General features: G+C 46.7%; 1 protein-coding gene across 2 annotated transcripts; it reads right to left on the bottom strand.

The window, feature by feature from the left end:
• Window positions 1-44,766: 44,766 nt before the first annotated feature.
• IL12RB1 (interleukin 12 receptor subunit beta 1) lies at window positions 44,767-103,307 on the bottom strand. Of its 2 annotated transcripts, XM_078671165.1 has the most exons (17): window positions 103,015-103,304; window positions 93,932-94,000; window positions 91,911-92,000; window positions 68,671-68,791; window positions 67,759-67,931; window positions 65,411-65,544; window positions 61,139-61,181; window positions 60,534-60,650; window positions 58,844-58,926; window positions 56,516-56,723; window positions 53,743-53,919; window positions 53,133-53,252; window positions 52,403-52,561; window positions 51,591-51,734; window positions 50,125-50,221; window positions 48,389-48,470; window positions 44,767-47,763 (listed from the first exon to the last, which is right to left on the bottom strand). In XM_078671165.1, exons 1-17 carry the CDS (start codon window positions 103,079-103,081, stop codon window positions 47,218-47,220), a joined length of 2,430 nt encoding a protein of 809 aa, XP_078527291.1. In that variant the 5' UTR covers window positions 103,082-103,304; the 3' UTR covers window positions 44,767-47,217. The 2 variants fall into 2 exon arrangements, with proteins under 2 accessions (XP_078527291.1, XP_078527292.1); XM_078671166.1 differs by lacking the exon at window positions 93,932-94,000 and having other exon boundaries at window positions 103,015-103,307.
• Between the last annotated feature and the right edge of the window lie 40,872 nt (window positions 103,308-144,179).

Below are 144,179 nucleotides of genomic sequence, written 5' to 3'. Positions count from 1 at the left end.
ATTATGGAGGCTATACCACCTTTAACCTCTACTAATATGGCTGTTGATCTGGTCACCCAAACCCCCCCTCTAAATAAAACTAAGAAAAATAAACCCAAACACACTGCTGTTGTGGAATTGCATGGCCCCCCACCCAGCAAGCGTAGAAGACAGATGAAGAAGGGACAGGGGAAAACCAAAATTTCACACTTAGATTTTGGTGTCAAACATAAGCCAGCACTCACCCCTGTTAGGGTTAGAGATAATGTGAACACTACCTCTACTAAGGATACAAGTGCTATCACTGCTGTTACGAGTAGGGACTTAGGGGCTAATCCATCTAATGAAGCTCCCCCTCTTATATCCACAGGGAGCATAGAATTTCTACTCCGTTCACTCTTGCAGCCCATTAGTGAAAGCTTGAAAAAAGTAGAGATCAGGCTTACCATCTTAGAGGCAACTCTAACTACCCTGAACACCTCGGTTAGCAAGCAGACCAGAACCATGGGGCCCAATCCACCCATAGGAGCTCTCCCTAACAAACAAAATCTCCCCTCCAATCTAGGAGACTTACAGCGCGCCAATGTGGGAGCTCCACAGGGCGCTACCACTGCCCCCCCTTGCAGTCACTTATGGCTATTCCAGTCCTGACCCCACGAAGCATCTCAAATACCGTCCCTCCCCAGTTAATAGACCCGGCCCCCCTTAATCTAGAGCCTGGCATAAATTACGGGTTTCCGCCCATTGCTAGTATTCCCTCTCCTCCTTCTGGCCAGCCCGCCATAAGACCGCGGAGACCAGATCTGCCACCGGAAGCCAATACTCTTATGGTGGTTTTAGCGGGTGCCCCCCCTCTACAAAGGGGTGAAAACGAAGATTTCCAATCCCTTAAGAAGAAAGTCATTAAATGGCTTAATTGGAACAGACCCCTACCACCACACTTTAATAATGAGATCATTATGGTTAGAAGGGTGCCATGGTTGGGGAAGACGAGGAAAACAATCATGGGGGACTGTATAATGGTGACTTTCAGGGACCCTGGCACTGTTTTACATATCTGCGCTGGCTCAAACAGATCATTGGATTCCACCATACAGACCTTGCCCGTTTCCTTCTTTTTTCCACCCATCCGCATGTACGATGATCGGCCACAAGGAAACTGGACAAGGGTGGAACGGAGATCAAGACATAAAGAATATGTCCGACGTCCAAATTACCAGCCACCTGAAACACCCTATTTCCATTTTAATCGCTTTAACTGTTTGAGCGGGCTTGATGGGGTTGATTGACTGTCCACCAATAACTTTGCGACCTGGGACAATGGTTCTTGTAATCTCCCTGAGCCATCTGAATCCGCCGTGGTCAATGTTTTTGATGCAATAACTGGTGCAACACCTGGAACTGTCACCCCCCCATTCTTCCATGCCGGCAACTCCAACCGTTGAACATTTGAGACTAATTTGGTGGAACGTGGCCGGATTAGCTAACAAGTTGACTGCCCAAGATTGGGAAACTTATGTTGAGACCGGGGATGTTTGTATGTTCCAGGAGACCTGGGCAAGGGAAGACTATGGGCATAAAGGTTACCAGTCATTTTTTATCCCGGCCAGGTGGGTGGGCAAAGGACGCCCTTCAGGCGGGCTCACAACCTGGGTGGCATCCCACCTAGGCTGTGAGGCTACACGGTTACCGGTCCCTTCCGATGACATCCTTGTGGTTTTATTGTCCTGGCCAAATCAAGCGAAACTTGCCCTAATAAACATCTATTCTAGGCCAGTTGGAATTGCCAGGGAATCGTCTACCATAGATGAACTTTCGGATTATTTATCCGAAATACCAAGTGACCTAACCTATGTAGTAGGAGGGGACTTAAACTCCCATTTTGAGCCACTACCAGGCATGTTGGAGGGTTTTCCAATGGAGGAAGAGGTCAGGTGGTCAGTGCCCACGGTAGAAGCCCCCCCCCCCCCCGAAGGCTTGGACTCCTGTAGCATTGCAGATCACAGCCCTTACCCTAAAGTTTGGAATTAGAGCCTGTAATGGGCGTATTAGATCTGACATACCCAGCAGAACCACCTATAATAGAGTGGGAAGAGAATCTCGCTTGGATTATGTCCTGGTGCAGATAGCGAACTGGCCAGCCATTCGGGACTTTAGGGTTATGGAAAGGCTAGACAGTGATCACAATGCCCTTGAGCTCGACCTTACCCACCCCGGCCGCCCAACCCGTGCGGCATCTGGAGAGGGGATTAAACCTGAACTTCTACTGAAAAACAACAGGAGAAGGATCAGGTGGGAACAACTGGCCTCAAGTGAGGAAAAACTCCCGAGGCTCTATGCAGGGATAATCCCCATTTTGGAAACTGTGGGAGATTTGGCTACCGAGGTGGGAAATAAAGACTCACAGGCCAAACTACACCAGGCCCACGAGGATCTCATAAAGGCTGTGGCCCCCGTCCTTTTTAGCAACGTGCAGAATTCAAGGAGGGGGCACCCATATAAATCCTCATGGTATAACGCAGCCTGTAGAAGAGCAAAGGGGGAACTCCTCAGAACGATCAAGGAGGGTCTAGGTGGGGAACAGCTAAGAGAACGTAGATGGGCATATAAAAAACTCACTGCCCACGCCAAAACCGAATGGGAAGAGAATCAATGGGAAGAGCTCACTAAGTCCCTAGCGACAAAAGATCACCGACTGTTCTGGAGAATAGTAAGCGGGGGGTCGGGGAATCTCCACTTGGCAATTGAGCCAAACATTGCACCAGAGGTGTGGCAGGCACATTTTCAATCCCTTTATAGCTCTGAACCAGGAGAATCCTCCATTGACACCGGTGCTGGTTGGCCTGATTATGAGGGAGATCCAATAACACTGGGTGAGGTTAGGGCTGCAATAGCAGGACTCACCTCGGGAAAGGCGCCTGGATTGGATGGCCTACCCGGGGACCTTTTTAAGCAGGAGCCCAATGTTTGGGCGCCCTACCTTGCCACGTTATTCAATGGAGTTCTCAGTGGTATGGAAATCCCCAGCACTTGGCTGGGGGCGGAGGTGGTCCCTATTTTCAAAAAGGGCTCGCCTCTTCTCCCAGCCAACTACAGACCAATCAGTCTAATCGATGTGGCACAGAAGCTGTTTGGTAGGGTATTGTTAAACCGGCTCCAAGATTGGGCAGAAGAGTTGGGTGTCCTTAGCCCGTACCAGGCGGGATTTAGAAAGGGTATTTCCACACTAGACCAGGTCTTCCGATTGAATATCATATACTGGAGGGCAGCGGTATTTGAGGGCGGCAGCCTATACACAATCTTTGTGGATCTGCGGGCCGCTTTCGACCTGGTGCCTAGAGGGAAACTGTGGAGCGTCTTGGCTGAGATGGGCGTTCCCCCTGACATCCTGATAATCTTGCAGAGATTGCATGACAATAATTATGTCCGAGTGAGGTGCGGGAGGTCGGGGCTTTGACGGATAAATTCCCCGTTGACAGAGGGGTTAGACAGGGTTGTGTGCTGGCATCGACCCTGTTCTGCCTCTTTGTCAACGGGGTGATCGCCCACCTAAATGCCACTGAATACACTGACGCCCCCAAGTTGAACGGCAGTAGGGTGGCTGCAATTATGTTTGCAGACGATACCCTGCTGCTGTCCAAAACCCCAATGGGGATACAGAGGATCCTCGACTCATTCGTGGCCTTTTGCACTGATAGAGGCTTGGAAATTAATGCGGCCAAAACTAAGTTCATGGTTCTGAACCCAAGCCATAAACTGCGGCCAAATCCACTATTGGGAGCCTCGCGGCTCGAGAGAGTTTCCACCTTTGACTATCTTGGCGTAACTCTTAATGAAACTATGTCTTGGGGAGCACACCAGAGCAGGGCCGATCTAAAATTGATACAGACCACAGGGGGTATCGCGCGGATGTTAAATGGTTCCACATACCGACCACTGGGGCCGCTCATCCAGATCTACAAGGCGCAAGCCAGGGGTGCTACTATGTATGGGGCGGAATTGTGGGGACATACATCTTGTCGTAGTCTGTCTTTAACAGAGAATAAATTCATCAGACAGATAGTCGCACTTCCGCAGAGCACCCCACTCCTCCTCCTGAGGCTAGATCTGGGTTTGCGTCCCATAGCTGACGAACTAGGCTTGAGACCCATAGCCTTCTGGCGAAGGCTGTGGAGTAGCAACGAACTTCTTGCCTATAGGGCGGAATTAATGGAGCTATTGACCCATCCGAAAGCGCTATTGATCCCCTGGATAAAGTATATCCAAAACTCTTGCATGGCACTGGGGCTCCCTGACCTCTGGTCTAACCCTGCTAACGCCTCATTAAACATCTCAAGGAGAGCTCTGGCTATCGCTTATCATGAACATAAATTAGCCACGGCCCTAGATAGTCAGTGTGAAGGGTCACTAACTTCTGTTTTTCTGCAAAGCAAGTAATCGTACAGGCGGGAGAGGGTCTTAGATGCCATCTACCCCGCGCTGGCCAGGAAGCGGTTTCTCCAATGGAGATACGGCACACTGCCTCTATGATCCTTTACCAGCTCCTGGTCATCGCCTCCCTCCACCAAGCAGTGCCCGGCTTGCACTGTGGCGGAGGAAAGCGACTTACACGTGGTCCTGTTCTGCCCAGCTTACAAGGCAGCGAGGAAATACTGGCTCCTACCATTGATCAGAAATCTGGGTTGTAGGGAGTACCTCCCAATGTACAGAATCCTAAAAACCGATGCCTCTAGTATAACTGTATTTGTATTAGCAAAATTCCTCACCAATGTCTGGCATACTCGCACCCGTATTCTGAAGATGCAGGCTCTTTCGTAATTTTAGGTTTATAGTCTTTTTTAATGTAGTTTTATTAGTATGTAGTCTCAAGGTTTTATATTGTATTGATTATGTATGTTGATTTTATAGTGACTATATATGTTTACTTTATATCTTTGATGGCCAAAGGCCGAAATAAAGATTGAATGATGATAAATTGTTTGCAATCACGGGTAAAACATCCACACACTCGTGCTCTCTCTAAGCAAATTTAAACATTTTAAACGCAAGCTAAAGCTTATTTACATGCAGGTGATTTAGCTAGGATCAACATTTCTGGGGTGGCCTCGACCTGCCAACCATCACATGGAACCCAGACCTCGAAAGATCTATAAAGTAATCGCATTTCTAAAAAAAACAACATACATTCCAGAGGGGAAAACGCATTTTTGCAAAAGAACTTAAAACACATACTGAAAACGATTAACACAAGTCCAAATGTGTGTATGTGTAGAGTGTTGTAGTGCCTCCACGGTGTCAGAAACTCATTTGTAATACTTTTCACCCCATTACCCTGAGACATCATGTCTCACACATTGGAGATTAGTTGCACTCTCTGCCAGACTCATTTGACTTTTCGCAACGAGGTTCATACCTTGCATTCACGTTTTCTAGCACGAGCCCTTAGTAGGAAGCCAAAGAATTGCAAACATATAAACTGCTGGCCATATACATCAGCGATCAGCAGTTGGAAGCACCGTCAAAACACTTTTCAGCCCTGCGATCGACCCAAAAGTGCTGCTCCCGTAACACAAGGGCTGCCACAGCTGTGCCTACAGGCCTTTTACTGGCGGAGGTTCCAGATCCCTGCTCTGGAGGATCAATCATAGAGGAGTAGAGGGGATCTGTAGGCATTACCGTGGCGTTAGAACTGGATCACAGAATAGATGAACACCACACCCCCACATTCAAAGGAACTGACCCCGCTACCTCCAGTACACAGGGACTGCTGCTGGAGGAAGTGCGGGACACAATCAAACCGTCTCTCTAAGCGGATTCCCTGGTCACGTTCCCCGGGATGGACATCCTACTTCTCTAAGCCATTCAAACGCTCTTCAACTGCTTCAACTCTCTGGCATTCGGATATCATCCATACATGAGAAAAACGCTACTGCCTGGGACTGTAAAGGATGATCATCTGTCGGCCCCAGTGTACACATACCTGCCGTAAGCCAGAACCAAAGGAACAGCAGCGGCAGCGCGCAAAACTAAAGTACTAACCAGGAAGTCAGGCATCCTTGCCTGTGACATGGGCGGGGCCTGTGACGCGGCCGGAAGAGGCCGGTGTTGCGCGTTGATGCGGGGCTCTCATCATGGAGGGAGAGCCCCGCGGTAGCGTGAAGATCCAGAGAAGTGCCCCGCGTGTGGAGATGCGCCGGAGCAAAGGAGCTCAGCGAGGCAACGCGACAAAAGAGCACGGTGAGTGGAGGGGGGATATGTGTGTCTGTGTGTGCGCGCGTGTGTGTGCGCGTGAGCCCCGTGAGTGGTGGGGGAGGGGGGTGCGTGTGCGTGTGTGTGTGTGTGTGTGTGTGTGTGTGTGTGCGTGCGTGCCTGCTTGCCTGTGTGTGTGTATGCCTGGGGGGGGGAGGGGGGTGAGTGTGTGCACGTGGGAATGTGTGTGCGCATGCGTGACTGTGTGTGATTGAGAGAGGCTGGGATTGCGAGGCAGGGGAGGTGCACGGCGCCGCGCGCGCCCTCGAGAAGGAATCTGAGACAGCGAGGCTCGTGCCTGAACGCTGTCTCACATTCCCCCAAACACGCCGGCAATTGGTGCTTCGCTGCTTCGCGCTCGACCTAAAAAGGAGATGGAAAATAAATCTTTATCCAACTGGACACCCGGAGCCCAGGGAGACTAAATAATGAATTAAATCAATGTAAAAGAAAATAAGTGAAATACACTTTTAACCATATGTGTCACTGAAGAGCAAGGGACTACTTTAGGGGAAGGTGCAGAAAGAATGTGCACAGGTTTTGCGCACTCAAGGAAGCCAATGGGTAAAGTGGGCCGGCCCACTGACGTGCTGTAAGCTGTGGGGGCGGAAGCAAAGTGTGAGTGACAGTTTAACAGACCAATGAATGAAGCCCGCTGACCAAAAGCCCCTCTATTTAGGTACATTCGGAATGAATTATGTGGAAATCCATTAGTCTGGCGAGGTGGCTAACGCTGACACAAATGCCGTTCCTAATAAAATGGGGCTACCACTTTTCCTATATAGGCTACCAGATGGGTAACTCAGTATTGAACAGTGGGTGCCATATGATGCTAGATTCCTTAACCCTGGGCCTGTTCAGGTAGCCACCCTGGCAAGCTAGCGGTGAAGAGAAAGGCCATCTTTCAGACATTAAACTACCAGGAGGGAAACAGCAGTGGGGTAAACTGATTAGAGCAGTGTTTCTTATCCTGTAGTCAGAGACCGGTGGGGGGCCTTCCAGGCCTACAAAGGGGGTCCGCAATTAGTTAGAAAATGTAATCATTTTAATCATATTTAAGAATAATTTAATAAAATTAATTATAATAGTATTACTTTATAATTATATGATGATAATTAATTGATTATATTTAATAATGGTACAAATATGTAATAATAGTTAGGAATAATTAATAAAAATAATATTAACCAGAGTGTATATACATGAAGAAGCAAAATGAAAAACTGTCAAAGTGAAGGAATTTGAAACTGAAGGCTAAACATGTAATTGGTGACCTCAGATAGACCTGTGGGAGCAGTGCAAGTGCGTCAGACAGGCTATAGCATAGACGAGGAGCGGGTTAGTTGAATTTAAGAAAGCTCCACCCAGTCAATCAAAATTTTAATTTTGATTTAAAAATATATATATATATATTTGTTTGTGAGTTACATAAAATATTTCGTCATTTGTGTATTTGTTTGATGACTGCCTGTTTCTGTATTTTTTGTATACAGTTTTGAGGTTAAAAATGCTTAGGACGGGTCCCCGGCTTGCAGTAATGACTCAGCAGTGGGCCCCGGTTTCCAATGATGATTCAGTGAGGGTCCCTGTGTTCCAGCAATTATTAAGTGTGGGTCCACAGGAATCGAAAGAGTAAGAACCACTGGATTACACCCCTAGAACTGTTATACTGAACCCCATGCCGGAGGGTTCCAGAGCCATGCCAACAGCAGAACATGCCAAGGAGGGGTCATGCCACGTTATGTATGAGGCTGGTGAGGCAGATGTGAGAGTGTGCAAGCCACTGGGAGCTCAGTGCCTACAGGGACCCCTCCTCACTTCCAAGTCATGCCAACATCATATATGATGCTTGCGAGTCAGGGGTGGAAGTGTGCAAGCCAGTGGGCGCCCAGTGCCTGCAGGGACCCATACTCATCCATCCCAGGGTGGCTCCCCCGACCACGCCCCCATGCTGACGTAGCAGCCTCGAGTGGTGGCACCTCGGGGAGAAGGGGAAGTGATCCGGTTTGAGCCGGATGGGGGGCAGTGTAGTAATGCTTATAATGTTATTTTTAGAAGTGCTTATTTAGCAATGATAGAACTGTTGTAGGTCATGCATAGAATGTGTGTATGTCACTATGCTTGTGTGTGGAGTGCTGGTCAGTCTGGAGTTCGTTTACAAGCTGGCAGCACCTTTTTATCTGTACTGCATATCTTGAGGAATAAAGAAGATTTATTACCAAACTTGGTGGGTATTCATTCACTACAAATTTGGCGACGAGGGAAACTGGCAATTTTCTAATGAAATTGATATCCTGCTTCATACAACTCTACATTTGTTATCCTGGATTCAAGAAAACTCTTCGTTTCAAAGAAAACCATTCGTTTCTCTTCAAAACAGCTGTGCCTTAGTGCGGTGAGACTTTCATTTATCTTTTCAAAAAAAAAAATGAAGAAAACCACTTTATTTTAGCTTCCTACCCACTCTGCATCTTTCAAACGCCACCGTTTCACAAACCGCTACAGCGTGTTAGCTCCCGCTCCAGTGAGTTTGAACGTCGCGGCATCTTGCAGAACCTTCCTTTGTCATCGCGCGTCAGTGCACTGCTCATCACTACTACATGCGCATGGAATTGTGGGTACTCGCACATTGAATTGTGGGTACGACCCCACGTAAGGTCACGTCGGCGGCCATTTTAGATTGGTTTTATGCCGATTTTTCTTCATTTTCATCGCGTTTCACACCGATTTGATTCTGGACGCTGGCAATTGCTGTTTTCTGGTATTTATAAACGTTTATCAGTATTATTTATTTTGACAATATCAAATTCAAGTAAGGTGCTGCCTGCAATAATTTTTGTATCTTTCCTCAATAAGATAAAACAGATATACATTGATATTTACATATATTAATTTTTTTCTGGGTTTGTGTCATTATGCCTGACACTAACAGTGCCATTTCTTCTGGTGAAAAGCCTGTACATGGCCTGAACCTAAATGCTCCAAGAGAATTTTTAGTTGTTCCTGGTGATCCTCCTGTTGCTTGGTTAGATTGGAAAGAATATTTCTTGAACTATGTTGCAAATCTTGAAGATGTTAGTGGACCTTTCACTCCTGAAAGAAAAAAAAGGATTTTATTATTAGGTCTTGGCCCTGAAGGATTAAGAATCTACAATCAGTTGGACAAGACTGATAGATCTGCTGGTGACATTGATGTTTTCAATTCAGCACTTTTGGATATCGATGATTATTTCTCTCCTTGTGTTTGCATTGCTGTCACCAGACATTCCTTCTTTCAACGCAAGCAAAATAAATCCGAATCAGTTGAGGATTACGTTTCCGCACTTAGAAAATTAGCTGTTAAGTGCAAATTTGCTCAACTTCATGATGATCTTATTCGAGATCAAGTTGTCATGTACACTAAAACTAAAACCATTCAGAATAAACTATGGGTTGAAGGTGATGGAACTTTGAAAGAAATTATCGCCATGGTTAAAAAAGCTGAACTCTCAGAACGTTGCGCAAAGGCTTCTCTTTCCAGTGAGAAAAAGGAAACTGAAATCGTAAACAAAATTTCTGAAGGGAAATCTTTTATTAGAAGTAACAAAGATTTCAGGTCTACTAATGCTAAAAAAGAAAATTTTGACTATAAGAAAACCTCTGAACCTGTGTGTTATAGATGTGGTAGTCATTCTCACCTTGCTCATTATCCTAAGTGTCCTGCTAAGAACACTAAATGTCTGAACTGTGGGGTTATGGGGCATTTTGCTAAGGTCTGTAAAAGAAAAGTCTTTAAAAATTCAAAAGGTAAGATTGCTTGCATTCAAGAGGTAGCACAGGATTGTACCTCATCTTCTGATGAAGAAGTTCTACTTGTACAAAATGCAGTTAAAAAGAAGGTAGTATTGAACATTTCTGATATTGATTCTAGTAAACCCTTATGCCAAGTCTCATTAGGTGGAGTCATGACGCAACTTGCTGCAGATTCTGGGTCACCCTATACTATTGTGAACAAGAATGTTTGGGATCAGAAATTTGTTAACCAAATTGGAAGTTGGTTGGAACCTTCTGATATCTCACCTGTTAGTTATACCGACAACACAATAGAGATTTTAGGGTTCAGACTACTAATTTTCAAGTTTAAAGGTATGCATGCCACTTGCAAGTTGTATGTGTCGAAGGATGGTCCTTCAGTGTTGGGTTGGAGGGATCAAAAAAGTCTACACATAATTTTGGATCCCAATAGCAAGGAACAAGTGTTGGTTTCCTGCATAAGTGAAGACACCAAGAAATGGGTGATTGATGAGTTTCCTTCTGTATTTACTGGCACTATTGGCAAGCTGAAAGGTTTTACACATCAAATCAGACTTAAAGACAATGCTATTTCTAAAATTCACAAAGCCAGGAATATTCCTCTCATCATTAGGGATGAGGTTAAATCCGAACTTGATAAATTGTTAAATGCTAATATTATTGAGACTGTTGAAGCAGCTGAATGGGTTTCGCCATTGGTCGTCGCACGCAAGGCCAATGGCAAGGCCCGTTTATGTGTGGATTTGAGATATTTGAACAGTCAAATTTTGGTTGATCAATATCCACTTCCACGCATTGATGAAATGTTGTCCTTAACCAAAGATGCAAAAGTTTTTTCCACTTTGGACCTATCAGCAGCTTATCATCAGGTTGTTCTTGATCCAGAAAGTAGACATCTTACATCATTTGCTACTCCATTTGGATGTTTTCGATTTAAAAGAATGCCGTTTGGCTTAGCCTCTGCTGCGGCAGTATTTCAGAGGCTAATGACCAACCTTTTTGGAAACATCAAAGGGGTAATCTTTTTCCAGGATGATATTTTAATTATGGGAAAGGATAAAGATCACCATGACAATCTCCTGAGAAAAGTTCTTAAGGTTTTAGCTGATAATGGTTTGGTTGGGGAGCTCAGCAAGTGCAAGTTTTCAAAGAGCTCTGTTACGTATTTAGGTCATGAAATTTGTGATGAAGGGATAAGACCTAAAACAAAATTAGTTGAAGCAATAGTGAATTCACCTGAACCTAAGTCCAAGGATGAACTCAGATCATTTCTTGGTTTAGCTGAATTTTACTCTAAATTTGTTAATCAGTTTTCACAGAAAACATTTCACATGCGTGTTCTCATGAAGAACAAATCACCTTTTGTTTGGGATGAGAAATGTAGTGCCGCATTTAAAGAAATCAAATATGCCATAGTGAATGCGCCTATGCTACAAGGTTTTGACCCGTGCGCCAAAACTTATTTGACCACTGACGCTAGTGGAGTTGGTTTGGGGAGTGTTCTCTCACAGATTTCTCAACAAGGTGATGAAGTTGTCATAGCCTTCGCTTCACGATCATTGTCACCTTGTGAGGAAAAGTATTCTGTGATCGAGCGTGAGACGCTTGCTGTGGTATGGGCAATGGAGCATTTTCGTAAATTTATTTGGGGTAAACAGTTTATTTTACGTTCAGACCATAAACCTCTGACCAAGCTCCTCACTACGGAAGGTTTGTCCAGAGCTTCAGCCAGGATTGCTCGTTTATCCATGAGACTCCAAGATTTCATTTACACTATTCAGTATGTACCTGGTGCAAAGAATGTGGTCGCTGACTTCTTAAGTAGATTACCCTTACCAATGAAGGAAATTGATTTGAACTCTTGGAATGATTGTTGTGTTGCTGGAATTTTTTCTGATCCTCATGGCTTATCAAAGGATGAGTGGAATTCAGCTTCTGGCAAGGATAATGTTCTTGAAACAGTTAAAATAAAAGTCAACCAAGGTTGGGTTGTCTTAACTAAAACTGACAGTCAATTGAAGCCATTCTGGGAGGTCAAAGATGAACTCAGTCTTGACGGTGATTTCTTATGTCGTGGTGACAAACTCATACCACCGTTAGGAGTACGCCAAAAAATTATCTCTTTGGGCCATGAGGGACATCCTGGAATATCCAGAACAAAAAGAATTATAAAAGCCTTGTACTGGTGGCCAGGCATTGACTTGGAGATCGAAAGGTCTGTTCGAGACTGTGTGCAATGTGAGTGTTCTGACAAAAGTCAAAAAACGCTTAATCCCCCAATGTCCTCACTTAGGTGTCCCAAATTACCCTGGGAGGAATTAGCATTAGATATTATGGGACCTATTGTGTGGCAAGATGATTCTATCAAGTTCATCTTAGTCTTAGTAGATCTATTCTCCAGATGGATCGAATTGAAAGTAGTTAACAGAGTCAACACTGAAACTGTTATATCATTTTTGGATGAGTGTTTTATCAGAGAAGGTCTTCCTGCTTCTATTCTAACTGACAACGGCGTTCAGTTCAAATCTGATACCATGAGGGTATTTATGGAATCATCTGGTATCAAGCAAAGATTTTCTGCTGTTTATCATCCCCAAGGCAATTCTGTTGTAGAAAGAGTCAACAGGGTTATTAAAGGAACCTTGCAATTAGCCAACAAGAACAGAAAAAATTGGTATGGCGAACTTGACAAAATGTTATGGTCTTATAGAATCACTATTCATGAAACGTGTGGTGAAAGTCCATTTGGTTTAATGAGAGGCAGATTTCCGTATTCCAAATTAAATCCTGTGTGGATGGGGAGAAGCAAAGAGTATGCTTGGAATTCTGACAAGGTCACAGAGAATATTTGCAAATCTCAGGATAAAAGCAAATTGTATTATGATAGAAAACATGGTACTAAAGATACTCACGTTGAAGTTGGCCAATTGGTTAGAGTTAAATCTTCCAAGAAAATTGGGAAGTTACAACCTAGATTTTCTGATCCCAAGACAATCACTAAAGTAATGCGTAATACCGTCTTGTTAGATGATGGTTCCATTCATCACATGAGTAAGATTGCTTTTGCCAGAGGGTCTGATCCTTGTAAAAACAAGAAGGGGGATGTGTGTGGTGACTTTTGGTGGTTGACTCCAGTTGTGTCCTTGGATTCCAGCACAGATTCTTCTGACGGAGACAATATTGTTAGTCAGTCTTCAACTCCCTCTGACGGTGACAATATTGTTAGTCAGTCTTCAACTCCATTTCCTGGATCTGAGTCTTTGGTCGAAGAACCTCAGAACGTTGGTAAAGAGCCTAGTTCTGTGCCATCTTCTTCTCTAATTCAATGTGATCACAATCCTCCTGTCGCTGAGAGTTTGCAACCTCTTGTTCTTACCAGAAGTGGTAGAAGTGTTGTTACTCCAAGATTTTTAAATGATTTTGTCTGTAAATAATTCTTTAAGTTGATTTTGTTTTTTTATTATTTTAGGAGGAGGATGTGTAGTAATGCTTATAATGTTATTTTTAGAAGTGCTTATTTAGCAATGATAGAACTGTTGTAGGTCATGCATAGAATGTGTGTATGTCACTATGCTTGTGTGTGGAGTGCTGGTCAGTCTGGAGTTCGTTTACAAGCTGGCAGCACCTTTTTATCTGTACTGCATATCTTGAGGAATAAAGAAGATTTATTACCAAACTTGGTGGGTATTCATTCACTACAGGCAGCACCCTCAGCCACCTCACCTAGGCCCAGTGGCAGCAGCTATGACGTAATCGGTGAGGCAATGGCTGCCTGCCAGCCACCGCCTCCACAGGGCTTCCAGGCACTCACTCCCTGCCCCAGACACCCCCGTCAGCGGTGTCTGCCGCTGCAGCAGCTCCCGGTGTCTCATCTCCGGCTCACACGGTGAGTCACACTGCACAGAAGCGCGGCATTGTCTTTTTATCACACGGTGGATTAGTTGGAGTCAGTTTATGGAAACTCCCTGCAGAGTTTGGTCAGCACCCCCTGTGCTCCTGAGGCCGGTCAGGCCACGGGGAGGTGTGTGGCAGGGGTGGGTCACTCAGGGAGCCATGACCTGGCAGGGGGCAACTCAGGTTTCCTGGTGGTCGCCTCTTTTATTCAAATATATATCTGTCCAAAATGATGACGTGTGTGAGCTGCAAAAGCAGAGCCCTAAAAAACAGATGTGGGGGGCATTAACCAAGGTAGGCAGTCTGCAAGTGACGTCACAGCATATGACATTACAGTGCATGACATCACTGTGTGTGTCAGTGCACGTGGCATCGCAGGAAGTGGCATCTAAGCCCTTCACCTCACGAGAAGTGACATCAGATCGTGAGACCGAACACTTATGTCTTTCATAATTACATTTGAGCGCATTACAATATTTAACAAGTTAGATTTTGCGTTGGGGAAGTTCCAAAAAAAGTGAAACAACCCTGAAGCAAAATATGGGCCTCAGCTTATGAATACATTTCTGATTTTTAAAACCTTCCCACAAAGAAATTGCAACAAGCAGAAACGTAGCTGTAAATGTATTCTACTTATTTGGTTGTAATGTCAGTATTTAAAATATCTTTTGAGGTTAAGGCACCTGCTGCAGTGATCCTTGTGTGACCAGTACATTTCAGCAAATAATAATAATGGTGAGATAACTTTGGAGGATAACATATTTGCTGGCGAAGTCTGCGTTTTGTCTAGTCCTAATATTTAATCAAAGAACCACAGAGGGTTAATATGTCTCCTGCAAAGCACATTACGTAACACACAGATGACAGATTTGTATTTTATGTGAACGGGTAAGTGGGTTATTGCTTTTAAAACATAGATTATTTTCTTACTTGCAATTGTATAATGTATACATATGATGCAAAGCGCTCTGACACCCTGCATTGGGATGAGTAGCACTATAGCGCTATAAAAGAATTAAAACAAAATAGTGGAGTGTAAATTGTTATTTATGTAAATACTGGGACAGATTAACACATCTGACATTCTTACAGTGCATGCGTGTCTCATGTACAGGGACTGAACAATGGCCAAAGCATGTCTCCCTCAAGTACCTGTGAAGTGATGAGCTGTGAGCCTGTGTTGCCCCTCCATTGCATGCAGGTGGGAGGCTCCCCATAGCTCCCGGCGGCCATGATACCCCAACACAAGGAGGCCTGATGGCCCCTGAACTCCGGCCTTTGTTATGGACTCAGCTGGAATCTGATAAGCCCCCTCCCTGCCTGCCTTTTGCTGCTCTGAAGGAGGGCGGACAACGTGCAGCACGCGCTGCTGAAAGTGTCCTAGTGTCTGAAAATTACACCGGGACGGGTTCATCATATTTCTGCAAAGGCCCAGGCTCATGGCAGGGTGGACGGTGTCCACCCTGTGTAAATGGTGAGTAGAGACTGTGTACCCTTGTGCACTCTCGACTTGTGCACTGAGCAAAAGTTATGCATTTAGTAACAGGGCCAGACTGGCTGTAGCGAGCATCGGGCGTTTCCCCAGTGGGCCGCAAGGGTGGGGGCCGGTTTTGGGCCCCTGTAGGGCCGTTTTTGTTATGGGGAGACGGCAATATTGTCTCTCTGTAACAAAATCGGCTGAAACCGGCCCTAGTAAAGAGCTTGTCCGCACCCCCAAGGGGGTCAGCCGAGCAGTTTGCCAGGGCCAGTTACGGTTCCCAGTCCAGCTCTGTTTAGTAATATTGGGTCCACTCCACCCGGTTGAATCGCTGCCATGCAGTATGCTCAGTTTGCAGACCTGCTGACTGCAAAATTAATTTCACTGTCCAGGGAGGGGGAGGGGTATAGTGCTTGGAAGTACCTAAGAGGCACTTTTGCCCCTCTCCCCCATCAAACACCCTCCTAAACACCTCCCGCCCCAAAAAAATACAACTCTTTGAGGTTGGTGCCATGTCCTGGGTGTTTTCACACCCCTTAATGATCATTGGTTGTTCAAACCCTTGAAACCCGAGCTGGAAATCAATACAGTGCAGAGCTTTTCAGCTTTCCAATGCCAAACACCGTGGGATATCGGCACCTCCACGGGTGACCGCGTGAAGGGAGCCGACATCGTGTGACACACAGTGGCATCGTGTGAGTTGCAGGTTTGACTCTGGCCTTCGAGAAGGGTTCCATCCTGAGTGAGGGCGTTGGTGAAGACCATGCCTGTGACCAGAGTCCACCAGACCTACCTACAGGCCACGGCACAGTGTGAACTGAGCACATGACGTGCCAGGCCAGGTCCTCTGCCAGTGCTAGATAGTCCGGGCACGTGTCAGGACCGGCCTTAGGCATGTGCAAGCTGTGCACCTGCACAGGGCCGCCAAACCCCAGGGGCCGCCACGCCAATATATATCCTTAATATAATAATCCTCTGAGGAAGGATACATATCCCAGTGGCAGGGATTTGGCGGCGTCTGGCTCTGTTCAACTTCCAAACACCCTGACCCCCCTCTTCACTGGCCTCCAAGCCTCTTCCAGGGCCTCCTCTTCCGGGGCCCTCTTCTGGGGCCCCATACCTACGCTCCCTGCCCAGGGTCGCCATGAGACTAGAGCCGCCCCTGCACGTGTGTATTGCACAAGCTGTTAATTGGGGGTCATATATTGCCTTAGCTAACCAGAAATGGTGATAATAATTTTTTCCTTCACTTTTTGAATCCCAAAGCAAGAGTTTGTTTACAAAAAAACGAAAAGCCTCCACACGCTGGGAGTTTTCTGCTAATGGGTGGAGGGAAATATTAATATTCTGTTCGTGACAGAAAAGAAATGCCATCAGACCATCCACTCTGAATATGGCAGGCGGGTTGATGTCTTTTCTCCAACGGCCTCTACTACGTTGGTCTCTCAGAGTAAGTTTTCGCCTGTTCAGTCAGCAGGGGCACCACCTTTGAACGGACGACTGAGTGCTTGACATTTGTGACTGAGTACCCTGTTCACCAAACTCTAAATCAGGCCCGTGGACAAGTGTGTAGCAGCCTGAATGCCCTTTTGGACTATTGACAGACTACAGGGTGTGATGAGGCCTGTGCGTCTACTGAAGCTTTGCAAAAAGGGGCCTTGTGAAAACCGCTGTGGGTATGGGGTACTTTACGTGCGCAGGGATTGTGAAAATCTTTCCTCACTACTGTGTTTAACATTATGGTGCACTAATGGTGATAAGTTTGTTTCTCGCTCGTGCTCGCCAACGTTAAGTTGCCGAGTGAGGAAAATCCAACGCTAGACAACCTCCCAGCCATATGTCTCAATGCGGGCGGTTACGGATGGTAACGACCGCTCGTGTTGAGAAACCTTACGTTCGCGTTGAAGAAGCTGCTGCTCATGTGGAACATCTACTCGATCGACAGAAAGAAGCAGCGACCTCTTGCGCTGCACATGGCCCGTTCGAGCTGATTTTACAGCGCGGCACAAAAACAAGCGCGAACGGCACGACCCAACGCACTCCACCGCTTGCCGAACCCCACGTAGTGTGGCAGAATATTTCGATCACTCCGCCCAGGCCTAACTATGATGACCTGACAATGTCTTATTTCTGGTTTGTTGTCCTTGATGTAGGCTTCACGTGTCTGGTGTTTTTGCAGTGAGTTACAGTGATTTAGGAAAACACTTCTCTTCCGGTTTTTTCTCTGTTGTTTATAAGTGCTCAGATTGGGACTCGCACCTTTTGAAAAGGCTACCAGAGCAGGATTGTGGGGTGGAGCGATCAATACACTGGGGATGCGTGGAAGGAGTATGATGTGAATTTCAGGAAAGCAAAGGAATTTGACTCATCACTGGCCTGGGACAGAGTAGATTCGATGTCTTGGCATAAGCAGTTCTCAGGGGACACAGCCCCATCCCAGGCCACTAATGCAGTCAGGGTGTTCTCCGCCAGACCCCAACAGCCCTTTCGGTCAGCCCAGGGGAGTGAGGTCCCGGGGAAGAATAGGGGGGGTCAGAGAGAAAAGGGGTATGCTGGGACTTTAATAAGCGCTCCTGCACAAGGGCCCAGGGCACCTGTAGATTTAGACATGCATGTGCAGTCTGTGGTCACCCATCCCACCCCGAGATAACTTGTAGGTCCAAGCAAGGCAACCACGGTCAGAGGGGAAGGGGGAAGCCAGAGTAGTACAGACGATTCGGGCCCCCCCACGCCGATAGACGTGTTAGCAATGATCCCATCTCCTTCAGGAAGGCTTCTCACATGGTTTTAGGATCCCGGCGGTGGGGTACACAGGTAGCGCACGTTGCAGGAACCAACTGTCAGTAAAGCATAACCCTGAAGTGATGGGTGCGAAGATTATCAAGGAACTGTCACTGGGCAGGATAGCGGGCCCCTTTCAAGAGGTGCCTGTCCCCAATTTTGTGTGTTCACCGCTGGGAGTAGTACCTAAAAAAGAGAGAGGCGAGTTTAGACTGATTCACAACCTGTCGGCACCAAGAGGAGCATCCTTGAATGATGCGATTGATGAAGGGATTTGTAGTGTAAAATATGCCTCATTTGACCAGGCTGTTGATTTATTGTGAGCTCTGGGGCCAGGGGCAATGATGGCAAAGTCCGACATAGAATCTGCTTTCCGCCTCCTCCCAGTCCATCCGTTGGATCACCACCTCCTAGGTTTCAGTTTCGAAGGCAAGTTTTACATGGATAAATGCATGCCCATAGGCTGTTCCATTTCATGTGCTTACTTTGAGACTTTTAGCTCGTTTCTAGAGTGGGTCATGAGACAGGCGACGGGCCACCAGCAGGTCATGCATTACCTGGATGATTTCCTTTTCTTGGGTGCGGCGGGCTCTCAGGAGTGTGCCTGGGCATTGCTGGAATTTTGCGTGCTCATGCGGGCTTTTGGGGTCCCGCTAGCGCCAGGGAAGACGATCGGCCCGTCCACCTGCTTGGAGTTCCTTGGTATCGAAATTGACTCGGTGGAGGGATGCTTCAGGTTGCCCAAGGACAAAGTGTCTAGATTTAGAGCAGCGCTTTGTCAATGCCTACGCAAGGACAAAGTGTCCTTGCAACAGCTGCAGGAAGTAGTGGGGCAACAGAATTTTGCTCTGCGGGTTATCCCAATGGCACGCCCGTTTTCACGCTCCATTGCGCAAGCTATGAGAGGTCTACGTGAGAAACATCACCGCACGAGACTGTCATCTGAGGCCTGCCAGGATATGCATATGTGGATGGCATTCCTGGAGGATTTTAATGGCAGAATAGTGTGGCCCGGTCCCCCCGCAACATCAGCAGAGTTGGGTTTATGGACTGACGCTGCTGGTAGTGTGGGCTTCGGCGCCATTCTGGGGTCCAAATGGGTCGCCCATCGGTGGCCGGAGGAATGGAAAGCGTGGGGTTTGACCGCCCATATTGGCTTCCTGGAACTCTTCCCAATATGGGTGGCCTTGAAGGTCTGGCCAGAACACCTATGTAATCAATCAGTGGTGTTCTGGTCGGATAACATGACAGTGGTGGAATGTATAAACCAACAAGGGGCACGCTGCCCCTTCATACTCCGCCTGATAAAGGAGATTGTGTTACAGTGCTTAAAATGGAATGTGGTCTTCAGAGCCAAGCATGTCCCAGGTATCCTCAACAATGCAGCTGATTCCCTTTCTCGCTTCAAAATGCAGGTTTTCAGGGAGCACCTTCCTGCAGCAGACCCCTCGCCAGCCCACTTCCCGGCAGTACTCTGGCAGATTGGTGCCCCAGACTACAGGACCTCGTGGTCGCTAGCTTAGCCCCCGGGACCAAGACAGCTTACGAAGGGGCGTTTTTGTCTTACCGGGCTTTCTTGGGGCTGGAATGGGAGGCTAGGTGGGCGCAGGAGGACAGCTTTGCGGCCTACTTGGAATCAATGCACAGGGAAGGGCGCTCAGTGGCGGCGTCGAGTAGGCATAGGGCGGCGGTTTCCTTCTTCGCGCCGGCTAAGGGCATGCGGGACCCTACTAACACCTTTATGGTGCGCAAGGCTTTGAGGGGTTGGCGCCGTCTACAAGGTCACGCACCGGATGGAAGAAGGCCCATTGGGCTAGCTCGGCTGACAGCCTTATTGGGAGCGCTTCACAGTGTCTGTAGCTCCGAGTGGGAGGTACTTCTGTTTAAGGCTGCATTTTCCCTGGCCTTCTATGGGGCTCTGAGAATTGGTGAATTAGTCGCAGGGTCAAAAGGGGATACGCTAGGCGGCCTGCAGCGGGCTTCCGTAAAGATCAGTGAGGATACTATGTGGGTGACAATTCAGAGGTCAAAGACTGACCAGGAGTCTCGGGGTCACACCATAGTGCTCCACCGGGCACGGGCCAACCCTTGCTGCCCGGTTTCACACGTGGAGTTACTCCACAGGCAGCGAGAGGGCACGTCGGGGGGGGCACTGTTGTGTCACGCCGATGGCACACCATTGACCAAGTACCAGTTTAGGCGAGTCTTGGAGCTGACGGTCAGACATACAGGTTTCGACCCCAAGGAATTCGGCACTCACTCATTTAGGATTGGGGCAGCAACTGAAGCGGTAGCGAGGGGTCTCCCGGTAGAGAATGTAAAGCGAATAGGGAGATGGTCGTCGGAGTGTTACAAACGGTATGTACGAATTGACTTGGTGTGACAGGATGGTGCTCACGCCTGGTGTCTTTCTGGTTTTTTGCAGTTTCTCAAACCTGTGACGCAGGGGAGGAACTCGCCGGCGGGCGTCAACGATCAACACCATCGCAGCACAAGCAACAGGAGGGACACAAGAAAGTGGTGACTTGGATTGTGGGCCATTCTTATGTGAGGCGCGCTAAACATGTTTTTCTTTCAGGAGACCGCAGGAACAGGGGGGGTTTCATATCTCCTTTTGTGGTAGAGGGGGTCTGTGCCTCAGCCAGTTTAGGGGCTTCTTCCAGGGAATCTTAGCGCAACAGCCCACCCCCCGTCAGTGGTGATAATTCACCTGGGGGAGAATGATTTGGCCAGACTAGGGAGGCGCATCCTTATTGAGGAAATCATCTCCACTGCTGGGTGGGTAACTAGGATTTGCCCGGGTTGCACAGTAGTATGGTCGCAACTTATCCCTCGGTGGCAGTGGCGAGGGGGGGACTCTGTCAGGGCGTTGAATCACTCGGTAAAGAGGATCAACACACAGTTGGACAAACTATTCCGAGCCCCCCGGTTGCAGACGATTCCACACGGGTGTATCTGGGGTAAGCATTTTTATCTGGGGGACGGGGTGCACTTGACTGAGGCAGGGAATGTCCTGTGGTCTAACAATCTCTGGGCTTGGTTAGAGGGTCTTACTAGGTAAGGCAGTCCGATTGTAAGGATAGGTAGGGGGAGGCCAGATCGTCGGTTAACAATGCTGGCCTGTGGCGGTAAGGTCATGACCGGTGAGCAGTTATTTTAAGGTCTGAGGGGGCGGGCATCATCCTATGGAGGTTCCCGCCCAGGGGGAGGGGCCATTGGCCCTTCCTAGAACTTCAGGGGCAAGGTCATTGGTGCTTCAAAGGGGCGCGGGTTGCAGGAGTCACGCTTTCCTTAGGCTGGTAGCCACCCCGCGCGCGCATACTTATGACGTCAACAGATGGCGCTGAGTAAGGGCCCTCCCTAAGTGGGTAAATGGAGTTCACGGCGTGGACCGGGTAATTACCGGGCCCGGCTGCGCATGCGCACATCTTGTAGTGAGGCGCAGCTAGTAGGACCTGACACCGGTTAGCGACCTTGCCATATGGCCAGAAATGTTAGTATACTAAATTTCAGATGAGGATGTTAGATTCGGAAAGGAAACAATCTGTATTAGAGTTTTGTTAAGGATAGTCTCTCACACTTGTTGACAATCATGTATCTAATGTCCTGCTGAATTTTGTATAAACTGCTTATCGTACAATTAAAAATGTATTGTTTTATATCTTAATAAATACGGCCGGGGGGTCGTGCGACCCCCCGCCTTCCAAAGATAACCATGTTTTAATGTCCTTGTGTCCGGGGGTTGGTATGGTCATAGAGAGGGGGCGGCAGCCAATCACTGACCATGTAATTGCAGGCACATACATTTCCTGAAGCAGAGAAACTTTGATCTTGCAATATTTCCCAGTCACACTTCAGCACTGCATGCAAACCGAACAGATGTAGGCCAATGTGTTTGGAAAATAGTAGGATAAACGCACCATCTGGTTATGTTTTTAGATACATTTTTGGGTGGCCCATGAAGGGAATACTCGGGCCCTGAGGTTCTCCTGGTGTCCAGACTGGGGTGCTCGCGCGCTAATTTAAGGTTTGGAAAGGTCTTACACATTTCCCAGGTCTGCTCTGGCCTCCCCAGTCCACCCTCTTCGGGCCCCCACCCCAAGGTTGGGTGGTGACCTCTGCCCTGCTGCCCTCTGTGCGCTCCCATCAGCATCTGTTTCCTGTGCTGTCAGCCGGGCACTTCCGGGTCCGAGAGCTCGGACACGGAGAGGCCGAAGGAGCTACTGACAGGGAGGGATGTATGGAATCTGGAAGACGCGTTCCAGGCTTATGGCGCTGTCATCAGGGGGACCGCGGCCCCTGACACAGCAGGAAACCCCGTGCCAGGCTGCATCTGCCGCTGGGCACCCGTGGCACCAAGGAAGTGGCAACACATGCAAACGCTGTCTGCAGGGCCCTTCCGCGCAGGCGTGACGTCATTAGCTTATAAAGGAAAAAACCCTAAACCATAACAACCGCAGATGTAAAATTGAAATACTTCCATTCTTTCATTTACATTTGATTTTTTTTTATTTTGAGAACATTTGACATCTTTCTTATTTTTACAGCAATTCTTTGTTCGCGTTAGTCTTAATGTCAGGGTGCAGCGCTTGTGTTTTAGTGACATCACCAGGCTTAAAGTCAGGGCTAGAGGCAGGCATAGGGTTAAAATGACCCTGACCCTCATTGCTAGGTTTAACCTTTGGCCTAAGGTCATGTTTAGCCATTGGTTTAGGACATTGGGTTAGTATTTTTCTGCCAGAAGGTGTGTGAGAAATTTTTGTAGTTTCTTTTTCCATTGTAATGTGAACTTTTTGAAAAATGTCGCAGAATTACATTATTTTGCCCTATATTTTGGAGTGCCATGCGGCCTCAGCTGCATTGAACGCAAGGACGCATTTGGCGCACCAAAATTAATGTAAAAACTAGGCCTGGGTGGTGAACTTCGCTCTGTTCGCGGAGTTTTCTGCACTCCGCACAGCTTGCGAAGTGCAGAAAACTACGCTTCGCGATGTGCAGCAGAGTGTTTTTTCCCTGCTTGTAATCGTGAACGGTAAGTTTGCGAGTACGAGCTGCCTCTCGGGTAGAATTTCTACACGAGCAGCTGGAATACCAGCACAAACTGCACTCCGCCACTCGCGGAACTTCGCTGACTTTTTTTGTAACTATGCAAAGTTCTGCGTAGCAAAACTCTGCGAACTACGCCCAGGCCTGGTAAAAACACGATTGCCGCGAAGAACAGCCGCTCACAGTCCGCTTGTTCCTGTTGTTCTTGTGCCTCTGAGATATATTTTTATCTGAACAGACGTGAAATTACGTGACAGGGCGATGGCATCAAACGGAAGAAAAGAAATTATTTGCTGGAAAGTTTGAGTGAAAATGAGTGACTGAGAGTGAGTGAGTGTAACTGCGAATGAGAAAGCATCAGAGAGAGTGAGAAAAAGTGAGAATGAGTGGGACTAAGAGTGAGTGGAATTGAGTGTGATTATGAGTGAGTAAGAGTGAGTGTAAGAGAGACTGAGTGTGAATGAGTGCACCAGATTGAGTCAAAATGATTGAGAACAAGAGAGTGTGTGCTAATGACGAAGTAAGAGAAAGCGTGAGTGCTAGTGTGAGTGAGTGGGAATGTATAATTTAATCAGAGTGAAAATGAGTAAGTTGGACAGTGTTAGAGAGAGTACAAGAGAGTGGATGAAAACTGAATGAGTTCAAGTGAATGTGAATGGAAGCGTAAGAGTGTGTGAGAATGAGTGTGTGAGTGAATGTAAGGGAGCATGAGTAGGAATGGAATGTCATGCTTGTGAACCCGCCGTTGGCTGTAGCACACTGAAGGTAACTTTTGGTATATAGAGGCATCTATGGCAAAAATTCTGTTACACGACTCCTAGTGGTCAATCTCAGCATGGCAACCACCTGTGGCAAAAATACTGGCACTGGCCCCCTGGTGGAAATTCTTAGTATGACAGGCACTTGTGACAAAAAATACTGGCACTGGCCCCTGGTGGAAATTCTTAGTATGACAGGCACTTGTGACAAAAAATACTGGCACTGGCCCCTGGTGGAAATTCTTAGTATGACAGGCACTTGTGACAAAAAATACTGGCACTGGCCCCTGGTGGAAATTCTTAGTATGACAGGCACTTGTGACAAAAAATACTGGCACTGGCCCCTGGTGGAAATTCTTAGTATGAAAGGTACTTATGACAAAAAATACTGGCACTGGCATACTAGAGGTATTTTTTGGCATATTGGGCACCCATGGTAGAATACTAGTTTTGTCACGCTAGAGGTAGTGCTTGCCATGTGGGCACCTGTGCAAGAATGCTGGTGGTGGCATTACTGTGGAAATTCTTGGCACAGGGGGACACCTGTGGCTAAATGTTGGCAGCACTTTGAAAGTAATTCTTTTCAGAAGTACACCTGCGCAGAATTGAAATTGCACTGGCGTCAATTGCATATTTTTGTAATTTGCAAAAATTTAACAGGAATAAAAGGCAACAGCAAAATGTAAGCGGTGTTGTTGGCAGGGCTTTTTTCGTACTTTTAGTAGCACAAGATATGTTCTTGCATCAAAAACTAATGAGATGACATATTTTACGCTAAAACATAATCCTAAATAATGGGAGAAGGCAACCATGATAAAATGATTGCCCTGACATATATTAGAGGTAGTTTAAGACATATGGGTCATTGGTGGTATTTGGCATTAACAGCAACATTCTGGCACTGGCATACTGAATGCATATCTTTGGCATAAGTGGTACCCAGGGCATATGGAACACATCGAAGATACAATTTTAGACCAATTATAACGGAGGCCATTTACGACACATGGGGCACTCTTATACATTTTTTAAAAAACAAATAGGTGTGAGTGACTCCCACTAGGATTCAGGTTTCATTGGTTTGGTGCACCATGAAGTGACTTGAATATTTAATGAGGGCTCTTTCAGAGCTTATGTTTTTTTAGCAAATGTGTGTGAAACTTTGTGGGTAAAAATGCACTATTTACCGTCAAATTTTCGTCAACGATGTAATGCCCAGCACAAGTCAGCATTCTAGTGCTGAGCCTGTAACTACACTGAACACCCACCCACCACTGATGTCACTGGTCAGGTGACACAGCATGAATAAAAGAGGCCGAGCCCACGTGCTCGAGGCCAGTTGCACCAGACCTCCAGTGTGTCCTGCGTCTGTGTGTGAATGCTTGCCAGCATGAGGGCCTAGGGCCCATCACAGCCCTTTATAAACGAGAAGCACGCTAACCCTCCTGCAAAAGGCCTAGCTCACTCACTTCACTGGCTAGCCACAATGCAGAGCAAGAATTACGCCCCGCCACTTTGATGACGTCAGCACCCTAATGTAGGGGGTCTCTAACATAGTCATTGTTAAAAATTGCAATTTAATCAGGGTTAAGGCCATATGGAATCACCTCCTCATAATGATTCAGGGTCATATGATGTCACTTCCTGTGATATCGTTAGGGTCAGACAGCGTGTGATGTCACTTCCACTACCCCTTGCATTTTGATAAATCAACGCCCTTGTTTGTGTTTTACATAACAAAGTGCCTGGAGGGCATCAAAGGGACATGCCCGTACTTGAACACGGAAAGTAATACATTTAAAAGCTACAGACAGTCAAATAGCTGGGAAATTATCTAAACGTGCTTTACTGGTAACGACACATGCCAGAGGCAGCTATTTCTAAGCAAAATATTTAGCGACTATTAAGGAGTAGCGCCACAGCGCCACCATTGGACCAAAATCAGCACTGCATGAAAAACAATGATTCTCAAGTATGAACGAGTTATTTGGCTGGCGGTATGTGGCGCATCAGCAGGAGAGGTGTCTGCCACTTCATTAGATATGACGCTCAATATCATGGCCGGCTCTAGGGGGGTGCGTTCGGTGCCACCCCACCGGGCACTGACTTGTAGTGGGGCACCATGTTTATTGTTTTTAAAAGCACCAGATGCCACGTTTCTTGTCCCAGCAATTGTAAAGCATCAAAAAAAAAGTCACGATAACTTCGGTGATTAATGCTCTTCGTGGAGAGAGACTGGAGCTTTGTCTGGTAGAGGAGGTCTTGGCTCATCATAGCGCAGAGGGTTAATGTGGCTGCTGCAAAGAACGCGTCTCATTCAGATCACAAAGTGCATACACTAAATGGGTTATCACTTTCATCAGAGAGATCCTTTTGTTACTTGCAGTTTAAAAGTTAAAATCCTAACATAGAGCAGTGAGCTATCAACTGTCATCAAAGCTCTGCATACAAACTGCAAGGACTATATTAGATCTACATGTTTTTTTGCCTTGTCTTTCCATAACCTAATCTTGCAAAAAGGGTTCCTTTGGGTAGAAATCTATTCTTATTATTAAAGAAAACCCCTAACAATGGTGTTAGATTTTAAATTCTGCATTTGTGCATTACCAGACCAAGGACTCTGAAAGTATACTGCCTACCCGTAAGGATGGCATGTGACTCCTACTCCTTGTAGGCCTCTGTCTTATCTAACATTTCGTATGATTGTCTCTGTGCAACCTATGTGTGATGTTAAGTGTTCTGACAACTTAAACTGGTACGAGTAGCGCTATAAAACTAAATTAATCTAAGAGACAATGATGATGGAGACTTGGGGGCACTGTCAAACGGTGGTAGCGAGGAAATCCGTGGGGAGGTGATCATGGGGGAGGGAACGGCGCCAACAAATATTGTCGCACAGGGTGCCACCAGTACTAAAGTCAACCCGACGCTCATACTATTATATATGTAGTTATGTATGAGTGTATACCAATGGAGAGATTGGAAGAGTTAAATATGATTGGATGAGAGGGAGAGAATAATCAAATATTCCAAGAGCAATAGTCTAACGGCCTTATTCAGAGTTTGGCAGGTGGGATACTTCGCCACAAACGTGGTGGGTGTTCTATCCGCTGTATTACTAGCGTACTATAGCGTTTATACTTGTAATGAGAAGGACGCTGTGACTGAGTATCCGGCCCCTCAAACTCTAAATAAGACAGTGGTTTCAAAATACAAGGAGAGAGTTGGTATTTTCAGTAGAATGAAGGCCTGATCTTAGGTGGATTGTAAAGCTCGAAGCAACAGGTACGACCAAGGGAGGAAATATGTGCACGACAGGAAAGAAAAGAATAAAAGAGATGTCCCATTTTAGAGGCAGAAGACAGAGGGAGTGAAGCAGAGGGATAAGAGACTAGAAACAGCATGCACCTGACAGTATCACAACTTTAATAGTGTTGTATAATCTGCGACTACCTGCAACCCTTACAACTAGCACTAGAAAGTAATTTTGAGGGTAATGGAGTAGCGTGCTACCCATCTGCAAAGTGCTGAAATGCTTTGTCTGGGGAAGCAATAGATGGGGACAAGAAATGAAAGAGAGTGGTGAAAACAAAGAATGAAAGTTTTTGATGGAGTAAGTCGAATGGAGGTTCATGCCATTCCCACCTGAGTAAAAGAGAAACAGGTTGCTGTCTTAAGGATGGGTTTATTAGAGTGCGCTTCTCCAACGAGTAGCTCGTGAGCACCTGGTAGCTCTCCTGCTGTCAGTAAGTAGCTCTCCTGTGTGTGCAGCCCAGACTACTAAATTAGAAGCTTTTGCTTGGTTGAAATAAAAAAAGGTGTGCCAAAATTGCTGAATTTTCAAAAACTATTTAATTCTGAGATTGGATTGATAAATCAATCCACATTGGCGAGACTTATTACTAATGTTATTTCCTTGGTGCCAGGGGAATTGTAGGTATAACAGATATTTATGCATTCCACATTGACAGCCTTTTTGTTTTTACATTACTGCCGGTATGTGCACATATCACCCGAAGGTCTCAAGGCGCTGAATAACAGATGTATATTGTTACCCAACTCAATGGTACTCATTTTATCGACCTCAGATGGATGAAAGGCTGAGTGGACCCGCTGGGATTAGAACTTGTGACCATGAGGTTGAACACAGGCCCCTGCAGTGGATGCATTAGTCCACTGCGCCACCAGACCCGGTATCATACACAGAGGTGATCACTGCTGGTAATCTTACATATGTAGCGGAACATGTCTGATCAATATTAAAAAGACTACTACTAACATTTGTAGCTCAGGATATTTTCATTGAACATAATTTTCTCTTATTACAAAGAAGGTTGTAGAGGCCTGCATTGGAAAAATGAGACCTTGACACCTGAGTCGACAGCATCAAGTGAACATGAGACTCCTCGGAGTGGGTGTGTATTGTGGAGAGAATGGACCCAGGACAGAGCCCTTCGAGACACGCTTCGGAGACACAAAGGGTGAGAGAAATGGTTATTCCCCATCACACGGCAAAGGCTGCAGGAGAAGAAAGAAGACCAGGAAAAGGCAGGCCAGAGAATCCACGAGAGTGGAGAGCGGAGGTCAGAACAGAGTGCGCCAGTGGGAAGAGCAGCAGAGAGGCCTGAAAGAGTAAGGGCAGAGGGTTGCGTAGGATGATGGGCGGGAGGTATGCAGAAGAGCACAGAGAAAAGTGCCACATGCGTGGGAGGTGCAGAGTGCACTCTTGAGTGCTTATGCATTCATTCCTTACAGCTGTTTAAAGATCTACTTGCTGAGTTGAGTTGAATTAAATTGACGAGTTGAACCTGGTTTGGTTACACCTAGGGGAGGTCTGTAGGGGAGGTCAACTAACCACTCTTCCATAGAAAAGAGGTGTGTCCTGAGGCCTCTACTAAACTGGAGATTGTTACGTAAGGCTCTAAAACTGCCTGGAAAAGCATTTCAGAAATTAGGAGCCTCGAAGGTAAGTGCGCGCCTTTCCCATTTAATGTTCCAGAATCCGGGTAAAGTGAGGAGAGTGGTGTCCAAGGAATGCATAGGTCAGTTAATGGACCGTCTATGAAGGGAATCCTGATTTCCTTGTCACAAACTCTATCAATTTTACTCTTAGCTGTAGAGTACACAAATGACTTACTTTTGCAAATAAAGCTCTGTTTCAAGCATCACAGCTAGGCCTGTTGCCTAACTAACAACTAACAGCCCTGGCACCCAACCAGACACATGGGTGGGGGAGGCAAATGAGTGCTCATGTTGTTACATTGCCAAAGAGTAGGGTGGAGATGTCTACACCCAAGGCTCGTCCCTGTGGAACTATCTCTCATTGGCCCTTTCTCTTGCGTTAACTTCACAACATTTTACAAAACCTTGAAAAAGGCACCTCCATGGACGTCATTAAGTGGTCGCCAGGGATCGCAGCTGAAACCCCTGGCTTACTCCTTGCTACCCCTGGCACTGTGTTTGCGACCCCTGGCAAAATCAGTGCCTGGAACACAGGGGCATCTCTTCCTAATGGACGCTGGATTGAGCTGCACTTGCCTAGTTTGCCTCATTTTTTTAATTATACAAATCATATGTAATATTATTCACTATTAGTGTAATAAAAAATGAAGTACATTAACTGGAATATGACCCCATCTGGAAGCAAAGGTAAGTAAAAAAAGCTGTTAAATGTATGTTGCACGCATGCTTGCGGGTGAGAGTTTGTTTATATGCACAGTAGTTTGTGAATGTGTTAGTATGTGTAAGCATGTGTGTGTGAGTCAAAGTAAAGGTCAAATGGCGTGCGATGTCACTTCCACTACTCCTGACATTTTGGCAAATGACGTCCATGGGCACCTCAGTCACTAATCATCCACACTGGCTGCGAAAATACACTGTTGGCAACCTTTCTGCTCTTATTTCCTACTTCTGTGCACCCGGTAGGTATTGTGGTCTGAGTGCCTTGAACAAGAGAAGAAACAATGTGAGTGCTAAATGGGAAAAATAATAAATAAATACATCACCTCCAGCCTTAGCGTCACCTGCCCTGAAGCCTGTCTTACTTCCCAGTGGGTTCTACAGAATCACTGATACAGCTATTTAGAATGATGGGCCCCTGTCCCTGTGAGGGCCCCATGAATCACCAGCACTTTATGACGCTTTTCCTAGCTGATTAGCACTTTGCCCCCTTGGAAGTCGCATCATGGGCGCTCAGACTGGGCATGCTGCCCTGGTCAGGACCCCTGAGGTTTGTCAAAGGTGAGCATGGATGCTGCTAGAGCCAAGGCCTGTGGGTTGGGTCTGAGCCTGAAAGGGCCCCTGCCAGCTCTTGCTACTAACAAGGCCCAGGATAATGGGGCCTGTGCACTTAAGCATTTATGAGTACAGGGAGTAGTACTGGTTTAGGGATCTTTCACGCACTCTTACGCGCCTTTGTGAACCAGCCCAAAAATGTCCAGTTCCTGTTGATAAAAGTACAAAGAGGGCACCATTCTTTCATTTTCTGCTAATTGTAGGCAAGTATTGCATAAAATACCCTTTGTTATTCCATAGATATTTTGGAGCCAATTCACAAAGTTATGTGAGAGTACTCCAGTATTACCAGAGTACTGCTTTACTTACTCCTACATTGTGAATAAGCCCCTCATTGTCTGTGATATGTGGAGAGGATACATGGTGGGTATTTCTGTACCAATGCTGCATTGCATTTGTGTTCTCACTGTCTGTCTGTCTGTAAAGCGCCCTGGCATCCCAGGAGATCTGGAATGACACAATCAGGAATAAATATACCTCATTTGGGCCTTCGACATGAAACAAGTCCTTCTCCAACCCCATATTTGCAAGGTTCAGGGCGATCTGCTTGAAAATATAAGTCCTTTAGCGACATCTACTGGCCATCAAGAGAACGCATAAAAGCAATTTTGATTTTTGTTTATTCTCCTGCAGATGTTTTAAAAAAACGTCCAGAAAGTGTTACTTGTCTGAAGGGTGAACTAGATTAAGTGTGATGTGGGTGGTTAAAAGCATGATTTGATGCAAAATGCTAAATACTCACAAGTCTGTGACAGGTGAACTGCGGCGCTTCAGCAAACATTTTTACTAGTTTTGCAGAAACAATGGAGAACATTGAGAGAAAAGCTGGTAAACGAGTCAAGCAGGATTTGGTGTGCATCCACACCCCAAGCCTCCGTTTGCTCAAAATAATCATTTCACATGCCTTTTCAATTCTACTCAGCAGAGGGTTGCGCAAAGTTGCAAACATTTTTCTTTGCAAATCCCAAAGTTGTATTGATTTCTTTGTGAAGATTTGCTGTTTGCCACATTTGAGTGAAATAAAACTTTGCTGCACTTTATGTTGCAAAAGGTTAAGTTTTAAAGAAAACTTCTCTTAGCATTTTTCCTATTGGTGCACGTGAGCTGATTGATGCACCAGTCAGCTTCGACCATCGACCAAGTAGATAATGTATTCTGTGTGTCAACTCTTGAGGAATAGTAAAAAAAAAAATGCTGTTCACCACCTACTTTCACAGTAGGGGTGAGTGCATTTCAGAGAGACCCTTTTAAAAAAAAATATGTTTTAATTACGTTTTCCATTTATTACAAACGTACACAACAAACATTGTTGAGCACACAAAATATTACAAAAGAATCATACATGGCCCATCACAGATATCACTTTAGGAATTTTGTAATGCAGTTGAAAAGGAGGAGAGGGGAAAAGGTGCACGTTGGCGCACTGCAGGAAGGGGCTATGTTCTTCAAGCTATGTTCACTTCCGCAGAGCCATAAAGACATGGTTGTTTAATCAATAAAGAGCCCCTTTCTGCATCGTTGTAATTCTGTTCGACTCACTAACCTACTGCCTCATTAGCGCCGGGAAACCCTTTTGGGTAGCTGTCGCGCTCTAAAAGCCTAAAAAATAAATAAATAAATAAATAAGGGGCTGAAGAGGGGAATATACACACATTGTGGAGATATGCAGAAGTGCCCACTGTTTAATACATATGGGAATAATAAATCCATGTCAGTCGATTCTAGGGAGAAGAGATAGTCCCAGAGGGGTGCCCCTTATTACACAAGAGATTCTTTTTTACGTCCCTGCCCTGCTGTTATTTTCTTCAGGAGGGTGTTCTAGACCAAGTCACTGACCATGGCTGGAGTTGGACTTACTAATGGTCCTGTTTGAGGGTGGTAACTTACACTTGTACGTTAGGCTCCACAGCCTGAATTCAGGGGGAGGACATGTAAATATATACTTTTGGGTAACTTCACACTCATTAAATGGCGAATAGTACATAGTACTCAAAAGTGTAAGTATAAAGCTGCATGTTTAACTTACTCACATTTGTAACTTATCTCTGTTAAGATCCCTGACTGTTTCAGCGATGGCCTGAATGAAGATCAGCACCCTCTGTAAATATGTGGATTGTCTTTGTCTGAACATGACACTTCTGCGTACCTCCTTCTGGTGTGTACCCGGCTGAACTTGCATGTTGCCTGTAATGTCCAAGTTCTTGTCACCACCATACCCCCTGTGTTCATATCGCTTTGCGGCCAAATCACAAACTCAACTTTGCGGTGAATTTAGTGGTACTACAAAAGTGGTGCTCATGTACTACAAAATGCTATTCACAAACGTACATGTAGAGATTTTAAAATATTTTTGTAATGAAATAAACAAATATTTACCTTTTTGTTTAAATTAATGAAAACACTTAGAAAAATTATATGAAACGAAATAAACTGAACAAATAAGTTTAAAAAGTTACTAAATAATTTAATATGAAATTTAAATGGTGGATTAAAAAAATCTTTAAATAATGATAATTGTACATTTAATTAATACATTTTATTTTATTAATTATTTAACAATTAGGTTGATGAGTTATTATGCTGTAACATTTATTGATTTCATTTCTAGATTGTTCACCATTATTTGAAATTTTTAGTTACATAAAAATATTTTTATATATTTTTTTAAATTATTACACTTTATTTTTTAAAATATCATTTATCATATGGAGATCTCTGCCCTGGTGTGGAAACCTATTCCTATGTGTGAAAAGCTACTAGTAGTAACTTTACACTTGTAAATTATTATGTTCTAGCAGGCTCCACCCCCTGTTTTGAGGAGGTGGAGATATATAAGTCTGCACCTAGTAGTGAAGTAACACTCAATAATAGTGAGTAACAAAACGAGTAAGTTACTACTAGATTCAATAGTAAGTTTACAAGTGAGTAAATCTACACGTGTACATTTACCTTTCTGAATAGCCGTCATAGATTCTCAATTCATGAACTAAAAAAGACAACAGTACTAGAGGACCTGTCTTTACCCAAGATCTGAACTTAGATGTTCGGTCATCTTCAGCCTTCATTCTTAGATCTCAGCCTATAAATCGTGAGAATCAACTTCTTATTGATTTTTTTTATATATTATTTATATATATATATATATTCACTGAAAAAACCATAGGTTTCACACCAGTTATAGTTAGGTGGAAATTTTACTCGCATAAAACCATTGAAATTCCCACGTTATAGTTAGTTGGACTCACTATAACTTGCGCGTGCAATGCACTGCTGATGACGTCACATATTACATCACTCATGACATCACTCATGACATCACTGATGACATCTCAAATGACATCACTGATGACAACATCCTTGTGACAAAGTGGCAGACCTCCTATCAGCATAAAATAACCTTTGACACACACATTCATGAATAGAAACTAACATTTTCTTAAAAAAGGAGAAACCAATACCAATTACAACAACTTATTAGGTAATTCCAACATCTACATACACAGCCACTCATTCACCAACAGTTCTATATAGTCACTTATGCATGTACTTACTCATCATATGTACTCATACACCTATACATCCTGTTACACACTAATACTCATCCATATAGTTACTCACACACAAATTCACACATGCAAATAAACTATCAAAAAAACATTTACTTGATTATACTGCTATATACACACCACTACACATACTTCTACAGAAACGGAAACATATTTACTCTCTTAAACAATCAATTATAAAAACACATACTCACTAACCCACCCATACACACAATCATCCACCCATACAGTCTTGCACACATGCTGTCTTCAAAATACATACAAATAGTGAGTCACTCATTCATGCATCTGTGCTCTAAGTAATATCCCCCACCGAACCATAAAGACACTGATACTGATACTCAAAAAAACAACTAATAACCCATATACACACTCATGTAGCTACTCACCAACCCATGCAGCCACTTATACACAAAGTGAGACACAGATACAGATATTTAAATATTTAAACATTACTCGCTAATATATGTATTCACTAAGATACATTTAATAAGTCAGTTAACCAATCAATTTTACACAAAAAAACATCCATTTAGACATTTATTTACCCATTTATTCTTCCATCAACCTTTAGATATACATATATAAAAAATATTTATTTTTCAGAAAGATACACATTCACTGGATGATGTCATCAGTGATGTCATTTGAGATGTCATCAGTGATATCATGAGTGATGTCACTGACCATGTCATGAGTGATGTAATATGTGACGTCATCAGCAGTGCATTGCACGCGCAAGTTATAGTGAGTCCAACTAACTATAACGTGGGAATTTTAATGGTTTTATGCGAGTAAAATTTCCACCTAACTATAACTGGTGTGAAACCTATGGTTTTTTCAGTGAATTTAATAGGTTTTTTAAATGCTAATTCCTAACTATAACTGGTGTGAAACCTATGGTTTTTTCAGTGAATATATATATATATATATATATATATATATATATATATATATATATATATATATATATATATATATATATATATAAAATGTGTATGGCAAAATGAAACCCCTCATTTTGTTCCTTTTCAAATTAAATGTATTAAGTGTTACCACTTTATTCCAATCAAGATGACTTCAGGTACGCCATACTTTTGTCATAAGTAAGACTGTTAGCGTTCTAGTTGTTCTTTAGAACACTCTGGGACATTCTGTCATTGGGCTATAGTTGGGCTACATCTGGCTGATATTTGGGCTACATTTGGGCTCTTTTGTCTCTGGTGGCCATCTTGGGAGACTGCATGTCAGAATTTTTTTAATGAAATATAAGAGGATTTGAGAAGTCACTCAAAATGTGCCCTAATTTTTCTTTCTTCAGCACTAATCATAATTTCTATGGCAAAATGAACCCCCTCATTTTGTTCCTTTGCAAATTAAATGTTTTAAGTGTTAACACTTTATTCCAATCAAGATGACTTCAGGTGTGCCACACTTTTGTCATAAGTAAGACTGTTAGCGCTCTAGTTGTTCTTTAGAACACTCTGGGACATTCTGTCATTGGGCTATAGTTGGGCTACATCTGGCTGATATTTGGGCTACATTTGTTTTTTTTTGTCTCTGGTGGCCATCTTTGGGCTACATTGGGCTACATTGGGCTACATTTGGCCTCTAACATATATATAGCCCAATGTAGCCCAATATATATGTTTTCAAAGTTAATTTTCGTAAAAAACATTGGAGCATATATCTTGAGACATAGCAAAGGCACATCGGGGTACCAGTCCCTACAATTTTGCCAAGTTTGGTGGAAATCCATTCAGCTGTTCGGGCTAAAAGTGAGTCCAACCGCCCTATGGAAATTAACATGGGGAAAACACGTTTTGGGACCCCCCATTTATCTCGGCCCCCGCTTGACGGATCCCCCCAAAACTTTCAGGGAAGGAGCGGAACGCAACGAGGCAAAGTTAAGGAGAATTACAGGCCGATCCCTCATTCGGCGCCAAAGTTATTCCCAATAGAATGTTGCGGATTTCCTATGGAAAACGATCTTAACTATATTACCTACTGGCGGTCGCCAGTAGGTATATATAGTTAGGATTGATTTCCATAGGGAAATCGCAACATTCTATTGGGAATAACTTTGGCGTCGGTTGAGGAATCTGCCTGAATTTTTCAGCAACTTTGAAAGTTTGGGGGGCCTAGATAAAAGGGGGGTCCCAAAACGTGTTTTCCCCATGTTAATTTCCATAGGGCGGTCTGTCGCACTTTTAGCTCTAACGGCTGAATGGATTTTCACCAAACTTGGCAAAATTGTAGGGACTGGTAGCCCGATGTGCCATTGCTATGTCTCAAGATATGTGCTCCAGAGGATTTTGAGTAATTTAGGTTAAAAAACATTTATATATCTATGGCCGCGCCCCGGTACGCGCACCGGGGAGCGTTTCGAGCGAGCCACGCGACTTGCGCACGGGAAGCTGATTGGTTCTCGGGTGTCTGTAAACATTCAAAACAGTCCGCAGCGGCCGCCATCTTGTGTCTCGGTAGGATTGAGACACAAGAGGTGGCAAAAATAAAAGGGGGAAATGACCAAAAGGGGGCAGGGTAGACCCCCTCTGACCCCCTAGGTTTGATGTGGGGGCCATTAAAGGGTCACGAGGGGCAAAAAAGTATTTTTTTTTTCTTCGTTTTTCGCGGGGGGAGCGCCCGGTACGCGCACCGGGGAGCGCACCGGGGAGCGTACCATGGGGAAAAATAGTGAAAAAAATTATATAATTATAATAATGAATAATAAAATAATCATTTTGAGTGATTACAGGTAGGGTAGCTCTGAAAAGAGCTTTTGGTTCTGTGGCTGTTTTAGGTACCTACAAGTACGTCCCACACACACCCACACGCACACAACCCCACACCTCCACACCCACACACTCCCCACACACACCTCACACATGCACACCTCCACCCACACCCAAACACCCCACACCCCACACCGACACCTTACACATCCACACCCACACCCACACATCCCACACACACACACACTCACACACACACCTCACCCCCCCAACACACACACACGCACACACAGATACCTCACAGACACACCTCACACATCCCACACACACACACATCCCCCCCCACACACACACACACACACGCACACCTCACAGACACACCCACACATACACACACATCCTACACACATACCCCCCACACCCACACACACCCCACACACACCTCACACACCCACACCCCCACCTACACCCAAACACCCCACACACCCACACCCACACACACACCTTACACACCCACATCCCCACCCACACCCACATACCCCACACACCTATACACCTCATCCCCCCTCAGACACACACACACACCTCACAGACACACCCCACACATCCCCCACACACACCTCACCCCTTCCCCACACACACACACCTCTGACACACACCTCACACACACACACACACACACACCACACACACCTCTCACACACACACACACACTCCTCTCACACACACACCCCACACACCCACACCGACACACACACCATACACCCCCACACCCCCACCTACACCCACACACCCCACACACACCTCACTCCCCCCCCACACACACACACACCTCACAGACACACCCCACACATCCCCCACACACACCTCACCCCCCCCACACACACACCTCTGACACACTCCCCACACACCCCCACCCACACACACCTCACTCCCCCCCACACACACACACACCTCACAGACACACCCCACACATCCCCCACACACACCTCACCCCCCCACACACACACCTCTGACACACACCCCACACACACACCCACACATCCTACACACACACACCCCACACATATACCCCCCACACACACACCCCACACCCACCCCCCCACACACACACACTCATTATTTTGTTTTTCTTTTTTTGAGGGGGTGCGCGCCCCGGTACACGTATCGGTACACGTACCGGTATGCGTACCCTGGAGAAAAAAAGAAAGACAGAGTTTTTTAAAAATGTAGCATTTTTATATAAATTGTAGGTAGTTCTGAAAAGAACTGTTTTTTTATTCTTATTGTTGTTTTATATTTTTTTATTGTTTTTTTGTACCCCGCGACTTTAAAAAAAATAAAATATTATTTTTTTTGCCTTGGGGGTCCTTGTGGGACCCCCTGAGCAGGCCTAGGGGGTCAGGGTGTTTCCCCTTTGCGAGTTTCACACCTTTGTTTCACTGCTTTCTTGTGCCTTGGTTCGAACAAGGCACAAGATGGCTGCCAGGGACACCCAGTATGCAAGGGGAATTAGTTCCCCCTCTTCAAACACGCACGGGGGCTGCGTTGCAGAGAGGTGTAAAAAAGGGTGTGGCCTCATTACACCTCTATGCAATGCAGCCATCTGGCACATACTGGAGGCTCCTGGTGGGCTAGTTGGCCCCCAGGGACCCCCATTATGCAAGGGGAATTAGTTCCCCCTCTGCAAACGCGCCAGGCGGCTGCGTTGCAGAGAGGTGTAACAAGGGGCATAGCCTCATTACACCTCTGCAATGCAGCCCCCTGGCGCATACTGGAGGTTCCTGGTGGGCTAGTTGGCCCCAGGGGCCCCCAGTATGCAGGGGGAATGAGTGCCCCCTCTTCAAACATGCATGGGGGCTGCGTTGCAGAGAGGTGTAAAAAGGGCCGTGGCTTAATTAAACCTCTCTGCAATGCAGTCCCCTGGTGCATACTGGAGATTCCTGGTGGGCTTTCAGGTCTTATATAGTTAGGAATTAGCATTAAAAAAAACTTTGAAATTCACTGAAAAAAACATAGCTTTCAGGTCTTATATAATTAGGAATTAGCATTAAAAAAACTTTGAAATTCACTGAAAAAAACATAGGTTTCAGGCCTTATATAGTTAGGAATTAGCATTTAAAAAAACCTTGCAAATTCACTGAAAAAACCATAGGTTTCAGGCCTTATATAGTTAGGAATTAGCATTTAAAAAACCTTGCAAATTCAATGAAAAAACCATAGGTTTCAGGCCTTATATAGTTAGGAATTAGCATTTAAAAAACCTTGCAAATTCACTGAAAAAAACATAGGTTTCAGGCCTTATATAGTTAGGAATTAGGCACAAGAAAGCAGAAAAACAAACATGTAGAACACAAAAAGGGGGCAGGGTAGGAACACCCTGACCCCCTAGGGCTGCTCAGGTGGTCCCACTAGGATATTAATATATTTAAACGTTATCCGCTAATAGAATTAGCATTTAAAAAACCTTTGAAATTCACTGAAAAAACCATAGGTTTCAGGCCTTATATAGTTAGGAATTAGCATTTAAAAAACCTTTGAAATTCACTGAAAAAACCATAGGTTTCAGACCTTATATAGTTAGGAATTAGCATTTAAAAAAACCTTTGAAATTCACTGAAAAAACCATAGGTTTCAGGCCTTATATAGTTAGGAATTAGCATTTAAAAAAACCTTTGAAATTCACTGAAAGAACCATAGGTTTCATGAGTTATATAGTTAGGAATTAGCTTTTACAAAACCTTTGAAATTCACTCAAAAAACTATAAGTTTTAGTGGTGTTATAGTTAGCTGGACATTTTACTCATACAAAACCATTGAAATTGCTCCTATATAGTTAGTTGTACTAAGTATATATCGCGCACCCGCAATCCACTGCTGATGATGTCACATATTAGATAATTCATGACATGGTCAGTGACATCACTAATTCCGCTAATTCCTAACTATATAACTCCTGAAACCTATGGTTTTTTCAGTGAATTTCAAAGGTTTTTTTAAATGCTAATTCCTAACTATATAAGGCCTGAAACCTATGGTTTTTTCAGTGAATATATATATATATATATAGTCCCCCGCATGTTCCAATTGTGGATTTATTCTTTTATAACTATTTTTAATCTGATTCTGTAGTCCAATAAGCTCAATAGATGTAAATGAAGAATATAACTTGCACAATGCATTTTATTTATTCACCGACTAAAACTATCTGAAAAGATGATCTGTGATTGAGTCCATCTGATAATCTGTATATTTTCCTACATTCATGAGTGAAGAAACTGAGATTAGAAAATACAAACATTTACACAGTAATTGGGATTTACAGCGTGAAATCTGAGGAAGTTTGACATCCTGTTTTTATCTGCGGTAGAAGAGTTACTTCCGCTGTCACATCAGATATGCGATTTTCAGATGTGATGTCTGGCAAGTAAATGGTAAAGGGTGGGTCCTATTGAAAGTGTTTCTATAAGTATGTTAAATGTTGTTGGTTTCCACATGATAGGTATCTCACAAAAGCCGACTAACATTACCTAACCATAGTGATCTGCCGGTCGACACGTTTTGACAACACTTCAACAAAATGTAGTAGCAGATCTTCCGACTAAGGCTCAGCAACTGTAGTAGGAAGGATTTTATTCAGAAATGTGTACTGAACACAACTTCAGGTTTTTTTCATAGTCCTCTGCAAACACTGCAGTGATTTTCTCAGACAAAATTATAACGTCACTTTGCGCTGAGCAATATTTCAAATTGAGAAAATATGAAAGCAGTTGACCATTACAAATTGCAGGCAGCACTGAAGTGTTCTTAGGGTCATCAGACCCAACCTCTAAAGTTACCTTGTCCATTGATTACACCAACCATCCCCCTCAATTACCCAAACACCCCATCCCACAGCCGGTCATTAGCAAAAGCCCTGTTTCTGACTGAGAAACACTGATATTGACCAGATGAGCAGGGCTAAAGTAAAGATTTTTTTTACAGTAAAAAAAATTCCCTCTGACTGCAAATGTATTAAATTATAAACCGAAAGCCCTCCTCCTCCATTTGTCTGTTATTATGTCATTCTCATTTTTCGCTCACCCACTACAGCATGGGGCAATGGGCCAGCCCATTAAAATCATTGGTTAACATCGCTGGGAGTGGCAGAATTCTACCCTTTCACAAGAAGCACATCCACACACAAAGTAGTTCCCTGAACCTTAGACGCTGTTGTGGCATCGTGTCCCTTTTGAAACCAAAAAACAATTCGCTTTTAACCATTTTTTTCTTTAATATTGTCGAGGATCCAGCAGCTTCCCCAGCAATAATGTTGTAAAAGACCATGACAAAACAAACATTGACAAATACAAAAGACTGGCAGCCAACACCAGCCCCAATGGCTGTGCCAATGCTTATTGGTGCAAATATGCAAATGCACAATGGCACGTGAGCACATAATTAGGGCTGGACAAACATGTCTGCACATTGTGCATGTGAAAAACTTAAAGAGTTTGTTGATTCCAAGGCTAATAATGAATATTGCCACATTGGGCTAAGGTTGTCAGTCACAAACGAGTTATTTGTTTTTTGACTCAATTTGTTTTAGTAATACATTTATCTTTTCCCCCAATCCATTTTTCAATAATGCATTATTAATTAAGAATTTATTTTTAATGGATTCATTTTTGCAGGCTTTCCGATGTAAACATTTGGATGAAATAGTGTCATTTACAATTCACTTCACACGAAAGTCCCGCCCCCTCCTCATCTTACATGACAATGCTGCGTCATAGTGCCCCTCAGGGTGACAGACAGAACCCTTTCAGTTGTGTCTTTCATTTCCTTGTTTAAGGGGAACTCTCGGTGGAAAGGTTTCAGCACTGAAGTAGGCAAGACCACACGGCTCTCACTTTTGTGAATGTGAAAACAGTGTCATTGTGCACGCGCCGCGGCACACTGCATGCTGGGTCTCGGGAGGGAGGTGTGTACAAACAGGCCTGAACGGAAGACGAGCGAAATGTTTGAGGGGGTTGTGTTTTTATTCAAGCCACAGGAAATAATGTGTCTCTCACACAGGAAGCAGGGGCTGTCTTCACTTCTGAAATAAAAAATACTTTATTTTCATCATAAACAAGGGTATTGTTGGAGGATGCAAGGGTCGTTTCACCCTCTTTCAGTGAATTGTATATTTTTTATAAACTGTCGGCCATGTCTTTGGGTGGGCACCAGAGAACTGAAAGAGTCCTTGAAATGCAAGATATAGGGCAGTTCATGGAAAGACTCTATAGAGGTCTGTTAACTGCCCACCCTACAGTTTTCGGGAGTCTGCCTATTCAAGGCGGGCACGGACATGTGCACGCTGCCAGAATGGCGGTCGTGACGAGCCACCATACCCAGGGGAGGCAGGGCACTCCACGCACATGAGTGACGTGGCGCCCTGACATCCCCTGAGCCCCACACGCAATTGGCTGACCATGAGTGAACCGAAAGCACTTATAAGTGCTTCCGGTTCACGCGTCCGACCAATGTCGGCCAAGCCGGTCATAACCGGCTTGCCTGACCCTGCAGTTAAAAAGCTGCGGAGCACAGTGGGCGATCTCTTTTTCGCCGCTCCCCAGCCTGCAGGTCGCATGATGGGTCAGGGCCTCAGTCGGAGGCCCCAACGATTCTTTTTCTCTACCCACCATCCCCTAACGCAGATATATTGTATGATCAATATGTTTTATATTTACAGGAAGAGTAATTTAAGAGAGTGTACTTGATTAATGCTTTCGTCGTAATGTTGGTATTAAAAAAGGTGTGCTTTTTCTTAACTACATTGTTTAAATTTTCAGGATAATAAATTTGTCGTATTTTGTATGTGTTTTTCCTTGGTCAGGCGGTAAGGTCATAATTGGTGAGCATAGCTTTCGGTCCTTAGCGGGCATCACTATTGTCAAATGGGGATGCCTGAAGGGGAGACAGGGGGTCTCTCATGGAACTCCAGGGGCAATTACAGCCAGTAGGCTGGAGGGTGCGGGGGGGGGTAAGGGAAGTCTCGCTTCCAGTAAGCTGGTTGGCCACCCCGCACGTGCATGCTCTCAAGGGTGCAAGGATGCATTAACTGAAGCGCCCCTTTATGGAGTTTAACACTGAGGGCGCAGGGGGGGCCAGCAAGGTCCCTCTGGTAAGGAGTTGGGATCTAGCTTGATCTGGACCTGGGGCTGCCAGTCATTGACCTTGCTGTAGGCTCTAACAGGGATACGCAGAAAGAGAATATTTTCATCGCTTAGATTCCGAAAGGAATGGCTATATATTAGAAGCAGGTTAAGTTTAGCCAATTGACATCTTGTACCTATCAATGTATTGGACTTTCTGCATATTGTACATTATGTAAATAATAAGAATTTCTATGTTTTGATTATTTTATGCAATAAAATATGGCCAGGGTTACTACGACCCCTAATCCAAACAGTTGTGGTGTTTGCATTGTTTGCCTTGGGGGAAAGTGTGGCGGCGAGCCTCCACGGGAGCTAGGACGATCTCAATCCCCAAGGCTCTTTGGTTTATTAGGGGGAGGGGCCTTCAGGCGGTATTAGACCATATTGCTTTGAGCTCTAGGGGTCCTTCCTTCCTGCCACGGAACTGAAACGACTGTAGATACATTGAAAGATGTTATTTGGATGGCTGTGGATATGGCTGACACTCCGCCATGGATTCTATTGGTTCTCTCTTTAGCCTTTAATACCGTGGACCATTCTAACTTATCCAGCAGACTCTATGAGATCGAGTTCGAATCACGGTTATTCTAAAGGGTCCAAGCTTTTCTTGTAGGTGGGCGATCAGCAATGACTTTATCAGCTTTCCCCTCCTAAATCCGTTCCTGGATCTGTGGGGTCTTCTGTGGTGTATTTAAAATGTAAGCGGGTAAGATGGAGTGTAGAATGTTAGAGTAGGATGAAGGCCTCTGGAATTATGTGATTCTGTGGTTGCAGCATTGTCCACATAATTATGGATTTGCAGCATTTGCAACAAAAGCCATCATCTGTTGCATAATTTGCATATTTTACTCTAAAAAAATTGTTTGTAGGGCAAACAGATGAAAAGTTAGAAGAAAAACATGAATGTGTTGTCGTGCAGTAGAAGGCCCAGCACTAATGGAGACTGATCACAGTTGGATGGGATTTAAAAGCTGTCATTGCCAAAGCCCTTGGTTGTGTGATTTTTAATGATGTTAAACTGGCATTAAAACAATTTATGCACATAAAACATAGAACATGGGGAAACCCTCTCAAACGATAAACAGATACAAATGAAGTTCTACTTTTTGGTAGTTCTTCTTACACCTGGTCTCCACAAATAGAAAGAACGCCTATAACATCCTTTCAACCCACAATCTCAGATCACCGTTTTCTGCCATACTTTTCAAAAGGTGTCCTTGCCAAGGGTCCACCTCTTCCTGGATTTCTGTGTTTTTCCTTCTCTGGAAACTTCTGCGAATTTTCCCTTGAACCTTCACACCCCACAGGTTTTCTGCTCACGTATAATGCCTGTGAGATACCCTGTGTCCGTACCCCAGAAAGTAACCACCTCCTACCATCACCCACCTGGAGCAGACATCTGGAACAAGCAAAATGCACACAGTGAAAGAAATACCACCAGCTAGCCTTCAGTAAAGAACTGAGAACCCACCGGTCCCCCAGACCACACTGCGGAGAATCCAATGGCCTTCAAGCACGAAGCGCTTTGTTGCCTACTTTTTTATGCAGGATAAACATGAGCATTTCTAAAATAGACAGTCCATCTTAAGACTCACAGAAACACCAATCACACCCCAAAGCGCAATACAAGAAATAAAGATCAGGACACCAGTGAAGAAAAACAACCAATGCTTCGGCACTTGCCTTATTGCTTGATCACCATTACTACTGGTATCCACCCACCCTGGTGCCCAGAAAATACTACCCTTCACCAAACTTCATACAGGTTACTAATCCCAGATGAATCCAGAGCACCTCACTTATCCTGATTGAACCTAGATACAGTTATCCTGGGTGGATTCGGATACAGGATGGTTATTCCAAATACATTTGTTTACAATTGACTTATTGCACAGTAATCTGAAACAACTCACATGTCCTGAATGAATCTAGACACAGTTGCCCTATCCTGGTTGAATCCAGATACAGTTTACGTATTCTAGAGAAATCTGTTTAGAGTACATTTACACCAAATGACTTCAGATACAGTTAATTTATTTCACATTAATTTTTTTACAGTTCACTAACCCCAGAGGAATCTGGTTACACTGCACATATCCCAAATCAACACAGATACAGTTAACCCATACTGGTTGAAATCAGATACAGTTCACTCATTCCAGATACATTTGTTTACAGTTCACTTATCCCAGAAGAATCTGGATACAATTCACATATTCTGGATCAATCTAAAATTCTAGATACAGTTAACCTATCCCAGTTGAATCCAGATACAGTTAACTAATTTCAGATTCATTTGTTTACAGTTCACTTATACCAGAGGAATGTGGATAAAATTCAAAGAACTCAAGTTAATCTAGATCCAGTTAACCCATCCTGGTTGAATCCAGATTGAGTGTGCTTCCTCCAGATGAATCTTTTTACAGTTCACTTATCCCAGAGGAATCTAGGTACAATTGATATGTCAAGTTAATCTAGATCCAGTTAACTCATCCTGGGTGAATCCAGATTGAGTATGTTTGCTCCGGATGAATCTTTTAACAGTTTGCTTATCCCAGAGGAATCTAGGTACAATTGATATATCTCAAGTTAATCAAGTTAATCTAGATCCAGTTAACCAATCCTAGTTGAATCCAGATTGAGTATGCTTGCTCCAGATGAATCTTTTTACAGTTCGCTTATCCCAGAAGAATCTGGATACAATTCACATATCTCAAGTTAATCTAGATCCAGTTAACCTATCCCAGTTGCATCCAGATACACTTCACTAATTTCAGATTAATTTGTTTACAGTTCACTTATCCCAGAGGAATCTAGATACAATTGATATATCTCAAGTTAATCTAGATCCAGTTAACCCATCCTGGTTGAATCCAGATTGAGTACGCTTGCTCCAGATGAATCTGTTTACAGTTTACTTTACCTGGCGAAATCTAGGCACCGTTCACTTATTCTGGATGCAACGGTTAACAGATCACTAATACCTGTGGAGTCTAGAAACGATTCACTTATTCAAGATTAATCTCTTAACATTTCACTAATCCTTGCGAATCCATCTACAGTTCACTTATCCGCGATGAATTCAGGCACAGTTCACTTATCCTGGACGAGTCTGGATTCGACATACTTATTCCTCTTATAAATTCTGTATTTAGAAAGCCAAATAAGAAACTGTGTTGCTTAAGTTTCTTATGCTGTGTCTCAGAGAACCCATCTTAAATTTCCCCATACGTTCATGCACATCACTTACATGAAATACAGCACTGGTCCCCAATTAAATAAATAATAAAATACTTTCATGGTTCACTGCTGTTCAAGAATCCCTACTCTGGATGAGATGGGTTGAAAGAGACCTATTACAGTTTTTATTGTGTACGTGTATTTATTGTGGTCAGCATCATTTTTTAAAAATGAGTGTTACTGCCTCGCTCTAAAATTATAGGAACCTTGCCCACCGGCTAAATACTTTGATCTCACGCTACCTTGTACTTGTATATTTTACTGTTCGTTGACACTCCACAAATATTGGTAAGTACTTTTTTTTTGTTTGGGTCTCTAAAGGGTCTTGGGCGTTGACCATGCATATTTAAGATATCACCTCGACTCTAAACTCCCAGTCAATTCAGGCTCTGAGGACAGCACTGAAACTATGTTGGGCTATGATACTTCCTGTGTTAGATTAGTGTAGGCCCCTTAAGTTGGCATGATGACTGGGAACATGTCTCTTGATTGTAGTGACCATTGAGTACACCTCCCCTTAAGTGTGACAATCATCCTCACGGTTGGGCATATAGTGACACAAATGGATTTATAAGTGAAAAAGCTGTGGTTTGGAATGAACAATTCTATCAACATGGTAGTTTGAGAGATCCACACACAGTTTCACAAGAGAACTTCCTGATGATGCTAACTTGAGTGGCTCAATAATTCATACCCAGGATTTAATTATTGTCTCTTTAAAGGACAGCTAAATGTCCAATACATGTCTCACATGTGACCTGGTCCTCCAGGAGCTCTAGCACCTAGACACCATCGGGTAGTAGAGCGTGTTATATATCTCATTGCCATTTAATTTCATCTACAATAACTTTTGACTTACACAATTTGCATAGTTGCCCAAATGGATTCCAAGTCATGCATTTCTTCCCTGGTGAGAGTAAATGATCCAGCAGGGTTCAGTTGCATTGCCACTGGCTCAAACCATGTACATGGTATTGACAATTTCTACTTTAAATTCTCCAAAAAGAATAAATCCTTTTGCGATAATAGCTCCAGTCATGGAGTCCGCATTGGAATGGCCTGTTCATATTGAGCGCCAGTCACTCAAGCTTTCTTTCACGAGGAGATTAGCGATAACAGAGGTTGAATGACAGACACACAGCTCTCCATTCTTTTGCACAATCCCAGGGTCTTCTAAATTTGAACAATACTGACTCCTCTGCTCAGGGCCTATCACACAGCAGGTCAAATTTCCCCAAATTCTGAAAGTTTTTCTTTCTCATTCAGTTTTTCTTCTGGTTTGTACGTGTCCGACCCTGCGATAAAGAGACCTTTGATGTTGAGAAGGTGCAGAATCGTTGGCTTGTCAATATTCTCTTCGACTCGAGTGCTGCAAAGATCCAGAAGCTCCTCGTCATTTTCCTGAAACTGTTCCCCGGATGCCAGCACCATTTGCCTCTGGTAAGAGAAAGGGAGGTTATCAGCATCAAGGTCCGTTTCACAAATTGAGATTGGCCGGGAACCCCGGACAACTTGCTGCTTTTTGTATGCGGAAACCAGGTCCTCTGGCTCGGTGAGACCTTCGGATTCCGGGCTGGAGCGGGCCAGATTTTCCCATTTTCCCATTTTAGCCTCCTTGCTCGCTGCAGTGGAAGAACCTCCTGAATCAACCAGGTGCCCAACCCCAAAAGACACCTCTGAGTCAATGTTGGGGACAACGAAGACCGGCTCCATCACAGCTCCTTCGGCAGAAGATCTTGTACGATACAGTAATGCTTTGTGAACACAAACCTGAAGGACACAAAAATATGAAAACTCATCAACTTGTTATAATAACTTGTTTTTCGCATTCTGCATACCAGGGCAGAATTAATTTAGCCATTGCATTTGCAGGACTGTGAAATCAAGGGATACTGGTACTTTAGTCAGTGGTTGTCTTTTTATCAAACCCAGAATGCCGAAAGGCTCAGTTGTCTCTTGACGGAGGATGCATAAAATCATCTAGGCTAGATTAAAAAAGAAACATCTTGTTTACCCATAGTTTGTACCACCAGTTAGAACTAGCCTGCCATTAAGTTAGGACTTCCTTCTACTGGATTACGTATGTCCACACTCAGTCTTACTGATGATGCTGCCACTATGGCTCCTCAGAAGGCATTGAAAGTGTGTTTCGGGGAGCCGCTTGGCAACCACACGGTGGGAGTTCTCTTCCAGGGTGTGGGCGGAATAAAATTTTGTTTTAGGTCAGGACCAACAGGGTATCTCTCAGGGGTCTCAGTTGCATTTATGGAGGAGTACCCTGTCCACCAACATCTAGATCTGGCCCATAACATCTCAAGTCTAATGCATGATAAAGGGATACAAAAACTGCAAACAAATGAAACAATGACAACTGAAAAGAGGTGCAAACGTTTACCTGTCGCATCTCGTCTTGGGAAAATGTTAGTGCTACGCTGTCCATGGGAGTCGGCACCTCAGGGCATACTATTTTCTTAAATCTGAAAAAATAAATTTAGCAAGATCATTTTTATCCAAACACCAAGACAAAATAACATACCCAGGGAGAGATGTGAGGGTAGGAGTCTACGCCTTACAGTTCCCTTGTCTGTCAACCTGAACTTTCAGTAGAACTTTTAGTGCGTGCTCTTTCATCGGGTGGAATACAGACCAGCCCAAAGACTGTACAGTTTCTGCAATTGTCGATTTGAACTTTTATTGAACTACTTGTACTATTATTCTTATCCATAATAATAATAATAATATAGCCCATATAATTATAAAAAAGTTTACAATAATAAGAATGCCTTCCGTATGTACCCGTAATGGGGTAATCACATGGGACAGCCCACCCGTTACAATGACAGCTCAGTGGCCTGGTAGGAATTTTTTGCTTTTCACAACAACCCCCAAAGTGGGGTTTGTTTTGCAAAACAGAAAATAAATGGCACTGTCATGTAGGTGGTTTTATATTTGCTTTTTTGGGTACGCTTAGATACATTTCTGCTTTCACCTATTGGGAACTAGAACCAGGTAGAAAAAAAAACATCACTGGAAGGCCCATCCTGAATAGGGCGCCGTACTGACGCAGTCAAGCGGGGACCCTCTGATGTAGTATGGGGGTTCTCCACAGCGGCTGTGGCTCCACTGCCAGAAACCCTGTGGTCCTCCATTTCTAAATGAACTGATAGACCCATGAGTGTGATCTCTTCCAGTTCACCAATTAGCTGCCACATATGCCACTCTCTAAATATATTCTTAAGTCCCAAAGCATTTTAATAATCTGTGTCACTATTTTCAATATCAATAGTGCACTACAGCTCTGTCTCCTATTTCTAGATTGCCTAGATTCCCTCTACGTGCACGGAAAGCATTATTTTTGGAGAATGTATTTTAAGGGTATGTTTTTGCGTACATGCTGCAGAGTTGGTGCATCTGAGAACAGCAACCACTGAGACATTACTTGAACAGACTGGGTTTAACACAAGTATGTGCAAAATTAAAATTCTAACAGCTGTTCAATGTTGACCGCCGAGCAACCTCTTGCAGCTGCTCCTCGGCTTCACACTGCTTCCAGATTGGTCTTCCGACAAAAATAAGGTTGTGAAGAGGTTTTCTCCTCCTCAATACCTACTTTTGATTGGATTGTATTACCCAATTTATAAGGATCACATACACATGAATTGATAAAAGTTACCAATATTTATTAAACAATTTCCCAAAGCCGGAGGATAAGAACTTTGCCAGCTTGGCACACCACTACTCGAATCACAGTAAAGTTTGAGAAGGCTGATATGTAAATCGCTTCTGAATTCAAAATGCAGAATCCAATTTCTTAGAGGTTTTGTAGGATAGTTTTCCCTTCTTCTGAGCCCCAATTCACACAGTTATTAAAATTCTAGGTTATGGGGTGGAAATAGCTCAATGTTCTGAGACATCTGTTAAAGATCACAGATTCAGTATAAGATGTACCAGGATTCCATTAGGGTTTATCTGCAAAGCTCCTACAACATTAGTCTGTAAGACACTGGTAATGAATGGTAAGAGATTCATTGTCTAAGATTAATACAATGATTCCTATTGGTTAAGGTAACAATAACATGGTATTTGATTGGACTGTGTGAGCCAGGCAAGTCGTCACTGATATCACCTTACCTTTTCACAGCAACGAAAGAGAGTCCACCAGTGCTGAATACGCCGAGTAGGATACCAACACAAATCACCGGCAACTTCCAAAGAGCTGCGGTTTCGTCTGGTGATGAAAAAGAAGCGGATTCTTAAAGTCATAGTTTGAGCAGGACACTATCTGCACCTGGAGAATTTCTTGCTGCAATTGATTTTTGTATAAACTTTCAAATTGATATTCATATTGATTCATGAAATCATTGTTAAGCAAAAATTCTTGTTTTGTTGAGTTTACTAATGATTTGACATCACAATTGAGACTCTTGAGAGTTGAATGAAATGGCCTATTATAGAAATAACTGCAATATTGATGCAACAATGAAATAACCTTAAGTAGCAGATAAGTCTGTTACTTTCATTACTCTTTGATACCTGAAATATTGCTAGTTTAATGACCTCTGTTTGTTCAGAGGTTCACAAAATGTGACTAAAGCCTTTTAATATTGTGCTTTACTTTCTATATACTCCAAATGTACCAAACAGAGGTCTGCTCTGAAATGTATGTCAACAAGGAAAAGGCAGAGAGGAAGATCATGGAAGGGATAGAATTTATGACAATTGAAAATTCCTTAAATGAGTTGAGTATGTTTATTGCATTAGATAAAGATGCAAATAGAAACCCAACCAGTGAATTCACAATTGTGCACAGGTTTAGCAGAACCATACACAGCCTCTATTTCAAGTCTCCCATTGTGGAGTTAGTGTATTCCAAATTTCTGTAGGCATTAGGATTAAAACCTCCTGCATATTCATAACCCAATTGGTAGGAATACGTTGCCAACAACTGTTTACGCCATGTAGGCCCCCCGGTTTTAGCGCAAAACCGATAAGAATCAGAAACGATTGGTGTATGAGCATAACTGGGACTGGCCTAATACTGGACTGAAAAAATGCTACCATGCAGACAAAAAAATAACAAAATAAAGCTTTGCCTAAACGTGTTTTTCGAAGACCATGAAACAGAAGAGTTTTTATTGCACTTAAATAAACAGGTTTTTCAAAGGCCTCGCCAAAAAATACGTGTTTTTTTACCACTTTGGAAAGATAGTTGACCTGATGAAGTTCCCTTGAAAATTCTTTATCTTTGGAATAAAGCTGAAACATGTAAAAAAAAATGGCAGCTGCCAAGGATAATTATGAAGAAAGTGCGTTTACCAATTACTATATCCCCAACGCAGGTGCTTTAATAATGGTCCTCCGAGAAGAAAGGAAATATTTTTCAACTTTCTTCACTGACGGTTTGCCTTTCAGGAAGATAAGTGACTCTCTCTGCCCCAAACCTATTGGTATTTCAGCTGCATCTGCTTGCCACGAAATATTAGAACTCATATAGATAGTTTCTTTTACATGTGATCTAAGATAACATTCACAAGCAACCAAGAGTTATTTCAATCTTAATTTTGGATCTCCCAACAGGCAGCAATGTTCCATATTACCTGTTTTTAGGGTCCTAAAAGCTATTCGAGCGATCCCTGTTTCTTCACCGAACTCTGTTTCACCCTTGATTGCAACAGTATATTCAATCCCAGCTGAGAGATTGGCGAAGTTGTGGACTGTCTTTGAGATAATGGCAACTTCATCTGTGAAATCACAAAGAAAACAAATTCCCTAAAACCCAGTTTTCGTTGAATTAGGAACGTCACGGGTGTTAGAATTAAAAAAGAGGTGGCAAAGCAACACAGCATATAGTTGGGGTAAAGCTGCAGTCACCAGCCAAGCCAGAGCTAGAACAAGATGCTACCATGGCATCAGACAAAGGTAAATAACTTGGTTGCCTTATTACCAAAACCATGTTTGTATTTCACCCCCACCAGGAATGGAAATGGTGCAATTCAGCTTGAACTAAGCAGACAGAAGCAAATTCAAGAGATAAAGGGGAAATAGTGAGGCATGACATGGGAGTGACAGATACAGACGTAATACTAGAATACCATCACTACTGAATGCAGAACATTTATTCATTCACTTTAAAATCGCTGTGCATAAGTATGTCACTGTTATGTTTTCAAGTGCATGAAGTAATTTTAATGTGAGACTGCCAAAAAGACATGTTAGATAATAATAAAAAGTCTGATAATGCTCGAGTGTCTCACATTTTTATGACTGTCATAGAATTGTCTGCAACTTGGGAACTATATTTTACACCTATTCAAATCTCACTGCTTTTCTTGTACAGCATTAATGTTGGTTTAAGAAGTAAGGGGTAGATTTATTCATGTATGTAACTGAACAACTACAAACTGACTACCTTTTGATGAGTCTTTCGAATGAGATGGGTAGATCGTGATGTTGTATTTCTGCAAAACACCATGGCATTCACCGGTGAGGAAGGGGTCCCATGTCACGACGGCAGAGTGTTCTCTTATGTCCAGCACAGAGACGTTCCTTGGAAGGTCTTTGTTGGAAGCTGGTGGTAAAGCAAGGTGAAAGATCGTCAATTATGAAATATATACCTTTTACATGAATTATAAGCAATTCAGCACACCAAATTGCAAATTCTATGCATACATTTTTTCTTAATTGGGCTGAAAGATTTTCTGGGGTCTTTTCTGCCCACACTCTGCCTATTTCTATAAAGCCTCTGGAAGATTTAGATATGTTACTTCACAGAGGGGATTTATACTGTCACAGATGCAAAGTGAAATAGAAACATTTGTAAGGTAAATCAGATCAAAGAGAGAACCTGAGTTTGGGATGCAGTTCTCCTGGTTCTCCTAACAGAGTAACAGCCACATTTGTCAAGACTCTGATATGTCCTGTTTTGTCAAATATTAATTTATCTCATAACAGGGAATCTAATGGACAATCTAGAGTTATTTGAAGAAAATATGAGACTGCTTTCGCTATTCACAGATAGATATATTTTTCCGAAAGGCCTAGACCCACATCCTCAGTACAGCATTTGGCAATACTCTGCTGAATCAGGGATATATCTCTTAAAATACCTTAAGTCTAATATACCTCAGTGTTAGTCTTACGCTTATAATAGTAAGTGGATCCAAGAGTTTTCCAGATTTTGTCTTCTTCGCGGATGTTCCAGGTTCGTGGTGCTACGCGATATCGGTAAACCGCAATCCGGTAACATGTCATTGGATCAACTGGAATACAAAAATCCTAGTATAATCGTCAAGGTTCTACCTGGTTTTCTATACTCCTTTCCTAGTGTTCACCACTTTCCCAGCTTTCTTTTTTGGCCTCCTGAAGATTTAGTGGGGCAGTGATTTTTCTGGAACATGTGACACACTCTATTACCAACACAAATCAGGTACAAATGTCAGCTCCTACAAATACCTTATGATTTGATATTATGATATGAATGGTATTTCTTTACATGCGTTCACTGGTCTCCATCATCTAAACCATATCCGAGAAGTCCATTAAGGTGCCCAGAGGTGTATCTAGGGTATTTCTCAGCTCTGCGTATGCTTAACTATCACCTGTATGATTCCCCTGTGAAGCCCAAATCGCCCACAATTGTTATGACCAACTAAACTAATTCCTCATGTGTTCAAGGATAAAAGTATAACCTGTGTTTTTTGGGCAGCTTTGCCACAGTTCTAGGAGGCAGTATTGTAGTCGAGGTCTTACCTCGTCCTTTGTAGGTGAAGTTTTTTATCTCAAATGCTTCAATTCTGCACAAACTCTGGATATTTTGCTCAGACACCGGATGCCATTCGACACAGTAGGAAGAGCTTCTTTTTGTCGGTGCCCACCACACCTGGACAGAGTCTGTGCCAGAAAGACTGATATCCCGAAAATCCAGTCCTATAAATTGAGGCGAAAGAGAAGAAAATACTACAGTCAAAATATTGACTCAAGAACTTAAGTTAAGATATAGATCAATCTCAAAGAGCGTAGATATGACTGGCAAATAAATCCTGCTAGGAGAAGTATATTTATTGTGGAATCTGTCCACCAAACCATATGATGGTGATGCAGACCATCTACAGAGTCATGAGATATCTTTCCATTGCCATTGCTAGAGCGGACGGAGCTGTTATGCTCCACTGTGCCCCATTATCGGCCCTGAATTGCCTTCTATTCTGCCAACCTTCTCCAAGCCTCCCTTGGAAGATGGATGGCCCAGGGCTCTTGTTATCAAGGGTAGTTGCAACCTTAGCAAATGCACGCAGGGAACAAGTAGAAACAGTGGAGTAGATGCAACTTTCCCACACTGGCTCGTCTTTCCTCTTTCACAAGCACTGGTCGGTGGTAGGAGACAGCGGCAGAGTTGTAAGTGGGATGCAACGGCTACTGAACACATTAGGGGAAGTTTAAGAATTGGCATGGCAATGAACGTTTTTATGCTAGGGTTATGTAGGCCTAAGAATTAGAGTGGGCGATCTTGAAGCTGGGAGAACCGGGCTCGAGTCTCGGCATGGCAGGGTCGCTCAACATCCTGTGATTCTGGGCACATCACTTAACATCCCTGTGCCTAACAAAATGAATGTGTCTGTCTGTAACCTAACTGGTGCTCATTTAAAGCGCTGTGATACCTTTGGGTCGAGTTTGCGTATATGAACCTCCCCCACCCCCCACCCCCCCAAAACAAAATGTCAATGCAAGCATATGTCTGGGGCTTTACGTACTGGGGCAATGTGCATACTGCTGTGGGTGAGCTTTCCTGGGTGACAATGTGGATACATGCATGCACACTCTGGTTCCAAACTGGAGTAACTATTAACTGTGATGTGTATTCTGTGCTGAATACTGGGGACTCGGTGGACTTTAGCACATAACCTGTTTTCTAAATACTGGTGTTAACTATAAACTGGTAGACAATGGCCGCTAAAAACAGGAGATCTACATCAATATTCATAACTGTTCTTTCAGGCTTCACCTGTAAGATCAGTAATTTGAAGAAAACAGAGGCAATAAAGTTAGAAAAGATGTTAATATCTCCTTCACCTATTAGACTACCTTTCAGCAGCTTTCATTAAGACCCTACTTTGATACAACAGCAGCAGCAGAGGCTTAACTTAATTAAATTACATTATTCCTGCTAAATTATGCTGCACTGGTATTGGGAGGGAAGTGGGGTAGATAAACTGTAGTGAGAATCTAGAGCAAGAGGAAACATTCATACTGAGCAAAAAGGGCAGAAAGTCGAGGCTTAAACAAAGAATGTAATAATCAGGGCAGGCGCAAGTGAGATAGAATAGGGACTTTAGGAGAATATAAGGGAATTACATGTAGGGATCGCAAAACAGACTAGAGGCGGTGCAAGTTCAAGATGCGTATATAAAAAGAGGAGTGCATATAATTGGACAGCTGTATCTCGGAGGCGTTGTTGCAACATTGTAAATATATGACTAATGTTTTCTCAGTTGTCACCCTTCTTAAACAAGTAATTGGGCCATGCTCCATGGGAGGGAGCAAGATACCAAAAGGAGGATCAAAGAACACATATTAACCAGATAGAAGCAAGCCTTTTAGAAGGTCACACGAAGTAATAAATAGAAAGCGATGGGCGGGCTGTAAGCCCACAGAGTAGATACAGCATTTCTCGAGGAGACATTGCATATGCTGACTAGGCAAGACCTAAAAAAATGGATGTTTACAGACATTTGAGATTTTCAAGATCTTCTTTCACCTTTAACATGAATGTGAACCATTTCAAAGTACATATCAGGACCGGTCGGATAAACGCCCACCTGTGACAAAGGCCTAGTCTCATTCTTTAAACCCAATTAGAATGGATCCACAATCCCGACAAACATACTATCCTACTACACAGAAATGTTTTACGGTACTTGGGTGTTGCTTTCAGGACTGCTGTATCGCCATATGGTCAAGGCAAAGCTGTGTTGCGGTGTTTCCACCAAAATGAGAACGTAGGTGACCAAGTGATAAAGAAATGGAAACATTTCATACTATGCTCAGGTAATTGTATATACCAAAACCTTTTACTGGAACAACCAATGGAATATAAATATTGCATCACTGATAATCACAATTAGAACATTGGAATGCTGGGAGCTCCATTGAAAACAATGGAGTGCTCCGGGCTTATCATGGCTGGTATAAGCCCGGAGCTCCAACATTCCAACGTTTCTATGTTCACAGCTCTGGCTCTGAAAAAAGGCTCCAGGGACCCTGAGGGGATTCCAATCCCCTCACGCTCCCTGAAGGCTTTGTTCTTTTTAGTTAGAGCATTCTGCCCTCTAGTGGCAGAATGTTCTAATAGCCTTATAGCCCTTCGTAGCTGTGCAATAGCCTGGAGAGGGCCTTTAATAGCCGGTATAGCCCTCTCCGGCGGGCTATAAGGCTGCAATATAGTATAGACCATCAGCTTTGAGATTACACAAGTCCCTACTTCAGGTTCCATTATCAGCTCAGAAGAAGAGAAGTCTGGACAGACCTGCTTCTGGGTGGGATTCGATGATGTAAAAGTTCGTCGGGCTCGATCCTGCGCTGTTTGTAGCAAAAATTGATACATTATATGATGTCTCTGATATGTTCACACTAAGACTTGTTCCACTGATTGGCGGTACGCTTTCTTCACACGGACAGGCAACCATTTTGATATAGATATTGTACTTGACATCACCTTCTTCCCTTTTAGCCTCCTACAAAAGAAATAATTAGTTTTTACAAGTTTAATTACCTTATCATGTATAATTAATGATCCTGATATTGAAACCGGACATGACAAACATCATTAGCACTTGAAATAGATGTATTGCTATAGATTTTGTTTATTAAATACGTTTATAAACGTTAATAGGTGCATTCACTTTTGTTTTAAAAAATATTATCAAATGAACTAAATCTGCAAAGTCTCCCAAAAACAATAAGGTGAAAGATACCCACTGGTGGGCAGACAAGTTATGGCTTTGAAGCTGAAAGTTAGTCAATTTTTATTGTTGTGGCAAACTCTGCACTTGGCAGGAACATTGCCTAGTTCCATGTAGACACCTCCTTTAACCCATCAAACTCTAAAAGGAAGAAACATGCAGATTGCATAGAAGCATGTCTTTTAATGTGTTTAAATCAGCAAAACTGTTGGCTTCTATCTTTACTTTGGTGTAAATTCTGGATATATTGCTGTAGATTGTGAATGGGAAGATGTTGAGTAAGTAATGGATTTATTTTCTTCTAAATGATCACAGTTCATCTGCAGCCCATAGAAATGGCACAACCTTAATTGTAATTATATTTATATAGCGCTTACTACCCGTGAAGCGGAGTTTAAGTGCTTTTCAGAGAGTAGCACGCTACACTGGAACCCAATGGATTAGTGGTGGTTTAGTATAGGGAAATTTAAGTTGTTAATTTGAGGATTAGACATGTGAGTCTCTTAGTTTTATTGAACAGGTGATAGGACGAATAGAGGAGGGAAGTTTCGAGATAGTGTTGTTTGGGAGATCATATTAGTTAGATGATGTTTGTAGTGAATCAAGGATGGATAGAAGAGGAAAGGGTTATATGGGAGATCGTAGTACTAAAGTGAGGGTTGGGGCGAGTCAAGGAGGACCATACTTATCAACCACAATAAATCGAATCCAGAACTCCGCTGCCAGACCACTTTAGGTTTCATTAGATTATTTCTTCTCGCTTTTGCCACTGGTAACTGGTGCTTCACCCCATACAAAATATAGACCTGGGCTTAAAATTCAGCTCCGCTCACGGAGTTTAGCCCACTTCGCATAGAGCACGGAGTTCTAAAACACTCTGCGTAGTGGCACATGGCGGAGTTTTTCCTCTTGTGCGGCTCTCCAACATTAAGTTGGCGAGCATGCGTGAGGAAAATAGTATGCTAGACCACCTCCCTGTGAGATTTCTGAACGCTGGCGGTCACAGCAGGTCTCTACCCCTCACGTTGAGAAACCTCCTGCTTGCTTTGAGGAAGCTGCCGCTCGACAAGAACATCTACTCGAGTGGCAGAAAGAAGCAGCGCACTCTTGTGCTGCGGCCATTCACACTGATTTTACAGCGTGGGACAAACTCCCAGCGCTAAAAATCAGCATGGACAGCGCAACTTACGTTACTACGCCACTTGTGGAACTCTGCGGAGTGCAGCAGAGTTTTTCCGTCACTTCGTGGAGTTCCGCATAGCAGAACACTGCGAACTACACCCAGGCCTAACAAAAAACAGATTAAAAAGGGATTCTCTAAAATCCCACTTCAACCACACTATGATGTTAGAGATGGGTGTATCATCTTTTTTTGTTCCGATATGCTTGATATATTTGCTTCCCACTTACTATCAGGATGAAAATTTTTAGTGCTAGCCTGTGACCACCACTTGCTCGATTTCTGTAGAACAAGGAAAAAGACATCTTATGCTGTACTCGGGCCTCCTGTTGGCTGGTGGGCTGAACTGATACCAAGCTGCGTAAGGTGGAAGACGGTGTGGGGAATTGCATATGCAACAAATGAAGGTGCATGAAAGGGAGGAACGAGATGAGATCAAAAGAGAAGAGAGAATGTAGAAGTTTGGTAAATGTGGTTGTAGAAGGTAGTAGTTCTTGCAAAACAGTAATATTGTCCATTGAGGTTTTGCATACTCCAAAGACGTTTATTTAGACATTAGCAGAACTAACGCCCCCATCCAGGCTTAATTCCAGCCACCATCATCCGAGGCCACCCCCAGACTATATCTAGGGTGACCTATAGACATCTATTAACCACATCTCCACTTCTTCTCGAGAGCTACCCCATGGGGTCTTCAACTCTACGTCCCTACCTTCCAGTTGAGGTCCAGTTTCCGGTGCCCACTCCGACTTAGATTTCCGACAGTGTAATTCAGCTCTGGGCCATCAACAATTTCTAGAACAAAAGTCATTACAGTTGGAAATAATTGGGAGACATCAGTTCTTTGGTCAAAATGTTGTGGCACTTACAAACATTAACATCAAGTTTGAGCAAATAAAATTAATTAACTTTGCCATTCACTAGGGTCCTAATTTTGTTTCTGTCTGCCAAAGACAGACCAATTTAAGAGCAGTAAACAGTGAATAACGGCATTGAGTCCCATTTTTATCTATACAAATCTGATTCTTCCAATCTTGCCAGAATAGCAGTATCCACTATGGTTCAAATCCAGCTGCTGACTTTGATATGTTAGTTAGCATTTCCAATATCCATGGGACGACTAATCAGTCAGTGGACTGAAGTCGTTAATTAATTTGGTTCAAGCCAGAGTCCAGTTTCCATTGGCCGGTCACACTTCTGCTCTGTGCATACTCTGAATTGTCTTTTTATAGAATCTGTTCATATCACTTTGTGATTTAGGAACTATACAAAATCTGCCTATTAAATGAATAGAATATATTTAATGAAACTGATTTTAATGGTTACTTTGAAATGCATTTTAAAATTTCAAATGCATCACAATATGTGCAAACCTGTAATTGAAATTAGAGTTCTGATGTGAACAGGAAACATTGGCAGTAAACGGAATAGTAATTGAGACATTTTGGGGAAAAATGTATACTCAGGTATCTGTCATAAGAGTTTAGAATGTCTTCATTAACAAAATAATAATTTTTTACCAGTTTCTTAAATAGGTACTTTTCCCTGCACCCAGAAATTTTCTATGTGAAGAAGAAACATTTCCCTCTGTTATCTTTTTAAAGTAAAATTTCATTTTTATTCACATTTTTAAAATGTCTTTTTTCATTAAAAATCAAAATTTAGATTTACCCTAAACAAACAACTCAAGCTCAGTGGTGTTTAATTTTTAAATTAGCTTTTACACACAACATCTCACTTTTTAAACACATTTTTAAACCGATTTTTAAAAAACTTTTTTCATGAAAAAAAACTAAAATACTTTTCTTGCACTTTAATTGAAATGTAAGTTGCACATGACTCTCGTTACACTAGTATAGGGGTAGGCGGAATGTATTGTTCCACCCGCAGTATAGGCAGAACTGTGATCACTCCGCGTTACTCTTTGACAGAGTTATGGCCAAATTGCAACAATCGCCACCTGGTGGAATGTTTCTCCCATAAGGCTCCAGAAAATGTGAGCTGACAAACCTGAGCAAGATTTGGCATCCCCAAGTGTGATTTTCTAATGCTGCCGGTGTTGGGCGGTCATGGTCAGAGGGCCGCCATTCGAGTAGATTTTATGCCGCTCAATTAGATTTTATACTCGAGTTTCCGCAAAATCAACTCAAATGGTGCTTTTACGCAACGCATGGTGTTGTTCGCACGGATTCTCAGTGCTGCTCGTGGTACCAGCGCTATATTGCAGCACAATTATTGAGTTTATTAACATTTTCAGTTCCCTAGCAACTCATGAATGGAATGAACAGTGCTTACAAACATTTCTATCAATGCACACAAGTTTCTTTAATAAGTGGAAGTGGGTCATAAGACACCAGGAATGGTTCTTATTTTATTTCCAAGTTTAGAAAAAGGTATCTTACCGGCCGGAACCTTGACAGAACTGCTCCACTCACTCCAAAGGTTTTTTACATCTGCACGTTTGTGGCACACCTGGATTTCGAAAGGGAAGTTTTTCTGAAATTGTATTTGGCAAAATTCTGGAAAGAATAAACCACGGAATGTTACATTCCACATCTCAAGAAGAACGGTTTGCTAAAGACAAATAACTCCAAGCACTGGTTACAGAACCAGCTCAAACTTAGAGTGAGAGGTAGAGTTGGATGGCAATGAAAACTTATCCAAATTTTAAGGGAATGTTAAATCAAAGGGAGAAATCTCTGGCAAAAAATCCCTCAAAATACTATCAATTTTCCTTCTATTGGGGAAACACCATCTGTGAATTCCCCTTCAGAGTTAGAACTTCCTCCAGAAATTGAAGGGTTTTAGATTACCTCCCAACTCTAAATCGTGGAATTAAACTATCTTTGTCTAGTATTCCGTGGTCCTTCATGCACACGGTGCTCACCGAAGCCATGATAGGTATAGTTGATAATGGCGCTCTTTACACCATAGTCATCTGTATTTATTTTATATCAGAGTTAATATACTTGGGTTTGTATTTTTTTTAGTGAAAGTTAAAACTTACCAGATTCTTTCCATTCGTTTATGTCTTGGGACATGCAATCTATCTAAAATAGAGAATTTATAATTACTGATGGTACATATGTTGACTACAACAGTCAGAAACGATGCAACAAGTATAGAGGCTGAATCGCCTCAATCAATATTCCATATTCTTTTTTTCTTGCATTTGGCTGCACAACTCTTTAGTGAAAATATCTTTCTGAAAATAATCACTGCTTATGGAATTGTGCTGAGAAGGTGTGGAAATGTTAATAGCTACATCTGCAGTTTTATTGTGCAAAAACATTCAATTATGGTTGAGGTAGGAGCAAATGGCAATTACCTCTTCCTGTCAATTACTAACACCAGCTAGTAACTACCCCACTCTTAAAGAAAGGTTGCTTGCTGCTTAGGGGGCCAATAATTAAGATGCTCCATTGGCTGACAAGAGGGTAGAACTGGCCAATCAGAAAAATATATTGAAAAATCAGTTTGTTTTGTTTGAAGATTTATTTTTGGGGCTGGGGAAAAATTTCTACTGTGATGTGTACTGTAGAAAACCTTTTGAACTCTCTTACTCATCTGGCGAGGAGCAGACATGTGCAAAAGTGCATTTTCTCTAGTCCATTATTTATGTAATCAGGCTCATGGTATATTGAGAAATAGTGCCAACAAGACAGGAGGATGTAAAACGCAGGTGGGAGTCTAGGCTCAGTACACGCTGCGAGGTTCATGCGTTGCCTTAGCGCAACCTCAAGAAGCAGCCAATGAAAATCAAGAACGACTCAAATCAGACATGTCAAAATTTTAGGAAATACAACTGCCATTTTTACACAAAAAGAAGACTGGAAATACATGGACCACACCGCAGAGTGAGGCTAGGAACTGTGTTATGGCGGTAGTCCACAAATATAGTAACCCTTCTGCATATCCCATTCTAAATCTCAGGCATAAGCCAGCCCCAAACCATGTGTTCTTTAATGAGTGGAGATTGTATCTTGAAAGGAAGCAAATGAAGAAAGAGATAAGAACATTCAATCACAAAAGGTATAACATATGTAGGTATTATTGAGAAAATGAAGGGAACAGAGATGGGGAAGTAAATATGAGGATTTGGACTGAGATAAACAAGGAACAAAAAAGAAAAAGAGAGAAAGAGGGAATTGGGAAATGGTGGGAAGAGATAGCAGGAGAGGGAGTGTGTTAGACCTGACATCCTTGGCATGGTTTTCCCCCATCTTTTTGCCTCTGACTCATGTATTTTTGATGCTGTGCTGGATTTCGTTTTTGCTGGTTTAGATGCTTTGGACCCTCTGCCACTGCTGATCAGTGTCAGAGGGTAAGTGCTCCCTCTGTAAATTGTCATATTGATTGGGTATACCTGATTGGCATATCTGTATCACCAGGAGGTCCCTAGTAAAGTGCACTGTGTGTGCCAGGGCTGGTGATGACAGATGCTACTAGTGGGCCTGCGGCGCAGATTGCGCCACCCACATGAGTAGCTCAAAAAGGGGGTCTCAGGCCTGCCAGCGCAGGGCCTGTGTGCAGTCAGTGACTGCCATGTCTGCCTGGCCAGTGTCCCCACTGGCTGGGCTTAACCCTCCCCTGTCTGTGCACATCAGCCACCCCTATGGAAGGCTCCAGGTACCCCCTGGGTAGGGTGCAGTGAATGGATAGGGTAGAGCGTGTACTAGTGCAGGTCACATGCTCTGGTAGAGAGCAGCAGCCACTTTGTGTGCTCACTGCTGTAGGGCTGTAGGGCTCCCTAGGGTAGCCTGGGGAGGCTGGTCCCATTGGATCCCAGCCTATCTCCCTATAGGAACAAGATGGAACATCCATGAAAGATATCCCTGAACTCAGAATTAAATGACACATCCTTTGGTGAAGGTTGTTTTTGGATCCTGGGGTTGAGAATAGCATTTTTAGAAGTGGCTGTTCTTTTGTATAAACCTTTCTGTGTGCCTGGGCCTGTGTGTGGAATGCCTGCGTGACAGGAGCTGCAGGGCCCCGGAGGGGGTTGGAGTCAGCCCAGGGGTGAAAGGCGACATCTGTTGCCCGGGGAAGGGGAGAGAGAAGAGCCTGATAGTGCTGGGCTGTGCCTGCCTGACCACCGTGCTGGCTAACTCCCCTGCCGATCCACTGTCACCTCTGGCCCTGAAGCTGTCAGGAAGAAGAACACCAGAAACATTCCAGAGCCAAGGATCCCCTTGCACAAAGGACTTCAAAGGCGTTCAGGGGTATAAGGGAAGGACCCCTTACTACAGAAGATTAGATTCTGAAATTCTACAATCAAGACGGACCCTCTGCTGGAAGGAGGACGGCGAGAGAACCAAAGGAAGATTGCCTTGCTGTGTGCTCTAAGGGCTGACCTGTTCTGCTGTATCACTGGAAGCTGAGGAGGAGAAAGGGACTTTGCTGTGGGCTGTGTCCCTGCCTGCTTGAAACTGCTGAGACTTTGCTGTGTGCTGTGCCTACAGCTTGAATCTCCAAGGGCCTGAGAAGAGCTGGCTCCCTGTCTGCAACCCAGGAACATAAAGGTTGCCCAAGGCTACAAGAATCTGCTGTGCCCCCCCCCCCTGAAGCTGCTGTGTGGCGAGGAGATCGTGCAACCGTGTGCTTTGCCTGTTTAGCGCATTGGCTGCTCTTTACTGCTTGAGAGCGCCGCGCTGACCCAGCCTGCTGCAGGGCCAAAGTCGACGTGTTCATCGACACGTGTGTGGGGCAGACCGGAGACCTGTGAGCCTCTGCAGCGCAAGGGGCGCTGAAAAACAATTGCTGGCCGTATCACCGCCGCTGCCCGGGGCCAGAGAACCTCCGAGGGAAGCGCCATCCTGATCGGCGCTGAACCGGCGAAGAACGAAGCCGCCGCGCTCCCATTGGTGGAGGGAGCCGAGCCCCCTCACTAACGCCGCGACGGGATTGGCCCGTGCGGCGCAGCGTCATCAGCAGTGCTGGGCCGTGATTGGCCTAGGGAGCGGAGCGTCATCGTTGCCTGTCCCGGGAGCCGCACTGCCATTGGCTGACTCCCGGGTGCTGTGGAGGCTCGCCTGAGGAGCCGCAAGGGGATTGGCTGCCTTCGCTGAGGCAGCTGAAGAAGCCGAGGAATCAGCGCGATCACCGCCGGGCCCGGGAAGAAGTGACCTGACCTCGCCGAGGGATCTCCGCATGTGCTCCAGCCCCTGGCCTGCCGTCTCTGCTCCCCGCTGCTCTTTGAAGGATCCAGAGCGGGCGGAGAGCGTCCGGAGACCGGCCGGGCGGGAGCCACACTGAGCCTTCCCCCGCGAGGTGCCCCTGGGGGACCCGCGTCACCGCGAGCACGGGGAAAGAAGTCCCCCCTCCCTCAGGATACCGGGTGAGACGCGCTAGGAGCGCTTGTGGTCCCTGAAGCCAGGGGACCATGGGGGCATAGTTTAATCACGCTGGCATTGTTTCTTTGCTCATTTGGAGAGCATTGTCAACCCAATAACTCTGGCATATCTTCAAAACGCTGGCATTGTTTGGACTGCTCGTTTTTAGAGCGTAGCCATTATAAATCGGTGGCATTAGGTTTAATACTGATTTGAAGAGACTTGAGACATTTGTTTTTATGTGACAACTTCCTGAAACTACGTACCACCATTAAGATTAAGTGCCTCATTTTAATAATGAAGTGATTATCGTGCAACTGCTTGATTTACCCTGCTGAAACTAGATAAAGTTATATATTTTTATAAAAATATACTTACCTGTGTGGTCTCAGTTTGTGGTGGATTGGGGATTATTGTTGGGTTAAGTGCAAATGTTATCCACATTGTCTCCGAGTTTAGCCTAGACTGCTCGCGCCATGCTACCTAGAGGGTGAGCAGGGGTTATCTCAGAGGGTTATTCCGTCGCCCTGACCGGAGCTAGGGGTCCCTACTTGGGCCAAGGTACTTACCTTTGCCAACCAGAGACTCCCGGTTCTAACAGAGTGGATATAGATGAAAGAACCGAGAGGCTGTGGAGCAAGCGAAACAAAGCACTGAGAGGAACAGGCCAGGAAATAGAGCATAGAGTTAAAGACAAATAAGAGAGAAAGCAAAATAACATTAATAGAAACCTGTGTTTATAGTGTATTAATTACTCACTGCTATAAATAACAGTTGCGACAAATATCTCATTTTTACGGTACTCCGATTACTCTCTGCAGAACAATGGAAGATTGAGACTATAAAGAAATATATGGAGCCCAGAAACCAAGAAAAGAATAGGAAAGGAGAGAACAAAGGAAGGTAGATCTGCATGGTCTTTTTTACAAGTTTGTTATCAATTTTACCTCTGTCCATCTAATACTGCCTTCTTCTCTGTATCTCGCTCTTTTTAAGAATACGTGCTTCTGGCGCTTCCATGTCATCGTCAAAGTGCCGTTCAACTTGGAGAAGTTAAGGATAGCCGGAGCTTCGTACTTCACTGAAAGGACAAAAGTCACTGAAGCATCACTGTGACCTTCTTTAAACCAGAAAGGCCCCCCGCAGCCTGGTGCGGGGGGCCAGGATCTAAAGGGACGCCATGTTGAATAGCGTTTCACATGCAAAAACCACCTGGTGTCCACCACGGCTCTAAGACGCTTTGCACTTAAGCCTTCTATGCACCTGATGTACTAACAATTGTATTTGCTTCAGACAGTTTTAAATGGGAAGTTGGGTTTTGGGGTATTAAATTGACCAAAGCGATCCAGTCGTTGTATATATTCCAACGTATATTGTGTTACATAGTTTACACTTTCTCCCTCCTTGATATCTTACAACACATTTCCAGTGGATATGATGCACGTGAAACATTAGTACTTTACGTAGAGAACTTATGCTAAAACATTCATATAAAGAAACAAAGTACCGTGTGCGTAGCACATCAACATAAGTAACACCGGATGTGTCTCAAAGGATATCTAGGAGCAGGAAAGATGGAAGCTGCTAAATATAAAAAAGTGATTGAAGCTAAATTGAAAACAATAAAGTGACTGGATAGTTCTTGCAATTTGTATTGTTGTGACCATCCAATACCCCAAAAATGTGTCTGTCTGAATTTCCCTTTTATTTGTTTCACAAAAGGGGAAACCTACCTACGTTTGGATCAGTAACAACTCACTGCACTCAATAATATTTAACCAGAATCTCTTTGCTCCTTAGGTCATTAGAGACTCAATATCTTGACAGGAATTATTATTGAGCTGTGTATTAAGAAAGCCTCTCAAATCCATCTAATAATTTGGGGGAAATAGTTTTCAAATCTTTTACTTTCAATCGACTCTCATCTCATGTACGTATATGGCTTGTAGAAATTAGATGCATATCCAACGTAAGTCACTTTAGGAAAAGAACAAGTTTGAAAAAGCTGCAACCTGAGGAGCTTTTGAAAGATGCAGAATATCAGCTGCAGAAATATCTTCGATTCTTATACCAAGCTATTGGGTAGAGGACTCCCATTCCGCAAGTTGGACGATTAAAAAGTGCTGATTTTATAAACTAAAGATAACAATATGAATATTATTATTAGTAGTAGTAGTAGTAGTATTAATAATAATACTAATAATTATAATAACCATAATAATGATTATTATAATCCTTATGGTTGTTGTTCTTCTTCTTATCATTATTATTATTGTATTATTGTTGTTATGTTTATTATTGTTATTTCTCTTATTATCATTATTATTAATACTAATATTGGTAGTAGTAGTGGTGTTAGTATTATTAATATTATCTTCATCATCATCATCCTCATATGATCAGATCCCAGGAAGGCCAGGCTTGATTTTCATCTTTTCGACATTAAAGCCAGAAGGGTACTGTAGACCTGGACTGCAAATTCCGTTCCGCTCGCGGAATTTGCGGAATTTGGGTAATTCCGTGTTCTGCGGAGAACGCGGAATTGCCAAAAATTCCATGATCCGCGCCTTCGTGTTTTTTTTTTATTGTTCGCGCTTTCAAAATGCGTGTTTGCAAGATATTTCTCCCAAGCACGCAAACAGCGTTCGCGAACAGGAAAAAAGCATTGTGAACGGGCGGAACAAGCAATTCCGTGCATTTGCTGTACTTTTGCGTGCTCGCAGACATTTTTTACCATTTCACGGAGCTTTACGTAGCGTGACTACACAAATTCCGCCCACCTAATACTGCTTGTAAATGCACTGATAGATGGTTTTGCTGATCATTCAGAACCTTCCAATAATAGCGCAGAGTGGCAGCTTGGTTTCTCGTGATGGAAGTGGCCGCTGGTAACGTATTACTGCCACAGCTAGATTTATGTTACTGTGCATAACTATATAATGTGCTGTAAACATATGTGCTTTATATAGGGACTCAATTGTATTTAATGTTCAACATTTTTCACAGTGGTAATTAGTGATAAAAAAGCATAACGTAACGTGTATTTGTAAAGCACACATTCATCCAAGGGTATCTTGGCGCTGAATAACAGACGTTGATTGCTACGCAACTCAATGATACTCATGTTATCGACCTCAGAGGGATGAAACCTATGACTATGAGGTTGAACACAGGCCTATATAGTGGTCGCATTAGTCCACTAAGCCACCCAGTGATGAAAAAGCTTAGCAAGAGTAAGTGAGCATCAAGATTCTCGGGTCAAAAACAGAATTGTAAATATCCAAGGCAGACGTACCAGAATCATTGAGCCGCAGGGCAATGTTATCCGATGAATAGCAGCATCCGCTCATGCACGATTCAACCCGTACGGTAATGAATGCTTTTACGATTACGTAGTCTTTATCAATAGTACACTGCATAGAGCTTCCGGCTGAGAACATTTGTTGGTTACTTGTATCATCGTTCTCACTGAAAAAAAGACCATTAAAAGGACAGTCTGAGTCCAGAGCCGGCAATTTTTAAAAAACTTTAGAACTGAGTTAGAGTGGCTGGTCCATCATACAAGTGATTTGAACAAAGTCCCCCTGCACTTTTACAGGTGATATTGTTGATTAATACAGATCCATAATCTCTACAAGTGTTGTCAGAATTCAAATCCTAAATCCCATCTCTTACATTCTCCCTAAGTTGAATTTCACACTATCTCTAAATCAGTTCTCTGCTGTGAATTTTAGGCAGCATAATTTATTGGAAGAATATTCAAATCCTGAACTCTCAGGCAAATGCTTGGTCGTAAAGGTTTTTAAAGTTATTCGGTTGTCACCAGCCAGTTATTTTGGGTTTCACCAAAAGATGAAGCCCGCCCTCTTACAAGCTCAAACAACTTGCTCTAGCCTCAGAGTTACTGTGAACTCTTGTGATTGTTGGTACTTAACGCAAAACACTCACTTCACATTGAGGAAACCTTATTCAATTACCCTTTGAGTGGGCGAATAGATGGTAAACTATGAAATTTGTGGTGTTATGCCAATATTGCTATAACTAAGTCACAATTGCTGTTATTTAGCAACTAGCCAGAATGGCCAATATTTCGCTCATCTTTGTACTAATTCTACTATGTCAAAATCTATCACAAAATCCATCACAAGGTACCATTCTGTTTTTTCAAATGTTGATTTATCTTTATCCAAGGGATTTTGCTACTTACGTGTAGTACAAACGATAGGTTGTACCGATTTGTGATGCAACATCTTCCCAAGTGCAGACTGCAGTACTGGAGTCACGAGTAAGGTAACAGCTTAAATTTGTGGGACCACTTGTTTCTAATTCTATAACACAAAACAAAAAATCCATAGAAATGTATTTTTTATGGGCTGGATCGTTATTCCAAAAATGACTCATTTGCTAATTAGCAGAACATTCTTTTTTTTAATGTTGTACAGAACATTCTGGTGAAACAGATTGACTTGTCAAAGACCTGATAAGAGATTTTGCCCAAAAAGGTTTCACAAAATGTCTTAAGTGTGTTAACTTCTTCTCTTGTGATACATATATGCATACATTAAATATTGCACCTCTCGACCAAAACTACCTTAGTCAGAAACATAGAACACATTAGTTTTAAATATTTTTACTATCTACTGAGAAAGGACAAGGAGAATTGTGGTTTTCAAGAGGGATGTTTCTAGATCACTACTAATAATTGCTAATAAAAATACATATGTCATTCAATATATATATTCTGAGGGATATCTTTGAATCCTAGCCTACAAATGCTTATAACAATGCATAAATCACTGTAATTTGAGAATATTTCAAGATATAGCCTGAAAACGTGAATAATATAACACATAAAAACAGTAATAAACTGTCCTTTTAGGCATATCTGTGGGTTTCAGCGTATATATGCTTATAACTAGCGCATTAAATATACATATTTTGAAGGATGTCTCTTGATATTCAAATTTTTTTAGAATCCTTGTCTAATTGTGTTTTGAAATTAATTTTCTGAATTTATTTTTAGGTCTCGCCTGTCGATGCGCATGCGCATCGAGCTTGCGAGACTATTGCGGCTTAAACAACCTTTAACTAACAAGCAAGGAATCGTGGCGATTCCTTGCAGTGCCCGTGACTTTTAAGCTCAATGCGCATGTGCATTGAGCTTAAAAGCGCGTGCACATCAGTTCCCTCAGCCGCAATCGCCGTCTGTTCCCTCAGCCGCATTCCTCCGACACCTTTTGAAGTGAAGCTTAGCTTCACTTCAAAGGCCCCGGCTTCTTCACACCCACATGCCGCTCTCCCCGCTCCGCCCCCTCCCGCGTCTTCACACGTCTCACGGCCGGCAGGCCGTCTCGTATTTCTCCTCCCTCCCTCGCCTCCCTCCCTCAGCACGGGTACAGTCGGGACCACTCTGTGCGCTTGCTTTTGGATTTCGCAGCACTTTCCCAGTTGCCTTATTAGCCACCCGGGGTGTCACCAAAGTGCCTTGATTAATGCCGTGGCAGTGGAGAGGGGTGCCCCTGCTGTCACAAAGTGAATCACATTTTTCAACTTCTCGCCCCAATAGTTCCGCTCCCCAGCCTCTCTCCTGCCCGTCACTTTCCACCCTCGTTGCACTAAAAGCGAAAGTAAGTAAAAGCGCCTCGTTTAACAAAGCCCTTTACTTCCTGACCAAGAGAATGCCCGAAAATACAGGTATTTCAATGCAGGCTAGTCATGTCTTGCTCCCAGCACACAGTGTGCTCCTAAACATACATCTCTTCTTTGCTGCTCCTAAGTGTCTATCAGCGTCTATACCCTATGTCTTTGCACCCCTCCCTCCCCTGCACACCATCCCACACGGTCCCCAACTACCCCCAAAACATTTTAACCTCAGTCTGCCACACTTCCTCTCTCTCTGAGCCTGTCTCTTCTGCTATCCCAGAACTCACGAACAGGCTCCTCTCCCCATGAGTCTTTCCCACTGCCCTCCCTACTTGAGGCCCTCAGTTCATCTCTTCCTCTCCTCCTGCAAAACTTTCAGGTGAGTTGTATCTCCCCCTGCCATTTGCTCTGGCCCCTCCCACCTGTCCATCAACCTTCCGGTGCCCTGGTGCTGCAGTCATAGCTAACTCTTGCATCGGCTCTTGCTGGCTATCGGCTTATTGCTAAATTAGCCACCTCTTTCTTCATTCAACCCTCAATTCCGTCATGATGTGGACCTGTTTCACCCTCACACAATCTGCCCTCTCTTGCCCTCGGTGCCTTTCAGTTACTCTCAATGTCCCAGTCATTTAACTCCTTAACACATACGTAAAAATAATTGCCATTTATAACGCCAATAGCGCCAACAAATACAGACCTACGACATAAGTAAAACACATTGACCTTTACATGCACAGCCACTGAAAATGAATTTGCATTATTTCTGCAAGTGTTTTTTTTATGCCGTTAGGAAATATTTATTTATATTTACGTTTCCAGGCCGTAGTTGGGTATAAGTTCCAGGAATCGAGCAGATACTAACTTTTAGTATTAACTTTCGATAAAGTACATCTGCTGCTTTGAAGTTCTTTTTTTTTTTTTTTTTTTTTTTTACCTGAGTCCAGTATTTTTTTTAAGCTTTCTGGTCGTGTCTCATATCCTGAAGAATACCACATTTTTCCAGTTGGTAATTTTTATTTAATGCGGTGTGATGGGAAGAATCATTTGTCTCTTTAATGAGTAAAGAGTGCCAGACCCATTTAAAGAAGTTATTGCCGAGTAGATATATTAATCAATTGGCTGTGAGCCTACAAAAACATGACATCCACCGCATCCACCACCACCGCATCCACCACCACCACCACACCCACCACCACTACATCCACCACCACATCCACTACAACCACCACCGCATCCACTACAACCACCACCGCATCCACCGCATCCACCACATCCACCGCATCCACCACCACATCCACCGCATCCACCACCACATCCACCACATCCACCATCACATCCACCACCACCACCACATCCACCCTCACCTCCACATCCACCATGACATCCACCGCCACATCCACCACCACATCCACCACCGCCACATCCACCACCACCACATCCACCACCACTTCCACCGCATCCACCACCACCGCATCCACCACCACCACATCCACCACCACTTCCACCACCACCGCATCCACCACCACTACATCCACCACCACATCCACCACAACCACCACCCCATCCACCACCACCACCGCATCCACCACCACCACCGCATCCACCATCACCACATCCACCGCATCCACCACCACCGCATCCACCACCACATCCACCATCACCTCCACATCCACCATGACATCCACCGCCACATCCACCACATCCACCACCACCACATCCAACACCACCGCATCCACCACCACACCCACCACCACTACATCCACCACCACATCCACCCCATCCACCACCCCATCCACCACCACATCCACCACCACATCCACCATCACCTCCACCATCACCTCCACCACCATCACGTCCACCACCGCCACATCCACCACCACATCCACCACCACTTCCACCACCACCACCGCATCCACCACCACCACCGCATCCACCACCACCACCCCCACCACCACTACATCCACCACCACATCCACCACAACCACCATCCCATCCACCACCACAGCATCCACCACCACCACCGCATCCACCACCACATCCACCACCACCGCATCCACCATCACATACACCACTACCACCACATCCACCATCACCACCACCACCACATCCACCGCATCCACCACCACCGCATCCACCACCACCGCATCCACCACCACACCCACCACCACTACATCCACCATCACATCCACCACATCCACCATCACCTCCACATCCACAATGACATCCACCACCACCACATCCACCACCACCGCATCCACCACATCCACCACCACCACCACCCCCACCACCACTACATCCACCACCACATCCACTACAACCACCACCCCATCCATCACCGCATCCACCACATCCACCGCATCCACCACATCCACCGCATCCACCACATCCACCGCATCCACCACATCCACCGCATCCACCACATCCACCGTATCCACCACCACATCCACCGCATCCACCACCACATCAACCATCACCACCACATCCACCATCACATCCACCACCACCACCACATCCACCACCACATCCACCATCACCTCCACATCCACCATGACATCCACCGCCACATCCACCACCACATCCACCACCGCCACATCCACCACCACTTCCATCCACCACATCCACCACCACTTCCACCACTACATCCACCACCACATCCACCACAACCACCACCCCATCCACCACCGCATCCACCACCACCACCGCATCCACCACCACCGCATCCACCACCATATCCACCACAACATCCACCACCACATCCACCATCACCACCACATCCACATCTACATCCAGCCTTAACCTCCACATCCACCATGACATCCACCACCACATCCACCACCACCACATCCAACACCACCGCATCCACCACCACCACCGCATCCACCACCACCACCGCATCCACCACCACCACCGCATCCACCACCACCACCACACCCACCACCACATCCACCACACCCACCACCACATCCACCACCACAACCACCACCCCATCCACCACCACCACCACATCCACCATCACCTCCACATCCACCATCACCTCCACATCCACCGCCACATCCACCACATCCACCACCATCACATCCACCACCGCCACATCCACCACCACCACCGCATCCACCACCACCACCGCATCCACCACCACCACCACCACTACATCCACCACCACATCCATCACCCCATCCACCACCACCACCGCATCCACCACCACATCCACCGCATCCACCACCACCGCATCCACCACCACATCCACCATCACCACCACATCCACCATCACATCCACCACCACCACCACCACCACATCCACCATCACCTCCACCACCACTACCACCACCACATCCACCATCACCTCCACCACCACTACCACCACCACATCCACCATCACCTCCACATCCACCATGACATCCACCACCACCGCACCCACCACCACTACATCTACCACCACATCCACTACAACCACCACCCCATCCACCACCACCACATCCGCCGTATCCACCACCGCATCCACCACCACATCCACCACCACATCCACCATCACATCCACCATCACATCCACCATCACATCCACCACCACCACCACATCCACCACCACATCCACCATCACCTCCACATCCACCATGACATCCACCACATCCACCACCACCACCACCACATCCACCACCGCCACATCCACCACCGCCACATCCACCACCACCACATCCACCACCACTTCCACCACCACCGCATCCACCACCACCACATCCACCACCACCGCATCCACCACCACCGCATCCACCACCACTACATCCACCGCATCCACCACCACATCCACCACCACATCCACCGCATCCACCACTTCCACCGCATCCACCACTTCCACCGCATCCACCACCACCACATCCACCGCCACCACATCCACCACCGCATCCACCACCACATCCACCACCGCATCCACCACCTCATCCACCACCGCATCCACCACATCCACCATACCCAACACCATCACTTCCACCACCACATCCACAACCACCGCATCCACCACCACCACATCCACCACCACCACATCCACCACATCACCACCACATCCACCACATCACCACCACATCCACCACATCACCACCACATCCACCACCTCCACCACCCCCACATCCACCAACACATCCACCCCCACATCCACCACCATCACCACCACATCCACCATCACCACCACCACCACATCCACCACCACCATATCCCCCAGATCCACTCACCCTCAACACCTCACCCTCAACCCCTCACCCTCACTCACCCTCACCCTCACTCACCCTCAACCCCTCACCCTCAACCCCTCACCCTCAACCCCTCACCCTCACTCACCCTCACCCTCAACCCCTCACCCTCAACCCCTCACCCTCACAACACATATTGTGTTACAATAGGTGTCACATTTGCGAAAGATAAAACTATCTAGAGATGTAGCATAACGACCAGAGCTGCCATATAAGTCACGTAAATACAAAACATGTTGCATTCCAAATGCTATAGGTGTCACTCATCCATTTGCAAAACGAAAAATGTCAAACTCTTCTATTGCGAGACCTATTGCATTTTCAATGCTTGTTTAATTTAGGACTCTGATTAACATGCAAGCGATCCAGTAGAAAGCACAAAGGAAAAGAGGATTGCTCTCTCTCCCACTTAGGTATTCTGAGAAATGTTACGGTGAGTTTCCCCCACTTATCATGCAGGACTCAATCATTGAAAAAAAATGTTTTAACTGCGACACTAAGACCCTGACATTGTAATATCAGAATGCTTCGCAGAAGCAATTTAAGCGAAGCATTATTGTTTTTGTGCCACCACAGACGCACACATATGTTATGACACAACATTCTGTTGGATTCACAAAATATGTTCTCTATAAATATTGATGAGACAGAAACTCCATTCATAAATCCCCTGAATGCCGGAAAAGGCGGGAATAAAGGCTGTGATAGACAGTTGACCTACATTACTCCATTCATATTTGCAAAATTGCATTTTTGCATTGCAGTCCCTGTTCCTGAATGTCACCGGCATAAGAAGGAGAATCTAGACGCCCCCAGGGCCGCCAACTGCTCCCCCCAGAGACGGCGTCCGCATCCCCAAAGTGGAAGCTGCTCCTCGCGGACAGCTTTCACTTTGCATATGCAACAGCCGCTCCTTTGAGAAGTCGGCGTGTCATCATTGGTTTGCAACAGCAATTGTGATTACGGGTCTGCGTCACATTTTGTTGCAATTTTTATAGAGTGGGGATGACCCTTCCGTGCCCCCTCTAGGGAGTCAGAATGTATCAAAAAGACATTTGTGAATTGCAAGGTATGTTTGTACTGTGCAACATAGGACTTTGCAAGCGCAAAAACCTTTAATGCACTGTAATCTCTTTTTTTTATTTCTTAACAGAGGGACACTCCCCCAGCATCTTATTTCCAGCTTGGAAGCCACTACACCTTGTAGACAAGACAGTAAAGATACCTTTGTAGTCCTAACCACTTCCTAGCCTTCGTCGTTGACGGGCGGCAACGGGAAAGTACCAACTTTAATTATAGAAGTTAGCAAACTGCCACCCAACAGAAGTGAGTTTCAGAACACTGAGCAGACTTCCTTAGAGGGAACTTGAGATCTGTCAACAACTCTAACTCTGTGACCCGAATGAGCAACCCAGTCGCTGTAATACGGGATATTCCGCATAGCACAAGTCGTTAGATGATCTACCGCGAGCCCTAACATATAGCGCCACCGAAACCGCAGACGCTTCTTCCCGAGAACACTACCATCATGACTAGCCATGTGGTTCCATGTGACAGTGTCTGGGAAATCACAACCACTGATGCCCGAGCAAGGCTCTGAAAGTTAGCACAGCAACACAGCGGCACGAAGTACAACAAGCATTGGCAAAGCTAATAGGTAAGCATGTGGCAAGCTTTTTATTTTTTTCAATTATTGTCAAATGCATGCATAGATTGAACATTTAAAACTAATAAAAAGTAAAAATGCATCAGTACAAGTGTTGTGTGCACATGTTTGCCAAATAAATGTAACAAAAAAACACTCATCCAGAAATTACATTAGAACAAAATATGAAATTAAAGCATATGTTGATTCACGAGTCTTGGCATTAAAGTGAACTAATGTTTAGGTGGATGTGCACATGCACACAAGAGAGACGCCTAAAGCTGAAGTGGGCTGACCTACTCCCCAATGCTGCTTGCTGTGGTGGGCAGATGTGCATTGCTAACCATAACTGGCAGTTCAGTGGTTGTGCATGTTTGAGTCAGAACCATAACTCAGGGTGAGATTTACAGTTTGGCGGACAGAGTACCCTGTGTGCCAAACTCTCACTTCTCCCGCCTCATTTAGAGATGAGCAGACAGTAAGATTTGTATCGACACCCCGGTTGACGCCGTTGACGGTAAGTTTCCTCCCATGGCCCGGTGGACGAAGTAGGCGGTTTCAAAGACACAGCATTACACCGCTAACCCTATTTAGGGTGAATGGTGTGACGTTCTTTTTTTCTGTCTATCACCACTAGAAAAAGCTGCTGCGGAAGAATAGAAAATATAATGTCCTAACCGCCTGGAGGAAAACTCTCAGGGAGTCGGTGTCATTGGCTATTTTTTGTTTTTTAGAAAAAAACTCTGCCACCCTGATGGACTAAACCCCATCCCGCAAAGACTAAATCATCCCCTCGGTTTTTAACTGTGTTTTTTTTCATTGAATTTAAAGGGTTTTATTTAATAACTCACTTTATTGTCAACCTCTGCTGTGTCCAGCCTTTGGCTCATGCTTGGCCATGGTTGGCCGCGTGGCTACAGGCGGCCCTGGCTGCAGCCAACGTGGCGCAGACTGCAATCCCGTGCCGTGCACTGCCGAAGGCGACACACATACATCCCTTTCCTCCATCACATGTAGGAATATTCCCTGGCATGTTGAGGTTCATGTTCTGTGGCACAAGAACTGAGCTCTGTGGGAAAATCAAGCACATATGATTGAAATAATGAAGGGAATATTCTGCAGCACAATTATTTTTTGTGCCACAAATAAGAGCGCAATATGTGGTTTAACTGTATTTCATGAATCACATTTATTGATGTTTTTCCTCTTGGCCAATAGTTCGCAAGGGAACTATTTCTTATGGAGGGACTATTTGTTAACACACGTTAGCGGAGTCACACCTTGTACCGCTGCACTGCTCTGGGTCACATCCAGAGTGTGCTCTTTCTCCTCAGGACCCTTTGTTCTCTTGGAACACTATCCTTTGGGCTTTTACCTTTTGGTGCAGTATTCGTAGTGACTTTTTTCTTTGCGCAGTATTTGTAGTAGCTTTGTGCACAGTATTCTAGGATGTTTTCCGTATGGCACAGTATTGTGAGATACTTGTATTTATCATGCACCGGCATTTCTTATGGTTAAACTTTAACCGCTTAACTGCGGCGGCCATTCCGCCGCAGGGCGGCGGTTTAGCGGAGTGGGCGGGGCCGCGTCAGCCAACGGATGTTCGCAGCATTACGGAGGTAGTGTTTGCGACGGTCGTTGGCAGACGAACGCACGCAAAGGGTTAAATGTGAGGTTCCTCTTGCTACCGACGTGTGATGTTTACATTTAGAGCGCGAGGCTACCCTGAAGAACCGGTACAGTGGGCAGCGATTACCCACATCTTTCTGTATCGATAACCCCTCCTGACCAGGCCCAAATCAACAACTCCTGGCGATGACTCTATAGGTTCAGCAGTTTTACGTTTTATCTATTTTGGATATTTTATAGTGCCTGTATGGAACCATTGGTGGCTTCAAAGCTCTGTAAAGAACTGCAGGCCTGATTTACAGTTTGGTGAACAGGCTACTCCATCACAAACCTGACAGATATCCCATCTGCCTTACTACAAGTGCATTACATCCTAATGAACCCCACTGATACCTCCAGCTTCCCAGGGTGATTACAGCAGACACAGTGTGCGAGAGGGGGCTCTAAGAGAGTGAGGGAGAGGTCAGTGAGTGAGCAGAGAGGGAGAGAAGAAAGGAGAGACATTGACAATGTTTAGGAGTCACCAGGGGTCACAGCTACGAACCCTGGCTTTCCTCTTGCAAACCCTATCACTGCTTTTGCGACCCCTGGCTTTCCTCTTGCAGCTCCTAGCACTGCTTTTGCGACCCCTGGCTTTCCTCTTGCAGCTCCTAGCACTGCTTTTCCGATCCCTGGCTTTCCTCTTGCAACCCCTAGCACTGCTTTTGCGACCCCTGGCTTTCCTCTTGCAGCTCCTAGCACTGCTTTTGCGACCCCTGGCTTTCCTCTTGCAGCTCCTAGCACTGCTTTTGCGCCCCCTGGCTTTCCTCTTGCAGCTCCTAGCACTGCTTTTGCGATCCCTGGCTTTCCTCTTGCAACCCCTAGCACTGCTTTTGCGACCCCTGGCTTTCCTCTTGCAACCCCTAGCACTGCTTTTGCGACCCCTGGCTTTCCTCTTGCAGCTCCTAGCACTGCTTTTGCGCCCCCTGCCTTTCCTCTTGCAGCTCCTAGCACTGCTTTTGCGACCCCTGGCTTTCCTCTTGCAGCTCCTAGCACTGCTTTTCCGATCCCTGGCTTTCCTCTTGCAACCCCTAGCACTGCTTTTGCGACCCCTGGCTTTCCTCTTGCAGCTCCTAGCACTGCTTTTGCGACCCCTGGCTTTCCTCTTGCAGCTCCTAGCACTGCTTTTGCGACCCCTGGCTTTCCTCTTGCAGCTCCTAGCACTGCTTTTCCGATCCCTGGCTTTCCTCTTGCAACCCCTAGCACTGCTTTTGCGACCCCTGGCTTTCCTCTTGCAGCTCCTAGCACTGCTTTTGCGACCCCTGGCTTTCCTCTTGCAGCTCCTAGCACTGCTTTTGCGACCCCTGGCTTTCCTCTTGCAGCTCCTAGCACTGCTTTTGCGATCCCTGGCTTTCCTCTTGCAGCTCCTAGCACTGCTTTTGCGACCCCTGGCTTTCCTCTTGCAGCTCCTAGCACTGCTTTTGCGACCCCTGGCTTTCCTCTTGCAGCTCCTAGCACTGCTTTTGCGATCCCTGGCTTTCCTCTTGCAGCTCCTAGCACTGCTTTTGCGACCCCTGGCTTTCCTCTTGCAGCTCCTAGCACTGCTTTTGCGACCCCTGGCTTTCCTCTTGCAGCTCCTAGCACTGCTTTTGCGATCCCTGGCTTTCCTCTTGCAACCCCTAGCACTGCTTTTGCAACCCCTGGCTTGCCTCTTGGAACCCCTAGCACTGCTTTTGCGACCCCTGGCTTTCCTCTTGCAACCCCTAGCACTGCTTTTGCAACCCCTGGCTTTCCTTTTGCAACCCCTAGCACTGCTTTTGCAACCCCTGGCTTTCCTCTTGCAACCCCTAGCACTGCTTTTGCAACCCCTGGCTTTCCTTTTGCAACCCCTAGCACTGCTTTTGCAACCCCTGGCTTTCCTCTTGCAACCCCTAGCACTGCTTTTGCGACCCCTGGCTTGCCTCTTGCAACCCCTAGCACTGCTTTTGCGACCCCTGGCTTTCCTTTTGCAACCCCTAGCACTGCTTTTGCGACCCCTGGCTTTCCTCTTGCAACCCCTAGCACTGCTTTTGCAACCCCTGGCTTTCCTCTTGCAACCCCTAGCACTGCTTTTGCAACCCCTGGCTTGCCTCTTGGAACCCCTAGCACTGCTTTTGCGACCCCTGGCTTTCCTCTTGCAACCCCTAGCACTGCTTTTGCAACCCCTGGCTTTCCTCTTGCAACCCCTAGCACTGCTTTTGCAACCCCTGGCTTTCCTCTTGCAACCCCTAGCACTGCTTTTGCGACCCCTGGCTTTCCTCTTGCAACCCCTAGCACTGCTTTTGCAACCCCTGGCTTGCCTCTTGCAGCTCCTAGCACTGCTTTTGCGATCCCTGGCTTTCCTCTTGCAACCCCTAGCACTGCTTTTGCGACCCCTGGCTTTCCTCTTGCAGCTCCTAGCACTGCTTTTGCGATCCCTGGCTTTCCTCTTGCAACCCCTAGCACTGCTTTTGCAACCCCTGGCTTGCCTCTTGGAACCCCTAGCACTGCTTTTGCGACCCCTGGCTTTCCTCTTGCAACCCCTAGCACTGCTTTTGCAACCCCTGGCTTGCCTCTTGGAACCCCTAGCACTGCTTTTGCGACCCCTGGCTTTCCTCTTGCAACCCCTAGCACTGCTTTTGCAACCCCTGGCTTTCCTTTTGCAACCCCTAGCACTGCTTTTTGCAACCCCTGGCTTTCCTCTTGCAACCCCTAGCACTGCTTTTGCAACCCCTGGCTTTCCTTTTGCAACCCCTAGCACTGCTTTTGCGCCCCCTGGCTTTCCTCTTGCAGCTCCTAGCACTGCTTTTGCGCCCCCTGGCTTTCCTCTTGCAACCCCTAGCACTGCTTTTGCAACCCCTGGCTTTCCTTTTGCAACCCCTAGCACTGCTTTTGCGACCCCTGGCTTTCGTCTTGCAACCCCTAGCACTGCTTTTGCAACCCCTGGCTTTCCTTTTGCAACCCCTAGCACTGCTTTTGCGCCCCCTGATTTTCCTCTTGCAGCTCCTAGCACTGCTTTTGCGCCCCCTGGCTTTCCTCTTGCAGCTCCTAGCACTGCTTTTGCGATCCCTGGCTCTCCTCTTGCAGCTCCTAGCACTGCTTTTGCGACCCCTGGCTTTCCTTTTGCAGCTCCTAGCACTGCTTTTGCGACCCCTGGCTTTCCTCTTGCAGCTCCTAGCACTGCTTTTGCGACCCCTGGCTTTCCTCTTGCAGCTCCTAGCACTGCTTTTGCGATCCCTGGCTTTCCTCTTGCAACCCCTAGCACTGCTTTTGCAACCCCTGGCTTGCCTCTTGGAACCCCTAGCACTGCTTTTGCGACCCCTTGCTTTCCTCTTGCAACCCCTAGCACTGCTTTTGCAACCCCTGGCTTTCCTTTTGCAACCCCTAGCACTGCTTTTGCAACCCCTGGCTTTCCTCTTGCAACCCCTAGCACTGCTTTTGCAACCCCTGGCTTGCCTCTTGGAACCCCTAGCACTGCTTTTGCGACCCCTGGCTTTCCTCTTGCAACCCCTAGCACTGCTTTTGCAACCCCTGGCTTTCCTTTTGCAACCCCTAGCACTGCTTTTGCAACCCCTGGCTTTCCTCTTGCAACCCCTAGCACTGCTTTTGCAACCCCTGGCTTTCCTCTTGCAACCCCTAGCACTGCTTTTGCAACCCCTGGCTTGCCTCTTGGAACCCCTAGCACTGCTTTTGCGACCCCTGGCTTTCCTCTTGCAACCCCTAGCACTGCTTTTGCAACCCCTGGCTTTCCTTTTGCAACCCCTAGCACTGCTTTTGCAACCCCTGGCTTTCCTCTTGCAACCCCTAGCACTGCTTTTGCAACCCCTGGCTTTCCTCTTGCAACCCCTAGCACTGCTTTTGCAACCCCTGGCTTTCCTCTTGCAACCCCTAGCACTGCTTTTGCAACCCCTGGCTTGCCTCTTGGAACCCCTAGCACTGCTTTTGCAACCCCTGGCTTTCCTCTTGCAACCCCTAGCACTGCTTTTGCAACCCCTGGCTTGCCTCTTGGAACCCCTAGCACTGCTTTTGCAACCCCTGGCTTTCCTCTTGCAACCCCTAGCACTGCTTTTGCAACCCCTGGCTTTCCTCTTGCAACCCCTAGCACTGCTTTTGCAACCCCTGGCTTTCCTCTTGCAACCCCTAGCACTGCTTTTGCAACCCCTGGCTTGCCTCTTGGAACCCCTAGCACTGCTTTTGCGACCCCTGGCTTTCCTCTTGCAACCCCTAGCACTGCTTTTGCAACCCCTGGCTTTCCTTTTGCAACCCCTAGCACTGCTTTTGCAACCCCTGGCTTTCCTCTTGCAACCCCTAGCACTGCTTTTGCAACCCCTGGCTTTCCTCTTGCAACCCCTAGCACTGCTTTTGCAACCCCTGGCTTTCCTCTTGCAACCCCTAGCACTGCTTTTGCAACCCCTGGCTTGCCTCTTGGAACCCCTAGCACTGCTTTTGCAACCCCTGGCTTTCCTCTTGCAACCCCTAGCACTGCTTTTGCAACCCCTGGCTTGCCTCTTGGAACCCCTAGCACTGCTTTTGCAACCCCTGGCTTTCCTCTTGCAACCCCTAGCACTGCTTTTGCAACCCCTGGCTTTCCTCTTGCAACCCCTAGCACTGCTTTTGCAACCCCTGGCTTTCCTCTTGCAACCCCTAGCACTGCTTTTGCAACCCCTGGCTTGCCTCTTGGAACCCCTAGCACTGCTTTTGCGACCCCTGGCTTTCCTCTTGCAACCCCTAGCACTGCTTTTGCAACCCCTGGCTTTCCTTTTGCAACCCCTAGCACTGCTTTTGCAACCCCTGGCTTTCCTTTTGCAACCCCTAGCACTGCTTTTGCGCCCCCTGGCTTTCCTCTTGCAGCTCCTAGCACTGCTTTTGCGCCCCCTGGCTTTCCTCTTGCAACCCCTAGCACTGCTTTTGCAACCCCTGGCTTTCCTCTTGCAACCCCTAGCACTGCTTTTGCAACCCCTGGCTTGCCTCTTGGAACCCCTAGCACTGCTTTTGCGACCCCTGGCTTTCCTCTTGCAACCCCTAGCACTGCTTTTGCAACCCCTGGCTTTCCTCTTGCAACCCCTAGCACTGCTTTTGCAACCCCTGGCTTGCCTCTTGGAACCCCTAGCACTGCTTTTGCGACCCCTGGCTTTCCTCTTGCAACCCCTAGCACTGCTTTTGCAACCCCTGGCTTTCCTTTTGCAACCCCTAGCACTGCTTTTGCAACCCCTGGCTTTCCTCTTGCAACCCCTAGCACTGCTTTTGCAACCCCTGGCTTTCCTCTTGCAACCCCTAGCACTGCTTTTGCAACCCCTGGCTTTCCTCTTGCAACCCCTAGCACTGCTTTTGCAACCCCTGGCTTGCCTCTTGGAACCCCTAGCACTGCTTTTGCAACCCCTGGCTTTCCTCTTGCAACCCCTAGCACTGCTTTTGCAACCCCTGGCTTGCCTCTTGGAACCCCTAGCACTGCTTTTGCAACCCCTGGCTTTCCTCTTGCAACCCCTAGCACTGCTTTTGCAACCCCTGGCTTTCCTCTTGCAACCCCTAGCACTGCTTTTGCAACCCCTGGCTTTCCTCTTGCAACCCCTAGCACTGCTTTTGCAACCCCTGGCTTGCCTCTTGGAACCCCTAGCACTGCTTTTGCGACCCCTGGCTTTCCTCTTGCAACCCCTAGCACTGCTTTTGCAACCCCTGGCTTTCCTTTTGCAACCCCTAGCACTGCTTTTGCAACCCCTGGCTTTCCTTTTGCAACCCCTAGCACTGCTTTTGCGCCCCCTGGCTTTCCTCTTGCAGCTCCTAGCACTGCTTTTGCGCCCCCTGGCTTTCCTCTTGCAACCCCTAGCACTGCTTTTGCAACCCCTGGCTTTCCTCTTGCAACCCCTAGCACTGCTTTTGCAACCCCTGGCTTGCCTCTTGGAACCCCTAGCACTGCTTTTGCGACCCCTGGCTTTCCTCTTGCAACCCCTAGCACTGCTTTTGCAACCCCTGGCTTTCCTCTTGCAACCCCTAGCACTGCTTTTGCAACCCCTGGCTTGCCTCTTGGAACCCCTAGCACTGCTTTTGCAACCCCTGGCTTTCCTCTTGCAACCCCTAGCACTGCTTTTGCAACCCCTGGCTTGCCTCTTGGAACCCCTAGCACTGCTTTTGCAACCCCTGGCTTTCCTCTTGCAACCCCTAGCACTGCTTTTGCAACCCCTGGCTTTCCTCTTGCAACCCCTAGCACTGCTTTTGCAACCCCTGGCTTTCCTCTTGCAACCCCTAGCACTGCTTTTGCAACCCCTGGCTTGCCTCTTGGAACCCCTAGCACTGCTTTTGCGACCCCTGGCTTTCCTCTTGCAACCCCTAGCACTGCTTTTGCAACCCCTGGCTTTCCTTTTGCAACCCCTAGCACTGCTTTTGCAACCCCTGGCTTTCCTTTTGCAACCCCTAGCACTGCTTTTGCGCCCCCTGGCTTTCCTCTTGCAGCTCCTAGCACTGCTTTTGCGCCCCCTGGCTTTCCTCTTGCAACCCCTAGCACTGCTTTTGCAACCCCTGGCTTTCCTCTTGCAACCCCTAGCACTGCTTTTGCAACCCCTGGCTTGCCTCTTGGAACCCCTAGCACTGCTTTTGCGACCCCTGGCTTTCCTCTTGCAACCCCTAGCACTGCTTTTGCAACCCCTGGCTTTCCTTTTGCAACCCCTAGCACTGCTTTTGCAACCCCTGGCTTTCCTCTTGCAACCCCTAGCACTGCTTTTGCAACCCCTGGCTTTCCTCTTGCAACCCCTAGCACTGCTTTTGCAACCCCTGGCTTTCCTCTTGCAACCCCTAGCACTGCTTTTGCAACCCCTGGCTTGCCTCTTGGAACCCCTAGCACTGCTTTTGCAACCCCTGGCTTTCCTCTTGCAACCCCTAGCACTGCTTTTGCAACCCCTGGCTTGCCTCTTGGAACCCCTAGCACTGCTTTTGCAACCCCTGGCTTTCCTCTTGCAACCCCTAGCACTGCTTTTGCAACCCCTGGCTTTCCTCTTGCAACCCCTAGCACTGCTTTTGCAACCCCTGGCTTTCCTCTTGCAACCCCTAGCACTGCTTTTGCAACCCCTGGCTTGCCTCTTGGAACCCCTAGCACTGCTTTTGCGACCCCTGGCTTTCCTCTTGCAACCCCTAGCACTGCTTTTGCAACCCCTGGCTTTCCTTTTGCAACCCCTAGCACTGCTTTTGCAACCCCTGGCTTTCCTTTTGCAACCCCTAGCACTGCTTTTGCGCCCCCTGGCTTTCCTCTTGCAGCTCCTAGCACTGCTTTTGCGCCCCCTGGCTTTCCTCTTGCAACCCCTAGCACTGCTTTTGCAACCCCTGGCTTTCCTTTTGCAACCCCTAGCACTGCTTTTGCGACCCCTGGCTTTCCTCTTGCAACCCCTAGCACTGCTTTTGCAACCCCTGGCTTTCCTTTTGTAACCCCTAGCACTGCTTTTGCGCCCCCTGATTTTCCTCTTGCAGCTCCTAGCACTGCTTTTGCACCCCCTGGCTTTCCTCTTGCAGCTCCTAGCACTGCTTTTGCGATCCCTGGCTCTCCTCTTGCAGCTCCTAGCACTGCTTTTGCGACCCCTGGCTTTCCTTTTGCAGCTCCTAGCACTGCTTTTGCGACCCCTGGCTTTCCTCTTGCAGCTCCTAGCACTGCTTTTGCGACCCCTGGCTTTCCTCTTGCAGCTCCTAGCACTGCTTTTGCGATCCCTGGCTTTCCTCTTGCAACCCCTAGCACTGCTTTTGCAACCCCTGGCTTGCCTCTTGGAACCCCTAGCACTGCTTTTGCGACCCCTGGCTTTCCTCTTGCAACCCCTAGCACTGCTTTTGCAACCCCTGGCTTTCCTTTTGCAACCCCTAGCACTGCTTTTGCAACCCCTGGCTTTCCTCTTGCAACCCCTAGCACTGCTTTTGCAACGCCTGGCTTGCCTCTTGGAACCCCTAGCACTGCTTTTGCGACCCCTGGCTTTCCTCTTGCAACCCCTAGCACTGCTTTTGCAACCCCTGGCTTTCCTTTTGCAACCCCTAGCACTGCTTTTGCAACCCCTGGCTTTCCTCTTGCAACCCCTAGCACTGCTTTTGCAACCCCTGGCTTGCCTCTTGGAACCCCTAGCACTGCTTTTGCGACCCCTGGCTTTCCTCTTGCAACCCCTAGCACTGCTTTTGCAACCCCTGGCTTGCCTCTTGGAACCCCTAGCACTGCTTTTGCGACCCCTGGCTTTCCTCTTGCAACCCCTAGCACTGCTTTTGCAACCCCTGGCTTTCCTTTTGCAACCCCTAGCACTGCTTTTGCAACCCCTGGCTTTCCTCTTGCAACCCCTAGCACTGCTTTTGCAACCCCTGGCTTGCCTCTTGGAACCCCTAGCACTGCTTTTGCGACCCCTGGCTTTCCTCTTGCAACCCCTAGCACTGCTTTTGCAACCCCTGGCTTTCCTTTTGCAACCCCTAGCACTGCTTTTGCAACCCCTGGCTTTCCTCTTGCAACCCCTAGCACTGCTTTTGCAACCCCTGGCTTTCCTCTTGCAACCCCTAGCACTGCTTTTGCAACCCCTGGCTTGCCTCTTGGAACCCCTAGCACTGCTTTTGCAACCCCTGGCTTTCCTCTTGCAACCCCTAGCACTGCTTTTGCAACCCCTGGCTTGCCTCTTGGAACCCCTAGCACTGCTTTTGCAACCCCTGGCTTTCCTCTTGCAACCCCTAGCACTGCTTTTGCAACCCCTGGCTTTCCTCTTGCAACCCCTAGCACTGCTTTTGCAACCCCTGGCTTGCCTCTTGGAACCCCTAGCACTGCTTTTGCGACCCCTGGCTTTCCTCTTGGAACCCCTAGCACTGCTTTTGCGACCCCTGGCTTTCCTCTTGGAACCCCTAGCACTGCTTTTGCGACCCCTGGCTTTCCTCTTGCAACCCCTAGCACTGCTTTTGCAACCCCTGGCTTTCCTCTTGCAACCCCTAGCACTGCTTTTGCAACCCCTGGCTTGCCTCTTGGAACCCCTAGCACTGCTTTTGCGACCCCTGGCTTTCCTCTTGCAACCCCTAGCACTGCTTTTGCAACCCCTGGCTTTCCTTTTGCAACCCCTAGCACTGCTTTTGCAACCCCTGGCTTTCCTCTTGCAACCCCTAGCACTGCTTTTGCAACCCCTGGCTTGCCTCTTGGAACCCCTAGCACTGCTTTTGCGACCCCTGGCTTTCCTCTTGCAACCCCTAGCACTGCTTTTGCAACCCCTGGCTTTCCTTTTGCAACCCCTAGCACTGCTTTTGCAACCCCTGGCTTTCCTCTTGCAACCCCTAGCACTGCTTTTGCAACCCCTGGCTTTCCTCTTGCAACCCCTAGCACTGCTTTTGCAACCCCTGGCTTTCCTCTTGCAACCCCTAGCACTGCTTTTGCAACCCCTGGCTTGCCTCTTGGAACCCCTAGCACTGCTTTTGCGACCCCTGGCTTTCCTCTTGGAACCCCTAGCACTGCTTTTGCGACCCCTGGCTTTCCTCTTGGAACCCCTAGCACTGCTTTTGCGACCCCTGGCTTTCCTCTTGCAACCCCTAGCACTGCTTTTGCAACCCCTGGCTTTCCTCTTGCAACCCCTAGCACTGCTTTTGCAACCCCTGGCTTGCCTCTTGGAACCCCTAGCACTGCTTTTGCGACCCCTGGCTTTCCTCTTGCAACCCCTAGCACTGCTTTTGCAACCCCTGGCTTTCCTTTTGCAACCCCTAGCACTGCTTTTGCAACCCCTGGCTTTCCTCTTGCAACCCCTAGCACTGCTTTTGCAACCCCTGGCTTGCCTCTTGGAACCCCTAGCACTGCTTTTGCGACCCCTGGCTTTCCTCTTGCAACCCCTAGCACTGCTTTTGCAACCCCTGGCTTTCCTTTTGCAACCCCTAGCACTGCTTTTGCAACCCCTGGCTTTCCTCTTGCAACCCCTAGCACTGCTTTTGCAACCCCTGGCTTTCCTCTTGCAACCCCTAGCACTGCTTTTGCAACCCCTGGCTTTCCTCTTGCAACCCCTAGCACTGCTTTTGCAACCCCTGGCTTGCCTCTTGGAACCCCTAGCACTGCTTTTGCAACCCCTGGCTTTCCTCTTGCAACCCCTAGCACTGCTTTTGCAACCCCTGGCTTGCCTCTTGGAACCCCTAGCACTGCTTTTGCAACCCCTGGCTTTCCTCTTGCAACCCCTAGCACTGCTTTTGCAACCCCTGGCTTTCCTCTTGCAACCCCTAGCACTGCTTTTGCAACCCCTGGCTTGCCTCTTGGAACCCCTAGCACTGCTTTTGCGACCCCTGGCTTTCCTCTTGGAACCCCTAGCACTGCTTTTGCAACCCCTGGCTTTCCTCTTGCAACCCCTAGCACTGCTTTTGCAACCCCTGGCTTTCCTTTTGCAACCCCTAGCACTGCTTTTGCAACCCCTGGCTTTCCTCTTGCAACCCCTAGCACTGCTTTTGCAACCCCTGCCTTTCCTCTTGCAACCCCTAGCACTGCTTTTGCAACCCCTGGCTTTCCTCTTGCAACCCCTAGCACTGCTTTTGCAACCCCTGGCTTTCCTTTTGCAACCCCTAGCACTGCTTTTGCAACCCCTGGCTTTCCTCTTGCAACCCCTAGCACTGCTTTTGCAACCCCTGGCTTTCCTCTTGCAACCCCTAGCACTGCTTTTGCAACCCCTGGCTTTCCTCTTGCAACCCCTAGCACTGCTTTTGCAACCCCTGGCTTGCCTCTTGGAACCCCTAGCACTGCTTTTGCGACCCCTGGCTTTCCTCTTGGAACCCCTAGCACTGCTTTTGCAACCCCTGGCTTTCCTCTTGCAACCCCTAGCACTGCTTTTGCAACCCCTGGCTTTCCTCTTGCAACCCCTAGCACTGCTTTTGCAACCCCTGGCTTGCCTCTTGGAACCCCTAGCACTGCTTTTGCGACCCCTGGCTTTCCTCTTGGAACCCCTAGCACTGCTTTTGCGACCCCTGGCTTTCCTCTTGGAACCCCTAGCACTGCTTTTGCAACCCCTGGCTTGCCTCTTGGAACCCCTAGCACTGCTTTTGCAACCCCTGGCTTTCCTCTTGCAACCCCTAGCACTGCTTTTGCAACCCCTGGGCTCAGAGGGCGCAAAAACAATACCAAGCACAGAAGATAAACAGGGCCCTGAGGAAAAGTGTTTACTCCCTGCAGATCACACTGGGGGATTACACTTTAAGTGGAATGCACACTCTTTAGAATGCAAAATAAATGTAAACACATTAAAAAATACTCAGTTTATTAAACTATCCCAGTCCATTGTTGGGAATTGGTGAAAAAATATGTTTCTGAGCAGAACTGTCATGTCTGTGCTCTGCAAGTGCGATAGCGCCTCACAAGCGACGATGTGCAATGCTAATGAATAGGCGTAAATGAAGCCAACAACAGTGTTCACGTGCAATTGTTAGTGCCTATGAATTAGTATTAGTGTTCCTGCCCACTATGATTTTTTAAATCTCTTTTTGTTCATCTCCCTCTGATTTAGCTGTACTTTTCCTGTTTGAGGTATACACCAGTCTTCAGTGATATACTATAGTTGATTTGTATGGAACTACTTTTAATTTACCGTATGCCTATGTATCTTTCATATGTCGATTCTATAACCCCTGATTTTTATGGAACTATATGTTACTTACCATATGCCTATGTATCTGCGATATATACCTTGTAAAGCACTCTGATACACACGGGTCTTGTTCGCGCTATATAAAACCTTCAAAATAAATAAATGATGCCAATTATCATGACTTCATCAGGATAAAGGTCTTGTGGCATCATTTCTTGGGCCTGGTGGGAGGTCCCCGAACAGGCGTAAGGAGGAGAGTTCCTCCGCCAGGGAGGGCACACACCTACGTCTAAGGGAGTTCCTGAACTCGCCCATCTGTATAACTTGTTGTCCATGACCATGTTTCTTTGTTTTCTGTACTTAAAGTTTCATGAATATTTATTGAAAGTGCTTATATACCAGCACTTTATGCTGATGGAAGGCCTGTTTCCAAGCACTCACAACCCAGCCTTACAAGCCTGCTGTGCTTTGAACCACGCTCGCGGTAGAGACGCCCTGTGCTATGACAGGTGGCATAACATAAAAGAACCAGGTACCGGAGGCAGCGATGCGCTGAGCATCCCAGCATTTTTTCAGTGAGAGTTACCAGGATTGTAGAGCTGGTCTCCCTGAAGGTTTAACCCCCAAACTACATCTGCTACTGGGGCAGACATGAGCTGCCCTTTGCATGTATGTATAGCAACCTACATGGTGCAAACTTAGCGGAGCAACCACGCGCCACTCACAGTAGAGAGAGCAGTAAGAAATTAAGGGGCATATTATCAAGGGGGTTTATCGCCTCTTTTTTGGCTTTAAAAGCCAAGAAAGCAGAGATAAAATTATCTCCCTATTACCTAGCTGTCGCTAGCTAGTAGGAGATAGCGACCATCTTGGGCCCCGCTTTGCATGTCAGTGATATTTATCACTAATGACATGCAAAGTGGGCGTGCCAAGATGTTAGCGACTGGAAACAGTCGCTAACATCGCTATGTCCTATTACCAACTTTTGGAGATATTCGCGCTAAGAGCGAATATCTCCAAAAGCTAACACCTGCCCCAGAGCAGTTCTTATCCATGTTATCCAATGGGAGGTGGATAACATGGCTAAGAGCATTAGCTCGGTAATGCATGAATATCGCTGACTTTTCAGAGATATTCATGCATTTCGGCCGATTTTTATCGCTTAGGAGATAAACCTTGATAATAGCAATGTTCCTCAGCGATAAAAATAACGCCGCTAAACCAACAAAGCGATAATTATCACTAGTTGTTGGTAATATGCCCCTAAGTTTGTCTGCAAAAGAGGATGTGGTGGGGTGGAACAGGAAAGTTCTCCCACCCCTTGCTTTTACAATATTGTGGCATCTGGTTTGACACCCTTTCACTGGAACGGATGTCTGCTCTTTGACATCCGGCGTCATGCGCGCAGGTGACAAGAATACATGCGTAGCCCAAACCTAGCAGAGTACACAGTAGCGGGTATGAAACGACACAAGACCCAGGTGAGGGGTGGAGAGGAGGGCAGGGAAGGAAGTATTCACTACTACAGCTGCATGGTAAACACTGAGCTCTATTTACACCTCGTTCTACCGGGTAAGGAGGAAGTGACAACAGAGTCAAGTTGTATCAGGGGGCCTTTGCTCTTTGATGTATGGAAAATCAACTCTATATCAAGAAACCACGTGCAACAAAGGGGAAATCAAGAAGCGCCGGCTATTTAAATATGAAAGTGAAAGCAGCAAAATCTGGCGGGAAAAGCCAGGATGAAGGAAAAACATATTACACACTTTAAAGGTTAGTGGGGTCATAGCAAGCGTGTTAATCTGGAGAGTTTTGTTGTTCCGTGATAAAAGTGTCTGTACTTTCATGTAGATATAGTAAGAGTCAATTAATATTGTGTGTGAATTGGCTACAAATACCACTGATCATTTTTATGATGACATAGTGTGTGTTATATCATTGGTATTGTCACTTCCGGTGTTGTCATTTCTCACTAGGTAAAGGCGACGGGTTAAAGGTCATTCAGGGTGACTTCCTATGAACTGTTGGTGCATCAAATGGATTTTCCTCTTATAAACATGTGCCTAATAAGAGACAGAGTAGCCTAGGATAAAGGGGACACTGAGATATCCTCCCTGCTCAGGGATAGAATGGAAAGCTTTGGGGTGCATCTCCCACTTTTTTCTGCAAAAGATGTTCTTTGAAACAAAATCTTATAAAAAACCCATTCTTAATGTCATTTTCATGAAAAACAGATTTTACATTGTAGTTCAAATGTTGAGGGATTTAAATGTCTATATCATATCCCCCGTTGCTCTGTCGCTTTCACGCAAGCACATTTTGGCATAATGCGAATAGTATGATGTTGCATCATTACTAACCGAGAGAAATACAACCCAATCTCTTTGGTTTACATTTTGAATCCGGTGTAGACCAAGCCACCCCGTCCTTTTTTTCCCCTGATCCAGGCCATACGCAGCTACAGCAAAGACAATAGTCTATCATTGGAGTTGAGTTTTTATACTTTCTTTCACATGTCAATGAAGATATATGCAGAGGAAGCCAGAAGGACTCTTTCTGGTGCATCGTCTTTGGTACGGATAGGGAAAAACTCTGTGCAGAAAGACGGATTGTCGTAAGAGCTCATTGGCTAAAACTCACCAATCCTGGCCCCTGTCTGCCAAATTGGGATCATTTTAAATATGTGGCTAAGGCTGTTAGTGGTTTTACAGTATCAATATTGAACAAACTTGTATACATTAAGGTAACACACCTGTTGTTCTGTTCCAATTTTCCGTAGATCTTAGGTTCAGCTCATCAATTTCTTGACAGTTTTCCATATATTCATCCAAAAAGTCATCATCTAGAGAAAATCAAATTATTCGGATTTGACATTTATTTCAGGTACCTGAATAAGGCAAGCATTTACAGTTTTAAAAAAAAATGTATCGCTTAATTTTACAGAATCAATATAATTATATGTCATCTAGCAGTGTGACTCGCAATCATCAAAGCATGCTTTCTATATGCATTGCTCCAATATCACGGCACTTACAGTTAAATAACATATATAGATTTATATTTAGAGGAGTAATTCAAACATTGTTATAAACTCACACTGTGTACATTAAGCAAACTCAGTTAATATGAAATTAACGTTTTTCACATCCTCCAACTTTGGGACAAAACACAAGGTAACCAAAATATGTTGCTGAACAGATAATTTTTTTAAACGAAAGAACAAAATGCAGAAATTAAAACAGAATGGAAGCAGAAAGAGCAGAAAGATTGAAAACTATTTCACCAGTCATTAGTTATACTTGTACTTGTTAACCATTTGTTTATTGATTACTAGGAGAAGTAATCATTGGAAGAGACAGACATTTAGTTATGGCATACAAAACTCCTAACTTTAACTATACCATGGTGTCTAATTTTCAGTAGGGGTGGGCGGAATTTGTGTAGTCGCGCTAGGCAAAGCTCTGCGAAACGGTAAAAAAATCTCTGCGAGCTCGCAAAAGTTCCGCGAACACGCGGAATTGCTTGTTCCACCTGTTCGCGATGCTTTTTTCCTGTTTGTGAACGCTGTTTGCATGCTCGGGGAGAAATATCTTGCGAACACGCATTTTGAAAGTGCGTACAAGCAAATAATTCCGCGGAGCGACGGAATTTTTGGGCAATTTCGCGTTCTCCGCGGAATTCGAAATTACCCAAATTCCGCAAATTCTGCAAGCGGAACGGAATTTACCGCCCAGGCCTAATTTTCAGTGATATACTTTGATGTGTGATGTTCACCCATGCACTGTGGTAACAATCCATCCTCTAAGCATTATTGAATCTGACTGAAGATGAAAGATTACAAGCAGGAATAGAGAGTCCAGAATCTTTTCTGGACTCTTTATTCTTGCACATCTTGGGGATCCCCAGTAAGGTTTCTTCTGGCCCTCATTCCTAGATTATAGTGTACTGAGGGATCAGTATGGGATAAGCTTTACATGTCCATTTGAATATATGTTTAGGCAGGGCACCCAGAACCTTTGCCAGACCCTTTTATTTTTAGAAAGTTTCTAAAAAAGTTTATTTTTGAACAACGGTCAAACTGGTAGGGGTGGGAGGGTGAGGAGAGTCTGTTATCATTTCCCTACAAATCACTTTTTTCTGGATTATTTGTTAAGTTCAAATATGGCTCCAACCAAGGGGAAGCAGAAGACCATACACACCAAGATAAATGCAGAGATTTTGAGGAAACATATTATATCTGTACAGGATTTTGTTGGACCACAGGTCTTGTACCTGCTGATGGAAACCAGGTGACTTACAACTTTCTTGAATTTAAAGAGGGCTGGAGACCATCATAGAGGTAGAGGCAGGCCACACCAGAGTGTAAAGACATACCAGGTGAAAACCTATGCATAGTTCTTTCCCCAATTTTGGGGTTTGCTTCTGTAAAACAGCCCCCACTGTATAGAGTCAGGGATTGACAACTTTGCTCAAAGTGCTCCTTCTGTGTCAACGAGAGGACTATTGGTGGAAATGTTCCACCAATGCGGCAGGGATCTCTCTTTTTGGTGGCCTCATTAAAGACCTTAACACAGGCATGGCCCCCACCGCCTCAGTGATTCGTGGAATCACCCACCAAACTTCAAATGACCCCCAAACACCAAGATGATAACATTTGATTAAATGAACCAAGACGACTCATCATTGTTTCCAAAGAAGCCTTTGCTGCCACTGGACCACTTCACTCTCCGTGAACCACCGCCTCTTAATTATGACCTATTTTATGGCTCGTACCTGTGCTTCCATGTGGGCATTCATTAGCACCTCTGTCTGCAACATCTTTTTCTTCGTAAGCTCGAAGATCTGTACAAAATTAAAAGAAGGTGTTTACAGCTCCTACTTGTCTACGGTCCCATCCAACACCAATTACAACCTCTCGGCCCAGCTTAAATCCTTCATTTCACTCTTTACAGAAGAAAAGACTAGACCAAGGGTCTAATCCAGACTTAACCACTGCATTAAACTGTGATCCTGCTTAAATTGTTGTTTCTTTTTGTGCCTCAAATGGGATTACCCAAACCCAAGTTAATGGTGCAGTTTGGTGCCCTAACAGAAACTGATCATTACATTCTGGTTGGGCCAGGACACTAATCCTTCCATTCTCAGTCAACCAGAGGTGTCCGGTCACCCAGTCCCAGCCACCATCTTCTTTTTTGGCCCTTTTGTGCATCCATGCTGTATCTCTTAGGGATGAATGGTCTCATGCTGGCTCACGTCTGCCCCACACTGGTCCACCCATAATCCTCATTCCAGCAGAAAAACAGACTCTCACGGATTATGATTGAAGGGCACCATATATTCACGGATGTATGACATTACAACGCGTGCTTTTACATCGCATGCTTTTACAACACGGTTTTTACAACGCATACCATTACAACGCATAGTGCTTTGGGGCGTGGATAGTGAATAGTTTAATTTACTATTCCAACTCCAGTCCCCGTGGATAGTAGGGAAGGTGTTGGACAGTAAGTTAAACCTATTCCCTATCCTAGAGCGCCCCCCAGCGCAATGGGTTGTAATGGTTTGCGTTGTAAAAGTTGCGTCGTAAAGGCACTGCGTGGTAAAAGTTGCGTTGTAAAGGATGTTTCCCTATATTCACTGCCCTTCCCTCACTTTTGAGGTCTCTGTCCCAATGGAGCCAGACTTGTGCTGAGTCAGTGAGGTGCAGATTGACGTATATGTCTCCCACGCCTGGGGTATTATTCACGACATTGACTTCCTGTGTCTGTCATTGCACACTGTAGCCTATGCAAGGAGTCACAGGTATGACGTGACAGACGGACGGGGTGTCGCAGCACTGACGCATGCCACTACTCATTACTTGATACTGGAGAAGCAGTTCTGCAAAACGGTGTCTCTTATGCGACGAAGTCTCTGGTGTCTAGATGTGGTCTCAGCTTCCTGTCGACATGTCCCAAGAAGGGATGAAGTTCAGCTTCTCACACCGACTCGTGCTGCCGTCGGTCACACAGGCCTGCCGGTCTGCAGAACCCTCGGTTCAGTTCCAGCTGACCAGTTACCAAATGGCTTCAACCGGATGAGGCCTCAACGTGTGAGTCTTTGGAGTTGTAGGACCTTATTCACAGAGGCATTTTGGTGTATGTAAAGTAGTGCACCTGTAATATCCTGTGTGTCTCCATTCCCTGTATGTCTGAATTGGTGTCTGGAGCGCTGGTAGAAAATGATGGAATGGAATGGTGGATAGGGAGCTGTCCAAGCAAAGGAAACTTGGCCGGTAGATTTACTAAAAATTCATGCAATGCAGCAACCGAAGTTGCTGTGCTGCGTTGTTTGAAATGAAATGAAATTAAATGAAAAATTACATTTATAGAGCCCATAGACTACCCAGAGGCCTCGCAGTGCTTTAACTGAAATCCAAGGCAGCCGGCTGGGGTGATTAACAGGCTCTTCCAAACAAGTGAGTTTTTAAGGACCTCCTGAATGCCATCCAGTTGTTGTTCTCTCTGAGGTCAAGCGGGAGGGAATTCCAAATTCTCGCAGCATTGTGTGAGAATGAGCGACCGCCCCAGCGAGCTTTGTTTATCTTGGTCGTGGTGGCCAGATGCAATGAGCTGGAGCGCAGGGCTCTAAGGGGCAGGTAGGGAGTAGCTAAGGGGTACATTATGGCAGGACCTGTTCTGTCGGATTGCTTTTTGAACAAGGCACATGGCTTTAAAGTGGACCCTAGCTGCCACAGGAAGCCAGTGTAGCTTTTTTAAGGCATGTTTGGCCGACTGCCAGCGTGGAATTTGAAAAAGCAGTCGGGCCGCACAGTTTTGGGTGACCTGGAGTTTGTCGGTCGCTGCCACCGGGGCTCCCAGGTAGAGAGCATTACCATAATCCAGGCGGGAGAGTATCAGGGCCTGGACCATGACTCTCCTCGCCTGGAATGGGAGCAAAGGGAGTACTTTCCGGAGCATTCTCATCAGCCCAAAACAAATAGATGCGGTTTTGGTGGCCTGAAAAGTAAAGTCCAATGATTTATCAAGCCAGACTCCCAGGCTCTTTATCTAAGGTTTGGGGAAGGGAGGGGGTCTAGACATGAGGGCCAGATGGAGGCCGAAATGGTAGGTGAGGAGCCCAATAACATCATTTCTGTCTTTTCCCCATTCAGTCTGAGGCAGGAGGATTTCATCCATTTAGCCACTGCTTCTAAACGTGCTAGACGACCCCTCAGTGTGGTCCAGTGAGACCACCAACTGAGTGTCATCTGCATAGGTGACAATACGGACGCCAAATGGATGAACTATCTCCGCTAGGGGCCTCATGTAGACGTTAAAAAGTGTGGGGCTCAGGGCAGAGCCCTGAGGAACCCCACAACTGAGTGGCTGCTTGGTGGATACAGCCTCCCCATCAAACACCTGGAAAAAGCGTTCGTCCAGGAAGGATGTAAGCCATGCCAGGGCCGCGCCCGACACTCCCATGACCTTCAAACGATGTAATAGGGTGGCATGGTTAACCGTGTCGAACGCGGCGCTGAGATCTAGTAGTATGCTGGCTGCTTTCCCTCTCCGGTCCAACACAGTTCTTATTTCTTCGGTCACTGCTAGCAAAGCTGTCTCAGTCCCGTGTTGGGGACGAAATCCCGTCTGGGAAGTACACAGCAGATTATTAGATTCCAAATAATCTACTAAGATGTTATTAATGTTCTTTTCTAGCAGTTTACTCATCCAGGGTAACAGGGAGATGGGGCGGAAGATGGCTAGGTTACTTTGGTCTAGAGTGTTTTTTTTTAAAAGGGCCTTGACCATTGCACATTTCCACCCAGTCGGGACTATGCTCGAAGTAATTGAGGTGTTAAGGACGTCGAGAATGACTGGGCGGATAACATCCATGACCAAAGTAAGGAACTGTGGGGGTGCTGGGTCGCCAGGGAATCCTGAGGTGACTTTAGGGATTCTTTTATTTAGGGAGATAGAGTCCAAGAAAGTGAATTTTTCCAGCATACAGGGGGCCAAAATATTGGGGCGTGCTATAGTGGCGAGATCAGATTCGATTCCATCAGTGGAGAAGGAGCAATAGATGGTCTGAATCTTCTGAAAGAAGAAAGTTGCTAGGCTGTTGCAGCGGGCTAATGCCCCATCTGGTGACAATCGCTCAGGGGGGGAAGAGATCAAAGATTTGGCTATTTTAACAATTTCTCTAGGAGCGTTTGCAGCCAGGTTAATTTTTGAGTCGTAGAACTGGGCTTGGGCTGATTTAATTTCCTTTTTATATAGCCTAATTGCGGCTCTATAGTCTGCCTTTTTGATCTGTGAGCGATCTTGTCTCCACGCTCTTTCCAATTTACGTCATGATTGTTTCATAATCTGGGAGTATACCAGGGGGCTACTTTTTGCCTTTTTATAGAGTGCAGGGGTACCTTCGGGAGCACTAGGTTAAGGGAGTTAGTGATCCAGTTATTAAAATTAATGCTAGCTATATTAGGATTTGTAACCACCAAAGGTTTAAGTTCAGAGAGCGCTGATTTCCATTTGGAGGAGGGAAGTGTAGTCCATATCCTGCCCCAATGTTTTTTAGGATCTTGTATAGGGGGGGAATTAGTAGTAGTCCATATAAATGGTATTAAGTAGTGGCCGGTCCAGGGCAATGGCACAGGCGACTCAACATTTAAATTGTCTAGAATGCTGTAGATGTGATCTAGAAGATGACCTTTAGTGTGTGTGGGGAGGAATCCTTTTTGTGTCAAGTCAATTGCTTGAAAATTCAGTCGAAGACTGTTGGCTGCCGGGTCAAGTGGGTCATCTAGATGGAAATTTAGATCACCCAGCACAGTAAAATTTGCCGAGGTAAGCACTAAGTTGGCGGCTAGGTCAGTCATGTTCGAGACAAATTGGCCCAGCGTTCCAGGCGGTCGATAGACCAAAAGGCCAGTAAAAGTGTTGGTGGGGGATAATTCTAAAGTAAATAGTAGGCTCTCACAAACTGACGTAGTAGAGGGGGTGGTGCGACATTTATATTGCTCTTTATAAATAATGGCTAACCCTCCTCCTCTACCCGTGCTGCGATCGAATCTCTTTATGGTGTAGCCTTGTGGGGTGGCCCACACTATAGTAGGATCGGCTTCCAGCTGGAGCCAAGTCTCTGTTAAAAAGAGAGCATCGGGCTTAAACTCTTTTATTAGAATCAAGATTCAAGAAACTCTTTTTGAATTCCTGGCCGGCTGAAAAAAGTGCAAATTCAGCTATAAACATATGTTTAGTACTGAATTTACCTCAGTGAAGGGGGACCCTGGAATTCCGCTGTCTGCCTGGCCTGCCCCAGCAACAAAGAGCCTCAGACAGGAAATGGTGGGCTGTCTCCTCATATCTGGCCTCCCTTGGTGACATCGCCTGCTGCACAACACGCACTTCCGATGTGTGTCTCACGCTCAGATGAGCTCCAGAGCAGACAAGGCTCCCTCTGGCAGGAAAGGAGGCCGAGCGGGCGGACACGTGGTCGGAGACAGCCGCGTCACCGGAAGTGCTCCATAAAAAGGAAAGACCGTGCTCTCTGATGTGTGCTTTAGGTCTGAGTCTAAATCTACTTATGAAGAACCACAAACAGCTTCATAAATGCCTACATGGTGGTACAAAAAAAAGGGTACACTTTTTTAACAATCTGTGTATTTCAGAAGCACAGACATAATGCATGAACGTCAATTCACTAAAATGCCAGAGGAAGTGACATCACACGCCATTTGACCTTTACTTTCACTCACACAGACATGTTTACACACACACATTTTTTACTTCCCTCAGCCGATTTTGCCACGTCTTAGACCAGGGGTCGCTAACTCAGTGCCAGGGGTCGCAAAAGGCAAGGCCGGGGTCGCAGCTGCGACCCCTGGCAATTTCTAAAGGACACCCATGATATAATGGTGTCTTTTTGGGTGGGCAGGCTATATTCATAGCTACACTGCCTTCTGTGAATATAGCATGTGAAAATGAGGAAGTGTTCAGAGTGACTGAAAAAAGTATTTATGTTGTTCACATTCGTTTAGCGCTAGCTGCCGTTTCTATGGCGCTGTAGCGTGTTATCGTAGGACACCTTGCTTAGGGGAACTAGGTGGGCCTTCGGTTGTGTCTGATGTTTGGTGGTACTTCATTCTGAGAGGTTAGCACAGAATTTGTTCCAAGATTAGTTTATAAGTACTTTGTAGAGTGGAGAAAAGTAAGAACATAAGTTGTGTTTCGGCTTGGTAGTGCTTTGTATACTCTTCAATGCGTCAGTCGATGTGGTTTTCTGTTTTGGGAAGTTGGTTGTCCTTTGCACAGACAGAGTAAAGTGATCTCTGTGTTCACAGAATCATTTAAGTGATTTATGTAGATGAGTAGTTAATACCAAAACATTATTCTTCTCGTTATGCAAATAATAATATTACCCAAACTGCTTTGAGTGTGTATGTGAAATCAATAGCTGGTCCCCTAAACAGTCCTTCCAATATGCATATTATATTGTTGGCACATACTTTGAAGAACTCCATTTTGACTCGATACATTTCAATAGCCTTGTGGCTTGGAGCGAAACACGTGTCAGCTATGCCTAATACCTGTACTCATCAAGCAAGGCTCACGATTTACAGAATATTTTCAGTTTTGTATTACAAAAAATAAAAATAAAATCAACTCATCTTCGACCATAGGAGCTGATAATTATCCTACAAGGAGAGAGCCTACTCTGTAAATGAGACACCTGCTCCATCAGTGATTCTGTGATCGCTCTGTAAGCAGGATCGCTGCTCCATCAGTGATTCTGTGATCGCTCTGTAAGCGGGATCCCAGCCCCATCAGTGATTCTGTGATCGCTCTGTAAGCGGGATCTCTGTCCCATCAGTGATTCTGTGATCGCTCTGTAAGGGGGATCCCTGCTCCATCAGTGATTCTGTGATCACTCTGTAAGCGGGATCACTGCCCCATCAGTGATTCTGTGGTCGCTCTGTAAGGGAGATCCCTACCCCATCAGTGATTCTGTGATCGCTCTGTAAGCGGGATCGCTGCCCCATCAGTGATTCTGTGGTCGCTCTGTAAGGGGGATCCCTGCCCCATCAGTGATTATGTGATAGCTCTGTAAGCGTGACCCCTGCCCCATCAATGATTCTTTGATCGCTCTGTAAGGGGGATCCCTGCCCCATCAGTGATTCTGTGATCGCTCTGTAAGTGGGATCACTGCCCCATCAGTGATTCTGTGATCATCCTGTAAGCGGGATCTCTGTCCCATCAGTTATTCCGTAATCGCTCTGCAAGCAGGATACTGTTTGGATACTGCTCATCAGTGATTCTGTGATCCCTCTCTAAGTGGGATCACTGTTCCACCAGTGGTCCTGTGATCACACTGTAAGCGGACCACTGAGGGGACGGGGATCCCGCTTCAAGAGTAATCCCTGGATCAATGTTTGACACCTGCATAGGAGGGTATGTGTGTGATGCATTGTGTGACCCTCCATAGTTGGCTTTGTGTGTGATACATTGTGTGTGTCTCCATAGGTGGTTCTAGGTGTTATCCATTGTGGGAGAGGATTTTGCCTACCAACTAGAGCGTTCGAACTCGAAGCTGGTGAACCGGGTTCAAGTCTCAGCAGGAACGCTCAGCATTCTGTGATTCTGGGAAATCACGTAATCTGCCCGTGTCTAACAAAAATGAATGTGTCCATCTGTAATGTAACTGGTGCTCACGTAAAGTCCTGTGTCACATTTGAGTCGAGTTTGCGACATATAAAACTCCCCCCCAAAAAAACACCTCCATTGGGGGTTCCGTGTGTGATGCATTGTGTGACACCTCCATGGGTGGTTTTGTGTATGATGATGAGCAGTTTAGAGGTGATTTGTGCTTGGCGAGCCAGAGCAGGTGTTTCGAGTCGGGTCTAATGTGACATTTCTTATTGGTCGGGTTGGTGAATCTGGCTGGGTTAGGTGGAACTATTGCAGTAAACTCATCAGCCCCTCTACTGTAGAACATTCTGGAATGCTAGTTTTAGTGTGGCTAATGATAGGGATCTATCAGTTGAGCATTGAGATGCAGAGTAAGTCCAGGCATCATTTCCTATAATTAGGGCTCCCGGTTTTATGGTATTTATTTTTTTGACATTTCCGTCTGTATATATCCTTATTTATTTTTTTGCTAATTTTATCTGTATTTATACATTTTTATTTGGTGTTTTGTGGAGAAATATAGCTTTAATTAGTATATTTCAATATTTATTTAACCAATCACTCAATTAATCAATCAATCATCTTTTTTCGCGTACAGATACATATCCATAAAAGTGCAGACAGACAACAACATATGCAATACAAATTTCAGCGTCAAAGGGGGCAATTAAAATATCCAATTAGAACTGGTCCTCAAGCACTACAAGGTACAAAATGATAAAAAAGAAACCGAAATTCATCAGAATCTTTATATTTATATTTAACCAATAAATATGCACTCATGCTTGAATGCCTGCCAGGTTTCAATGCTGTGAAAATCCGCAGAAGATAAATCAATGCACTTATATGAAAATATGCCAATTTCAGTATCATTCTTGTGCATATCTACTGCTGTTAAATCCTCTTTACTAACATGTCTTTCTTTTTTAACCCCTTTACTTAGCAAACCACGCAGCTAATTGCTTGGCAGTCATGGCAGACAGTATTTAGAATTTAATGTATGACGTTACAACGCATACTTTTACAACACCTACCTTTACAACGCATTTTTTACACCGCAACATCCATTACAACGCACACCATTACAACGCATGCCATTACAACAAATTCTTTGAAACTACCTTTACAACGCATTCCACTACAACGCATACTACATTTACAACGCATACCATTACAACGCATTACATTACATTGCATGTAAGGTAAGTGTTGGATAGTGTAGGGGTAAAAATTACTATTCTAACTCCAGGGGGTGCAACAGTAGGGTATGTGTTGGAAAGTGTAGGGGTAAAAATTACTATTCTAACTCCAGGGGGTGCAACAGTAGGTAGGGTAAGTGTTGGATAGTGTAAGGGTACTATGTGTTGTAATGCTATGCGTTGTAATGGTATGCGTTGTAATGACTCCGTTATATTGGCATGCGTTGTAGTGGTGTGCATTGTAGTGTCTTGCGTTGTAATGACTGCGTTGTAAATGCATGCGTTGTAATGGATTTTGCGTTGTAAAAGTTTCGTTGTAATGGTAGTGCGTTGTAAAAGTTGCGTTGTAAAGGTTGTATACCTTTAGAATTACTCAAAAAGCAACCCAATTTCCGTTTTTATCCACATTTAAAAATAAACGCAAACAAGAAAATAAATGATTTCTGTCTGTATTTATCTGTAAAAATCAGTAAAAACGGAAAACAGGGAGCCTTACTTATAATCAATAAACCCACCAACAGATGATAGAGGTTTACCGAACTACCTGTGGTAGATCTGCTTTCCTGTAGCCCAACTGCTAAGCCCAACCCTTTCTCCACAAGTGTGATTAGTTATCAGATATCTTGGCATGACTCGTAAGACCAAAATAATATAGGTTGATTAAAAAAAATGACAGGGGAAGCAGAAATGACGTGAACCCCCTCCCCAATGACAAAGATGCATGCCAATGTACTACAATTGTCCCTACAATATCCTTTTTGCTACGGAGGGACTATGGAAAGGAGTGCAGTCAACAGAGGGTAAACAGGACTTTTAAAGTCATGTTTACTTGTGTTCCTTCCACTACTTTAATTGGTCATAAGACTAGTGCTAGCAACTGTGCCAATAATAGCAAAACACATTCTTAATTGACGTTGTTGGTCAACATGCTAGCAAGAGCTAAGACCAAGGGTTTGAGGGTTATTTTCAAGCCATTGGCACGTACCTGTTGGAAAGATGACCACTATTAGAAGCATCAGCCACCTCGTCATCCCAGCTGCTCGGCGGCACATGTCGGCATCGCAGAAGATGCCGGGCTTGGGTTTCCTCCAGTCATGAGTGCCTCTGGTTGTTATCCCATTCCGTGAGCATCTTCAGACTAGGAAACCATCATCAACCCGTTGTTCACCCTTTTGAGGTAGTACAAGTAAGAACATAACTAGACCATTGCGTTTCACTTGTACTTCTGGTAAACGACGCGCCGAGGTACTCGTAGTGACATGCAACAAGGTAAGTGAGACAGGAATATCTGTGTGCTGGTTTTAACCTTTTAAAAAAACGAAAGACACAAAAAAAAATCCCCTGAGCATAAAGACACCGTGAGCATGAGTCAAGCCACAGGATAACCACGAGAGGAAATGGAGGGGGGGGTACGTCAGCGACTGTGGAAGCGCAGAAGACATGAGGATCAACCGCATGTCTGAGGTGGGGACGTACAGGGAGGTGGGCGGAGTTCCTATGTATGCATGGATCTCCCTGAGGCCTACTTTAGCAGATCTGACGGAGGTTCCACTGATGCACTATCAGCGGGGTAACTATCTCTCCTAGTGCTGAGGAATCTGGGCTTCCAGCATGATGAGGAAATATGGAAAAACTAAACCTGTGTCAGTCAAATAACTTTATTCGATTCGAGTGAATCATAAAAGTTCATAGAAGAAAATGTATACATTCAAGAGTAAAAGTTTTTACATCAAAAATTTAAAATATACAGGACAAAGACAACTTGTGGCCTGATCACATAACGCGTGTAACTTATTTTTACATTGCATAACGATTCCTTATAATAAAAACAGTTTGATAAAACTAAGCACAGAGCTACAGATGGAAACAGTTGATAATAACCATAAATAATTAAAACCCTCCTTATGGGAGCAGGGACGAATTGTATTTAAAATCGGTTTAAGGAAACGCACCCTAGAGCCTTTATATAATGTGCAAAATAGCATAATGTGCATTGTACTTTGTGGTGCTAGGTTATTACATGGACAGGGGGGTAGTCTCTCACACCACCCCGGTTGTTTCGGAAAGGCTACAAGAAAGTGCAGGGTGCCTAGGCGAAAGTTGGTCGTTAAAAAACGTGAATGAGCTAGCTGACTAAAAGACAAATAAAATTGTTGCCGATTTGGGGGAAAACAGACCAATCTTTCCATGTTCCAGTGTGATATTGTCAATTCAGAACAATATGCATCTTTTATAACCCTTTTCATGTTAGGTCGTATGGTCTCTGGCTGGTCGTAATAGTTTTCTAGTCGTATCTTGTAAAAAGTGTGTTTGACATAGCGTAACCACGGGACTGCCATTGCATTATCTAGATTCATACAATCTCTTAAAATGCATCGTGAAAAGGACAGTTTTTCTGTAATCCAAATTTTCCCCCATAAAACCAGGGGGGCCATGTGTATGCAGTCTAAAATATAGTCCATGCCTACCTCAGAATGGCAAAATGATGTAGGGGAGAAGTTAGGGATAAGTAAAAGTCTCTTTAAAAATGTACTCTCTGATGTTTGAATTTGTAGACTCTTATGGTATCCCCATACTTTCGCCCCATAAGTGGCCCCCGACAGACATTTGGATTTGTTCAAAGTTATCAACTCGGCTACAGGCTTATGGCCAAGTTTAGCAGCAAAACAAAACAGTCCCTCAATGACTCTACTCATTTATTGTATCCTGGACACTATAAGTTGATCCCAATTTAAATTATAGTTGAAAACATTCCCCAAATAGGAAAATAATTTCACTTTGTCAATAACTTTGCCTTTGATTGTATATTTTCGAGTTTTCGTTGATTTTGTCCCACAGACCATAATAAAAGATTTCTTAAAATTCACCTTTAAGTCTAATGACAACATATACTCAGTAAAAGCATCCAGACACCTCTGAAAGCCATTGGCTGTCAGAGCCACCAGGACTGTGTCATCAGCATAAGACAGCAGAGGTACCTGTTTGCCTTCTATTTTCGGAAAATCCAGGTGTTGTTTTAGCAGGAACTGTTCGAGACCGTTGGTGTATAACAAAAACAGAAAAGGAGCCAATATGCAGCCTTGTCGTACTCCCTCTGTTGATGCAATGGGATTGGTCTTTTCTCCCCCTGGCTCATAACGGATAACTACAGAGGTGGAAGCATGTAGTCTACGTAGGAGGGTAACAAGTGATTCCTCAAAGCACAGATCTTCCATTGGTGACCACAGCTTACCCCGGCACACTGTGTCGTAGGCGCTGGATAAGTCCATGAAGGCCAAGTGGATCGATGCCCCCCTGGCCTTCATGTGCTTACCCATGATCATGGACAGATTGAGGCACTGCTCAGTTGTTCCCATTCCCTTCCTAAACCCATATTGTGTATATGATAATAGGCCAGAAGTATTTGCCCATGACTCTAAACGTGCAAGGATTAGCCTTCCCATCACCTTGCACGTAGCATCTATTAAAGAGATCGGCCTGTAGCATGTTGGGTCATTTCTGTTTCCCTTTTTAAAAATCCGCACCACCACTGCTTTTTTTCCAAGATGGTGGAATTTGGCCCACTACGACTGCTCTAAAGACGTTTAGTATCAAGGGGTGCCATATCACTGGGTTTCTTTTAAAGAAATCAAAAGGTGAACCATCTGGCCCTGGAGCTTTGGAATCAATAATACCCTTTCACAGGGCTTCCTCCACTCCTAAAGACAGGGATGCACTTAGCTGCTGGGCAGATTCAAGATTAAAACATAGGTCTGTCTGATAATCTTGGGTTATAATACCCTTTGGGTTTAAAATCTTAGAGAAATGAGACTCCCAGACTGTCCCCATTATATTAGTTTCTACACTCCTAGTTTCATTTGGAAAAAGTGGTCAGTTTATCACCTCCCAGAAGCTCCTGGAATCTCTTAGGGCACTTGCGTTTTCTAAATCAACCCAAGCCTGGCGTCTCAGTTCATCCTTTCTGCATTCTATTGTCTTCCTATATGATTGTATGGATTCTTTTATCAAAGCCCTATCACGTGGAACTACGCTTAGTGCTTTCTTTAGAGCTTTGCTTGCCGCTGAGCACTCAGTGTTAAACCATTTGAGTTCAGGGCAGTTTTGTTTTTTCACTGATCTAAGCAATTTGTTAGCAACGTCTTTGCAGATGGTTTCAAAACTCTGCATAATGGAGTCTGGGGGGGGGCTAAGTAAGTTAGGCAGGTCATGACTTGAGTTATGTTTGTCGTAATGATGTTCTCCTCAAAACTGGCATGGTCAATCATACTCCACTTTAACCGTACCCCTTCATTACAATTGTATTTTATTGGGCCTTCCACAGCCCTCCACTTCTGAGCCATAACTTTTAAAGAGGCTGTTAGGGGAGTGTGGTCACTAGCCGAATTTGGTACGACCATGAAGCTATCTATATGGTAAGAATACCTACTAGTGATCAGCACAAAGTCAATTGTACTAGTTCTGCGCCCCCCTGAAATGTCGGAATAGACACCTTCACACTGTCAACTAAATTGTTAACCAGGCATAAATAGTTTACTACGATAATTGAGTTTAATGCGTCACCCTAGGGAGTATGTTTAACCGCATGCGTGCGGCGCGAATTCCCCGCCCATGCTGACTCCGCCTTGCGCGGGCGGAGTCATGACAGAACGGTTCCGTCATGAGCACAGCTCAACCGACGCTCATGACGGAACCGTTCCGTCATGAGCATGGAAGGGGTTAAAGTGGGCTAAAGGTTGTTCATAGAAATCTAAGAGCCCACATACTTTCTCACCACGGTGCTGACATAAGGTGCAATTAAAGTCTCCGACCCAGATGATACATAACAGGAAGAATTTTAATGCTATTTTGTCAATTTCCTCTTTAAGTGAGTTTATGATCCCAGAGCTTTGGGGGTTAAAAATATTAATGTACCAATTGACTAATAATAGGGTTACGTGGATCAGATTAAAACACACAATTAACTGGTACAAAGGGGAGTCAATTACTTTTTCTATTACAAGCCCCTCGTACTGTACCGATATCATGGTTACCAATCCACCGTTTGCCCTCCCTGACGAGGAAGGTTAAGCAAAGACATTTAGGGAAGAATATCCATCTAAGTTAATGTCCTTTCTACTCCATGTTTCCATGTTTCCTGGGTGCAGATAATATCAAATGATTTTACATACCGAACCCATACCTCATCTGTTAACTTGGAGGTAATCCCTGCAACGTTCCAAGAGAGCAAATGAAGCAGGTGACTGTTTTGGTGAGGGTTTGGTTCTTGCATAGCGTCGCCCTCAGAAATACTGGAATTCAGATCCATAAAATGGGCGATTGAACCCGGCCCTACCGTGTTCTGGCTCATACTGTGTAACTGAGGTAGAGAGCATATTTCATGCCCACCAACCGCCCTCAAGGGGGATTCCATTAGATTCCCAGTTGTAAAGGGAATATTGACAAAATTATTAGAAAAATCATATGAATTCTCCTCCGAGCTACTCCCTGTAATGGATAGTCAATCTAATTCTGCTAGATCGCTTAGTGGCGCAAATCAATTTCTAGGAAACCCGAGTCAATCTCAACGGATATCGAAATATCTGTTTATTAAGTGCTGATATGTAGTCTCCAAATATTTACCCCAACACGTGTTTCGCACAGGGATATATGCCGAGAGCTTCTTCAAGGGTCCTTAAAGCACATAGAATGTTCTTTTCTCATGTCTCAAAGTGGCAATGGCCACATCAAGAAGGGGTGAGTGTGCTAATTTTTTATGGGCAAGTCAAATAGTGGTATTGGCCACCTTTTAGCACGGTGAAAAGCTGATACCCTTAAATGCGGTTGCTAGAACCCGATGCTTGGGTTGGCATAGGACCCGTTGGTTGGAGATGACACTCTTGCAAATGTTCCTCAGTGTTTGTGTCTGTTGCAAGATTAACTTGGCCTGTAACTTTGGAAAAAAAACTTAAATATATTTCAATGACAATTTTCCACTTTTTGAAGCAGAGCTGCCATCTTTGGAACCTGAGACTCAGGTTCGAATCCCGGCATCGACGCTAGGGTCAGCATCATGTGATTCTGGCCAAATCATCTGTGCCCCGGTCCATGTATTGTGAAGTCCTCTGTTGCTTCCTAGCTTAGATCATGCTATATAAATCTCAATACATACATACACACACACACATATTCAAAACTGCACAATCTGTGCAAAGTTCACAAAGGCAGCAATGAACATATCAGCAAAAAAATAAGAATTATTTCACAAAAACATTTTCTAAAAAATGTCACTAAAAAAAACTTATTTAGGAAGAAGTTTTGCCTTAACAGGGAAAAAGATTGCAAACCCTGCAGAACACTTAATATCTTTGCTTGCAGAACCCATGAGTGATCCTTCGTCCATGGAGTTTTAACAACTGGACCATGTAGAGGGGCCATGCTCACGAAAAACTCCTTTCTCGCCAATGGAAGCGGCCTACGTTCTTGAGCTGCACAAGCAGTTTGTAAGTTTATATAAACTCAGAGTTTTGAGGCTCAGACTGTGTCAGACTGTGGTTTGCCCCACATGTTTTGCACGGTATGCTTCGAGAACTTTAAGTCACAGAATGATGCCAAGGCCACAACCTGCCGAGAACCATTTAAATAGGCCAGCCGAGCTTGTTCGGCGAAAGTGGTGGGACAAACTCAGTTAGCACGCACACATGGTGATATAAGCAAGCATTGGCAAAGCCAACATGTCTCACCTTTTAGACCATTTGGCTTTGCCAATGCTTGTTTGCCAATGCTGTGCTGTGATGCAGTGCAATCAGACACAATTTGAAAAACAAAACAAAGGAAAAAATCAGGGTGATGCATGGTGACGCAACCTGTACTTTATGCCATGTTATCACAAAAGTGTGTGCATGCGTCACCTCGCATGCGTGCGTCACCACGCATGCATGCGCGAATGAAATGATGAGGACACATTTTTTTTTAATTTACTGATCCAAGATGGCAACTCAAAATGCAAGCCACACCGATTGGATTTGCCAATGCTTGTACCTGATTTTCAGCCGCAATAGAGGTCTGATGCTCTGACAGCCTCCTGCACTTTTTTTTCATTTATGACTTATTTTAAACCAGACCTAATGCCATTTTCTGAAACAAAAAACTGGGGCTCCCATGCAGCCCATGAAATGTGGGTTAAGATAAAAGGCTGAGGCTTAGGGGGCGGGTCCTTGTGAACTGCTATAGATTTGAAAACTGTAATTAAATCATTTTAAAGCAAAATATTTAAAAATGTTATACATAACCTTTGCCCCCACTGCGGCTTATTGCATTTAAATGTACCAAAAAGGATGTCACATATAAGGGTAGGAAAGGAAGCAAGGCTTGAGGGGGGAGGGAGGCTTAGATCTTTCCGAATGAGTGTTTTTTGTTTTAAATAAATTACTACAAATAGTTCAAAAGGATTGGAAAAAATACAAGTACAGACTCAGGGCTATCCATCCAAGTAACTACACATTTCATACAAGAAGAGAGGATATTACATAACATTCCACCCTCCTACCCCCCCACCAGCTTGGTACAATATCCTTCAACTTACAATTAATGTATATGAGTGGCCCACTCAACGCACCCTAAGAAGTGAGGCTGGTTGAAGCTGGTTAGCAGGCGCTGCTGCACGCGAGTGAGAATAAGGTGACCATTCAGGTTTGATCCTCGCTCGCCGTTGGCGAGGAGTGCTGACGTGCACCATGCTCGTGCCGCGAGGGCCAGTGATGGACAAGCGGTAGCAGCCATCGCCAACACATGGTGACGAGTAACGACATCAAGGCCAACCATGATCATATCCTTCATCTAGCCATCAACTCAGGAACATGAGCATGTGTTTATGGATATACATCATAATGAGGAATATGGTATATGGGACATCCATCTCAAAGCCCAACGGGCGCAGACGTTGGCTTCAGTCACTGCCGGCTCGTCATCCCTGCTGCCACTGCGCCCACTGAACATGGCACTCAACCGAGCTCACTGCGCAGAGGACACACGAAAAGGCTTCTGAACATGCATTGCCCCAAAGTGAAGGCGGCGTGACCATCATGCAGTTCCAGAAAGTTCTGGGTAGGCCTAGTGCCAGTGCTAGCGCCAGTCGCCACGGCCATGGCGACTGATGCTGGAATCTGTGGCTCGCGGTTCGATCCCCGGCACCGGTGGCAGGTCATCTCAGCTCCATGTGACTCTGGGCAATAGCTTGCTTAATCTTCCAGACGGCCCCCCGCACCGGGATTCCTTCGGGTAACTGTTCGCGCTTTGCAAATACTGGATTTACATTTATTTACATATGGAGAGAGGATGTGGTCTGACGGCTACACTGCTGACTTTGGAGCTGGGAAACCAAGGTTCGAGCCTCGGGGTCGCGTCCACATCCTGTGATTCTGGGCAAATCACTTAATCTTTCCGTGACTACCAAAAAACTGGATGTGTCCATGTGTAACGTAACCGGTGCTCATGTAAAGCGCTCCAATACCTTCGGGTCGAGTTTGCGCTATATAAATCTGCAAACAAAAATACATATCTCACTGAAGACAGACTTCAGTTGGCTCTGATAACACATGGTGGTCTTTGATGTTTCCCTGCTCCTGGGCTGCTGTCCCCAGCGTCGAGAGGGCGTGGCCTTCAGCCATGTCCACCGGGCTCTGTTGACAAGGCATCACCAAAGGCCCTGTCCCCAGACCTCCCACTGCCAGGGCTCCAACTGACATCTTGTGCAATGTGCATTGAGTGCTCAGTGTAGGATGTGATCTCTGGTCAAGCACTGCACTCAGTCACTGCACTCAGTCACTGCACTCATTCACCGCACGCATTCACTGCACTCATTCACTGCACTCAGTCACTGCACTCCATCACTGCACTCAGTCACTGCACTCATTCACCGCTCTCCGTCACTGCACTCATTCGCTGTACTCATTCACCACACTCATTCACCGCACTCATTCACCGCACTCTGTCACTGCACTCATTCCCCGCACTCATTCACCGCTCTCCGTCACTGCACTCATTTGCTGCACTCATTTGCTGCACTCATTCGCTGCACTCATTCACCGCACTCATTCACCGCACTCATTCACCGCACTCATTCATTGCACTCATTCACTGCACTCATTCACCGCTCTCCGTCACTCCACTCATTCGCTGCACTCATTCACTGCACTCATTCACCGCACTCATTCACCGCACTCATTCACCGCACTCATTCATTGCACTCATTCGCTGCACTCATTCACTGCACTCATTCACTGCACTCATTCACTGTACTCATTCACCGCTCTCCGTCACTGCACTCATTCGCTGCACTCATTCGCTGCACTCATTCACCGCACTCATTCACCGCACTCATTCACCGCACTCATTCACTGCAATCAGTCACTGCACTCATTCATTGCACTCCGTCACTGCAATCAGTCACTGCACTCAGTCACTGCACTCATTCACCGTATTCATTCACCGCTCTCCGTCACTGCACTCATTCGCTGCACTCATTCACCGCACTCATTCACCGCACTCATTCACTGTACTCGGTCACTGCACTCATTCACCGCACTCCGTCTCTGCACTCATTCACCGCACTCCGTCACTGCACTCATTCGCTGCACTCACTCACCGCACTCAGTCCCCCAGCCCCAGAACCTGCCGATCTGGGCTTCTATAAGTTCCTGCCAGTGTACTTTGAAAACTCTCTCTCTTTTTCCAATGTCAGCAAAATGGTGTGGAGGAAAACACTCATGGGAACCAAATCAATCTGACACGACAGCACACACCTCCGCCAGAGAGGCTGCCATGCCAGGGGATTCCCCTGCCTCATGAATTATACACTGCCCCTGTGTTTCATTTCTTGCCAGCTCATGCATTCATGCATCAAAGGTATGCCAGGCTGAGGGGGTCTGGGCTACAAGTGATCATCACAAGCAGCAGCGCCTGCTCGCCCAGGGTGCACAGAGCTGCACTCTTTTCTGGAAAATAAGAGACTTGCATCAATAACACAAACCCACTCTGCCCCTACCACCTCTGCCCCTAACCCCTAGCCCCTCTGCCCCTTCCCCCTCGTCCCCTACCCCCTCTTCCACTACCACCTCTGCCCCTACCCCCTCTGCCCCTACCCCCTCTGCCCCTAACCTCTCTGCCCCTAACCTCTCTGCCCCTACCCCCTCTGCCCCTACCTCCTCTGCCCCTACCTCCTCCGCCCCTACCCTCTCCGCCCCTACCCCCTCTGCCCCTCTGCCCCTTCCCCCTCGTCCCCTACCCCCTCTTCCACTACCACCTCTGCCCCTACCCCTCTGCCCCTACCCCCTCTGCCCCTACCCCCTCTGCCCCTACCACCTCTGCCCCTACCCCCTCTGCCCCTACCCCCTCTGCCCCTACCCCCTCTGCCCCTACCCCCTCTGCCCCTACCACCTCTGCCCCTACCCCCTCTGCCCCTACCCCCTCTGCCCCTACCACCTCTGCCCCTACCCCCTCTGCCCCTACCCTCTCCGCCCCTACCCCCTCTGCCCCTCTGCCCCTTCCCCCTCGTCCCCTACCCCCTCTTCCACTACCACCTCTGCCCCTACCCCCTCTGCCCCTACCACCTCTGCCCCTACCACCTCTGCCCCTACCACCTCTGCCCCTACCACCTCTGCCCCTACCACCTCTGCCCCTACCCCCTCTGCCCCTACCCCCTCTGCCCCTACCACCTCTGCCCCTACCACCTCTGCCCCTACCACCTCTGCCCCTACCCCCTCTGCCCCTACCCCCTCTGCCCCTACCACCTCTGCCCCTACCCCCTCTGCCCCTACCCCCTCTGCCCCTACCCCCTCTGCCCCTACCCCCTCTGCCCCTACCACCTCTGCCCCTACCACCTCTGCCCCTACCCCCTCTGCCCTTACCCCCTCTGCCCCTACCACCTCTGCCCCTACCACCTCTGCCCCTACCACCTCTGCCCCTACCCCCTCTGCCCCTACCCCCTCTGCCCCTACCACCTCTGCCCCTACCCCCTCTGCCCCTACCCCCTCTGCCCCTACCCCCTCTGCCCCTACCCCCTCTGCCCTTACCCCCTCTGCCCCTACCACCTCTGCCCCTACCACCTCTGCCCCTACCACCTCTGCCCCTACCACCTCTGCCCCTACCACCTCTGCCCCTACCCCCTCTGCCCCTACCCCCTCTGCCCCTACCACCTCTGCCCCTACCACCTCTGCCCCTACCCCCTCTGCCCCTACCCCCTCTGCCCCTAACCTCTCTGCCCCTACCCTCTCTGCCCTTACCACATCTGCCCCTACCCCCTCTGCCCCTACCCCTCTGCCCCTACCTCCTCTGCCCCTACCCTCTCTGCCCCTACCCCCTCTGCCCCTACCCCCTCTGCCCCTACCACCTCTGCCCCTACCACCTCTGCCCCTACCACCTCTGCCCCTACCCCCTCTGCCCCTAACCTCTCTGCCCCTACCCTCTCTGCCCTTACCACCTCTGCCCCTACCCCCTCTGCCCCTACCCCCTCTGCCCCTACCCCTCTGCCCCTACCTCCTCTGCCCCTACCTCCTCTGCCCCTACCCTCTCCGCCCCTACCCTCTCTGCCCCTACCCCCTCTGCCCCTACCCCTCTGCCCCTACCCCCTCTGCCCCTACCCCCTCTGCCCTTACCACCTCTGCCCCTACCCCCTCTGCCCCTACCCCTCTGCCCCTACCCCCTCTGCCCCTACCCCCTCTGCCCTTACCACCTCTGCCCCTACCCCCTCTGCCCTTACCACCTCTGCCCCTACCCCCTCTGCCCCTACCCCTCTGCCCCTACCCCCTCTGCCCCTACCCCCTCTGCCCTTACCTCCTCTGCCCTTACCACCTCTGCCCCTACCTCCTCTGCCCCTACCCCCTCTGCCCCTACCCCTCTGCCCCTACCCCCTCTGCCCCTACCCCCTCTGCCCCTACCCCCTCTGACCCTACCCCCTCTGACCCTACCCCCTCTGCCCTTACCACCTCTGCCCCTACCCCCTCTGCCCTTACCACCTCTGCTCCTACCACCTCTGCCCCTACCACCTCTGCCCCTACCCCCTCTGCCCTTACCACCTCTGCCCCTACCCCCTCTGCCCCTACCACCTCTGCCCCTACCCCCTCTGCCCCTACCACCTCTGCCCCTACCCCCTCTGCCCCTACCCCCTCTGCCCCTAACCTCTCTGCCCCTACCCTCTCTGCCCTTACCACCTCTGCCCTTACCACATCTGCCCCTACCCCCTCTGCCCCTACCTCCTCTGCCCCTACCTCCTCTGCCCCTACCTCCTCTGCCCCTACCCTCTCCGCCCCTACCCTCTCTGCCCCTACCCCCTCTGCCCCTACCCCCTCTGCCCCTACCACCTCTGCCCCTACCACCTCTGCCCCTACCACCTCTGCCCCTACCCCCTCTGCCCTTACCACCTCTGCCCCTACCCCCTCTGCCCTTACCACCTCTGCTCCTACCACCTCTGCTCCTACCCCCTCTGCCCCTAACCTCTCTGCCCCTACCCTCTCTGCCCTTACCACCTCTGCCCCTACCCCCTCTGCCCCTACCTCCTCTGCCCTTACCACCTCTGCCCCTACCCCCTCTGCCCCTACCTCCTCTGCCCCTACCCTCTCCGCCCCTACCCTCTCTGCCCCTACCCTCTCTGCCCCTACCCCTCTGCCCCTACCCCCTCTGCCCCTACCCCCTCTGCCCCTACCCCCTCTGACCCTACCCCCTCTGCCCTTACCACCTCTGCCCCTACCCCCTCTGCCCTTACCACCTCTGCCCCTACCCCCTCTGCCCTTACCACCTCTGCCCCTACCACCTCTGCCCCTACCCCCTCTGCCCTTACCACCTCTGCCCCTACCCCCTCTGCCCTTACCACCTCTGCCCCTACCACCTCTGCCCCTACCCCCTCTGCCCCTACCACCTCTGCCCCTACCCCCTCTGCCCTTACCACCTCTGCCCCTACCCCCTCTGCCCTTACCACCTCTGCTCCTACCACCTCTGCCCTAAATCCAGGACCTGACATTAGTTGCTGCACAGACAAGCACCTGCTCACCACAGACTCATTTATAAACATTTGTCTGAATTAAATTCCATAAACGCATAAATGCGAAAAATTAAGAACGTCACACAAACCAGCCTCTGACCAGTTATTAAAATAGGATAATCAATTCCGAAAAAAAAAAAACATTAGAACCGTGTCCTTGGTACACCACAAAAATTGCGTACGAGCTTGATGCCTGGTACGTCACGAGAGAGCATAGGACGCTTCCCCATCCTGGCAGCATCCGCAGCTGGGCCTGGAGTTCTTTGTTCCCCCAAGTGGCTTTCATGAGCTTTACAACATTTGCACTTCTTGAACGGGCAAGGGCACGGTCAGATACTCAACTGTGGCACAAGGGTGTAATTATGGCATTCAGAAAGGAAGTTATGTTATGTTACTGAGATTTGTACAGCGCACAAATACCAAACGGTGTCTTGGCTCTAGCAGGCTAGAAAGCATCCTGGTGAACTAGTCATTAATGCCTTAACCGTGGTGGCAATTCTGTCGCGGTGCGGGCGTTCCATTAAGTGGGGGGAGCCGCGTCGGCCAACGGACATGCGCAGCACAACCGAGGTAGTCCTCGCCGCGGCCGTTGGCCGACGAACGCACTTAAAGGGTTAAATAGCCAGGTCTTTAGGCCTTTACGAAAGGATGTCAGAGAGGGCAGATTTCTGATGGAAAAGGGGAGGGTGTCCCAAAGTTTTGTAGAACCCACAGTAAAGCTTCTACCACCCCAGTTAGCCTTATAGAATCTACGAGAGAGCATCAATTTTGGACCTTCAGACCATCTGTTTGGGGAGTACCAGTTTAATGAACTTCTCAAAAATTAAGTAGATAGTCACTTTCCTGTCGCCGGTCCTTGTGATCTGATGGTTCAAGAGTATATTGAGAAAAGTCGGAAAGCAAAAGGTGATGAATGAACATATCCCACCTTCTCTGGATTTAAAAATGGGATCAAGATGACATGGAAGTGGGTTTGAGGTAGGCCTGGGTGACATTTTTGTGATGCCAATATAACTTTGCATAATTTCCAGATTTTCAGTTATTCTTCTTACACTAAGGGGCATATTATCAAGGGGGGGTTTATCTCTGCTTTTTTGGCTTTAAAAGCCAAGAAAGTGGAGATAAAATTATCTCCCTATTACCTAGCTGTCGCTAACACCAGTTAGCGACAGCTAGTAGGAGATAGCGACCATCTTGGGCCCCACTTTGCATGTCAGTGATATTTATCACTAATGACATGCAAAGTGGGCGTGCCAAGATGTTAGTGACTGGAAACAGTCGCTAACATCGCTATCTCCTATTACCAACTTTTGGTAATACCAAGGTTTATCTGCGATAAAAATCGCCGCAGCTCAGCTGTAAATTTTTGTCTCTAACCAAGCAATAGCGATAATTATCGCTATTGCTTGGTAATATGCCCCTAAATTCCTAAAATTGTGCAGTGGTCGAGAACTTTGAACTAAAATCTTATAGTGTGAGCACGAGAACAATGCTCATAGTGAGAGCACAAAATGTTTCCTCGTGTCCAAAATCGATGCATGGACGCATTTTGCACTAAAATATAGCACTAAATGTCGAATTTCTCTTGTGCATAGGTTTTCCTAAAATGTCACGTAATCACACAAAAGGAAATGATACAAATTTTACACACTCCTAGTTTGGGGCTGTCAAGGTGCAGGGTGGCCTACTGATGGCGCTTACATCCTCGCCCTGCCATGGATTGCTTGTGTCGGGTATCTTGCTTCGGGAGGGACTCTATCAGGCGCAACTAGGGTTTGTTGTCTGTCTTGTGCATGGTGTCAGTGACTAAATTCATTGACGTGTCAATCTTTAAAGAATTTCTTTCGTCCTGCACTATATGTTATGGTTTGTTTTATGTTTGTTTGATGCACCTCTTTTTTTTAAGTTCAAGTAAAGTGGTCCATGTGTTCCAGATATTAGTCATGCTCAGGTTCTGTTGTGTGTTAAATAAGCCATTTTTATGGCACAGTAGGTCGTTTTTCCATCTTTGTCCACAGAAGTACCCGTATGCAGAGAACAGTAGAAAATTGAAATGGTTGAAAACCACGCGGGGAGACAACGTGAGCTGGACAAAGACCCTTTTCTTCTCCCTGTCCCAGTTCTGCCACAGACCGACAAACAGAGGACGCTGGTGTCACCGAGGGCCTGGCTGCAACGGTCACGTGTCCTCCTGACTGCCATGGTCCCATTCAAGAGACCCTTGAAAGCCGCAGCCCAGCGCCCAAACAGCTGCTTCCACAATCCCGCCATTCTTCTGATAATGGCGCCTTTGAAAGAGGGACGCGTCACCCAGGCGGGCAAAGAAATGCCAAGGCTTGAACAGCCTTCCCTTGAAAAATAGTCAGCACTGAGGCTTTCTTCTATGTCTATGGTCTGAATTTAAGGGTCATTTTAGGACGGGATAGGAATATATTCTGCAATATTTTATAATATGTTTTAATATAGGAAGGGAATATATTCTGCAATGTTTTCAAATATATATACTGTTTCATCTGGGCACCACAGGACACAAATATGCAAAAGTTCTACGAGAGCAAGTAGGTGCACTGCTTAGAATCTGCCTTGTGTAATGACATCACAGGAAGTGGCGTCAGAGCCCTCTGATGCCCATGAAAATAGAGGGAGTGGGTGTGTTTTCTGGTCTAGGACATTCTGATAAGTTCTTTAAGTACCGAGCAGTTTGTCTATTGACCTAGACTCCAATCTGTTTACCACTCACATAAAAAAATATATGGGCCCCATTTAGGATTTGGTGAGGGGAGAAGTTTAAGTCTGCCACCCTGCCTTTACTACGCCTACTTAAAACTGAGAGTTTACGTTGACCGGCGGTGAACAATATGGTTTTCTATGAACAGCCAACATGGCAGTTTATTTATTTCAAAGCCACTGAATAATTTACTCTGCATCCAGGATTGGTGATGGACACTTAGACCAAACTATTAATAATTTAACTAATTTCAAAAACAGACACCCAGAGCGTTAATTTGTTTTAGAAAAATTGAAAACTAAAATCCCCCACACCATTGGAGTATTTTCCGTAGGTGTGGGGGGTCATTTTAACCTCGCTGTGACGGACACTAAAAAAAGCCATCCGAACACCCTCTCTATAATGGGTGGCTGATTGGAGGACTTACCTCCGGTAGCCCATACTCTCTTGGGCCGTCGTAGGGGATGTATGTCATCACAATGCATGCTTTTACAACGCATGCCTTTACCACGCAACTTTTACAACGCAAGTCGTTACAACGACTGGCGTTGGGGGGCGCTGGATAGTGAATAGTTTAATTTACTATTCCAACTCCATTCCCCGTGAATAGTAGGGAAGGTGTTGGATAGTAAATTAAACTATTCCCTATCCTAGAGCGCCCCCTGCGCAAGTCGTTGTAACGACTTGCGTTGTAAAAGTTGCGTGGTAAAGGTAGTTCGTTGTAAAAGTTGCGTTGTAAACGCTGTTCACCGTCGTAGGAGTACGTAAGCGATGGTCCCGGAGTAGGCTCCTGCTTTGACATACTGTCGACCCATCCAGCCCTAAAGTGAGTGGGCAACCAAGAATTTGGCGACGAGGGTGCTCCTTCACCGTTGCAATGGAGTACTCTCGCCGCCAAACTCTAAGTCGCGCCCTATATTGGCTGATGTTAATTGCTGCCAAAAATGGTGTTACTAATAATCCTTTGGTTAAAAACACTATTTAAATAGCAAGTTGCATTATTTTGATAACAATTAATCACTTTCTCCATCATGAAAAGGGTGATGATTTTTCCTGCTGATATATTTAAATCATTTTTTATATTATTATTCCTCAGCCCGCTGGGTCTAAGGAGGACATCTTCAGCTCCAAGGAGGACATCTTCAGCTCCAAGGAAGACATCTTCAGCTCCAAGGAAGACATCTTCAGCTCCAAGGAGGACATCTTCAGCTCCAAGGAAGACATCTTCAGCTCCAAGAAGGACATCTTTAGCTCCAAGGAGGGCATCTTCAGCTCCAAGGAGGACATATTCAGCTCCAAGGAGGACATTTTTAGCTACAAGGAAGACATCTTCAGCTCCAAGGGGGGCATCTTCAGCTCCAAGGGGGGCATCTTCAGCTCCAAGGAGGGCATCTTCAGCTCCAAGGAGGACATCTTCAGCTCCAAGGAGGACATCTTCAGCTCCAAGGAGGACATCTTCAGCTCCAAGGAGGACATCTTCAGCTCCAAGGGGGGCATCTTCAGCTCCAAGGAGGACATATTCAGCTCCAAGGGGGGCATCTTCAGCTCCAAGGGGGGCATCTTCAGCTCCAAGGAGGGCATCTTCAGCTCCAAGGAGGACATTTTTAGCTACAAGGAGGGCGTCTTCAGCTCCAAAGAGACCCTCTTCAGCTCCAAGGAAGACATCTTCAGCTCCAAGGAGGGCGTCTTCGGCTCCAAAGAGACCCTCTTAAGCTCCAAGGAAGACATCTTCAGCTCCAAGGAGGGCGTCTTCAGCTCCAAAGAGACCCTCTTCAGCTCCAAGGAAGACATCTTCAGCTCCAAGGAGGGCGTCTTCAGCTCCAAAGAGACCCTCTTCAGCTCCAAAGAGGACATATATAGCCCCAGGGCGGCCTTCTTCGGTTCCAGTGAGGCAATCTTTGGCTACAAGGAAGACATGTTCATCTCCACCGAGCCATCCCAGTGCTACGTAGGGCATCATGATCTCCAAAGAGGACTTCTTTAGCTCAAGGAAGGCCATATTCCCTTCCAGAGTGGCTATCTTCATCTCTGTGGAGGCCATTTTGAGCTCCAGAGAGGCCCCTTAAGCTCCATGCTCGTCATCGTCAGCTCCAGTGAGCCGATCATAAGCACAATTTAGGTACTAGAGAGCGAGCTGATGTTATGTTGAGATATCAGTAGTGCAAAATATGAACCAACCACTGCTAACTAAAGAAAGCAGTCTGTGCATTGAATGGTACGTGCAGAGGCGACAGAAGCCTGGCTACCTCATCCACAAAGATCAGAGCCAGGCAGTAGGTGAAAGCTAGGCTACACGTGCACTGACACACTTACCCTACCTCACCGCGCCTACCTCATCATGAATTTGAATTTGAATTTGAATTTTTTTTGAATTTTAAAATATTTGTAAAGCGCTCTTATACCGAAACCGGTTCCATGGCGCTAGATAGCCGAGAGACAGTGGGGAACGAGCTAAGCTGCAACAGACCTGGAGAACAGAAGAGTCTTCAATTGCTTACGGAACTCCAGATAGGAGGGAGACATTCTGAGGGAAAGTGGGAGTGAGTTCCAAAACGATGGGGCCAGCACGGCAAATCTGGCCCCACCAGCCTTCTGTTTCCTAAAACGAGGGACTGACAGAAGGGACAGGTGGGTAGAGCGGAGTTCTCTGGGCGGAACATAAGGGGAGATAGCTTCACACAGGAAAGTGGGGGCGGTCCCAGCTCTGGCCTGATAGGTAGTACAGCCCAGCTTGAAAAGCGCCCTCTCTCTCACAGGGAGCCAGTGGAGAGACTGAAGCAAGGGAGTCGTATGATTGGACCTTGAAAGGCCAAAAATCAGGCGAGCCGCCTGATTTTGAATAAGTTGAAGTCGGTGGATGAGGTAAGCCGGAGCACCATTAAGAATAACATTCCCATAGTCAAGGCGCGACAGCACCATGGCCATGAGAATGAGCTTAAGTGCAGCCGCAGAAAAGAAACGTGAAACCCTCCGGATGGTCCGGAGGGAGAGGAAACAAGCAGACACCACAGAATTGATCTGAGTGTGGAGGGTAAGCTGTGGGTTAATGAAAATGCCCAAAGTTTTAACTTTAAGAGCTGGGAGGGGGGGGGGACCAAGAGAGGGGGGCCAGAAGGAAGGGGACCAAGGGCTGCAACCACCCCCCGTCAAGACCAGCTCGGTCTTGTCCGGATTTAATTTGAGGTGGTTGCAGTTCATCCACCCTTGGATAAAAATCATAACCTTTTGGAAATTAGTGGACGAGGAAGGGGAGGATGAGAGGTCAAAAATGAGTTGGAGGTCATCGGCGTAATTGAACACCGAGACCTCCATCTGCTGTAAAGAAATAATGAGGGGTGAGATGTATAAATTAAATAACAAGCATTTGCAATGCAATAGGTCTCGCATTAGGAAATTTTGAGCTATTGGTATTGTAAATGACAATTTTTTTATTTATGTGTTGGTTTTGAAAATAGCAAAATTAATAGCTTTGTCATTTACAATGCCAATAGTTTCAAGTTTCGCAAATGTGACACCTATAGCATTTGTAATGCGATATGTGTTGTATTTACGCGACTAGATGTATTGATATTACAAATAACAATGGATTTTCAGTTTTTAATTAATACTTAAATAAAAGTATTTGTAATTTATAATGGCAATAGCTTAAACTTTTGTTAATAACTTTTGTGAAGATTATGTTAGTTGTATTTTATTGTGACGAAAATCCAAGAACAGAAGTGAAATATTAACATCTTTTTGTGACATTTGTAATAAAGCTTGAAACATTGAGAGAACATATTTGAACCAGTTGTTGTTGAATGGTTGCAAAGGTTGATGCTGTGGTGGTGCTGAGTGATGCTGTGGTGATGCGATAGAGTGAGTGCGATAGATAGAGTGAAGGCGATAGATAGCTAGAGTGATGGTGATAGATCGACATAGAGTGAGGGCGATAGATAGCTGACAGATAGTGTATTTATGTTGCATTGAGTAGAGTGTAAGTACGAGGTGTGTAATTATATGGCACTGAGTGGTATTATGGGGAGTGTATTTACGTTGGATTGAGAAGAGTGTAATTATGTGGCACTGAGTGTTAATATGGGGAGTGTATGTTGCTTTGTGTGGAGTGTAATTATGTGTCACTGAGTGGTATTTGGAGTGTATGTTGCATTGAGTGCAGTGTAATTATGTTGCATGTAACTATGTGGCACTGAGTAGGATTTGGAGTGTATGTTGCATTGAGTGCAGTGTAATTATGTGGCGTGTAATTATGTGGCGTGTAATTATGTGGCGTGTAATTATGTGGCACTGAGTGGGATTTGGAGTGTATGTTCCATTGAGTGCAGTGTAATTATGTGGCGTGTAATTATGTGGCGCTGAGTGGTATTTGGAGTGTATGTTGCGTTGAGCGCAGTGCATTAAGTAGCATATAATTATGTGGCACTGAGTGGTATTGTGTGAAGTGTATGTTGTATTCTGTAGGGTGTAATTGTGTGGCGTGTAATTATGTGGCACTGAGTGGTATATGGAGTGTATGTTCCACTGAGTGCAGTGTAACTATGTGGCACTGAGCGGGATTTGGTGAGAATGTTGCATTGAGTGCATTGTAATTATGTGGCACTGAGTGGTATTTGGAGTGTATGTTGCATTGAGTGCCGTGTAATTATGTGGCGTGTAATTATGTGGTACTGATTGGTATTTGGAGTGTATGTTGCGTTGAGCGCAGTGTAATTATGTAGCATAGAATTATGTGGCACTGAGTGGTATTGTGTGTAGTGTATGTTGTATTAAGTAGAGTGTAATTATATGGCGTGTAATTATGTGGCACTGAGTAGGATTTGGAGTGCATGTTGCATTGAGCGCAGTGCAATTATGTGGCGTGTAATTATGTGGCACTGAGTGGGATTTGGAGTGTATGTTCCATTGAGTGCAGTGTAATTATGTGGCGTGTAATTATGTGGCGCTGAGTGGTATTTGGAGTGTATGTTGCGTTGAGCGCAGTGCATTAAGTAGCATATAATTATGTGGCACTGAGTGGTATTGTGTGAAGTGTATGTTGTATTCTGTAGGGTGTAATTGTGTGGCGTGTAATTATGTGGCACTGAGTGGTATATGGAGTGTATGTTCCACTGAGTGCAGTGTAACTATGTGGCACTGAGCGGGATTTGGAGAGAATGTTGCATTGAGTGCATTGTAATTATGTGGCACTGAGTGGTATTTGGAGTGTATGTTGCATTGAGTGCCGTGTAATTATGTGGCGTGTAATTATGTGGTACTGAGTGGTATTTGGAGTGTATGTTGCGTTGAGTGCAGTGTAATTATGTAGCATAGAATTATGTGGCACTGAGTGGTATTGTGTGTAGTGTATGTTGTATTAAGTAGAGTGTAATTATGTGGCACTGAGTGGTATTTGGAGTCTATGTTGCATTGAGTGTCTGGGAACATTTGCATTTCGTGTAAAGTTTCAGTTAAAAATAATGTAAATGAAAGTGCAGATTTTCTAACTGTTTGTCTTTAAACATGCAATCCTCAATTGTACGATTTCTGTGATCTTTCTTAGGCAGGCTGACACAAAAAATATTTTTTAAAAGCAGCCGCCTAATAATCGCCCCGGCACCTCTTTTGTCACAAATTAAGCACTGGAAAAGCGGCTGAAAGTAACCAGCACTGCGGTAAGCAGCTGTAGCTAAGCCACAAACAACAAGGAACGGCAGCTGGCTGTGTGCACGTGCATCACCAACCGGATTAAATATGCAGTAACAGATGACGGCTAAGTAGGTGAATGGGCCAGGCAGGGACATTTATGACAGTGAGACTACAGGCCCGCCCTCCCATCCGCAGACTTATGGAGCACTAGTTTTTTTTTAATAAGCAGAGGAACAGACACCAATTAGATGTATCTATTTAATTTTTAAAGCAGATTTTGTGATCGATATGCACTTCATGAATATGTAAGGAATGCTCTCAGGGAGTGAAATATACCGTCCGGACGACGCCTCAGGGAAGGTTGGCCGAAAATGAAGACCAGACACTAAGAGGAAGGTGGGCCATTAACCCCGACCCACCATATACTTCCTAACATCTTTCCCAGATTTTAATCATTCCAACTGGGGCTGACAAAGTAAATACAGCCACCAGATAAGTACTTTTAACCCACAAATAAAACTCCTCCCTCCATCACTCACTTGGAACATCTGCTTCATATCAATCAGTGCTCCTGTATAATTTACTGGTAGCAGGACGTCTCGTCCCATAGCGGATGGGAAGGAACAGAATGATTAAGCATGCCACTGCCACCAAGGGGTAACCTCGGTGGGTGAGGGTTTTCCTTACAAAACGCATTCTTAATCAATGCAATTCGCTCTGAAGAGTCTTTATCTTTGAAAGAATACACTACAATCCCTACGCAGCTGGGTGGAGGAACCTCAACTACTTAAACGTTGCCGAAGCCCACTGTTCTACATGTGGTGTGCTAACACGGATATGCATACACAACTGTGCATTTGTGCATGCCTTAGCGTGGGAATGGACCCTCTGGCTGCTGTTTGAACAATGCAATCGAGCAAGAATAAGGGTTTAGTGGTCCCCGGCGTACTGCACCTGCCACACCAATGATAAAACCGACTAAACCTCACGGTGTGTGCAGCTGAACATGTGAACGCCGCCCCACAAACGGAAGCTTTAACGCGGCGCTGTTTAATCAAGCAGAAAGGTTTATCCCAACGAGCTTCCTTCTGGGGCCATGGCATGGGTCCATATGCACCTGTACAATTACACTCTGGATCCATTCTAGAGGTGCGCTTTAGATCAACGGTATATGACTGCTCTGGCTCTGTGCGCCGTGCTTTATAAACACGGTGGCATAACATAAGTAGCGAGATGCTAATTAATAAACGTGCATGTTTGGACATACATAGATCCATTATTAGTGGCTTAAAACAGAGCAGTGCAGGCAGCCAAGCGCAGGCTGAGATCACGGCTTTCTGCATGACACATCCGTGGGGCCTGTTAGCAGGCATGCCGCTGCAATCTCATCCTCCAAGCCCTCTCCGACGCGATTTCGGAGTATGCCATCAGTGGGTGCATTAACGGTAGAACGTACTGAAAAATAATACGCCTCTTGGGTTCCACTGTGAAGGTGAGGCTAGCGGGATAAACTGCCCTGTGATGGATCGAGCAAAGGTTGAAAGAAGCTGACCTATCATTTGATGGACATGCACGGAGGGCGCTGAAAGTAGGACGTGAGAGATCGGAGCCTGTCCAGTGGTGGGGTTGGCAAGAGTTTAAGCGACAGAGGGCAAACGCTGTTAAATATTAAAGATTCGTTGTGATGAAGGCGGCTACCTATGGTTGTGCAGTAAAGGAGTGGGCAGATGTGTCGGAATACTATAGACCAATACGTGAAGGACCCAGAACGAGACAGCGCTGAGGCCACCCTAACATTAACAAACATTAAATATTTGTAAACGTTGCAGATATCAAACGCTGCACAACGCCCCGAATCGAGCGGACACGAAGGTTCAGAAAGAACGTGTGTATGGTCCTCTACTTTGGGGCACGTCCAACTTCCTGTCTGTTCCCCCTCAGATGCCCCCTGTACTAGGCTCCCAATCACTCTGGGGCTGTCGCCTCACCTCTGTTATCTGTGATGATCAAGTTGTGGCTGCTCCTCCACCTGCCTCCATTATCTTCTCCCGGGTAGTCTCAGCGCCGGGCGCCTCCGAGGGACAGCTCATGGTGCGCCGGCTCCAGTGTGTGCAGACAGCAGGCCGGGCCCGCAGCGCCTCCGCCTCTGTGACATCAGCTGAGGAGCCTCCACAGTGTCCCCCGCCGCCCGCCCTCTCTAAGGCACACCCGTCCCTGATTCTAATAAGCTGCGAGCATGCGCATCCTGAAAACGGAAGTTCGGGAGCGTCACGCCTGTCTTGGGGCGGGACTTCCGTTTTCCTCAAAGCCCGCGCCCACGGAGTTGATGCCCCGCGGTGGCTGCAGAAGTCAGGACAGAGTGGCGGCGATACGGTGAGTAAGCTCTAGTTGTAAGGGGGGTGGCGTGTGTGTCTGTGTGTGTGCAGGGGGTTGGGAGGCGGCAGCGTCTGTGTGTGCGTGCGTGCAGAGGGGTGGGGGCTGGCTGTGTCTGTGTCTGTGTGTGTGCAGGGGCTGGGAGTTCGTCTGCGCAAGCGCGGCTCAGACGCGCGCTCCCGCGGTCAAAACTGAGACTGCAAAAGCGCGCGTCTGAGTCGTGTCCACTCTCCTGAATACGGGCCACATTAGGTCTGTAGCAGACTCTCAATGCTCACGCATTGAGAGTAGTCTGCTCGACCTAATAAAGGAGATATGGACGAGCCTTGTGGTACTCCACAGGTTACCTTCCGAGGGGGGGCCGTAAAGTTAGCCAGTTGGACGGCCTGTTCCCTGTCGGTCAAAAAGGAGCGGAGCCAGGCGAAGGCCGTGCCCCCAATGCCCGCCGCTTGGACACGGGTTAACAAGATGTCGTGGTCCACCGTGTCAAACGCGGCGGACAGATCTAACAGGACTAGGGCCTGTGGCCGGCCAGTGTCAATCCCCTCCCTAAGTTGGTCCATCACTGACACCACCACCTTCTCGGTAGAGTGCAGCGGGCGGAAGCCCGCCTGTCGGGTGGAAAGGGCGCCAGTGGATTCTACGAAGGAACTGAGAGACCGAGTGACGTGGGCCTCTGAGACCTTCGCAAGATAAGGGATGTAGGAAGGTGGCTACCTGACTATGGTTACCCCAGATTTTTTGCCTGTGTTTAGCTGGTTTTTTGACTTAGTTGACCTGGTTCCCTGCTAATCAGGGCCCCAGGCCATCTGCTCTCTCTGTAAAATGGATTCCATGTACCCTAGGTACATACCAATTGGAAATGGACTCCTTGTCAGCCCCTGTAGAATGCACTATAGGTGCACAGGGCACAGGAGCCACTAAGGCCTACCAGGGGCTGCAGCATATCTTTTGCCACCCCTGGCTGGTTCTTAAATTGACACAACTGGCTGATCACTCAGCTGGGGTAAGGTGGTGTACACACCCCTTGCTTAGATATAGTATACCTATGTCTAAACCTATATCTGGACACATGTAAACCTGTGAGCCACTCCTATAGACAGGCCTCACCAATCCTGGAGGCTGGGTGCTTGGTTTTTATGTGAGATGGAGCTCTAGCATGAGCTGAGCCTGTCTGCAGCCGTCGGGAACAAATCCCTAAGCTGTTTCAGGATAATGCCATACCATATACTATTAAGTGCCTTATAATCCTCGCGGTTATTTAGCAACTCTGGTTTGGCTTTATCAAAACATGTCGTGTAAGGTGTCATACGCTTTGGAATACCATCCCCTCGCCAGTTCTGGCGACGGGGATGGCATTCCACCCCTCTAGAGGGGTAAGACATGTTACTTCACTTTAATGCGGTTGATTTCTCCAAAGGCCTTAAGATCCACAAAATGGATGCCTCTGCCACAGACAAATGTCTGGACCCCTGGAGCTGACCGAAACCCAGTCAAGGGGGTCCTGGACAAAGGGTTTCCTGTCACAGGAGGGTGTCACCGCCCTCCAGACAGGAGATAGTGTATTGTAGCAGGGAGGTTTGAAAGAAACCAGACACTGCCTGGGGCGCACAAGGCTGCCCCTTGCATAATCCGGCCAAACCGGTTCTGGGGCACTCCAGCCCTCGTGCCAGGGCGGCCTGGATCAAAGGAAGGGGGTGTATCCACCCACTTCCTGGGTCCCACCCATAGGAGGGGACCTAGCAGGTAATCACGCCCACCAGATTCGAATAAGAGTGGGAGCAGTGCCAATGCACATCAGATTTCCTGGAAGAAACATTTGAAACGATATTCTGGACCCTTCGCCCTCCATCTCAACGTGGAAGCCCGAAGAATCTCCCTTGTGGTCAAGGAGTGACCACCCTGCAGCAGCAGGCACCATCCAGCCCTCGACGTCTACTTAGTTGCAGTTCCCGCCGGAACTCGAGCGACTGAGATCGACGAGATCAAGCCTGCCCAGCTTCTAACAGCCCGATCCACAGTCCCTGCAAAGCTGAGACCCGTGGAGGCGACCGGAAGCGTGGGGCACGCCATCTTGAAGTGACCACGAGACGCTGACCGTGCAGCCCACGAGTGACCCTCGAAGCTGTACACCGGGGTTTGAGAAGCCCCCACCCTGAGCTACTCCTGAGCCGAAGTTCAGCCCTCCACACTCGACGAGTGCTGCGTGGGGCCCTTTGGCACGATTTGGCTCAACGCGTTGGCCCGGTCACTTGCCAGCTGGCTTGTGGTCCCTGTGCCGACGAACTACAAAAGAAGACTCGTGATTCTGGTTGCTCCAGATCCACACCAGCTCCCCTGAAAGGGAGCCCCAACTCTGACCTTCCTGGTCCGAGTGAGACGCCATCTTCCAATCCCGCGTGGATTGCTCTTACCAAGGCTTGTTTGCTCCAAACCGGAAGCCGACTGCACCGACGGTGAGAGCCTGCGTGGGACAGATCGTGACCTGCTCCTGGACGTCGCAGAGGCCCCAGAGCCCACGTGACAGCGAAGAGAAGCGCCTCGACGACCACCTGATTGCGCCCGACATTGCCTGGTTCCGTCCTGGTTCCACCCTGGTCACTGCTGAGTGACCCAGACTCTGTCCCCTCTGCTTTCAGGTACTCTACAACTTGAGTCCACCCTTGGACTCCACCGGACACTTCGTCTTCACCCTGCCTGCAGCCCTTTCAGCTTCAAGCACCAAGAGCCTGCGTGTCAAAACCCGACGCCACTTCGACCCTGTGCACCCACTTCCTGTGGGTGAGGTAACTTTGCTCCGCCGGTGTTCCCACACTGGTGCACACCTCTAGGGTCTGTGTGTTAAGTTTTGTTCCTCTAGGTTCAGCGGAAGTGTCCTTAAACTTTAACTATTTGACTTTTACGCACCATTGGTTAACATTGGTGCATGCGTGCGCTTTCCGCACATCTCCCGAATCCCGAGGGCCATTCCCGACTTCAGCATTGCTTGTCCTGACTGCTCCCAGCGATTCCCTAGGCCCTAGGCCTAACCACTGTTCGAGTGGCCTCTCTTATACCACTTGTTTAGTATATGGTTTGAGTGGCCCCCTGCCCTCATCCATAATTGTGCAACTTTGTATGTTTAAACAGTGCTTTTGATTTAACGCTTGTGCCCCTTTATTCATAAAGAATACTGGGGATTGTTTTTAGTAATAAACACATATATTTTTATAATATATACTTGTGTGGTGTCCTTTCATTTGGTATTACAGGATTGTATGTGGTAAAACAGCTCGCTTAACACGACCTCTTAAGTTAAGCCTTTAGGCTGCTTAGTCCATGCTACCACTAGGATAGCTTGTCTAAATAAGGTTGACTTACAACCAGACACCATAAGGGGATTGTTTGGTCAGGTAGTAGGTGGTTCCAGAATTGGAAACATCCCCTACCAGGCCAACTTCTCACATTGGTGAGCAGCGGTGCGGATTTGAGCTTGCTGTTGTTTTACCATTGCAATCTTTATATCAAATTGAAAGATCACATCAAGTACCTCTAGGTACATATAAAATCAAAAGCTTAGCATATTAAGTTCTACTGAACTTAGTAGTTGTAGGTTGAAGGGAGTAGCACACCCCTGACTACAACTCACTAGCAAGGTCCAGTAGGAAAACACTTAGTGTAGGTAAGTGCACCACTTACACCTCACTAGTAACCATGTCTGACACAGGAAAGGCCTCAGGGTCTAGTCCTGTGACAGTTGACCCTACCCAGGCAACTTCTGGATATGACAAACTAACCCGCAGAGACTTGATTGTCTTGTGCAAAGCAAGAGGGTTAAAAAGGGGCAGAAGCCCCACCTGCCTAATCCTGGTAGAAATCCTAGAACAGGATGACTTAGAGAAGGCAAAAGCAGCTTCCCTAGACACAGGAACTGGAGGGAACCCCCCTGCAGTTGATCCCCCTGAAGAGGAGGATGATGATGAAGATGAGGACTCAGAGGTTGAGGACTTAGAAGTACAGGATCAGGGTAGCCAGGTTCCAGTTGGTAGGCTTAGCCAGGCCAACTTGGACCTACTGGGGAATGGAGAGGGCCAGCACCTCCCCAGAACCCAACATACGATTCTCCCAGGCAACAGAAGAGTGAGATCCCCCTCAGGGGACTCTCATATTTCTAGTGCCTCCAGAGAATCAGAGAGAGGCATGACTGCTTCTCAGAAAGCTGAGCATAGGGCCAGAATGAGGGCTGTCCAACTCCAAATAGAGAGGGAGGAGGTAGCCTTGGCTCAAGCTAAACTTAGCATGGCCCAAGCTAAACTTGCCTTGGCAAGAGAGCAGAAATTGTGTGGCTTAGATGCCACTGGTGGCAGCAATATTCCAAAAGAGAAACCCAGGTCCTATGATAGTAGAAACCTGACAAAGATTGTGCCCCCCTTCACAGAAGGGGATGACATCCACAAATGGATGACTGCTCTTGAGAGAGCCTGCATGGTACAGCAGGTTCCTGAGGAACAGTGGGCAGCAATCTTATGGTACTCCTTTTCAGAGAAAGGGAGAGATAAGCTCCTCACTGTTAGACATGAGGATGCAAACAAATACAAAGTCCTGAAGAGTGTTCTGATAGATGGGTTTGGCTTAACCACTGAACAGTACAGGTTGAAGTTCAGAGATACCCAGAAGACACAGACTCAGGACTGGACTGATTTTGTAGATTGTGCTACTAAGGCTCTGGAGGGTTGGCTACATGGCAGCAAAGTACATGACTTTACAGGATTGTATAATTTGATTATGAGGGAGCAGATCCTTAGTAATTGTCAGAACCAGCTCTTACACCAGCACCTGGTAGACTCTGATCTGACCTCTCCCCAAGAATTGGGAAAGAAGGCAGACAAATGGGTCAGAACCAGGATTAGGCCTAAGAATCAGGACAGTAACCAGAAGAAGGAGTCTACCAAGCCTCAAGATAAGGGTGGGGATAAAAATAAAGAAAAGACTTCCCCAGGGCCCCAAAACTCCAAGAATGGGGGTGGGTCCCAAGACACTTCTTCAACTGAGAAAAAGCCTTATTGTTATCCCTGTAAACAGGTGGGGCATTACAAAACAGACAGCTGTTGTCCCAAGAATAACAATAAAGAAAATATACCTCCCAAGCCAGCTTCCACACCTCCTGTTACTGTCAGCAGTAATCCCCCAGGAAGTGGAAGCACACCCAGGAATCTGGGTGGGTTTACTGTTGGAGCTCAGGTGTACCCTGGCCTATCCAGGTCCCCATCACCCAATGATCTTGTTTATGAAACTGGCATGGGGTTTGCCAACTTCTCTGCTTGCCCAAATACTTTGAGCAAGTATAGACAAGAACCCATCATCAATGGTTTGAAAGTTGAGGCTTTTAGAGACACAGGGGCTAGCATCACCATGGTGGCTGATGGCATAGTCCCCTCTAAGCAACTTTTACCTGGTGCCACATACCAGGTTACAAACATTGATGGAATCCCAACCAATCATCCCATGGCAGTAGTAAGTCTCAGCTGGGGAGGTGTCATTGGCCCAAAGAGAGTGGCAGTGTCACCAAACTTGCCTGTAGACTGCCTACTTGGTAATGATTTGGAGATCTCAGCCTGGGCTGAGGTTGAACAGGAAACCCATTCTAGAATGGTGAATTCCAATGGAAAGGTTAGTGGGGCTGTAATGGCTACAGCCCCAATTCAAGATGTCCTTCCTGAAAAGGTTGGTAGGGCTGAGAAACTCTCTGCCCCATCTTTAGCAAAAGCTCTTCCTGAACAGAATAGCAAAGCTGTTATGGTAACAGCAGAAACCCAAACTGAGTCTCCTCCTGAAAAGGTTGGTGGGGCTGTGATGGCCACAGCCCAAACTCAAACTGACACGTGTGTTGTGAAACCTGAAATGATGGATAACTCCACACAAACTGAGAGCATGGAGGAGGAAGAGAAATCTCCCCCTCGCCAGACTTTAGGACAGGATCAGCCTCCTCAGGGAACTGATCTTACCCCTGATGAAGGAACTGCCCCAGAGGTGGTTGGGCCTAGCCTGACAGAACCTCTGATGTCAGTGGAACCTTCTCAGGTGGGACCCAGTCTGGAGCAGGTAACCTGCCCCTCTCTACCTTGCCTTAGCCAGCCCAGGGCTGCAGAGGACAAGAAGGACAGTGAGACCCAGAGGGCCCCCTGTCAAATAAAGCACCCCCATCAAAAGATTAGGTGCACCAAAACTAGTAGCCCTAGTAAGGTGAAAACTTTAAAAACTCCTGAGGGAGCCCCCTTAAAAACAGTTAGGGACCTCCCCCAGATGGATTCTGTTGGGCACAGCCAAACCTGGGACCCAAAGGGCCCAAACCTGAACTGTCCCTCCAGCAAGCCAAACAGAGGGACCCCGCCTCCAGCTTTAGGTAGCCAGAGGTTGACCCTGAGAGCACAGTGCAACTCAGTTAAAGAAAGAAAGGCACACATGGTGGAAGATAATTGGAGGAAGCTAAGCCCTAAATTAGTAGAGCCTCACTTCAATACTCCATATCCAAACCAGCCTTTAACTTTGCATAAACACACCCAAGGTAGTGATTCCCTATGGTGGAGACCCTCTAATACCCAAAGGGTGAGGGACTGCTTAGTGGACCATGAGACAGGGGGTACCCATGCTAGTGCAGGTACTTCCTTATATGGCCACTCAGGCAATATAGGCTTACCTGGCCAAGGATAGCCTTATCTCCTTTCGTTTGGGGGGGGGTTATGTAGGAAGGTGGCTACCTGACTATGGTTACCCCAGATTTTTTGCCTGTGTTTAGCTGGTTTTTTGACTTAGTTGACCTGGTTCCCTGCTAATCAGGGCCCCAGGCCATCTGCTCTCTCTGTAAAATGGATTCCATGTACCCTAGGTACATACCAATTGGAAATGGACTCCTTGTCAGCCCCTGTAGAATGCACTATAGGTGCACAGGGCACAGGAGCCACTAAGGCCTACCAGGGGCTGCAGCATATCTTTTGCCACCCCTGGCTGGTTCTTAAATTGACACAACTGGCTGATCACTCAGCTGGGGTAAGGTGGTGTACACACCCCTTGCTTAGATATAGTATACCTATGTCTAAACCTATATCTGGACACATGTAAACCTGTGAGCCACTCCTATAGACAGGCCTCACCAATCCTGGAGGCTGGGTGCTTGGTTTTTATGTGAGATGGAGCTCTAGCATGAGCTGAGCCTGTCTGCAGCCGTCGGGAACAAATCCCTAAGCTGTTTCAGGATAATGCCATACCATATACTATTAAGTGCCTTATAATCCTCGCGGTTATTTAGCAACTCTGGTTTGGCTTTATCAAAACATGTCGTGTAAGGTGTCATACGCTTTGGAATACCATCCCCTCGCCAGTTCTGGCGACGGGGATGGCATTCCACCCCTCTAGAGGGGTAAGACATGTTACTTCACTTTAATGCGGTTGATTTCTCCAAAGGCCTTAAGATCCACAAAATGGATGCCTCTGCCACAGACAAATGTCTGGACCCCTGGAGCTGACCGAAACCCAGTCAAGGGGGTCCTGGACAAAGGGTTTCCTGTCACAGGAGGGTGTCACCGCCCTCCAGACAGGAGATAGTGTATTGTAGCAGGGAGGTTTGAAAGAAACCAGACACTGCCTGGGGCGCACAAGGCTGCCCCTTGCATAATCCGGCCAAACCGGTTCTGGGGCACTCCAGCCCTCGTGCCAGGGCGGCCTGGATCAAAGGAAGGGGGTGTATCCACCCACTTCCTGGGTCCCACCCATAGGAGGGGACCTAGCAGGTAATCACGCCCACCAGATTCGAATAAGAGTGGGAGCAGTGCCAATGCACATCAGATTTCCTGGAAGAAACATTTGAAACGATATTCTGGACCCTTCGCCCTCCATCTCAACGTGGAAGCCCGAAGAATCTCCCTTGTGGTCAAGGAGTGACCACCCTGCAGCAGCAGGCACCATCCAGCCCTCGACGTCTACTTAGTTGCAGTTCCCGCCGGAACTCGAGCGACTGAGATCGACGAGATCAAGCCTGCCCAGCTTCTAACAGCCCGATCCACAGTCCCTGCAAAGCTGAGACCCGTGGAGGCGACCGGAAGCGTGGGGCACGCCATCTTGAAGTGACCACGAGACGCTGACCGTGCAGCCCACGAGTGACCCTCGAAGCTGTACACCGGGGTTTGAGAAGCCCCCACCCTGAGCTACTCCTGAGCCGAAGTTCAGCCCTCCACACTCGACGAGTGCTGCGTGGGGCCCTTTGGCACGATTTGGCTCAACGCGTTGGCCCGGTCACTTGCCAGCTGGCTTGTGGTCCCTGTGCCGACGAACTACAAAAGAAGACTCGTGATTCTGGTTGCTCCAGATCCACACCAGCTCCCCTGAAAGGGAGCCCCAACTCTGACCTTCCTGGTCCGAGTGAGACGCCATCTTCCAATCCCGCGTGGATTGCTCTTACCAAGGCTTGTTTGCTCCAAACCGGAAGCCGACTGCACCGACGGTGAGAGCCTGCGTGGGACAGATCGTGACCTGCTCCTGGACGTCGCAGAGGCCCCAGAGCCCACGTGACAGCGAAGAGAAGCGCCTCGACGACCACCTGATTGCGCCCGACATTGCCTGGTTCCGTCCTGGTTCCACCCTGGTCACTGCTGAGTGACCCAGACTCTGTCCCCTCTGCTTTCAGGTACTCTACAACTTGAGTCCACCCTTGGACTCCACCGGACACTTCGTCTTCACCCTGCCTGCAGCCCTTTCAGCTTCAAGCACCAAGAGCCTGCGTGTCAAAACCCGACGCCACTTCGACCCTGTGCACCCACTTCCTGTGGGTGAGGTAACTTTGCTCCGCCGGTGTTCCCACACTGGTGCACACCTCTAGGGTCTGTGTGTTAAGTTTTGTTCCTCTAGGTTCAGCGGAAGTGTCCTTAAACTTTAACTATTTGACTTTTACGCACCATTGGTTAACATTGGTGCATGCGTGCGCTTTCCGCACATCTCCCGAATCCCGAGGGCCATTCCCGACTTCAGCATTGCTTGTCCTGACTGCTCCCAGCGATTCCCTAGGCCCTAGGCCTAACCACTGTTCGAGTGGCCTCTCTTATACCACTTGTTTAGTATATGGTTTGAGTGGCCCCCTGCCCTCATCCATAATTGTGCAACTTTGTATGTTTAAACAGTGCTTTTGATTTAACGCTTGTGCCCCTTTATTCATAAAGAATACTGGGGATTGTTTTTAGTAATAAACACATATATTTTTATAATATATACTTGTGTGGTGTCCTTTCATTTGGTATTACAGGATTGTATGTGGTAAAACAGCTCGCTTAACACGACCTCTTAAGTTAAGCCTTTAGGCTGCTTAGTCCATGCTACCACTAGGATAGCTTGTCTAAATAAGGTTGACTTACAACCAGACACCATAAGGGGATTGTTTGGTCAGGTAGTAGGTGGTTCCAGAATTGGAAACATCCCCTACCAGGCCAACTTCTCACATTGGTGAGCAGCGGTGCGGATTTGAGCTTGCTGTTGTTTTACCATTGCAATCTTTATATCAAATTGAAAGATCACATCAAGTACCTCTAGGTACATATAAAATCAAAAGCTTAGCATATTAAGTTCTACTGAACTTAGTAGTTGTAGGTTGAAGGGAGTAGCACACCCCTGACTACAACTCACTAGCAAGGTCCAGTAGGAAAACACTTAGTGTAGGTAAGTGCACCACTTACACCTCACTAGTAACCATGTCTGACACAGGAAAGGCCTCAGGGTCTAGTCCTGTGACAGTTGACCCTACCCAGGCAACTTCTGGATATGACAAACTAACCCGCAGAGACTTGATTGTCTTGTGCAAAGCAAGAGGGTTAAAAAGGGGCAGAAGCCCCACCTGCCTAATCCTGGTAGAAATCCTAGAACAGGATGACTTAGAGAAGGCAAAAGCAGCTTCCCTAGACACAGGAACTGGAGGGAACCCCCCTGCAGTTGATCCCCCTGAAGAGGAGGATGATGATGAAGATGAGGACTCAGAGGTTGAGGACTTAGAAGTACAGGATCAGGGTAGCCAGGTTCCAGTTGGTAGGCTTAGCCAGGCCAACTTGGACCTACTGGGGAATGGAGAGGGCCAGCACCTCCCCAGAACCCAACATACGATTCTCCCAGGCAACAGAAGAGTGAGATCCCCCTCAGGGGACTCTCATATTTCTAGTGCCTCCAGAGAATCAGAGAGAGGCATGACTGCTTCTCAGAAAGCTGAGCATAGGGCCAGAATGAGGGCTGTCCAACTCCAAATAGAGAGGGAGGAGGTAGCCTTGGCTCAAGCTAAACTTAGCATGGCCCAAGCTAAACTTGCCTTGGCAAGAGAGCAGAAATTGTGTGGCTTAGATGCCACTGGTGGCAGCAATATTCCAAAAGAGAAACCCAGGTCCTATGATAGTAGAAACCTGACAAAGATTGTGCCCCCCTTCACAGAAGGGGATGACATCCACAAATGGATGACTGCTCTTGAGAGAGCCTGCATGGTACAGCAGGTTCCTGAGGAACAGTGGGCAGCAATCTTATGGTACTCCTTTTCAGAGAAAGGGAGAGATAAGCTCCTCACTGTTAGACATGAGGATGCAAACAAATACAAAGTCCTGAAGAGTGTTCTGATAGATGGGTTTGGCTTAACCACTGAACAGTACAGGTTGAAGTTCAGAGATACCCAGAAGACACAGACTCAGGACTGGACTGATTTTGTAGATTGTGCTACTAAGGCTCTGGAGGGTTGGCTACATGGCAGCAAAGTACATGACTTTACAGGATTGTATAATTTGATTATGAGGGAGCAGATCCTTAGTAATTGTCAGAACCAGCTCTTACACCAGCACCTGGTAGACTCTGATCTGACCTCTCCCCAAGAATTGGGAAAGAAGGCAGACAAATGGGTCAGAACCAGGATTAGGCCTAAGAATCAGGACAGTAACCAGAAGAAGGAGTCTACCAAGCCTCAAGATAAGGGTGGGGATAAAAATAAAGAAAAGACTTCCCCAGGGCCCCAAAACTCCAAGAATGGGGGTGGGTCCCAAGACACTTCTTCAACTGAGAAAAAGCCTTATTGTTATCCCTGTAAACAGGTGGGGCATTACAAAACAGACAGCTGTTGTCCCAAGAATAACAATAAAGAAAATATACCTCCCAAGCCAGCTTCCACACCTCCTGTTACTGTCAGCAGTAATCCCCCAGGAAGTGGAAGCACACCCAGGAATCTGGGTGGGTTTACTGTTGGAGCTCAGGTGTACCCTGGCCTATCCAGGTCCCCATCACCCAATGATCTTGTTTATGAAACTGGCATGGGGTTTGCCAACTTCTCTGCTTGCCCAAATACTTTGAGCAAGTATAGACAAGAACCCATCATCAATGGTTTGAAAGTTGAGGCTTTTAGAGACACAGGGGCTAGCATCACCATGGTGGCTGATGGCATAGTCCCCTCTAAGCAACTTTTACCTGGTGCCACATACCAGGTTACAAACATTGATGGAATCCCAACCAATCATCCCATGGCAGTAGTAAGTCTCAGCTGGGGAGGTGTCATTGGCCCAAAGAGAGTGGCAGTGTCACCAAACTTGCCTGTAGACTGCCTACTTGGTAATGATTTGGAGATCTCAGCCTGGGCTGAGGTTGAACAGGAAACCCATTCTAGAATGGTGAATTCCAATGGAAAGGTTAGTGGGGCTGTAATGGCTACAGCCCCAATTCAAGATGTCCTTCCTGAAAAGGTTGGTAGGGCTGAGAAACTCTCTGCCCCATCTTTAGCAAAAGCTCTTCCTGAACAGAATAGCAAAGCTGTTATGGTAACAGCAGAAACCCAAACTGAGTCTCCTCCTGAAAAGGTTGGTGGGGCTGTGATGGCCACAGCCCAAACTCAAACTGACACGTGTGTTGTGAAACCTGAAATGATGGATAACTCCACACAAACTGAGAGCATGGAGGAGGAAGAGAAATCTCCCCCTCGCCAGACTTTAGGACAGGATCAGCCTCCTCAGGGAACTGATCTTACCCCTGATGAAGGAACTGCCCCAGAGGTGGTTGGGCCTAGCCTGACAGAACCTCTGATGTCAGTGGAACCTTCTCAGGTGGGACCCAGTCTGGAGCAGGTAACCTGCCCCTCTCTACCTTGCCTTAGCCAGCCCAGGGCTGCAGAGGACAAGAAGGACAGTGAGACCCAGAGGGCCCCCTGTCAAATAAAGCACCCCCATCAAAAGATTAGGTGCACCAAAACTAGTAGCCCTAGTAAGGTGAAAACTTTAAAAACTCCTGAGGGAGCCCCCTTAAAAACAGTTAGGGACCTCCCCCAGATGGATTCTGTTGGGCACAGCCAAACCTGGGACCCAAAGGGCCCAAACCTGAACTGTCCCTCCAGCAAGCCAAACAGAGGGACCCCGCCTCCAGCTTTAGGTAGCCAGAGGTTGACCCTGAGAGCACAGTGCAACTCAGTTAAAGAAAGAAAGGCACACATGGTGGAAGATAATTGGAGGAAGCTAAGCCCTAAATTAGTAGAGCCTCACTTCAATACTCCATATCCAAACCAGCCTTTAACTTTGCATAAACACACCCAAGGTAGTGATTCCCTATGGTGGAGACCCTCTAATACCCAAAGGGTGAGGGACTGCTTAGTGGACCATGAGACAGGGGGTACCCATGCTAGTGCAGGTACTTCCTTATATGGCCACTCAGGCAATATAGGCTTACCTGGCCAAGGATAGCCTTATCTCCTTTCGTTTGGGGGGGGGTTATGTAGGAAGGTGGCTACCTGACTATGGTTACCCCAGATTTTTTGCCTGTGTTTAGCTGGTTTTTTGACTTAGTTGACCTGGTTCCCTGCTAATCAGGGCCCCAGGCCATCTGCTCTCTCTGTAAAATGGATTCCATGTACCCTAGGTACATACCAATTGGAAATGGACTCCTTGTCAGCCCCTGTAGAATGCACTATAGGTGCACAGGGCACAGGAGCCACTAAGGCCTACCAGGGGCTGCAGCATATCTTTTGCCACCCCTGGCTGGTTCTTAAATTGACACAACTGGCTGATCACTCAGCTGGGGTAAGGTGGTGTACACACCCCTTGCTTAGATATAGTATACCTATGTCTAAACCTATATCTGGACACATGTAAACCTGTGAGCCACTCCTATAGACAGGCCTCACCAATCCTGGAGGCTGGGTGCTTGGTTTTTATGTGAGATGGAGCTCTAGCATGAGCTGAGCCTGTCTGCAGCCGTCGGGAACAAATCCCTAAGCTGTTTCAGGATAATGCCATACCATATACTATTAAGTGCCTTATAATCCTCGCGGTTATTTAGCAACTCTGGTTTGGCTTTATCAAAACATGTCGTGTAAGGTGTCATACGCTTTGGAATACCATCCCCTCGCCAGTTCTGGCGACGGGGATGGCATTCCACCCCTCTAGAGGGGTAAGACATGTTACTTCACTTTAATGCGGTTGATTTCTCCAAAGGCCTTAAGATCCACAAAATGGATGCCTCTGCCACAGACAAATGTCTGGACCCCTGGAGCTGACCGAAACCCAGTCAAGGGGGTCCTGGACAAAGGGTTTCCTGTCACAGGAGGGTGTCACCGCCCTCCAGACAGGAGATAGTGTATTGTAGCAGGGAGGTTTGAAAGAAACCAGACACTGCCTGGGGCGCACAAGGCTGCCCCTTGCATAATCCGGCCAAACCGGTTCTGGGGCACTCCAGCCCTCGTGCCAGGGCGGCCTGGATCAAAGGAAGGGGGTGTATCCACCCACTTCCTGGGTCCCACCCATAGGAGGGGACCTAGCAGGTAATCACGCCCACCAGATTCGAATAAGAGTGGGAGCAGTGCCAATGCACATCAGATTTCCTGGAAGAAACATTTGAAACGATATTCTGGACCCTTCGCCCTCCATCTCAACGTGGAAGCCCGAAGAATCTCCCTTGTGGTCAAGGAGTGACCACCCTGCAGCAGCAGGCACCATCCAGCCCTCGACGTCTACTTAGTTGCAGTTCCCGCCGGAACTCGAGCGACTGAGATCGACGAGATCAAGCCTGCCCAGCTTCTAACAGCCCGATCCACAGTCCCTGCAAAGCTGAGACCCGTGGAGGCGACCGGAAGCGTGGGGCACGCCATCTTGAAGTGACCACGAGACGCTGACCGTGCAGCCCACGAGTGACCCTCGAAGCTGTACACCGGGGTTTGAGAAGCCCCCACCCTGAGCTACTCCTGAGCCGAAGTTCAGCCCTCCACACTCGACGAGTGCTGCGTGGGGCCCTTTGGCACGATTTGGCTCAACGCGTTGGCCCGGTCACTTGCCAGCTGGCTTGTGGTCCCTGTGCCGACGAACTACAAAAGAAGACTCGTGATTCTGGTTGCTCCAGATCCACACCAGCTCCCCTGAAAGGGAGCCCCAACTCTGACCTTCCTGGTCCGAGTGAGACGCCATCTTCCAATCCCGCGTGGATTGCTCTTACCAAGGCTTGTTTGCTCCAAACCGGAAGCCGACTGCACCGACGGTGAGAGCCTGCGTGGGACAGATCGTGACCTGCTCCTGGACGTCGCAGAGGCCCCAGAGCCCACGTGACAGCGAAGAGAAGCGCCTCGACGACCACCTGATTGCGCCCGACATTGCCTGGTTCCGTCCTGGTTCCACCCTGGTCACTGCTGAGTGACCCAGACTCTGTCCCCTCTGCTTTCAGGTACTCTACAACTTGAGTCCACCCTTGGACTCCACCGGACACTTCGTCTTCACCCTGCCTGCAGCCCTTTCAGCTTCAAGCACCAAGAGCCTGCGTGTCAAAACCCGACGCCACTTCGACCCTGTGCACCCACTTCCTGTGGGTGAGGTAACTTTGCTCCGCCGGTGTTCCCACACTGGTGCACACCTCTAGGGTCTGTGTGTTAAGTTTTGTTCCTCTAGGTTCAGCGGAAGTGTCCTTAAACTTTAACTATTTGACTTTTACGCACCATTGGTTAACATTGGTGCATGCGTGCGCTTTCCGCACATCTCCCGAATCCCGAGGGCCATTCCCGACTTCAGCATTGCTTGTCCTGACTGCTCCCAGCGATTCCCTAGGCCCTAGGCCTAACCACTGTTCGAGTGGCCTCTCTTATACCACTTGTTTAGTATATGGTTTGAGTGGCCCCCTGCCCTCATCCATAATTGTGCAACTTTGTATGTTTAAACAGTGCTTTTGATTTAACGCTTGTGCCCCTTTATTCATAAAGAATACTGGGGATTGTTTTTAGTAATAAACACATATATTTTTATAATATATACTTGTGTGGTGTCCTTTCATTTGGTATTACAGGATTGTATGTGGTAAAACAGCTCGCTTAACACGACCTCTTAAGTTAAGCCTTTAGGCTGCTTAGTCCATGCTACCACTAGGATAGCTTGTCTAAATAAGGTTGACTTACAACCAGACACCATAAGGGGATTGTTTGGTCAGGTAGTAGGTGGTTCCAGAATTGGAAACATCCCCTACCAGGCCAACTTCTCACAAGGGAGGAGAGAGATGGGGCGGTAGTTGGAGGGTAGAGATGGATCCGCCCCTGCCTTTTTCAGAATCGGGATGACAACTGCCGACTTGTGTGCGGAGGGAACAGTGCCACTACTAAGGGAGTGGTTGATAACGGTCAAAGGAGGGGAATAGCAATTAGAAAAGAGCTCTTTGAGAGCAAATGCTGGACCTATATCCAGGGGTGATCCCGATTTAGTCCGGGCCAGGAGAGGAAGCAAAGAATCCCGGGTGAGGAGGGGAAACTCAGTGAATGAGGGGGTGGGTAGGGTAGGGGGGGCAAGGAAGGAGTCCGAAGATGAAGGGGGAATGTTGGCCTTAATGAGGGCAATCTTTTCAAGGAAATAAGAGCTAAGAGTATTGCATAGCGTCTGAGAAGGAGGGATTTTGAGGGACGCCCGGTCAGAAGCAGCGAGCTCGTAGACCGTGGCAAAAATCTCCTTTGACTGATTGTCAGCCGACAAAATTCTCCCTGAAAAGTACTCCCTCTTAGCTTGTAGGATGTCGTGTTTATACTCCTTCATAGACTGAACGAAGCGAGTTTTAAGCTGGGGACAATAGGAACGGCGCCAAGCACGTTCGGCTCTGCGGGTGGCGAGCTTTTTGTCCCTTAAGGCAGGGGTAAACCAACGGTTAGCCGCATGGGCGCGCTTGATGGTCACTCTCTTGAGGGGGACAGTAGAGTTGCACGCCTTTAGCAGCCAGTTGTTAACGGTAGAGAGTTGGGTAGGGAGAGAAAGGTCGGAGAGCTCAGGACTGGTGGCCGCAAGGGCAGAGCAAACTGCGGGGAGGACCGCCTTGTCCCATTTTCTGGCCCAGATGTTTTTGGGCAGGGGGGGTTTGGGCGGTCGACCAAGGTCGGCCGTGAAGCAAATGAGCGAGTGGTCGGACCAAGAGCACGGGGCGATAGTAGGAAGGTCCATGGGGATGTTAAGAGACCAGATTTGATCGAGTTGGTGGCCTTTAATGTGGGTAGCCGTGCGAAGCTGAGGAGTGAAGTTTAGGCTAGTGAGCAAAGCCATAAACTCCTTGGATCTGGTGTCTTCCGCCTGGTCATTCGGCCAATAATTAAGGTCTCCAAGCAACAGTATAGCGGAATTGTTCACCACAAGCGTGGCCAGAAGATCCTCAATGGCTGGTAGAAACTCGGGAGTGGATTTGGGCGGGCGGTAGAGAAGAATACAGGTTAAAGGTACCCCGAAAGAAATGGAGCGGACTACCAGGCAATCCACGGCCGGAATCACGGGGGAGGGCAGGGTTTGAAAACGGAAGTCCGAACGGGTAATTAGGGCCACCCCGCCCCCCGTCTTCCCTCCAGGGCGGTCCATCCTAATGGCCGAGTAATTGGGAGGAAGTATAGACAGCAAACATGGGAGTGAGTCATCCCTAAACCATGTTTCCGTCAGGAAAAGCAGGTCGGGCTGTCGTGAGTCGAGCAGATGGAAAAGCTCGAGTTGGTGTCCCACCGCAGACCTGGTATTGAGAAGGATCGCAGAAGCGCCAGGTTTAGGATCGTCAGGGGTGCCAAGGAGGGTGTTGGCAGATCTAGAGGGCATCACAGTATAGGTAGGACTGGAAGGAAGGAGCTGAGGGGCAGAAGTGTCAGGGTGCAAGGTAACCGGGGTGAGGTTGCGTAGGCCAAGTGAGCCAATGCGTTCCAATACAGAAGCAGGCGGTGAACGAGGGTGCCAGAGTGAATGGAGAATGGCTGAGGAATACCTGAGTGGAGAAAGGGCAGGGTGACCGAGCCCGGGCCCCGACCGGCCGCGGACGGGCGCAGACGGGCTTAACTCTGGCGCGACTCCGGCGCGCCTACGTCGCGCCCGCTGCGCTGACGGAAAGGAGCCATCTAAATAGTGATGCGGTCAGGGGGAGTGGCTGAGGTGTTCAGGCCAGCTGCCCAACCCAAAATGGCGCCCACAGTCACCGGGGGTCGCCGTTAAGCGGACAGCCCACGGAGGTAGGTGGCTTTAGGCAGGCAATTAAAGAGCAAGTGGCGGCTAGTACTCAGCGGGGCCACAGAGAGAGTAAAAACGACAATTGCCGCTGCTCGCGATCAGCAGGGCGGGGGGTAGGTAGAGATCTGAGAAAAATGCTCGCAATCAGCATAGGAAACAAGATTTTTAAAATTGCAAATGATCGCGCTCCAAGATGCGCGTTAGCCCGCTGCCACCGGGCTACAAGCCTACCTCCTCAAGTGCACAGAGCAAGGCTTACAAACCTATCGAATTCTGAGAGTGAGAGAGAGGGAAGTGGGCAACTGAGGGAGATGGGTGGATGGGCGACTGGACCGCTACATGGATGAGAGGTGGGTATGGAGAGAGTTGGCGAGTGGAGAGCTGGGTGGATTGAAGTTGGGTGACAGATGAGGAACCTGGTTGGACAGAAAGATTCCTGGGAAAGTGATGCTTGGAGACATGGGTGTCCTATGGGCGAGATGGCTGGATGGAGATTTAAGTGATAAGCGAGCTGGCTGGCAAATAAAGTGGGTGGCTGGAAAGGTGGATGTTATTTGAGTTACATAGAGTATGGAGAGATAAGTTGAGTTGTGACAGATGGATGGATGAATGGTCCGGTGATGGATGGATGAGAGGGTGGATGGACGCGTTTGGATTCATGGTTCCGAGAGTCCTGGGATGGATGGATGGATGGGTGGATGGGTGGCTGGATGGATGGATGGATGCATGGGTGGATGGACGGCTGGATGGATGGATGCATGGGTAGATGGATTGATGGTAAGTGGATAGGTGGGTGGATGGATGGGTAGGTGGGTGGATGGATGGTTGGATACGGGTGGGTGGGTGGATGGATGGTTGAATAGATGGGCAGACAGGGGTTAAATGGGTGGATGGGGAGACAGATTCACAAATAGATGGCTCTGCGGCTAGAAGGATAAATGCGTCGATTGATT

This window comes from Lissotriton helveticus, chromosome 12 (assembly GCF_964261635.1).
Source record: "Lissotriton helveticus chromosome 12, aLisHel1.1, whole genome shotgun sequence".
Lineage (NCBI taxonomy): Eukaryota > Metazoa > Chordata > Amphibia > Caudata > Salamandridae > Lissotriton > Lissotriton helveticus.
This window is presented reverse-complemented; position numbering and strand designations above follow the sequence as displayed.

Bases quoted from the DNA above. Each gene is read 5' to 3' on its own strand.
- IL12RB1 (XM_078671165.1), bottom strand. From the start codon at position 103,081: ATGTGCCGCCGAGCAGCTGGGATGACGAGGTGGCTGATGCTTCTAATA. The intron at 65,545-67,758 runs GTACGTCTGCCT...TTGTCCTTTCAG, and splicing joins CCTGCGGCTCAATGATTCTG to TGAAGTACGAAGCTCCGGCT. The intron at 47,764-48,388 runs GTAAACGTTTGC...TGTGTCCTTCAG, and splicing joins CCCAAGACGAGATGCGACAG to GTTTGTGTTCACAAAGCATT.